We start from the raw sequence: 144,179 nt of genomic DNA, 5'->3' as shown, positions 1-144,179 counted from the left end.
AACATCCACATTATGGCATTTTTAATAAAACAGAGCGTTTCAGCAAAATAAACTCCATGGGCTATGCAAATGTCTGTCTTTCTATATTGATTAGTAATTAATTCAATAACACAGATATAGTTATGTGACTCAAAACACATTTGTTATTTGTCAACTAAATCTTTAGCTTAACTTAAAGACAGACAGGCAATCTCAACAACACTCACAGTTCATAGAAATAGAATAACAATGGTAGCCGACGAGGTAAAAAAGGATTCTATACATCACGAACATCTCTTTGGAGAAAGTTTTCTGGAGAGAGACACTAAGCTTAATATTCAACTACTGACATGTTTGTAGCGGTGTTGTCATCACTGCAGGCTGATATGATTATGGGAAGAAATGTCTTGCCAATTTACAGTCATTAACGGTTCCCAGACGGCATATTTCATTATTCTCGGTTATCCTCTTATCTTACCTCCAGCTAACCTTTTGTGTTTCAAAGGAAAATGTCTCAACAGCGAACCACATTAGCATTAAGTGTGGTTAGACACGCTCATGTCCCCCTCAGGATGGATTGAAAACAATTTGTTAAGCACTTTATATATATATATATATATATATATATATATATATATATATATACTGCACTCTCTTCTCTCACTTCATAATTTTCCCAACACCAAATACTAATATAATTTAAGCTCCAGTTTCAGGGGAGCTTCATTTGTTTGTTTGGTGCAAGCTAGCTCATGCCAGACATTGACAAACAATGATTTAATATTTTACAAGAAATGTATTCAACAATAATGTCATTACCTATGTTAAACCATTTTTGAAATCCAGCCAAGTAGACTGGTTTGGTGTCACTTTGGTCTCCTTTACGTTTGGTGACAAATCCAGGCTAATGTAACTTTGTTGTTTGTTGTGTTAAACTCGCAGCTGCCAGCGTTCATTGTAGCTAATGTTAGCTCGCAGTTAAAAGCTAAGTTAGCTTTAAGCTAAGTGGCGCCAGCTTAAGCGACTAAAAGGCTACTCTATTCCTTGGTTAAATCCATTGGTACATATGATGAACCATGTGTAATGAGCAATTGCAGTTTTACAACTGTCCCCTACACACTAAAGCATGAAATTGTCAGGGGCGGATATAATTGACAACAACTCAGGTAAATGTTAGCATTTAGCATTGTCTCTGTGTGCACGATGGCAGTAGCATTTAACTCATGGAGCTGCAAGATTGTTGAAAACCACACCCCCCCCCCCAAAAAAAAAATAAATAGAAATGTTGTGATCACTACATAAAAATACTGATATAGCGAATTCCAATATATTGTGGAGGATGCTGAAATGTCACCCATTGAATAATTATAGCCAGAGCTGCTGTATCCGCAGGGCATGGTTCGAGTAGCCTTAGGAAATGATGTTCAGAGCACTTATTGTTAATCATCCATTTTTACCTTCAGTCAGAGTGAGTGTTGTGAAAGGTGCCATGATCCTCACCCTTCAGTTCATCTGTAAAGGTAACCGTCCTGGGAGGACTGTCTTGGCTTTGTATATCCATTCTGTGCTCCTGCTGGCTCAGAGATTAAGTGGCGCACCACGCAATCAATAGTTGCGCTCAATTCTGAAATGTTCTTATTTATGACACATGGAGGCTAAAAAGGTGTCAGGTTGCCGGATTCCTGTCTTTTTTATTTTTTTATTTTTTTAGGGAAAGCACCATCACGCTGACTGCTGAGTCATTACTATGTGACCTTATCCTCCTTCAGCTTCTGCCTGAACTTCAATCTGCCTCACTCACCGATCACCTGACCTGCACAGCTCCATCCCTCCTTTTTCCTTTCTTAAAATGTTTTTTTTTTTTTTTTTGCCCACCCCCCCCCCCTTTTTTTTTAAGCCAGGCTAATAATGCACTTTAATTCCAGGCGAAACGCTGCAGCGCCAGCAGCTACGGTCCGGAGCGCCACCGCCTCCACCTGCAGCCGCCGTGCACAGCCCCGGCTCTGCACCGGACAGACCCCGGACAGCCGCCGCTCAGCTCCGCTCTGCTCCTGCACATGCACGGCTTTGTTGCACATCATCTACCAGCGGACGCAGCATCCCAGTCGGTGTTCAGACTGGAACGCGGTCGCCTCGGGGCTTACCTGCGCCTTAGGAGCTCAGTCCAGCGGTGGAAGGGAGCGGAGGTGAGGGGTGGGGGGGGGAGGGGGACGCCGCGGCTGCACACGGAAGGGTAGCCGGACCGGCTCTCGCCACAAGAACCCGGAGGAGACGCCGCTCAGCCTGCTGGATCTGCTGGGGGGGGGCGGGGGGGGGGGGTGATGCTCGGCGTGGACCACGTGACTCCGGAGGACAACCTGCCAACCACGTGAAGGCGCTGATGGATGACCAACATCAACAATAACAACAACATGCAGGTCAAACGCCGCTCAGGTTTACTGGCTGTATGTATCCATATATCTCACGTGCCAGACGGTTTTCTACAAATTCACAAATGGAAATATGTTTACAGGCATTGTATAATTTAACATATCATCTGTGCAATAAAATATCCACCTTATTTTCTGCTCCACGATTCAGGTGATTGTACCGTATTATCACACTCTCCACATATTTAGAGATCTCCTCTAAATATGTCTCCTCATTACACAAGCAGCCATTTAGTACTTTCTTGATGAAATAATACAATAGGACAACCTCGACTGTAGAAGAAGTAAATACTACGTTCTTTCATAGCTAACAGAAATTAATATTGACTTTCCCTCTAGTGGCCTCAAAGCTGCACTGCACTTATGAGGAATACAGAGGTCGGCTGAGGGAGGTGAAATGCAGGCTTAATTAATTAAATTATAAATAATGAATTAAAAAACAAATAAAAATGTGGTTTCAAATGCACAGATAGTAGTGAGCATCCTAGCCACGTGGCCTTTAGAACAATTGCAAAACCAAAACCCAAATTTATACTGACTTCACTGACCGTGGGTGCAATGATGTTCTTCAGTGATTAACTAATCACACCCTTTGTGGCACTGATAAACCACACATGCACATCAGCAGAGTTAAAATACTGTCTGCTTGATAAAACGTGAAGATCGTATAGCGTACAGACCAGGTCAGATCCAGCCCTCACTCCTCCTCAACTCCACTTTCTCCTGCAAATATGGTTTCCAAAAGCAAGATGGTGACAGACAGATGACAGACTGAAGGCTTGAAAATGGCAGCTCACGGAGACAAGCACCTCACAGAAGCATGACACTTTGGCAAGGCATTGTGTCTTTAACGGGGGGAAGCAGTCACCTTACATTTATTTTGGTCCTGACAGAAAGGAACAGCTGGATAAACAATCACAATTGGACACACTTAGTTTTGGATGGTCACTTCAAGATTCTTTTCTCTCTTTCACTCACTGCCGTCATTTCAGTACCAGGATTTGCCCACCCACCTTTTGCCCCCTCACCACAATCAGCTATGGGTGACTGTCCTTGTCCAATCAAAGCCTCCAATCAATTACATAACCATGGATGTGTGAGTTACAGAAATAGATTTGCCACCTAAATGGACACTGGCACATCTTTAGTTGCACATCATCAACCATGTGTCAGCATACTGCCACTGTCAGGTATCCAGATGCGGAATAAAAAAAAAGCCTGATGTCTTACAGACTTTGTTCAGTTTTGTGTTTTTTATCTTTGTCAAAAAAACAAGATGAGGTGGGACAACACTCATCTAAAAGCATGCTTGTGCCAAACTGCAATGTGGATTTACACAACTAGAGGGTACACTAACTTTAAACAAAAAAGTTACTTATTTATGTGTGCACAGGATTTCAACATAGCTACTAAAATGCTGTTTCACATCTTTTGGTACTATTGAAATATTTGCACAGTATCACACTGTGCAAATGGAAGCAACCATTAAAATAATTTATCAAATACGAAGAGTCCAAGGATGGCAAGGGTTGGCACTGTCGCCTCACAGCAAGGGGGGGTTAGATTTGGAGCCTGGGGCCTTTCTGTATGGAATTCGGATTGGGCTTCCCTTACTGTGTTATTTTTTTAATGAATCAGCACTTTTATAATGCATCAGTGTCAATATATACAAACCAAATATATATATTTTTTATGAAACCCAAAAATCCATCCATCGTCTTATTCATCAGGGTGGTGGGGGGCTGGAACAATCACAATTGACAAGACAAAGTACAACGCCACCTAGTGGTGCAGCAGCCAATGCTGCTGTCCCATCCACCTCAGAACAACCAGATGATTCCTTATAAGTATCCTATTTTGAGCATTCTTATTTATATTGATTTATTTCAAGATTTTTTTTTTATTTTGTGGCTTATTTTCTGATTAGAATAGAAGAAAATTTTGAAGATAAATGCAATTTCTTTATGAGTGAATGTTGGTAGTGAAATGGATCATAATACAAGGGAGGCTCCATCTGAAATCTAGCTTAGGGCACTCAGTTGGTTGGGGCACCCGCCAAAGCAAAAGCAATGATTGCCAAACAAAACTTTAAGAGGATCAAGTTGGCATGGTAGAGTCTCTCTGGTAGAAAGAAAAGAAAAAGGAACAAGAAGACGATGACATAGCGAATGAGGTGGAGGACATGCAGTCTCCTGCTGATGTCCTGAACCCTCTACAAGGAGAGCTTGCAGAGCCAGGAGAAAAAGTAGGTCCAAGAAGGCAATGAAATCATGATCCTTGAGACAAGATTGGGTTCTGGTCACCTGATGACAGCATCATGGATATAAACTGTATATGCCAGCAGGAAAGTTGATAGTAGAATGGGCCTAATATGCCCTAAAACTCCGTAAGAAAATATTGTCCTAATCTACAATCATATCCAACCACAGAACTGGTCTGCAGCACAGGTCTTGTTCATATAAAAAAAAAAAAAAAGTGAAATAAAGCTGGATTGTAAAATTTTTACACACAGTGTAGCTCACAGTGTCAGTTCAGAGTCTTTGTTTGGATCTCTGTCACACTGTGACAAACAGACTTGTTTATTTTCACTGTTAGCCATGCCAGGGCAGTTGAACACAAAGCAGATATATTTGCATAAAGGAAAAATTTATTTATTATTTATTATGATGACAGCCATTGCTAACCACAGTCTTAAAGTGAACACCCTAAAGTAGAGGAAACAGATCTGAAAAATGCCAGTTTGCAATGTTATCTTACCCCTCTAGAGGGTGCCCTAACTTTAGATATAAACACTTCACATTTTAAGAACAACTCGTATATAATGCACATCATAGCTGATTAAAGTTTACGGTCTTTTGAAAATGAAACCAATCATCATTAGGGTATTTCACCAGGACTGGAAACGAAGTATCACTGTTTTGGAAAAACAAAAGCAACTCTGATGCTTTTCTGTTAATTTTACGGTCCATTATTCTTCAGATGACGTTTTTTTGGCAAGACAGGGAAACCTTATTAATTTTTAAAGTTTAAAGATCTTTCACAACTGAAAAGTCATCCAGATTTTTCTGCCACTGCCTGCTAAAGAAAAAGTAAAATAAAAACAGATTGATGGCCCTCACTGGGTTTTTTGTACTTTTGATATGGTGATCAAAATGGCTTCACTCTTCACCCTCCCCTTCTTGCCACAGCTCAGTTTTAACGACATGGGCACCATCTGATTATTGTTGTTGTATCGAGCAGAGGGAGGCATTTAGAGGCTGCTGGAGATCAGTCACTGCTTTGAGCTTGTTTCTTAATGGGGCCTCAGACGGACTTCCTCAGGTGCCCTTACAGGATGTTTCATTTGCCCCCATCAGTGCCTAACACTCAGGTCTTGCAGCCCAGGGGCAAGGCATTTTGCCAAGTGATTACAGGTCTCCCAGAGGGAAATAACGCTTCAGGACCACCACTCCTTTACTTCACTCTGAGCTAACACTTTTCTTACTCCGACATACAGGGACAACTCAGTCCTCATGCTCTGCTGTAACATGCTGCTACTGACGTAAAACTGCATTACTTAATGTTTACTATTAATAATGGCTCGACTTTGTACAATTCATTCGCCAACTTTGCTCCCTGAACAAGTGACCCATCAGGCTCCATACACACTTGATGTTTAAATAAGCAACTGTTTGCAAACACACTCAGATGCCAAAAATGAGGGTGGAGTTTTGTAGCTTCGAGAAAGTATCCACTTTTTATTCCTCACTGAATGTTTGGGACAGTTTGTTTAAAGCATCCTTGAACATTTATAAGACTCTTCTTTCACCTTTAAAGTCTAGAAACACCTGTAGTCTTCAGTGACAAAAGTATGATTTACTTAATTAAAGTACCAATACTTAACTTTAAAAGCATATTTACGTGTACTTTTCAGCCCCTCACAAGTTTCCACTCGCTCTCTCAAATATTTTTTTCCAAATATTTCTCTTTTATATTGATATATGCTGTTTCCACTATACAGCACCATGGCACCTAAGGGGTTTCAGAAGGTTTTCAAAGTCACTTTACTTATTTTTTCGATTTAACAATAAAATATTGACTAAAACATTATTATTTTAAATGAAGCATTGTCTATAAATACGCATATTCTACTCATTATCGTAGGATATATAATCTTAATCTTCAAAACATGTTTAGAATTTCACCATATCCCTCTGAATAATATGACAGGAGAAGTGTAGAAACAGCTTCTTACTCTGTTTTTAATAGTCATAACTTTTTCACACTTTATTGGAAAAATGTTCCAAAACTCTTAACAGGTGTCATACATTTTTGAGTAAATATATTTTATTACTTCCCATCCGTCCAAACACAACATGCAAGGGGAATAAACTTGTTCCATAAATGAAAACAGCAGATGAAACTGAGAAGAGTGGAGTGGTGGTCGTCAAAAGTAAGTGATAAATAGTTCAAGTAGTCATATAATCCAACAGCCTCTCCAGTGGTTATAATTAGTTTTTCCACCTTGTCAGGCTTCCCTGATGAAGAACACATTTAATCGTGTGTCCAGGTTTCCTGTCTGATTAGCAAGAAATCTCCTATCCCTATTTGTGCCAAATCTATTATTAATTTTATTAAATTTTGAGTCCTTTATTTAGGATTCTAATCAAAATCAATTTAGAGAGCAATTTTATATTGGAAAACAGTGATGTTAGGCCACGTAGTATCTAACTTTATATTCTATGAAACATATTTTTGTCTAATTATTAATTAGAATAAATAAAAATGAAATGAAATATAACCTATTTCATGTAGTCAGACGTGCAGCGCTATTAGTTAAATTACAGTAGAGTACCTATGATGTGTATGTGTTTTGTTTGAAGATTAAATTCAGCAGTCAGTTATGATCATATGAGCACCGCTGACCTCTGTCCACTTCTGAGACGCAAAATTCTTGTCAAAGTTACAGTATCAATTGCTCTTTCCCAATCCAGGAGCTGCATTTGAGGGCTGACTGTTGGGCTATCACAGTTGGCAGGACGTGGACTACTCTGCGAATGGCTTTAAACCGCAGAGATGTAGAAACACATCTCTTTTTTTGTGTGTAGCAAATAATATACTTACTGCACATAATATTTGATGCAGATGGTCTGTGCGTGGCCATTGTTCCTTCATCATATTCACAATGGGTATGGCTGAAATAAAACAGGGATATTCAATTTAAGAGCAAGGAAAGGCTTGGTGATTTTAATAAAGCGTAAATGATGATGTCAGCTTTGGAAATTTGAAGCCAAAGCAGACATTTTGAAAGGATGTTTGCCGGAGTTCGCTGCAACTGTGCAGATGAGGAAATGCATGCGCTTTGGGAGCAAGCTCCAACAGAGCTGAAAATCTTAAAGGAACGGTCCAATAGTTACTCTTAACTTTGCTCTCTAATGTGAGTCAAGAGCATTGGCAGAGCGCGATCTACAGTGTATGACACATGAGGTTGAGTTCGAAGGAAAAAAAGGAAAAAGGCTTCATGTATGATACAGCACTTATTGTAACTGAATGAGGACAAGCTGGTCAGGAGGAGGCAACCCTCACCGGGCAGAGGACAGGGTCCCTGTGAGACAAGGGAATGCTGTGGTGAGCCTCATTTTGCAAGGAGTAGAACAGCAAAAGAGCTCTGACATTTCTTACGACTCAGAAAACAACGTCTGTGTTGCCTCAAGTCCTACAAAGACCCAAAGGGTTTAACATACTGTATGAACAACAGAACAGCTGGATGCCTTGGTGAGCTGTATATCTAAGCTATTACCAAAACTACCCAAGGCAATGCGAAGCCTCAGAAGACATAAACATTACATATAGGCTTCTTCGTCCATATTTCCTCAGATTGTTTCTATTGTGTTGCAACAGCAACGTTCTCCCACACTATACTGAAAAAATGCAAATCTGTTTTAGAAAGATGTGTCTTTAATGACAAAAATGACCTAGATCACCAGGAAGAATAATAGATTCAATTATGATGAAACCTCTATGTAAATCTGATCTCAGAACAGTGTTCTGTCTGATACCTGATATCATGTTTGTAGGTAACAAACTGACTGTAGGTGATTACATTCTATTATTTGGTAGACAGTAAAGAAAAAAGGTGCCTTTTATTATTATTATTTCTCCATTCTCCATCGGTCATTTGTTCGTGTTGCGTGTCGTGTTGTTACATTGCTGTGTTTCTACAGCAACGTAGCCTGCTGGTTGATGCCAGTTCTGACAGCTAATGCTTATCACATACTGACTATCTTCTCTAACTCATTATGTGTCTTCCATTTTCCATTCTTGAAAAATTGTTGCATGTCAATAGTGTAAACTTTGTTTTGCCGTTGTCAACAAAGTTAAGCAGCATTTACTTTCTGGGCAAAGAAAAGTTTGAGCTTTTCTTGTTTTTTTTTTTCCGCATCCATAATACTTATCAATGCTTTTTTGAGATTTCATTTTTCTAACCTCCTAGTTCTAACTCCAACTCTAAAGATTTCTACAGTGTTCAATCCTCCCCATCCCGTGTACTTAACATTAAAGCCATTTTTATCTAAAATGTGCTGGCTAAATAACATGGCAGGTTTTTATTCAGTTTCAGGTCACCTGTATTGTATTTTGTATTTTACAAAATACAAAATATGTGGGTATTTTTGATTGAATGTGTCTAATTTGTATTCAATTTACTAACAGATTGGTGGTAAAGGTACATAATGAATATCTATCCTATTTTTAGAAGGAAAGGAAATGTGAGAAGGTGAGAACAGTGAGATTCAACCAAAATGTATAGGTTTCTCTAAACTGCACACGGTAGCTTTAAAGTATCCCTTAGTTAGTGAAGGAACAAACATTTGTTGTCCTCTGTGTATTTTATGGGTAAAACCAAATTGTAGGGGACACTGATGGCAAAACACTGGATGCCACTTTAAAGTGCAAGTTTTAGCCCACATGTAAGCCATACATCAAGGCGGCTGCTGGAGTTTGACAGTCTTTATTGGGATGACAGTATAAATGCTAACTCCTGCGTAAACACAAACCCAGACACATCTACATGGAGGAAAGCATGGCCAGCCGTGTAAACAGTGTTAAACAACGCCCCTACCCCACCCTTCTTAATCTCTCCTTCACTCCCCCACTTCCCCCAAATGTTGTTGTGCGTGGTGTGCCATGGTCCTCTTGTATCTGCTTAAACTGAACAAAGCTGAGCAAGTCCACAGCAATGTTACCATTACCATTGTTGGGGTGTGCCGACTTACATGGAAGAGGATTAAACTACAGCTGATAGTCTGGATAGTTTCTTTAGTCAGCCTGCTGCTACCACAAGTGGGCAGTAAATCACATGATTAATACAAATAGAGAACAGATTCTTTACGGAACAAAGCTCTGTTCATTGTAAGTGATGTCTATTTTTAACTTTAACTGGTCAAGCACTAGGGGCCAGCAATAGTCACTTCACAGCAAGAGGGTTCTGGGTTCGAATCCCAGGCGTGGGGCCTTTCTGTGTGAAGGTTGCATTTTTTCACTAACCAATCCAAAGACAGGCACTCATTATATTACCTGTAGGAGTGAATGTCAGCATGACCGGTTGAATGTCTCAATATGAAAACTCTAAAATAGAGTAGTAAACTCTCCAGGGTGTACAGGCAATGTGCTGGCTGCCTTTCGGGATTGTGTTTTCACTAAATATTAATTTGGGGAGAGGATTTACTTGTGAGACATGTACAGGGCAAGAATACGCTAAATAAATGGTGCCGAAAAGTCATCAAGAAGCGAAAAAGTGAAAATGTTAAATTGTTTTTGAGAAATTCGTTAAGACAACTGCATGAGATGAGTTATTGCAATAGGATTTAGTGATCTGAAACTCCACAGCATTAGTTATGTGAATGACACAGAGTGATAGTTCCAAAAATAATCTGTGCGTGAAAGCGTTGAATTGAATTCATTTTGGGCAAAGTGGGGAATAGAAGAGAAGAAGAGAAGTACATGAACTTGTTCGAAGGTGAAAATACAGGACAGCTTTGCAGCGCTGCAAGCTGCTGAACTTCACATTACATCCTTCATATGCAGAACACACTTTATCCACCGTAAGCCAAACATTGCAGCGGCACTGTTGTAGTAATGCTACATGTGCGTCCACTCTTCCTTTGTACCATGAACCTCTCCAGGGAATGTGGGAATGTGACTCAGCAGTTAACCATAACTTTACAGGGGGCAAACTGAATCAACCCTCACCGGAGTGGGGGAGTTGAGCTCCCCCTCCCAGCTCACCCTCCACGTCCAGGAAACAACCATAATTATCTCAGCCTTTCCAGTCTAATGTGGTGAACAGATCAGAACACTGAAGTCATCGTCAAGCCCTCCCCTTCTCTTTTTTTTTTTTTGGGGGGGGGGTCCTTTTTCTCTCCCTGTGGAGCCTTCCTGACCTGTTATTTCAACATGATGTGCATCAATACTTTGGAGCACGGAGCAAGCAGGAACCAAACACAGCGGAGCTCATCACTGTAGAGGTAGAGCGCTGTTATTGGCAGCCTATGAAGAGGCTGTAACACAACCCAGCTCCTGCATGCTGAAGGGAAAAACAAAAAAAGCACACTCGAAACCCACTGTGACTGCAAAGAAATCAAATGAAATATGACACATTCTGGAACAAAGCAAAAAAAAAAAAAAAGGAAAGAAAAACAACTCCCAGATGAATGGGAACACGTAATACATGTTCCTCTCCTCCGCCTTTTTGGGTCAGGAACAGTGGCCATCTTGGTGGAAATGGCTTCAGCTATAACGAGGTTCTAATATCAAAGAAGTCTAAAAAGAAAAAAAAAATCCTCCAGTCTGATTGCTTGCTCTTCTTGTAGACCACAAGATGTGTTAACTGCTGAGCTGTGATTTCAGTGTGAATGTGAGTCACAGTGCACCTATCTTGTTTCTGATTAGAGCTGTTTCTTGGCAAGATAACAAAGTGATTATGTGCTAAATATATATATGTATATATTGTGTACACTTGAAGTATTGTTAGCTTTTTTTGGGATGTGTCTGTTTAAGTAGTTACAGCACGTCCACAGCAGCAGCACCAGTACAGTACCGGTGCCCCTGCTCCCCTTCAAAAATCACTTTGTCTTATAGAATCACTGTGTTTCGAGATAGATTTTTTTTTTTTACTCTGAAATTACAGCATCTGTTGTTTCTTACAAGCCCAGATTTGTCAGTGTGTGACACCAACAATGTTAGATTTACTGGAACACAAAGGTATGCAAGATTTGAATCAGTCTGACCCTTTGACTGGAGATTTTCTGCTTCAATTCTTTGTGTTTATCAATTGATTCTTATCTTATATCTTTGCTAATGATGTCGAGAGATATATCTCTACATCTAACACTGCTATTGGCTCCAGCGGTTGATGTCAGGGCAAATCAGCATCTTATTCCGAGGCATAGCTGACAGCTGATTATCGCTATTTGTAGCTAAAGTCTCTGGGATCAGTTCTGTATTTCTTTGAGTGAGAAGTTGGTCTGAGTGTACTGTAGCGACAGAATAAAGACATCACAGGCTTCGGACCAGATTTTTCATCATTACTGTGCAAAAACCTGAGCAGATCTTATCCTGAACAGATAAAGATGAAAAGTCTTCATCAAGTGTAGAACAACCTAAACGCGTGTAACTTTCCTTTTAAAGTTTCCTTTGGTTGTTACAGTTTGTAAATGTTTCTATTTCTTGTTTTATTAACTAGTATCCCCTACCACAATAAAAAAAAAAAAAAAAAACATTTTTATTGAGCAACATACACAATGAACTGAAATGAAAGATGATGATGAAAGGTAAAACAAAGAGTTAAGTATGGTTGCTTTAAGGAGGCCTGAAAATGTGACATATGTATTCTTTATTGCCATGTTCTTTATTCTTTATTGCCATGTTCTAGCTCTTTATTGAAGTAGTGATATTTTTATTAAGTCTTTTGAGGCACCATTGTTTCACCAAATGGAAATATTCATCACGTCCTCCGTACTGTTTTATGCCTATTTCCCAAACAACCAGCCAGACGTATTTGGTATCTTTGGACTGTGAGGGAATAATAAAGTTTGACGGGTTTCAATAATTGTTGGCCCCATGTGCGTACATGTGTGTATTCTAACAGTGGGACAGTGGTCGATAAAGCTGCCTAATACTAAGGGCGCACTTTCATCAACACGTGAATGCAAATGTGGGTATGTATTCATGTACGTATGTGAATGACTTAGAGTAGAAACAAAAGATGGTGGCCAAATCAAAACGAACTGATATCTGTTGAAATTCTTTGCAGCAGAACTCACAATATGTCTCTGAGAGTGATTATTCGCACATATTAAATTGGGGGTCAAGGACACACTCTGGCACAGAAATGACTTTACTTTAGTAGAGATTCACATTTAAACGTGTAAATCTAACTTAACTGCATTCAAGATAGAACAACGTGCTAAGCGTTTCTCTCTTTTGTAGCTTTACAAGTCAGTACAAGATGAGGAGGGTGTACGCCATGAATTACTGGCAGCGGAACTTAACACATCATCAATGCCTCACAGTCACAAAAAAAAAAAAAAAAAAAAAAAAAAAAAGATGACAACATATCAGGTCTGAGTTGTGTTGCACTGTGAATGCCACATACTTGTACCAACTGCCCCAAAGTTAAAGAGCTGTCATTACTCACCTATAAGCTATTTGTAACTTTATCTGCCCGAGGTTGGCCATCCTTGTCCATCACTCAGCTCTGCTGCAGAGATGGAGAGCCTTTCTGCACTAAGGCTTCTGTATACATTAAGGTGTGTCTGCACAGGCATGCAACAGGCATGCTGTAAAGAAAATTTGAAGGCAAACAGATACTGTTGTTATAACAGTCATGGGTCGCTGAAGTAATAACTTTTCATACTGAGGCTATTCAGAATAGCTCGGCATCTTTTACGACTATGATTTATTGAGAGGCTTTGGTTGAGAAGTCGTTTCAAGTTTCCAATTTGCCTTTTTCTCGTTGATAACAGACAAAACTTTGTTGCTGTTGTTGTTGTTAATGGCTAAAAAAAAAAAAAAAAAAAAGTAAAAGCAGTTTTAAAACCTTTTACTGTGAAATGGTTCGTGTACATTTCATAAATTATGGTTCTTTTTTTTTTTTCCCTAAGCGAATGAGCCTTCTTCTTTCCTCTTGACTCACAGACCTCAGAGTGATAAATTGCCCTGGTACATTCCAGTTTGGGCTGGAGGAGACCCCCACTTACCAGACGCAGAGGGGCGGTTTATCCATCTGTAGAAGCGACTGGAATATTAAGGCTATGAACCCCCCCCCTCGGCTGTGGAAAGAAAAGGCTCATACACCATCCTAATAAAAGTGTGACATCACCAGAGTACACAAATTTCTTTTCTACCTAGTGATTATCTCTGTGTTTTGGGCTGTAACTTTCTTGTAACAAAAAAGGCTCACAACTCCTTCCTCTAACTTTCTATCTTGGATTTCACAGAATACAAATAAATACAAAGAAAGATGCAACTATGTAAACATTTTCTGCATACAGATACGTCTGCAGCTCAAAATTTGAAGCACTACACAATTTTTGTTGCATGCAACCACTAAAAGTGATGGATGGAAGATTATAATCAAATGCAAAACTGGAGCCTGAAGTGTTTTTTTTATTCATTATTACATTTCAATTACACTTCACTATCCCGTTGTCAAATTCCTGGGAACTATGGAGCCAGTTTGACCTCATCCTTAGTGCATTGTAAGATCAGATGGCTCCAGATTACCCCGGCCCACTGAGGCTTGCAAGGCTTTTGCCTCTGTATGCAGAATTGGACACCAGCTTGTGGTCACATGGGCTTGGATGGATACTGCTTTGCTATTACCGAATTCCTCTAATTGGCACAGCACAGTTTAAATCAGGAGGTAAAGGTTCAAGTAACTCATATTGCAGAGATGAAATGGAATGTATGAGCATGCAAAACCAGTTCTGATGTTAAGCGGGTGGCTCGCGCTATTGTGCGACATATGTCAGGGATGTCTTTTTTTCTCAGTCATGATTCCGCCCTTTACTAAAATTCAGATCTCCAAAAACCAACCCTCTCTCGGTAGGTGGGGGATGGAGAGACTGAGAGTGAAGAAGCCATAACATTCTACCAGCTGCTTGATGATGTCTAAGTCCTTCATTTGCTGTAAAAATGCTCCTGACCCTGGAGGCCTGGACTCCACTAGGCCTCTGAAGGTGTGCTGTGGTATCTGGACCAAGAGACTTTAGCAGCAGATCCTTTAAGACTGAGAAGATGTAAAGTGGAGCCTTCATGGCTCAGACTTGTTGATTCAGCTCATCCAACAGACGTCGGACTTGATTGCGATCTGGAGAATTTGGATCCAAGTCAACCCCTTGTACTGGTTGGTTTTCCTCAAATCATTCCTGAAGAGTTGTTGCAGTGCTGCAGTTTCTATCTATCTATAGATAGGGACAGACAAGCACCACCAACACCACAGCCTTCTGTTGGATCAGACCACACGGTCCAACCTTCACTCCCCGCTGCCATCAATGACCCTTGACCCCTGACCGTGCCTGTTTTCCTTCCTTGGACCACTTCTGGTAGGTCCTGACCCCTGCAGGCCAGGAGCATTCCACAGAGCTGCACGTTTCTCCAGGTCTATCCCATCCTCAGCCTTGACTATTATTTTGCTTCAACACACCAAACTTCAGCACTTAACGTTCACCTGCTGCCTAATATATCCATCCGCTGACAGGTGCCATCATGTTATGGATTTTTGGTGTGTCTTACATTTTCTCTGTGTGGGATAGCTTGCGCCCTACTAGAAGACAACATATAGTTTGTTTTGATTTATGGCAGTTGGATTTAACTGACAACCCACTGTCAAGGAAAAGATAGAGCCTTTCCAGTGAAAACCTCAGAAAAAACCTTCTCTGCTCAGTATAATTTCTTTTTATATCCTTAATTAATAAATCTTTCCCAATAAATGGCAAACAGCACAAGTCAACACAAAATGCTAGAGTTAATAGTGTGATACGTGGCTTTGGTTCTGTTAAGGAAAAAAGATTTCAAAGCGTACTGAACGCATAGAGGTCAGTGGAGTTGATTAAGTCGAACAGTAAAGTTGATTTGAGAAGTTTCGGTGGATGATTACTTATATTTATGTGTGAGCGCAAATTTAACTGCAGTGACATGTACGCTCGTACACTTCTACACACACTTCAGGTGGTGGTCAAATGAATGACGTGGGCTGTGAAGTCCTGGGTTTGAACACTTTGTACGCGTTAGGGTCCTTTCATGCTTGCTGTCTTTTATCTCCCCCGCACAATGTCGCAGAATTTTATCCTGCTCACCTCATGTTGTCAGAATCTGAACTCACATATGTGCCTGCCATTTGGCTCGCATTGTACCCGAGCAAAGACATGGAACAGCCTGAGAAGCTTAGGTAACTCAGCCCAACTGTGACCCCGAGGTGGTCTTTTGACTTGCAATGAGATGAATAAAACAAATTACACCAGCAACTATATACCCGATGCTCATGTTCAGGTGCTCTTCGATCATAAAGCTGGTTTAGGTTCATAATAATTAACAGGCTGTATTCAGAAATTGAGCCATAAAACCAGCCCTTAGGACTTCTGTTTCACGCAACCACTAAAAGTGATGGAGGAGGGCTGTAAACAAAAGCAAAATTGAAGCCTGGGGTGTTTTTTTAACTACACAACAATTTAGAGGACGGTTGCCCATATATATGGACATGAACTGCAACTTTAGGATGTCACAACAAAGTATTCACCGCTGTGAGCCATACGAAGAGGTGCTGTGTTGTAAAGTGAAGCCACAGACTTTCACTAATCTGCGGCTAACTTCACTTCTCTTATTGTTTAAACTCTTGCTGCGAAGTTAGCCCCTCAATGCCTCTGGGACACACTGTGTCAGATTAAGCTGAAAAGCCTGAACTAAAGTATTTCTTCATTTCTTCGAGTCATGTTTAAGGCCCCCATTAAACATCAGCACAAATGCAGCCAACAGAGTTGACTGCCAGTTTCCAAACAGTTTGACAACCATGGTACGAACCCTGAGGCCATGCAAAGTGCTCTCAGCTTATATAAAGCCGCTGACAAACATTCAAGTTCAGTCCTGTTCTATGTGAAATTCTTCGAATAGGATGCTTTGGCTGGAAAGGTTGTTTGTAATATTTTTTTTTTTTAACTTGTAATTTAGCTACTGATATTTCTTAAGCTTAAGTGGAAAAGTGGGGAGATTGAGAGGTCACACGATGATTAATTCTTAGGAGATCATGAAAATCCACAATGAATTTAATGGAAATTCAGCCTGTGGTTCCCGAGATAGCTTATATTTGTCAAGGGGCCAGTGGGAAATCCTACCTTAATGATTCTGATACAGAATGTTGGAAAGTCAGCAATATGAATTATATCAAGGCGAGAGAAGTTTAATTGCATGGCACATTATCGTAGGTGATTCAAAGTAGTTGACACAATTAAAATGAAGTTAGGAAGACAAAAAACAACAACTATAAAACAGATCATAAAAGAATAAAAGTTTAAATGAAGGCAGTGGGCAACAGAGCAGTTTTTAAGCTTCTTCTTAAAGCATGTGAGCAGCAAGTCTAGGCTGCTCTACCTCACCATCACATGCAGAGTCCTATTAACCTATATACATATAATATTTCATATATGTTTTGGGCCAAGGCAATTTAGTTTCTTGCAGGAAATAAGTACAATTGTAATTTCAATTCTGTACCTGAGTGGCGCAAAGAGAGTGCAACAACCTGACACCTGAATTGATGTGCTGTTTTTTCTTAGTTTAGGTCAGAACTTCAGTAGTAGCAGCTGAATAACCTCTAAATGTTAACAGGTTTCCTTTGTTAAACTGGAGAGTGTCGCAATAATTGACTGTGAAAGATATAAAGACGTGACGCTAAATCTTGACCGTTAGAAAAATGGTAACATTATGTTTTAGATTGTCTTTTACAATGAAGAAAAAAGTAAGAGAGTGGTTTGGAATTACCTGCATTTATATACAAATTTGCGATGTTTTAGAAATGAGAAAAAGTTTGGCTGAAAATTTCGTTTAGCAACACAAACTCTGTGTTTTTACCATTTCCTTCATAGGAAGAAATGCCACATTTTTTATTCCAATTTTCTTCACAAAGGGCGGGTTTAATTAGAGGAGGTTTTTTTTTTTTGTAAGAAAAGAGTCACATTTGGCAAAGAGCAAAGGCAAAAGGAAACCAGAGAAGGAGCACAACACTTGATTTCTTCAGGCTCACATCCTTAACCATTAAAACGAAAATACCACCGCCCTCCTCAGACAGGACTGTGACATAAAGAAGAAAGTGGGATCAATCAAAAAACAGTTTATATTCATAACTTTAATGGCTTTAATGAATGAAAAGCGAACATTTACCATAGGACTCACCAAAGGTCTGGAAAAGCCATAAAGTCACTGTAATAATTTTCCAGTCAGCTGCATCATGCTCCTCTTTCAGACACTGACATGCCTCTGACTCGCCATGATCTCATGGGAACTACATCCACAGAGGTTATCCTAACCGTTTGAGAACTAAAAATGTGAACCCCTCTTATGAGCCATCTCACATCATAATGTTGCTATTTAAAGAAACAGTTATGCAAATTTAGGTAATATACGTCGCCCTTGTTAATATAATCCATCGTCAGCTGAAACCAAACCTGTGGAGAACCATATAGAGGCAGCCAGAGAAATGAATTTAAAGTTGTTCAACAAACCCTGTAATGTCCCAAATTTGTTCACTAAGCAGTTTTATTGGGCAAATACTGCATCAAACAGTGACTTGAAAAGTGAAATGCATGGAAATGCATTATGTGTCTTTTTGCCCACCATTTTCTCCCTTTCTTGTGCCTCTCAGCTCCTCTGTCTGGAAAGTAAACAAATGTCTGAGTCCAGCACTCAAAGGCAGGACTTCCATCCCCCTCAAAGATAGCTGGCCAATGACTCATGCTCAGTCGCCTCAGTCCTCCTCATATTTTCCACAAGGTGCAAATCATTTCCCCGCAAACATGTAAAACCAAATGTACATGTGGTTATACTGCTCATTTGCTCTGGTTTCTTCAGTCCCCTGGTTGTTCCTGCTAATTTAAAGAATAGCTGTAGCCGTTCAACGCAGTTGCAATCTCCTGTTCCGTTTCAAGCTACTTTAAGCAGAACAAGAAGAAGAATTACAGTTATTGGCAGAAATGAAATATCTGTTGGTGTAACAAGTTTTAGTCAGGATCGTCTATCAGCTGCTGCCAAAATCAGAATGTACACATTCATAATATAGTCTTCCTCATACACTTAGGACAGAAGTCAGGTTTCTTCATTATCTTTCAAAATAACAAAAATACATAGTTGCATTCACATTCACAGCCCATCAAGTGATATACTTCTTTCCATATTATGTTTAGCCCTAAATCAGATCTTTGGCTTGCTTTTACTTTTAGTCCTCCCACATCTCAGAGGAAATCCCTTCCCGAGGTTTGCTTGTGATCCACCCGACAAGGAGCAGCTTGTCTGAAACTGTGACTGATCACTGTTGTGTTTTGACTTTGGTAGTTTCCTCATTTGTCTCCTGGCATTCCTATCCGACGATGTTTGAGAAGTTTGTGGAGACCTGTTCTGGCATTTATCTTCCACATCGACAGACAGCCCCATAGCTGTCAGCAGACATGGGCAGTGAAAGGGTAAACAGACACATACGCTTCGGTCACTGTAGAGGAGGAGCAAACAATGCTGCCCACTCTGATAGCCTTTTTTTTACTCACTACTTTCTTTTGCATAAAAAAAAAGCATTGATAGCGTCTACTGCGTCCTATCAAAGATAGCCTTTAATGTCATGTCGAGCAAAGTGATTTTGAATTTCAGTACGTACAGATTTACATTCATTGGGTGGCATCCTCCACATTGGTAACGTTGGCTTTTGGTGACTGAATGTATAGAAATATTCAACTAATTAAAACAGTAACGATGTAAAAAACTAGATTCATTTTAATTCAAAATTTGCACTTAATTAAGTTCGGACTCACTTGTGCTCTTTAGTGGCTGTCTGCAGTTTTTGTTAGAGCACACAACTACAGTGTTCACTTAATGCTCTCATCAAGTACATTTCCAGACTCTCCAGCCAACTGCTTTCAGCCAAAAAAAACAATAAGAAGAAAAAACTCCACTGAAATGAAGACACACTTAACAAATAACATACTACCGTCCATTCCCAAGAACAAACACACAAAGCTGGTGCAGACCAAACATATGGTCCCAAAGTCAATGCTAAAGGTGTTTTGTCTCCTGGAACTGTATGTTCTCCATATACATTTAAGACATTAATAGTTAGCTAAAATTTGCATAAAGTCGCCTAAAACTACACGGTATAATGATAATTTTCAGTACCCATATACAACATGTAGCCTTATAACCTTTGAAACTAATTTAAGAACAATGATTGATTCCCCATCTATTATATATATCTGACAGGACGCAGTAACTGGGATTCACTTAGCCTGTTTTCTTCAGAATGCTGTGTCCTTGCACCGGGAGTTCAGCAGGAAGACAGAGGAAACAATTCATTTCTCATTGGGGTAAAGAAATTTGACCCTGAGTTCACTGCAGCATGCACGGCATGTGTTCACATGTGGGCACTGAGGAGGGCTCCTGCTGTAGATTACAAAGTTTAATTCCCTCTTTACTTAAGGGAAGTGTGCTTCATGCTAAAAACAACAAACCCCTGCAGGCCAGTTTGCTCCTGAATTGCACGATCAAAGATCCAAATTAAGGTGAGAACAGTTTGATCCCCAAATTTGCTCCAAATTACTGTTTCAAATAATACTTGTTTCAAAGTACTAATAGAACTTCTGTAATACATTATTTATGAAACCCTTGCAGCTCCTGAATCCTGTTTGTAAAAAGAGAACATAACAAATCCATCGTTAAATTTCTGCAGACAGGCACATGGCTATATTTTTGCCAGAGCAGAAATTGAAGACAAACAAACTGGCTTACTTTTCTACATGTCTATTTGATCTGGACAATTTGTGTTTCAGATGCGCGTTTCTTGCCATAAACAAAATGAGATTTTCTTGTTCCAAGTTGCCTGTTGTCGTAGTCTCTGTTTCGCTGGCCTCAAATGTCTTCAGTGGGGGGAGGGAGGAGATGGCTTTAGCAGATGAGCCAGGATCGTGAAACTACATGTTAGGAGGAGAGGAAAGTCATCACAGCCTTGGCAATCAGAGTCTTGTGCTGAGTTTTGTGTGGAGGGAGGGTTGTCGATTTGCAAGCAGGAGATAGCACAGGGGAGATTTTTCCACTGTATGAAGTCGACTCACAGCTTACATTGCCCTGGAGGATTCTTTCTGCCTGTCCGCTTCCCTCTTTCAGGAGTTTCACTTTTAGTGTTTCAGGTTTTGTGTGAGTTTGATGCGCACAGAAAAAGCTAGGTCAAAGACACCCAAAATGAAATCTTTCCTCTATTTTAGATACAACAAAAAGTTTTTTGTATCTAATCTCCAGCTCTATTTACTCTGGCACTGAATGAGAAGCAACCCTGTATACAAACGCCTGGTTGGAGTCCAAAGCAGACTGTTATCAAATGCCAAAGATTAACAGGTTTCCAGCTGAATTCGGAGTTGATTTTGTTTTGATATTTTCCAGTCACACATATAGGCTGGTTAATGGCTCAGCTCCAACCTACATTTTGCACTCATTGCACTCTGGAATGTAACAATAGGTCTGCCAATAAGCTTCTCTTTGAACTTCCCAAAGACTCAGAGCAAGAATGCATATATATGGTCATAAGCTCAACACTGGAACAATCTGCCCAAATCAATCAAAATACCCCATTCTCTGTGTCATATAATTGCTTATTGGGCTTTTTAGATGGTCGAGAGATGACAGGAAATGAGAGACAGAAATGAGGAATGACCTGCAGCAAAGTTCCCTGGTCAGATAAAAACAAGGGATATTAAAGTAGTCCAGAAAAATCTCCAGGATACTCTGGGACACATCATCAGTGTTGTGACCTGGGGTCATAAGGTGCTCCATGTCTCACAACATACACCTTTGACCAGGTGACCCATCCAGGGTTGATCAGGCCCAGGCTTGTGTCCCAGCAGCTACCCACTGATCAGCCCTCTTTAGCCAAAGCCACCTAGTGTTTCTTTCTGCGGCCTCACTGGCAGACTGAATGGTCCTCTTCTTGGCTGCTGCTGTGACGCCCAACCGAGTGAGGACCTTGTAGGAAGAATGTCCAGCATATCCTCTACAGCCAACTTCTATGGGCTTGTAGAATGTTTTCCAGTCTCTGCCCCTGCACTCCCCCACTAGTTCCCGGTACTTGGCATGTTTCCTCTCTTTGGCTTCTTCAATATGCTCTTCAGGTGTTTTTTAGGCCTCTGAGGAGGTGATCATGTCTGGACGGAGTGAAGTTGTTACAATGTGCTGTGGGAATGTCAGCCGCTTTCCAAGATCAGCCTGCAGCTGCCAGTCAGAGGATATGTGGAGGAGGGCTGTTGTTGGTTTTGCCTGAGTCGGGGGTTTCTCTCCATCTTTGATGAAGGTGACAAAAAAACATAAAACCAAACTGGGCCTCACAATGTGCTGCTGCATCCGGGGCCTGTGGTCTTTAAAGCTTTTCCCAACAGCCACACTTGAATGAATTGTGAAAACAAGTTATCATATAAAAGGGAAAAACTTTGGATCATCTCTTGCATCACACAGATGGCCAGCCATGGTGTGGAGTGGGTGTGAACGCTGTATTGATGGTTTTGGGCAGTGATTTAAATTGTTAGACACAGTCTCTCCTGTCCAATTTCAATGTTGAGACGACACGAAAGGACACAAAAGGGGGACACTGAGGCTGATGAACACTCCATGGGATGTTCATAGTAATGTATATTGACATTGGACCCCTCTTTCCAAACACCACAAAAACAGTATGATGCACTGTTAATGCAATGCTCCCCTGATCTCTTTGCACTTTTTGCAAAGGTGTTGAATCTCGTACTTTCATCAAGCTTCCAGATACACTGAAGATTTTGCGATGCCCCTTCATTTACATTATATAAATGTGTGTGTGCAAGCGCCTTCTCGTTGAGGTTGATGGTCAGCACATACCCCCACACTCTTTACTTTTAAATCCTCCCTAAAAAATTCACTTTGTAATATTGCTTCATATTTCCCAAATTTGCATTGCTGCTTTACTATCCCTTTTGTTTTGTTATGTGATAGTCTCTGAAGCAGTTTAAGCTATATAACCAATATCATTATGGTGCAGTATAGTTATATTTAGAAATATGTATATCCTCCAGAGATTTTTTTTTTCTTATCTCTTTCCGATTGTTGTACAGGATCATATATTCTGAAATACAACATAAGGGTCTGCATTTTACAATAGGCAGCATGTGCGTTCCATCTGCTCCAACATTCTTCCTGTCTGATCCAATAGCTCAGTTTACAAGACGGCAACGGGAGTAAAAGGAATTCCGTCTGGTGGATTAAATGTGATCTTTGAAAATCCTAGGTGGAAATGATAGTAGTTTCATGGTAAGGGACAACTATTTTATGAGGAAGGGTGAGCTTTCTGGTGGTGCGAGAGGTCTTGCTACAGAGTCTTAACTGTAATAGTTTGGCAGATGCAGCCCTGGTGACTTAGACGCTGCTAATGATTTCCATTCTGAGGTAAAGTCCAAAGCTAAGTTTATTTGGGATCAAAGAGGTCCCTGTGTAGCATGTCTGTCGAAGCCATCACGCCCATGTGCACCTAGCGTGTCTGAAAAGAAACCATATAAATGTTTTTAGGTACTGGAATGGAGAAATTGTTATTTCAGCAGTTGCTGCAGGAGCTTTTGCAGACATCAACTTTAGCCACATGGGCAAGTGAACCTCATATTGGCAAAGGAAAATGCCTCACATATGCTATGACGCAGTGTCAGCACAGTTATAAAAACTGGGACTTTGGTTAGCAGTCATGAAATTGCTCCACATTACCATGGAGTGAGAAACTCTGAGTGGGAGGAGTTTATTAGGAGGCAGTGGGAGGAGGGAGGGCGGAGACAGTGGAGTGAAATGAAGGATGATGCCAATCGTCACATGGAGTTTTGGTAACAATTTCCTGCTAGTGCAGTCTTATCGAAGCGATATCCCCGAGTCAGAGTCAGATTCCAGCACACCAAATACTGTGCATTACAGACCAACCCAACCCAGACTTACATCAGAGGACAACTGAAGATGTCCAAATTTTGCCAGTATGAGCAACACACCTATGTGATGCAAATGCAATACAATTTGTGCTTATGTAATCCATAACGAAAATCAAATATGCAGCAATGAACCCCTGAGATCTTGTAATTGATTCCAAAGAGTCATAAATAAAATGTGATCAAACAATATTAATTTGACCACAATTTACAAACCACATTGCGTGTGTTTCCTTATATTTTGAACTTATATAATGTTGATAAATGATTAAGTGAGCTTTATGCTTCGTGGCTTTGATTAGCCCCAGAGCTAGCTGGTTAGCCTGTGGAACTGAAACAGCTGCAGTTCAGATTGATGCTGAACTTGTAATGTTTCTCCTCCAAAGGTAACAGCTGTTAATACTAACACTACTTAAGTTCCCCTTGCTGAATTAGCAAATTTTTCCAGTGTCAGAAGTAAAATACATGTCTGTATTTTCAACAGATGACATGCTCCTGTGTTTTGTTGTTGTTGTGTGTTTTTTTTATTTGTTTGTTTGTTTGTTTGTTTGTTCAAGTTTAGATTTTTTTTTCTTTATCCATCACTTTGCACACAAGGCTTGATTTGCTTTTTTATCTTAGGTCGCTATCACACTTTCTGGGGTTTAGACAATATCACCTTATGATTACTTTGTGTTGTTTGTGTGTGCGTGGCAGGGATAGAAACGCTTCCAACAGAAGATCAAAACCAATCGGTAGCTGCTCATCTATCCATTTATTATATTGTATTGTATTCATCCATGCAGGGTCTGAAACCGGCCGGACAGTGGCCAGAGGTCGGACCCTGGACATTTTACCAATCTGACACGGGGCAGACATTTACAGTAGAGACAAGCATTCACTCTCACTTACCCTTATAGGAACAGCGCTAACCACTGAACCACCGACCCACCAATTCAGTGTTTTTATGTTTATTAATGTCCTACTACAGAGAACATCATGTTGCAAACTGAGCAAGTAACTAAATGCAAATGAAGAAGACCAATATAGCCTACAAGGAAATAGATATTAAAAATGTCTAGTTTCCATACTGACCATACTCTGTATAACCTTGTCCCTATACCCTGCGGCCTATTTCATCCCTGCACTATAAAACTCAGTCCGATCAAAACAAAGAAGAGTTTTATTTTACGGTCTAGTCAAGGAAAGCCGCAAATATTGAGACAGGAAGCAGAGTTGGATAACAATCTCCAAACCCTCTCAGATCCAAATTGCAATAATCCTTCTTTTTTAACAGTACTCCTGGTGATGACAGAATAATAATAATAGCACCTGACATTTTGTGCATGACTCCGTGCCTTTATGTAACTAGACACCTGGGTTGTAGAGTGATCTGCTGCCTGCTGGACAGATTAGGGGATCACCCAAGGAGTAGATATACACTGAGAGTGCAAAAGCCCGCTACGATAAATTCCCAACTACAGGCCTTGCAAAATAATGCAGTACAGATACATAGATACATGCATGCGTTTGTGCCAATACCCTTTCCTGGCTTATTGTCTGGGCTATAATGGGGAAGTACACGGGAGAGATGTGTCAAACGGCATTAAGTCCAGATACATTGAACTGTCACTGTCACAGCTACACTGATGACTTCCCATGAACTCACAAACTCACTCCTCCAGTCACCGTGGTAGGTAAACCAGTGTAATTTAAGCATTTATTTGCCACTCCTGCCTCTGAACACACAGGCTAATGGTGCATGTCGTGTCATAATTGATTCGCAGTAAACGCTGCTGCCACTGCAATCCGACTATTTCCAATCTGCCTCAGATGATGACGTGCTCTGTCATTATCATTGCCACAGGAATAGCACATTACTTGAATCTGCCTCTGAAAGTAATCCCCAACGAACGTACACTTCACTTCAGCGCCCAGCTGTTTTGTGACATTGTTCAAGCATCTTCAAAAGAAAGTAAATATTTGGGACTTCTTAAAACCTTGTATAGTTACTGTAAATAAATGGAGAGGCGTCGCCAAAATAAATGCAGCTGCCCTTCCTGTATCAATTGAGTTGGGAAGTCAGTTTGGTCTTTTCAGACCCTATTGGCTAAACCACAATTCCCAGAGCACCTACTGTCCTTTTGGCAGCCGTCTTTTCATGATGATGAAGTCATTGGCAAACAGGTGGAAACGTGCAGCTTTAGCAGTGCCCTGATGTTTCCTGTAGTCTTCACTTTGCAGAGGAAACAGAACTGATGCTTCGTGTGAGGCCTGGAGCGGAGGGACCCTGAATTGGCTGAACTGCTCTGTGGGCGGGGCTGACACCAAAACAGCTGTCTTTCTCATTAGCTCTGGTGTAGTCTCTCAAACCCCCTCTCTCTAAACACACAGGGACACACACACACATGCAGTTCGACGGAAAGCCGATCACCTGATGCTTTTAGTACCTCGTTGAACATGGCGCACAGCTGTTTCCTGTCACACAGCTAGGGCCTGGGTCATGCATGGCAAAGTTTTGTATCAGTTTAATCAGCTGGGTAAACATAAAGATGATTTGATTAAGTCTGATTTCAAAACAGTACTCAGATCAGCATTTTTCAAAATTTTCCCTCGTGTCTCACAACAACTGAGTCTAATGTTTTTTGTTTTTTTTTTTATTTTCCCAGAGATGAATCAGTATAAGCCATTTCAGAAATTGCAACTGAGTCCTTGGTGCCTTTGGGGAGGAAGAGGAGTAGCTCATCATTCCCATTATTACCCGGGGAATACTTGGAATAAATCTTTCAAAGGCTTGTAAATAAACCGGCTATCTTGTGCACATCCACCAGGGTTCCTGTACAAGCTGCACACTAAATACATAGTGATTTCACATCATGTGTGAAAAGAAAAAAATAATACTGTGTTGAAAATTGTGCATCTATCATATAAGTGTATGCGAAAATAAAGATTAGGGCCTCTATTCCACACACTGACACAAGATGCATTGAAAAGTACAACAATTTAAGCTGTTCTTAGTTTGGTGTAGGGCTGTGATCAGATGTAAAACAGTTATTGGCACAGGGGGAAGATTCCATTTTCTCACCATAAGTCAAGAGGTGCTGACCTTAGATTTCTCTCTAAATTTACACTCTGGGTTCCCTGGGATGACCACCTACTGTCTTGACCACCCAAAGTTGCTTTCACACTGTTCCGCACTTTTTTCTTTCTTTCTTTCTTTTTTTTTCTTTCTTTTTTTTAACTCAGAAGTCTAATTAAAAAAGATACCCTTGAATTTATAAGCAAATAATTCATCAGGCAATCTTGTGCAGCTCAGTTTCTTCACCTCAACTTCAATTCATTAGAGAAGAATAGTGCTATAAAACTCTATTCTTGCATTTAATTGGGCCGTAAAAAAAGGATTCTCGACTCACTCTGTCTCTGGTTTGGTGTCTCACAAGAGTGCAATAAATCGCCACTTTTATGATCTCTCTTAGCAACCACCTCTGAAGAGAGGCAAGAATCTGTGACATCTTCAAAAACAAGTCGCCTTTTGCGTTATCTGCCTGTTGGCATCTCTTTTCTGTGGCTGAGAGATGAGGTTACTAGATTTTGAGGCAGCAACACGCAGAGAGAGAATCGCTGGAAAGTATGAGAACTTGTGAACATGGGTGTAGTTCTCCCACAGCCACAAAAGCCTGTGAGAGGATGGTTATGGGAGAGGGCTGACAAAAGGGGGAGGAAAATTAGGCTGGCCAGCATTCTTCTCATTTAAAGCTGTAACTACACAAAAAAGCACTCACGCAGTCTGGGCTGGGTCTGCTTGCTGCTTACAAGGAGAGGCACTCTTTTATTCATGGTGGTGCAGTGATAACTTGAGCATTTTTTTTTTCTTTTCATCCCCTTTTTTCCCCTTGCTTTGCACACAGGAAAGGCCCATGTCTTTCTTATAGACATGATGAGCTTTATACATTTAAGGACTTTCCTTTTTCTGGTGGTCTCCGTGGCTCAGGTTTTGATTGTTACATGTCAAGAAGGGAACAGTGGTAAGTGAACATCTCTACTGTTTGTTTTAAACACCTAATTGCTGTTGATTATTATGTGTGAAGCTGGCTGACCTTCAAACATTACCTTTGACTTTTTGCCCGTGCTTGTTCAAACCGTGCAGCAGAAGTAGGGTTCAGTCCACTTCCTTTTCTTCCATTTGGTGGAAAGTAATTTACTTTAATCTAGGGGGAAGTTGTTTTAGGTAAGGCACATTTGATAACGCCCTACATTATATGTTGGTTTTGCTTTTTCAAGCAAGACTTTCCCTGCAGATGATGACCTAACTTCCTTGTTATGAGTTGCTGTTTTCTGCGGGATATGTAAAGACAGTGTGGAACATGCACAGGGATGTCTTGTCTGCTCATCTCTGGAGGGGATGATAGAGACAAACCAAGTTGGTCTGACGAGTGTGCACAGCTCAGAGAAGCTCTGGTGTGGATTATTTGCAACTGGCAAATGAGCCCTGTATGTCAGGATACAGTCCTGTGGACATCTGTCAGTGATTGCAAGTGCTGTCACCCTCAGGCACTGAAAATGTGCAGAGGAGGGAAACGAGCACCTTATATGCTTTTACATAACTCCAGCACCACTCAGCCACTTTGGGGCATTCATTAAATGTTACCGCAACCATTTTTCCCTTCCCTTCAGAAGACATTGTACATCTGCAAAAAGAATTTCAGCACTCAAACTCACGTGCCTCTGAGGGAACACAGACTGCATGTTAATTCAGGGCAGATGTGGGGAGACATGAGAAGCAGAGATGCTCTGAGTCACCTGGACTGCGGGGCTTCCTTATGTCTTGAGCTGGCAACACCCCCAGCTGGAACACCTGAGTGCTCTTGTTTTACTTGAACTGCCTTTCCCCCATTTTTTCCCCTGTTGTGTTTGAAGTGTGTCGTCACAGGGACTGTGTTGTTTCTGCCATGATGTCATGGGCCACAAAGGGCACTGGAAAGATCATTTAATGGGCTCCCAGTGGAGTGTGGTGTTGAGCAGTGCCGCGTACTGTTTACTTTTGTTTCTTGAAAAACTGTCTTTACCTGTGAATAATTGGAAGTTTTTGGGTGGTGTGAACGAGTGCGTCCAGAGAGACTGCCACCCTGTGGTGGGCACAGCGCTGGGCCCAGAACATTTCACTGGCATAAAAGTAAAATTTGGAGTAAAATTAATTTCTATTGATATGGACACTAAATAAGATTTAGAGGAAACAAGATACTACTTTAACAGCAGTTAGTTTAAAGTAGTTTAAAGCATTGCGTTGTTTTGATGAAAGTTGGTTGCCACAGTTGTTGTAGGCGCAGATTCTCCACCCTTGTTGAGGAACTGTCCATATTTGTTCATGTGAAACAGTACAGCGGCCTCTTTCCATGGAGCAGTGGTGGTGGGCGAGGTGATTACAGTTTGACCAAATAAAAACAGTGGAAAGTTCATGGTTTCTGTGGACTTCAGGAAAATGTGGTTCACCAGAGTTTTTGAGACAATGCACTTAAGATTGTGTGTGTGTGTGTGAGTGCGTGCGTGTGTGTGTGTGTGTTACATTAGTCTGGAAGTGTTTTTGGTGTCTTGGCATCGGTGCAGCTATAGATCTAAGATGCTAACCGACGGCCTGTAAGAAGAACTTGAAGGAAAAAGTGTGCATGTCTTGCACATTCAGAGTGATGAAGCAAAGCTCTGAATAGTAGATGATGGTTATTCCACTTATTTGGAAAACTACAAACTGACTGAGCCCGACTGTTAATAATTATAAGCAGACTCAGAGTCGGAAAACCAGTCTGTCTTTCAGTCTGTTCTGAAAATAAAAAGAAAGATTTATTTCTCCACTTTGAAAACTTTCAGATGGACCCGACTTTGGCTCTCAAGCATGTTGCTTTTAGACTCCAGACTTAGAGCATGTTTAAAGCAAATGCTGAAAACGCTAGTCCGTTCAGTGACACAGCTCTAGATGAAAGTCATATGCCTGCACATGTGCAGAGAGTTTGTTCGCTGAACAACCATAAGTTGGCAAATTGAATGAAGGAGCAGACTTTAAGTTCACAATCACAAGTCTCCATAATATTTGGAGTAAGGTTTAGGGATGTGAACATGGAAAAAGGACAGAAGGAGCAATAGATCACTGACTCCAATAACAAAAAACAGCCTGTGCTCAAGCTTTAGCCAGAGAGAAGCAAATCTATGTTTCTGTGTGTGTGTGTGTGTGTGTGCGATTGAGAGAACTTAAACATTAACATTACTCCTCTCAGACTGCTAAACAACCCATGGCTGCTAAACAACTTCACAGATGCCACTTAGCGTCATACATCAAAGAGCCTGGACACTCAGTCTTTGTGAAACCAGCGACTTTAGTTTGTGACACGTTTTTTTCATCACAGCTTCGAACCAACAAAATCAACTGGAAGTGCTTCCTCCTCACTGAGAGCACCTCACAAGCCTGACGTGAAAACCTGGTATTCCAAATGAACAAACCTACATTAGGTCACTCTGTCCTTTAAATTGGTTCCAGTTGCTGTTGCCACATCACTAACATTGCAATAAATTGGCTGTTTTCTACCAACGCTCAAACAGCCAAACATGTGAATTCAACCAGGTCCACAGACGGCTTTGATTAGAACCACATGCTGCATTTTTGAGCTATGACTTGATTACACGCCTCTTTTCTTCCATAGTTGGGGAGGTGGGAGGGTGGGGGGTGGCTCACAGGATTTTACATTGATGCTCTTAGGCTGAGGAAATTTAATTGGTTATCTGATGTGTCATGTCCTGCGCTGAACCTGCGATGTCTTGGTGGCACAGATGATGAAGCTGATAGAGTTTTAATTCAGCCTATGCCCGTGAGGATCATTCCATGGGAACTACTTAAAAACCAAATTATTGGAGTCAGCAAATGGAGGAGTGGGGAAGGGGGGTGGGGGGATGACTTCCAGATGTTGGAATAGTCGCTTTGGCAGTATATGGAAAATATTAAAACAAAGTCTTAGCCTCGGAGATAGTTGGAAAGCGAGGATGATGGACGGATGCTGCGCTGTGAGACTTAATGTGTTGACGCTGCTTCAGGACGGATGTGATGTTCATCGGCTTGTGGTTTGCATAAAGAAGCTTGAGAGCATCTAATCTCCTTCATCTCTGCAACAGATATTTCCACAGGTTCAAGTTAAAGTAACTGTTGGTGTTGCTCAAAAGCTGTGCAATTACAGCCCATCCCGTCAGGTCTCCCCTGTCATCCTCTCAGCTGGCCCATGGCAAGTCAGAGCATAAACGCAGAGGGCGGGGCTTCCCAACTGCTGTAATTGTCTTCATTTCCTTCTGATTAAAAATGTGCCAGCACTGAAATGCAGCTCAGAAAGCATAAGGTCGGGAAGAAAGTTCCCATGGAACATCATAATCAAATATATCAACTAAATTTCACTAGATTTTTGGCGTTCACAGGCACAAGAGGATAAACTATGTCCCTCCAAAAAGTTAAAGGGGGCAAGTAAGGTTCAATTTAGCCACCAACCTCTGAAGTCATTTGCTGTGGCTCAGAATTTGTATTCCAGAAAATTCCCCACTAGACGTTTTACATTAAGGAAGAATAGATATAAGAATTGCTTCCCTTCCCTTCCCTTTGTTACTACAAAAGCAAAACCCAAAAGCAAAATTTGTTGTTGTTTTTTTTTTTTTTTATCCCAGATGAGGGATTCCCAAATAGTCACACGAACATCATTTAGCAACTTTTGTTTGTTACCTTGCAACCAGTATTGATTCTGTCCTCTTATCCATCTTTGCTCTTGTTTGTTTTTGTACCAGATAAATAAAACCCACGTCTTGATACTTCACAATGGAAGGAGAATTTATTGTGTCAGAGAGCTTGTGCGATTCCTTTCCTGATGGGAAGTAGAAACATTGATATAGGCACTGTTGATCTAACAGCTTCACTTACAAAATCTTGCTAATTACTGTGGTTACCAGATCGTACAGATATGATGTCCAAGTAAACTTTTATGTTATATGGCCCCAGCAGACAGTCTGATGATGCGCTTAGAGATTAAGCTTTTGTTATTTTTTCGTTCAATCAAGTCTGTATATCAACCTGGATATTACAAAATAATGTCAATACCATATAATAAGTAACACAGGGAGGGTCTAAATGGGAAATTCCACTTTCATGGATGTAGCCATTTATTCGGTCATCAACATAATGATTGTAAATAGTCGTCTAACGTGAATGGACATTATGTCTGTGATTAATTAGACAGTAATGCTGTCCCTCGCTGAATGGCAGCAGGACAAACCTGGCTCAGCCGTGGCAGGTCACAGTGAGTCTGCCTGAGCATAATGTTTAGACAGCTGGGTGTAGTTTTTCCAGGAGATCAGGCGGATGTTTGCCCTGTGGAGATTATCTTCTGTAGGTTGGCAGGTCTTAGTGTAGTGCAGCACTCCCGTCCAACATGTTCTCTGTCTCTCCCCTGCTGACTATTTAAGAGTGTTATAATTGCCTCAAATCCTCAACGTTGCTCTCTCACTCCCTCGTTCTAGGCAGTGTAATGATTCTCAAAATTAGATAACAGTAGCTGTTGATAATTATGCAAATTATTCCTAATTTAAAGTTATTGCCATGTTAAGAAATGCGCGTATTTGTCAAAGCGGATCTAGAGAGATGTTGTTGCAGAGCAGCAGCAGTTTGCCTTATATTTGATGGTCATTACCTATTTGTATTTTCACCTTTTGAAGCCATCGGTAACTCTTAAGTTCTCAAATACATCGTCATGTTGTGTGCCAAACTCTCAAACGCTACACTGACTTGTTTCACATGCCACAAAATGGTGACTGTAGGCCATAATTGCAGGTTGTGGTCCAGCCTAAATTCTATGTTCTAGCCATGTTGTGTATATTACAACCTCTGAGCGTGTTCAAGTGGTGCTACTTGGGTGACGGCGGGTGACAAGGGTTAGTAATGTGGCCTGAGATATGTTTAGGCCCTTATCAACTTGCTGGACAGCTGACTGACATAACAGTGCCTCATATTAGTGTGGTAAAGTGCTTGAAGTCACCCAGCAGTAGGAATTAAATTACTGAAGTCTGTTCAGTGCAATTACTTTGAATGACACGTCCTTGCATAAGTTATTCTTTTAACATTAGAAGATCAGTACTTTAAAAAATAAATAATGGATTTCTGTTACTTTATGTAGACTGTGTTTTTGCCGACTTAAACGCTGTATGTAAGACTTGTATGCCTGCTCTTAGTATGTAGATCACAACCCTAACCCTAACCCTACATCACATCAACTGATTGAAGTTATACAGTAGAATGAATCATTATGATGAATGCAGAATGGTCTTCCCCAGCACAAATGTTAATATCCACCAGAAGCCTCATGTTCAGAGAGGAAAAGGCTAGTAGCGACCCAACACCAACAGTGTTGGAGTCTTTACCGCACGACCATGCCAGATCTCAGCTGAGGCTCTAATGCGTCTTGAAATGTCATCTACAGTACCGCCACACTCGTGTGAAGTGAAGCTATTGTGTGTTAGCTGGAAGCAGCGTCAGGGTGTGCGAGTCTTGTGAAGCATTAGGAACTCAGACACGGTGTACAGATGAATCTCAAAGTCAAACTTTGGCTGCACACCAAGACGTGAAAAGCAGAAAGGATGATAAGTATAGCTGAGGAGTAGGTTTGCACAGAAACCGTTATTTTCTTTCACAGAGTCAGCGTCTGTTGCATCAACACTCTTGGTCTCTCTTTGAGGTTTTTATGTGACGGATTTAAAACAGGTCCAGAGAGTTATGCATGATAGAAGAAGTGGTGCATTCTTTGAACACAATGTGTGTCTGTGCTGTCCCTTACCCAATGGCTAAAGCGTCCAGTCAGTGCTCCTGAACAGACTCTTCTCACATCTAGCCAAACGAGATGTGGAAATGTCTGCCTGTAGCCAGTGACTCATGGCTAGCATTTAACCTCCATTATTGCAATGCCATTGCAGAGAAAAGTCCAGGGGGAGCCGCATTTATTGAGAATGATTTAATCTGGCAAATCTGACAAGAAAAATGAGACAACGTAGTTGGAATTATCTAAATTAGAAACATTTAATCCAGGAGAATAACAAACCCAAATGCTGGCATTGTAATTTAGAGTTCACTATCTTTGAAATTATATCCATATGTGCGGCTTTGGATACTAGCACTTTGTATTTTACTAAATATACTTCAGAATCAAAGTAAAGCCACAAAGGTTTTGCTGAAGAAACTGTTTCTGGTAGAATAGCCTTCTAATTACCAGGGTATAAAGATGTTTTTACTGAGGCTTCGGTCAATCAGCCACACCAGCAAATACCTGATGTTGTGAATCGGCCCTGTATTTATTTACCTGGGCTAAATTAGAGCTCTACAGCCTCCGATGACTGATTTCTATTTCATCTTCTACTCCTCCTAGTTTGTGAGGGTTTCACTGATGTGTCCCTAGATTTAAGGACGCGAGCTCTAAATATGGGATAAGGCAGGACAGGAGAAAGAAGAAAGAAAAAATTCATGAAGACAAAGCACTGCCACAGCTGCAGATCAGAGTGGAAAGAACAGGGGAACGGAAGACAGAGAGGAGAAGTGGGACAGAGAAGAGTCAAAGCTAAGGCAGAGGACAGTAAGAATATGGACTGGAGAGGAAGAAGAGTCAACAAGGGAAACCCAGAGGATTGTTTTGGTACACGACAACAAGGGCAGAATGCGTCCGTGTACATCGCAACAGACTGGTCCAACTTCAGCACAGGAAGTCGTGTCAAAGAGGAATTTCCTGCTGAAGAGCACATGTTTCAGCTCTGGTTGTTTTTAATGACCAGTGTGGTTCATGCTGAAGATAAGACAGACATGAGGTCAAAACAGTGTTTGCTTTCAAGTCAGTCCTCTTATTCTAGCTTTTTACCTTATCATCCTGCCATCGTGCGGAATTAAGGCCAAAAGCAAAAGAAATGTGCTCTTTGTGTTCAACATTGAATCTTATATCAAAATTAGGTCATCTGGCGATTAGTTTCTTCTGCACAAGTGAAGAAAAAAATCTAATTTCTGTCCTCTGGGAGGACATTCGGTCGGCTCACGCAGCTGTTTATGACATGGTAAATGAAGTATGCAACAGGAGGGAGGAGCTGCAGCAAACAAACTGCAACAGAGCTGCCAGAAAATAATACACATATGAAGGTTCTCAGAACACAAGTAAAAAAAAAAAAAAAACCCTAACCTCACTAGTTGTTGTAGGTTTGTTTTTGTTTTGTTTTGTTTTTTTTTTGTCTTTGCTCGCATGTCATAATGATAACATACCAGTCATACTTTTCTCATTGAAGAGATCTAAGTCTCTCCATTTCGGTGTATGTAGGAATGAAAGTGTATTTACTCGTAACAAGCACTAACCACAATTACATTTGGGTATCGTGGTCCTCAATATTGAAAACTGAAATTGCATGAAGTAATAAAAAATATGTCATAATTGGATTTGGCCTGTAAAATCACCATCCTGATACACCCTCAAAGATATAAAATCAATTTTAACTTGCAAGAGGGCGTTAAAGTGATAAATTGAAGCTGCTCCGAACCGGCAGCTTTGTCAGTGAGTTACGGCAACAATGTAAACATTGACTTCCCAGGTGAGGTAAAGCAAGATAAAGCCTCATTTTCTCCTACAACTTGGAATCATTTCTGTTGGTCATGACAATATTTTATTTGCTGGGGTCATTGCTGAGACCTGATGACACTATGACACAAACTGTACAACTCAGCCTATGAACTCAATGCCACACTTCAGCTGTTATGATTTGTGTGTAACGTGTGGACTGCACATTAAAGCGGACCTGAAGTCAGTGCTGCAGATCCTAAAACCTGCATTCTATCTAGGACATCTAACAGGGGGCGACTCGGATGGTTTTAAAAGTAAGTCAGATTGTACTGAAGTCTACTGAAGTCTTCAGTGTGGGTCTGTAGTTTCAAGTCATCAAAACAACATGATGGTCATTTTTACATTATGTATTTGGGTGTGGCTACTGTATGATGGCAGACTGGACCACCCAATCAGATAGAGCGCAGAGCAAGTCTGAGCCCGAACCTCACGCCTCTTTAGCTCCACCTTCTCCTCCAAATACGGTTTCTTATGTTTTCTATAAACCAGGATGGAGATGGCAAAATTACAAACAAGGCCTCAATTGAAATCTGTCTACCCCTGTAACTGAAGATATGTGTGTCCTCTTATTCTTTATTGTGTGGAAACTGTCCCGAGGTCGATTGATTCTGGCTCTTTCCAATAATAATAATAAGACTTTTTATTAAAAATATATAAACAAACAAGTGAGACCAAGATGTGTCCTACACAGAACATGCAGCTTTATCAGTGCTCTCTGGTGGACAAATATAGTCAAGGAGAAGCTGTTTCTGAATAAGAGCCAATATATTGTTGTGTTCTATGCTGTATTATCATGCACAGATTGTTTCATACAGACATGACGCGCCCTTGAATATTTAATATTTCAGCTTTTTCAGTGGAGATACCTGCGGTGACCTCAGGCCTGCTGTGGTGCTTCAGCGGGCGAAACTGCACCACAAAACTGCTCCTGTGATCCCATCTGTATCTGTCTGTCTCCAGCATTCACAAAAATGCAGCCCGCCGTAAACTTCAAAGCGTCCATTTAGCAATAAAGGGAAAGTGATAAATTTTGTTTGTCGCCCCAGGGTCTTGAGTGAAGTGCTATTACCTCAGGGAATGGGCCCCACAGTGTCGACCGGCTTCCAGGCTCCTCTCTGGGCTTTGTCAATGCACCAAAATGTACCAAAGCTTCCGTGGCCACTGCCCAACAGAGCCTCAGTATGTGAAGGCCCCAGGTGGTTTGTACCTGGCGAGAGGAAGTGACTGGAGACAAGCAAAGCTGCTAATCCTCCATGATTTCAGTTAAACCAAAGAATAATAGACAACAGGAAAGCACGAGGAGAACACTTGATGTTGTTCACCTGGAATAAAGTCATGGTTTCCACTTTAGAGATGATATTGGGAAGAGGCCAAATCAAGCACATCTCGAAAATATTTTGAAGATTTTTTAGCCTAAACATCTGCTGAGACGTTATTTTCTTTTCAGAGTCAGCCCCTGTTTCCAAAAGCCTCTCCGTAGCACTGGCTTTGTGTTTTGAGTATCAGGGCTGAATCCCATTTGTGATATTCTGTCTGTGTAAATTGACTCATGATCCAGTTTTCTGCATTGCAAAAACTTTTGTACCGTTTTATGTCACTATGTATTCAGCCCCTACCTGCTTTTATTTTCTCAAACGGTTCTGTTAAAGCTCTGAAGACCTGACCTCTGAAGGGCTGTGTGCATAGCTTGAAAACAGATGATTTTTTTTTTTTTTTTTTCATGTTATTCAAGGGGGTCAGTTTCGTAATGTTATTGATCCTTCATAATCGTTCAAATTTCTGAAGTGAATTGAATATATCCTGCTGAATTATACACCATACTTTTTTTTTTTTTCGTTAACGGATAAACTTCTAACCTAAAGCAGTTACAAATATCGTCAAGCTCATGGCCTCACCATATGCAGCCCAGTTGAAAATGTAAATATTTATAGGAGACATCCTCTGCCTGAAGGGTTGTTCATATGACACAGAACATGCTGGAGTTAAAGCCGAGCAGCTGCATCCCTTCTCTGAAACTTTTAGGATAACAACATGGACTCGGAGACCTAAAGATCAAGAGTGGGGGAGATATTCAGAAACTCTGCACACTTGAAATAGGACACAGGTACAGTAAGAGAGGAAAAGACTGAGAGAGAAAAGAAAGGAAAAGGCAGAAACCACAAAACAGAGAAAAAGAGCAGCATGAAGGTCAAGTCCAAACGGAGGTGGGGGGCTTTGGTTTGGGATTAGGTGGGAGGGGACCCTGACGAGGATATGAGAAAACACAGGCCAATGCGGAAGAAAATGTGGGATTTAAAAAGGAGCCTGCGGCAGCCATTTATTTGGAGTGGTCGATGCAGCATCTTTAAACCGCTGTAGCTCTGAGGTCAGACAAAATGTGGAGGCAATAAATCTGTCTTGCCTTTGGGCCAGCTCTCCAGCTCCAATACAGAACGCCTCATAAAACAACCCATAGTGTTGCCGCACCTTAAGCATGATAATGGATGAGCATGTGTGCTCCGAGATTTGACTTTTAAAAGTCAACATGTAGTTTCTTAGAAGTGTTTCAAAAATGCAAAATGTCCATTAACTTTAAGTCGGAGCCATAATGATGGACTTTATTTGCTGCTTAGTTCACGAGACATTGTTTTCATGCGACACATTTAACGATCAGGCAGGCAGATATTGTCATGCTCATGGACTCTACCATAAAAAATGAGACGGAGAAACACAGAAGAATGAGAGAGGGAGACATTTTGTGCCAGCATCTCGCTCTGTGCTTGAGGAGGCAAACAGATGTGTTCAGTTTGTTAAACTGTGCGGAGTGGATTTTAATGATTTAAACTCTTGGTTGACCCAGAAGAGCTAGTGCTATCTAACCACACAGATCATTTCAGATTAACTGCTAAATTGACATGAAAGCTAGCAGGGTTTTTTTTTTTTTCTTTTTGGCGTCTACAGTAGTTGCTCTTGAAGGCTTATTTAGAGACATTTATATAAAAATGTCAGATCCTTTAACATTGTTGCGCATCCCTTCCCGTGATTTCAGACAGCAGTCAAAGTATTTTTTTCATAATGATGAACTGTATCCCCATTTAACAGTCGGTCTTTCTCAAGAACCATCACGATCACAATGATTTGATGGGTAAATCCAGGCTGTATGCATGTTCTAAACAGAACTGATTGTTTCCTCAGCAAGGAGCATTACAGCTTCAGGTTGGTCTCACGCTGCAGGAAAAGACTGAACTAAAGGTTTTCAATCAGATTTTTTTCAGTGCATTAGCACCATTTATGGACATTTCCCTAATCCACCCTATGTTCCCAAAAGTTGGATATGAATAGATGAATATGTTGTCTGAGTGGTTCCTTATTCTTGCGGGGGGATAAAGCTACAGGACATTGTGCTTGAGACAGCTTCCCTCTGAGTCCTCAGTTTATTCTTTCACATCTGGCTGTGTCTTCAGTTGATGTAGAACACCAGAGTGCTCCAACCTCTTGTATATGTTAGCACTCTGCTTCAGTAGAACTGGAATGTCTGATGTCACCAATTTTCTCCCAATGCATACCTGCTTTTACATGAACCCACCTAATGAAGTGTTGTCTAATAAACAGATTTAACAGATGTCTCACTGATTGAGAGATTAGAAGATTAGATCATTCGCCACGATATCTACCACTTGCAATGATATTGTGTGTCAGTGTTTGACAACACCAACCACTCCTTTGTGTGATGTAAAACTCAGCAACAGGAAATGCCAAGTATTTTATTGATTTGATCACAGTGCATGCTGACTGATATAGTACTGCTGGTAGTGAACATGCACCAGTGCTTCTCTATTGAGCAAGTGAAGCCAAACTTCTCAGAATAAAGGGCAAAGAGCGCTGCACGTTGTTCGGGTTTAGTAAAGCGTGTCAGTGTGTTTTATTTAGCTTGATCAATGTGGACTGGAAGCATCAGGCAAGGATATGAAAACCACATGTTTCACTGTTCATCAGGACTCTCTGGAAGATCCGATTTCCAGTGAAACAGATCCACCTTTTGAAGTTCAATAGTCACTTCACACAAACATGTAAACAACAAGTTCACTCTGCGCAGTTGTGGATTGTGTGAGTTTATTTCACAGTGCAATATGATCCCCGTACTGTAAGGCTGGTCGAGTGGTTTGTATTGTTTTAAATTCATGTGTAGGCTCAGCAGAGTGTTGGAGCACTTTCAGGTTGCACAAGTGCCTGCACTTTATTGTATTTTTGCTAATTTTTAACAAATGCATGACAGAGGACTGTGTGGGTTACATGAAAAGAGACACATGTCAATAACTGCAAAAGGCAGAGCCAACAGAGCCTCTTGCAGTCAGATGTGCTGTATGCAAAAGAACAAGCCCAGAGGGAAATCAAGCTGCAGTGTCCTCATAGTCCTCATGAAGACAGGGCGTTCTCTGTTGAAGTAACGTGTCGCTTATCTCCATTCTGACCAGAATAAGATCGCCCTGCTTCTGAACTTTGGCCCTGACCTTGGCGAGAGCTTCTGGCCTCGACCAAAGAGGGCGAGGGCCAGTCACTATTTAGTGGCTTTCATTTCTAAACAGCTTGTGTTTTCTTGTTCTGTAATTAGAGCAAATTATTCATGTTGGAGCTTGCCATCTGTTAGCTCCTCATGAGCACACTGGCATGCTGTAAATTTCATTTTCCGTGTGGCACGGAGACACGAACCCTGTTTTACGAGTACTACTGTGTGAGTACTTTCAGTTAGCGCTTTCACAATATTTCATGACGGTGACAGTGAAAGATGCTTGAGAATATGTGCACGAGAGGATATGTGCAGTTGCAGGTAATTAAATTATTTTGAAGAAATGTATTTTCAAAATGCATTTCTTCAAATGTACTTTTTGGGGGGTGTTAATTAGCAGGACATCAGTCCTCCAATGGCCGAGCATAGGATGAGGAAAGCTTGTAAGTGTGGTTGCCTGTTTAAAGGAAGACAGTGGAGATGGGGCCTGTTGATGGAAAAGCCCAGACATGTAATCAGTGAGCTACTTATTCATCTCAACTTTCCTGGACTGAGCTTCCTACCCCTCCCTCCAGATACTGAGCTTTGTTTGTGGAAGCCAAGGCAAAGAGCGTGTTCAAACTGGAGTGTTCTGTTGCATTTCAAGCCTTGTCGACACAATGCAGCAGATCTGCCATTGCTCCGACAATACTGAACAGACAAGATGCCACCCTTAAGTATTATGATCCTGATTTAAAAAAAAAAAAAAAAGAAAATGGCGAGAGGTATAATCACAGGTCGTAGGCCCACTATGACGACAAAACACAGCGCAGACATGCGAGCACAGAGGTGTGCAGCTTTTTGGCACGTCACACCCCGGGCTTCGGGTTAACACAGATAAAGGCTGACTGATGCTTGTGGATCGGTTGTTTTTATGGAGGCTTTTATCAGTTGAACAGCCACAGGATGAGCTAAAGGTCCTTTACAGGGAAGGATTTATGTTTGGCCATGGCACGAGAGGTTTTGGAGCAGGAAAAGCACAGCTGCTGCAGAGCCACCCCTCAGCAGCTGTAACTCATCTGCATCTGGACTAGGAATCAGGCTGGACTCCTCATGGTATTAAGCATGTCATTTGGGGCACGTTACTCTCACTGCAATGAAGGAGTTGTTCAGAAGCCCAGTGGAAACAGATTATATTTTTGGTTTTATTTTAAAAGCTTAAGCACTGCCGTTCAGACAATCAGTCAATTTCTGTCAATTAAACAATGGCAATAAGTTTGGAGCCCACAGCCTTTTTTTTTCTCTTTTCTTTTTGTTAAAGGAAATGAGAGATCCAGTTTTAAATGACTCATTGTTTCCATAAGGTCACTTTCTAACCCTTCGACTCCTGGCTGCAACAGATTCTCCCCAAACACACAATATTATAAGAATTTCCATATTAGCCAAGGAAAATCCATAAACTATCAGTTTCATTTTTCTTTTCTCCTCACATCTGCCAGCGACATCACATTTGTGGCAACACAACAGTATGTTTTCCAGGTTTTGAGCTCTGTGGAGAGGAAGATGGCTTCTTCTGTTATCCAGCTGACGGACTGTGCGGAGCGATGGGTGCAGAGCAGACAGATGAGTCATGTCAAAGAGCCCCAGACTCCATGTTTTAAAATCAGGAGAGGAAACTGTCTGACTAGTGGAAAAACCAGATCAAGCAGTCACCATCGAGGGAGGGGTGGTTGGGGGGGGGGGGGTTTGCCGTGGTCACGACTAAACTGTGCCTCAACAGCGTCTGTGGAAAAGTGTGGAAGCTGCGATGAATTAGCTGAGAGGAGGGAAAAAGTGAATGTCTTTCTCCCCCTCCCCCTCCCTCCCCCTTCCCCTCAAGGCTTGTGGTGGGGTTTAAGACTCCTCCGAAAACCACACTTCTCTTCCAGTGAATTTCAAACTCTCCCATCACACAGTGTTTCAAATCGCTCAAAACCCAAAAGCAGCTCTCTCTCAGGATAGAAAGGGATTCAAGTTCTACACATTTTAACTCAATCCAGTTTGTTAGAGACGAAAGAAAGAATTAAAGGTAACAACAATCCAGGTATATATAAATACTTTTCATATGTCTAAAAGCAGCAAAATCAGATCTAAGTAAAACACACACCGATAAGGGCTCCAGTTCTTATCACACACAAGTGGATGACAGAAGCACGACCACAGGAGTCTGCGTTTGATGCAGACGGGCGTTGTGTTTACAGTCATGGCCTGACGGAGAGTCCAGCCCAGGCCCAATCATTGCACCTGAACACTTTAAATATCAGTGAATTTTGCCATCGCAATTCAAATCTTGTTTTGATTGCTAATTTTCAGGGTTATGGAAACACAATAACATAATAAGTACACTCATATTTTACCTTAGATGACATCAATGGGGGAAAAACAAAGAGGGTGGGAATTACCCAAATCACATCCACCCCTCCTTGTGAGATTAGATGTAATGAGCCTAAGAGTGTCTGATTACATGGTGCATTTGTACACCATCCAAACACAGAGTTTCCTTTAATTAGAGGAGACTCAGACATCCCCATCGCACCTTGTTAAGACCGGTTTAAATGCAATTCATCGCTCACATCCTCTGTCTGTCCATACATTAACTTTGTTTGATCCTGCACCAAGAGTCTCGATGTGTCTCCAGGGAGCTTGACTTCATCACAGCATGTCAGACCTTATGAGTAACAATAATGAAAAGAGCAGCCCAGGTGTCCTGGCTCATGTTTTAATGTATTATGCAGTATGCTGGTTGAAAATGAGCGACTGTTTGTTGAGTGATTCAGTAGGCGGAGACTAAAGTTGAAGAGGCAAATGAACATCTTTCTGCACAAAATGATGTGTTTTATACAATTTAATGACTACTGTTAACCTTCTGAATAGTCTGTCTCCGTTCATGAAGCTGACTCTTTGACAATCGTGGTTGATGTCTTTTGACGAAGAAATTGTTTAACAAATTCTTCTGTGGTTTAACTGTGATCAGCCTCTACCCCACATATAGTAGTGAAGGACAGCAGTACACTGGGACTCTAACAGCAGCCAGAGACGGACTTGAATGTACCACAGCTGATCTGGACATAATATCGATGATTGTTTGTTCTTTCACTTTCCTCCTTCCTCTAGTTGTACCTGCGTATATCGTCGTCCACTACAAGTGTATCAGTCCAGAGTGTGCGTCATCATTCATGGTCAACAGTAGATCTGGTTTAATTTACATTTTCTTTTACAGTTCATCTGGACTGTAAAGGTTAATTCAGTTACTTCCTGTAACTGACAACTTGCAGGCAGCTCATTTCGTATTCCATTCCGTACAGCTGAAGCATAATGAGCCACTTTCGCTCCCGGGCTTGAATAACATGACTATAAATCTGGAGCTGCAGTCGTTGTTGTTGTGTTGCAGCACGTAGTTGTGTTGCTTAAGCAGACCTGCACATCTACCTGCTGCTGCTGCTGCTGCTGCTCTTTGATTTTTCCTCTGAGGATTAACACGTCCACAGCGAGGGAAAAGACATGCTAAGACCCCTCAGCAGCACTTCGGTTCCCCTCTGTAACTTCTCGGCCCAACCTAAACTCACCTGCAGTCTGAAGCTCAGAGCTGCCACCTGCTGTTTATAGCAGAAACAGGTAGACCTGACCCATGTGGGCTCAGATCACAGAAGCACCTTACGGAGGAGTCGGGGGGGCACACCTGTTTGAACATGAACACGTATTCAGGAAAGATCCACAAACAATGGAGGGATAGATCAAACAAAAAGATGATTGTAAAAAGTCTCTCATATTTTCAGGAAAAATGTTGGTAATCCTTCATCTGTGAGGTCCCGCGGACCACACTGTTGTATGTTTACACATGTTCAGTAGCCACACATCTAGAGTATAAAGTCAACTATCAAACAGCAGTGGTTAATGGGGCATCTGGCTTCCGAGGGGGTTTGCAGGTCTCATCTTGGGAACGCGAGTCGAGTTTTTTTAGACGTTGCCTCTGGAGGAAATGATCTCATGTCTAATGGCTGAAAACCTCACCACAACAGAGGCTTGCATTTTCCAGACCTGAGTGCAATGCTCTGACACGTGAGCTGTATTTGCATCTAGAGAGCATATATAGTTGTTTGCAGGGCAGCAGATGTCATTGCATTTTCTGTTTCTTATTTAGATGAATTGTTTGATGTCGTTAAGATAAACCGAAGATTTAGCCTTTAGCAGTAAATGCTTGCAGTGTCCTCATATCCTCATATTCAATAGCTTGCGTTCTGATCCCCAAAGACAAGACAGGGCAAAACACAACAGGGATAGATGGTTGCCTGCTTTTTGCTTTCTTGTTGAAAAGGTTCAAAATTTCCTCCTTGTGATCCGCTGAGTATAAATGCCTTCCAAAAGTAGCCTATGGCTCAATGGGCCGATAACTAAGAGCAGGTGCTTTTGTGGCCGAACACTAAGAAAATGTTTGCTTCTGATAGAGCAGTTAAACTGAGAATAACCTCTGTGTGGTGTGTTCCAGGAGACGATGAGAGCTGCACGGCGGACGGCCAGGTTTACACAAACAGGGATATCTGGAAGCCAGAACCATGCCGGATCTGCGTTTGCGACAACGGTCAGGTCCTCTGCGATGAAATCCAGTGTGACGAACTGACCAACTGTGAGAAGATGTACATCCCAGACGGCGAGTGCTGCCCTGTGTGTCAGATCGACTCCAACACCGGCGGAGGAGGGACGAGCACATTCGGTGAGCCAGAGCTCTTTTTTTCAGGTTTGGAGGTGACAAACGCATCCATTAATTTATCTTCTACGCAGAGGCAACGTCCTCGTTTTCACACGAACTTTAAATGCTTCAATTGAAGATAAGTGCTAACTTGACTACAGCACATTGACTAACAGATGTTTTAGTTCGGACAGGTTTTCAATTTGTCCATCTGTCAGAAACAGCTGACAAATGGCTGGCATTATCAGGCTGACTTACATGATTGTGTTAATTGATTAGTTTGCCTTTTTTTTTTTTTTTTTTACCACATCTGACCTCCATAATGAGTACAAACATGCCTGCTCATAACTGTCCCAGCCTCCACAGTGGTGATTGAAAGAGGTTCTTTTCACCCTGTGATTGACACAGTGTTTGGCAAGATGGAGAGGTGATGTCATCATGTGTCTTCTTCTTCTTTTTTTTCTTTTTTTTTTTGTCAATGCAGGAGGGGGTCGGATCTATAAGGTAGGCCAGGTTTTATGACACTGGACATTTTTGCTTTATCATTTCTTTTGTTACATCATCACCTCCATGTCATGGGTGTGACATTTCTCATTTCTCTATTGATTCAGGGTCAAAAGGGTGAACCCGGGGACGTCCCACTTGTAAGTGTTGGATGAATTTTTAATTTTTTTTTTTAAAGCAAGGCTCAGCATAATGGTGGATCTAACCTGTGTTTCTGATGATTTCCCTGAAGGTCACTGGTATCAGGGGCCGCCCTGGACCGATGGTGAGGGTCTTTGTCTTTGGCAGGTTCGGTAATGAGTGTTCAACCACCTGAATTGACACTAGATGGCACAAGAGGACAGTTACCTCCTGCATAACTTCACCTTAAAAGGACATTTGTTCGACAGAGCAATCCTGCAGTAGACACTGTGGCATTTGAAAAGTATATTGAAATATGTTTGACCACAATGATATCACTCTACAATTATACTGGTTGTTTTTATTAATTACGACAGGGACCTCCCGGCTCCCCTGGAGACAGAGGACAACGAGGAAATAAAGGACGGCCAGTATGTATCTGCACCTCTTTTGAACTCATGCCATCACAAATTACAAAGACAAATTAACTTTTCCATTTATTTTGGTTTTAGAGGACAAGTGGCAGCACAGAGCTTGATAAACCTGTTACAGGGCTTCAGCCTCCATTAATCATTTTAATAGAGAGATTTTAGAGCCAATTCATTTCAGCGGTAATATTTTCTATTGAGTTTATTGTGCCCTCTCATTTAATTGGAACAATTTCTAAAGTAATATGTTTTGAGCAAATTAAGTAGTTTAGTACAGCAAGCATGTCCCTGGAATCCTTTTGAAGGATCTCTCGAGATCTTAAATATACCATTTCACATGACATCTGGGTTTTTTGGTTCCACTGAGGTCACGAGAATGACTTTGTTACTCCTTACTCTGTCAAACTAGTTATGTTATATATATATATAATATATAAATGAATAATGCTGCTTAAAAACACTTTTTAGGTCAGAAGCAAGAGACCAAAAGTCAAAACATAATGTAATGTGGAAGGTTGACACACAATGTGCTTACCAAGCAAATGTGTAGCAGCTTGATGAATGAATGTGCCCCTCTTGGTGAAGTTACAATCCAGTTGAGGGCAGCATTTTGAGGGTGATATATTGGTCCTTAACCAATGGTTTTCCTCCAGCACACATAGCTCATAGTTCATAAACAAAATGGAAATTACACTGCAAACCAGACTGGCAAACCATCAAACTGGATCCAGTGTACATGTGGCCAAAGTGAAGTATTCTGGCTGTACTGACTGTTTCACTTATCAATCTTTATTTCACTTTTAACTCCACAAGGTTTAAGAACGCTAATTAAGAAGTATGGAAAAGTGGTTTCATGAACAAAAGATTGGACCAATGTCAGACTGAATGGAGTGGGAACATGGTTTTCAAACAGGGGAATCAGCATCTCTCACTCCCTCTCACTCTCTACTCTTTCTAGGGACAGCGAGGTATTGCGGGTTATGATGGAGAGCCGGGTGTACCAGGTCAGCCTGGTGAACCAGGACCCCCAGGTCATCAAACACATCCAGGGGTAAGTTGTACAGGGAGCATTCTCTCACACCTGCAAACACACAATGCACACAATGCACACCCACACGGGAGCACATGGACAGGAAGAGCACACAAAAGACAAACGATCTCAACTCAAGTGCTTTTGGCTCTGCACTTTAAACCCTATATTAACAATGAGGCTTACACAATGGGGTTTCATATAAATCATACTGAGGCAGAAACCTGCAGCCAGTAAAACATATACAAAATACAAAGGGTTTATTCATGCTCACTGACTTCATATGTATCAGCTAACTCACTTTGAGTTAATGTGCAATTATTTACTATAATTTGATCCACTGATGAATAGTTCTGTAGATGCTTCAACACTGTTAACCTGAACTGAAGTGTGTCTCCTTCACCTGCAGGGTCTGGAATCTCAGATGGCTTCAGGTTTTGATGGCAAAACAGGACCCCAGGGGATGTTGAGTGGCTCTAGGGTAAGAAAGCGTAGGCGAACTGTTTGTCTGTGTTTGTAACATTGGTAGACAACAGGGACAAGACGCCAATCAAGAGTCAGGAGTATCCCGGAGGCTGTGTTGTCGAGTTGTGCACTGTGCTGCCAGCAATTGGTTAATGGGTTTTTAACCTTGACTCTTGGGAGAGAAGAAATCATATGTTGCATAGATTGGTAAATGCAGTTTTGTTCGTGAAATGCTATTTTTTCATTTTTGGTAAAAAAAAAAAAAAAAGTTTCATTCATAGAATGCGGTTTTTTGTTTTTTTTTTACTGTGGCAAAAATGTGCAAGACATTAAAAAACTGTTCCTGTAAGCTTGAATTGTTTTGTTCATTTGATATAATGAATAAGATCTGTGCTCCACCGGTTTAGTACAGTGCAGTCAGGCTGCAAAACTCACTGCATCAAACATCTCCCATGATGCATGTTGATGCACATTTGTTTGATATTTATTAGAGCGCCCCTGTTTAATTGATGTCAATGTTTCCTATGCAGGAAGATCAAGATGCTCCAGGTAGTTTCTGCTATTCATTTGTCTGAAACTGAACCAGCTCTGTTGTTACTTTGTTCACGCTCCGGAGCCACACAACGTACACAACACCGTTGTCACTGTGTAGATAATACGCCCCATCATGGGTTAAAACACTTGATGGGTTTAATCAGAGTGGTTCTCCTTTAAACTTGGATATTATGTAATATCATATTCTACAGAATTTCTACAGAAGTTGCTCGCTGCAATAAAACCTCTGGAATTTTGGATCCTCTAACCATGACAAACGCACACTCGCGCACTGTCTCAGCAGATATGTTGCATCACATACAGGAAGTGGCTGAATGTTGCTAACACATTGCCCTTGCACACTGTTGTAAGAGGATCGAGCCTGAGGGCCGAATAACTGAAGCTCATTCAGCCTTAATGTGCAACATGATGATCATACAGCTGAAACTGTAAATAGGAAATATTTCCTGCCTTCATTTTAAAGCATGCAGTGATTTATGAGTATGTTTTAAAGCAGTTCTCAGTCTCACAGCTGGCCAGCTACTACAGATTTGGATGAATTTACTCTTGTTTTAATTAGAAACAACCTTATACATTTTCATTAGTACAGAGTGAAATCAATCCATGTGTCTGTCTAACCGAGTCACCATGAAACACTGGGCTGGATTTGAAGGATAATTGTAAAATGTAATGCTTGCAGTGTTTTAAAGGGAAAGCGCCTTATTTCATGTTGAACTTACTGGATTTATGTGGCATCCTTCTCACCGTCGTCTGACATCATTAATCAGAATTTTGTTGTTAAAGATTAATCAGCTAAATGAATCCATACGTCGCCTGAGTCCAACACCATCTGTTTCCATGTTGTTATTTATTCTTTTAATGGATTTTTCAAGTTGAATTTTGTCCATTGGATGACTGTGCATGTTTTTCTGTATTAGGGAGAGGCTGGAGCACGAGGACCTCCAGGTCCAACTGGTACGCCTGTAAGTCTGCAATATCTTCACCGATAAACTTTTTTTGTTGGTTTGCTTGCTTTTGTTTTTATATATATATATGTTCTAAATATTTTATTTCTTCCTTACCTCCTCTTAGGGTCAATCTGGACCACAAGGACCCCCTGGAGAAGTTGGTGATCCAGGACATATGGTACAGTATAACACTCTTCTGTAACTAGTACACTTGGTGTGATTTGTATGTGACTGGTATAATTATAATATCTCTCTCATGTGTTTCAGGGTACAAGTGGCCCGCGGGGACCTGAGGGCCCCTCAGGGAAACCAGGTGAAGATGTAAGTCATCTCTGGGTGCTTTGTCTGTCCCGACAATTGCAGTCAATCTAATTCAAACGAACTGTGATATTTCATGAACAAGCAGTCATTAAAATCTTACATCTGCTACACTGTAAAGTGAGAAAGACTCCAGCGTCATGAAGTTCTGATTGTTCATTTCTCACAGTCTGACACACTCACCTTTATCTATAACATGCTGAAGTGGAGGAACCTGGAGCCCCACAGAACACAATCACGTACATTACATCTCAAGATCTGAAATGCCAGACTTAACAAACTAATTAAGAATCTTCACTGACCTGAAAACCACAAGAGAGAAAAAAAAAATGTGATGCTCTGTGGCACTGATTTGATCTGAAATCTGTATGTAATATCTTCACACAGGGAGAACCAGGTAAACCGGGAAACGCTGGAGAAGTTGGATTCCCTGGATCGCCAGTAAGCCTCTCCACCTCTGCACGTGCATCAGGTCACCACAGAAATGAAATTGTGATCAGCTGATGAAACTGACAATGCTGTTGGTATTGTAGGGTTCCAGAGGATTTCCTGGGACTCCTGGGCCTCCTGGCCTGAAGGGTCACAGAGTTAGTATCAGCATTTCCGGACATATCCCTGAGATTTGAAGTCAGCATGATTGTTAGAGAAGACATGTCAGTACAGCCGGTGGACAGACAGGTCTGCTAACAGAGTTCTCTGTTGTTCACAGGGCCATGCTGGACCTCTTGGCCAAAAAGGAGAAACTGGAGCTGTTGGATCCAAGGTATATATTATTTATTTTCAGTCAGTTTGATTGGTTGTTGGTTACATGATACCTGCCTTGCTAAAAGGTCCATAAAACATCACATTATGTAACAGTGTTATCCTCCTGTGCATAAATGAATATATTGTCCTTGATTCTCTAGGGCGCAACAGGGCCCCCCGGTCCAATGGGAGCACCCGGACCCATGGTGAGTGAGTCGAGTCTCAAAAGGAACTGGATGGTTAAGGAAGTCTGAAAATCATCAGTAATTGTGAAAGTGTGTTGACTGCATTACAAAGACTTATCTTAAGACCAGGCTGCGTCCAGGACCCTGTTATAACTCTGAACATCCTAATTTTAAACTGGCAACGTGAACGGAGGACAGCTGTAATTTATCACTGCCTGTGTGTGACAGGGTCCTGCTGGGATGCCTGGGGAGAGAGGACGCTCCGGACCCGGCGGTATAGCGGTAAGAATGATGCCACATCTATTACTACGTTGCTGGAAGCAATGGGTATTAGTATGTGGCTAATGCTGTTTTGTTTTCTTTGTTAGTTTTTCATATCCGGGCATTAAGGTCCAGGTCCGGACACAAATTTTTACGATGTTAATCGTTTTTGTCTAACAGGGCAAACGTGGGCCGCCTGGTAACGTTGGAAAAACTGGTCCCATAGTAAGTCTGCATTTTGAGTATCATTTATTTTCACATCAACAACCTAAATAACATTCATGACCTGTGTAGAATATGCAAAGTTGTAGCGGTAGATCCAAGAAGGAAAGGCTTGGCACCATTCATTGCATGCTGACTTCAAAAATATGTTTTGTTTTGTTTTGTTTTTTATGTTCATATTCATATTATTTATTATTATTTATTTATTTATATAATTTATTATTATTTATTAATATATTATATTATTGAAGATGAATGTGCAAACTTTGCTTTAGGTAGTGATTTTTAGATGAAGCAGCTTTACTTTCCAAAACAAGCACCAGTGTTCAAGAAGACTCACGGTTCATGATTAAAATCAGATTTTCATTAACAGGGTCCCTTGGGTCTCAATGGTCCACCTGGATATCCAGGGACCCCAGGAATGAAGGCAAGTACATAAAGCACTTCACCCACCTTCACCCAAAGGCTTTAACAATAAACAATCAGTAATTCCTCATGGTCCTATTTGCTCTTATTGCTTTATTTTATTATTATTACTGAACATATTACTGTTAATTGTTTTTATTTACTTTTCATCTTCATTGTGATGTGATTGTTTTCCAAAGGGACAACCTGGCCCCACAGGTGTCCGAGGTCCTGAGGGACCACAAGGACAGAGAGGAGAGACCGGTCATCTGGGTAGACCGGGACCAGTTGGCTTAAGGGTTAGTGTTTTCCTTTATTTGTGTTAACACATCATAAGGAGGTTTTGATAACGTTCCACAGGGCTGTTTGTCTAGTTTATCACTCAGTACTGAACATCTCCTCTGTGTGCTGCTCATCATCTAACTGGAAAATGTCTGTGTTTAAAGGGACCTATGGGTACAGATGGAGGCACAGGTGCTAAAGGCCCTGTGGTAAGTTCTCAGCAATTTAACAACTTAAGCTATACATTATTAATTATGGCAGGGTTCCAATGGTTGACATAGAAAGTGACTATGGGTCTAACCACAGGGTCACCTCGGTCCACAAGGTCAAGGCGGCCATCCTGGACCTCCTGGCCCACCAGGACCTCAGGGAAGCACTGGTCAGCCTGGTATCAAAGGACAACTGGTAAACTGGCTTTTAGTTGCAGAGAGTATCACTTTTTATCGTCAACATTTTTCAAAGTCTTCACTGCACATTTTGCACATTCTTATTTTACAGGGAGATGTTGGTGTACCAGGATTTAAAGGAGAGGCAGGACCCAAAGGAGAACCTGTAAGATTTACAATTAGCGGCAGAAATAGCTTAATTTTTAAAGTCCTATAATTTGTGTTTTATTTAACGTATTGAGATCAAGAAGTGGCTATATTTGTTTATTTATTTATTTATTTTTTAATTAATTTTTTTTTTGGTGGGAACTACAAACCATCTCAGTGTAGTTTTACATTTCCTATCTCAGGCTTCTCCTCAGAGCTCTGTAACAACAGATTGGCGAGTCAGCTAACAGTCGGCCAATCAGAAAAGAGCTATCCTTTTTCTTTTTCTTTTTCTTTTTTTTTTTTTTTTGAATGATCCAATACAAATGTAGCAGATTTCGGACAAAACCAAATCCTACAAGGTTGGTCAGTGGTTGGTCAGATATAGGTCAACGGACCTTTGGGATATGGCTGAGAGCTAAGACTGCTTTGTTGTGACATCACAAAGTTTCAGAAGTCCTGACAGCTGGTTTTAAAGCTCAGTGTGTAAATACAGGCTGTGAGAATTTCTCTGTTGACTGCGGCCTTCGAAACTTTCACAGTATTAATATAGATCCTAGACCTAGAACCAATCCTATTATAGAACCTGGTCTGTAATCGAAGACAACATGAAGGTCTACACTCATACTATAAGGGGCCTTTAATTTAATGAGACACTGAGTATTAATTTCTTGAGAGAAATAAAGGTTTACGTTCTAGTAAAATAAAAATCTTATTAAAGAGCCATCTTTGAAGAAAATATAAAAGTAGATGAGACATGCCTCTACTAGTCTCAAACATATTCTGGGCTGTGTTATTTCCTTTTAGGGTCCACCAGGCTCCCAAGGAGTGATTGGACCTCAGGGTGAAGAAGGAAAACGTGGACCACGTGGAGACTCCGGGTCTGTCGGCCCTCCTGGTCCAGTCGGTGAGAGAGTGAGTCAGCATCTTTCTTTTACCATTCATCAGCATTCATTAGTTGGAGAAGTGACCTTTGGGTACAGGGGTCATTGCAGCGATGGAATCAATCCTGAAAAGTAATCACTCTGAGGAGAAAAATATCAGGGCCACAGTGAAATTAGCAACTGAGTGTGTGCCATTGCATAAAACAGGGAATCTGCTTATTCGCAGATAATGACAAATGTGGTCATCATGGTTCAATACCAGGCAGCTGTGGCCTGTCTGTGTCAAGTCTGAAAGTCCTCCTCAAAGTCTGTTTTGTTTACTGCTGGTGCTCCAGTTGCCTCACACAGTACAACATTTAGGTGAATCTAAACATTGACTGGTGATTGACCCCCAAATGATCCTGCACAAAATAAAGTCGGTGTGAAAGATGGATGAGTCCTGGTGGTTTTGCATGTTGTATGTTATGGTATTGACACTTGTAGGTGCTATGGGAACATTATGATGTATGGATGTGACCTTTACATACAATTATAACCTAATGTATATGAATGTGATGTTTCATAGGGTGCACCTGGTAACAGAGGCTTCCCTGGTGCTGATGGGCTGCCAGGACCAAAGGTACCGCATGTTTTCGGGACTCATTGGTCTCTTCCACTGCATGTCGCATGTTGCAACAACCACATGTGATTAAATAGTAACAGCCAAAGAAATAATCGTCTTTATTTCCTTTTTCTATAGGGTGCTCAAGGAGATCGTGGCACATCTGGACCACCAGGACCCAAAGGTTCTTTAGGAGACCCTGGTCGCACGGGAGAACCTGGTCTACCAGGTGCAAGGGTAACACTAAGGAGCTTGACATTTTACTTTTGAGCTTTTGCATCTTTTAATTGACTATGATATTTTATAATTAAGTCTGTCCAACCAACTTCCATTCATTATCATTTTGATCCAAAGGGTCTTACTGGTACCCCTGGAGTCCAGGGGGCTGAAGGCAAGCCAGGTCCACTGGTAGGTCACAGCGCCCAGCCATACATGAGTTATCATCACAGTCACAAGTTAGTTTTAAAAGTATGGTAAAAATTCATTGGTCACAAAGTCTGGATGTGTTTGCTTGTCAATTAGGGTGCCCCAGGTGAGGATGGTCGTCCAGGCCCTGCTGGCTCCATTGGAAACCGAGGCCCTGCAGGAATAATGGGAGTGCCTGGACCCAAGGGCTTCAATGTAAGACTGCAGTCAGTCAAACCTTCAGATCAGGATGTTTTTGTCTTCTCTTTCTTATTGTGAACTGTTTTACCTTCCAAGGGTGACCCAGGAAAGACAGGTGAACAAGGATCAGCAGGAGTGCCAGGTCAAAGAGTGAGTACTATTTATGAATGACAAAATGTGTGTTACAGTTTACATATGTATCCAGACAGAGACCTATCAGGATAAAGCAATCGAATCGAGTATCTGAGCGTGATGACCATGATGAACTAGTGCCAGTAATGTTTGAGCTATCTTCTCAAATTAATTTCTAATTAATTTCAGTGAAACAGAGCTCAGGAAGGCTGGCGCCTTCCAGGTGTAGAGAAAAAAGGTTTTTAATTTTCAATCTGCTTTCAGGGACCTCCTGGAAAAGATGGAGAAGTTGGCCCTGCTGGTCCCCCTGGGCCATCTGTAAGTGTCTGCCTTCTCTTCTGCTACAGTAATTATGCCCTCCCCGCTGCCGCTCCTCTCACCCCCTCTGTCCCCACCTACCCTGCCATCTGACTGAGACATTCATGTCTACTCTCACAGGGTGTCGCAGGAGACAGAGGAGAGCAAGGACCTCCAGGTGTCAACGGATTCCAGGTAGGTAATTGGCTCGAGTAAAGCGTGATGTGAATGTGAATGTTGTTTCATTAACACAGACAATGAACACTGAAAACATTTGAAAATGGACATTTAGAACTGACCTTGCGTGTTCTTAGGGTTTGCCTGGAAATCAAGGCCCTCCTGGGGAACCTGGAAAACCAGGTGATCAAGTGAGTGTGATGAAAACTTTGAATCTTACTTTCAGCGATATCCCACATCAGCACATTAACACATAAATGCAGTTCAGCGTCCTGATACATGCCTCACCATATTAAATATCTGTGCCTAACAGCAATGTCTGTTATTTCCAGGGTATTCCAGGAGAGCTGGGTGCTGTGGGTCAGATCGGACCAAGGGTAGGGAAACTTCCTCATGATGAATAAATTCGTTTCAGTGAAGTCAGTTCAAAGCTGTTTTGACTCCGAGCTCATCTTTTCTCCAGGGTGAGCGTGGAATTCCTGGAGAGAGAGGAGAGCTGGGCCCAAATGGTCTTCAGGGACCTAAAGGAATCCCCGGTGCGCCTGGACCAGATGGGCCAAAGGTATTTCCACAACACCACAACATCAGCTCTAATGAGAAGTAGTGAGCAGTTCACAGGATGGGAAAAAAAAACTAACCTTGGTGTTTGCTCCTGAAGGGTAGTCCTGGTCCCCCTGGTGCACTAGGCGATGTGGGTCCTCCAGGTCTTCAGGGAATGCCAGGAGAGAGGGGCATCTCTGGCCCATCTGGGCCTAAAGGTGACAGAGTAAGTTTGTCATCATTTTCTTTTGACATTGAAATAACAAGACAAATGTATCTTTGCTTCAAAATGCTTTTTTTGTGGAAAGAGTTTCAGTAATTGCAGACCTGTCAGCTGATCAGGTCTGTGCTCTCTCTCTCTCTCTCTTACCTGCTCTTATCTTTTGCTGTCTGTAGGGAGCAATTGGTGAGAAAGGATCTGAAGGCACAGCTGGAAATGATGGTGCAAGAGTAAGAAAAATATTTTTCGCTCACTGCACAACAGATTTAGATTGACAGATTTAATGAGCAAATGTTCGTTTTACACTTTTCAAGAGGAAAAAAAAAAAATCTAAATCTCATAATGGAGGCCTGTCACAGCTTGTTCACAGGAACATGTCCACATCACCAACCATATTTCTTTTCTGTCAATAGGGGGCCCCAGGTCCTGTTGGCCCACTTGGCCCTGCTGGACCCAGTGGAGAGAAGGTACAGTGCGTATTTTAGTTATTTATTTATTAACGCTGTTATTTTCAAAACAGCACACGTGAATTATTCCATGTGAGTGAAAGTGTGACACGTTTGCAGGGTGAACCTGGACCCAAAGGACCGGCTGGACCTCCAGGATCCAGAGGAGTGCCTGTGAGTAGATCTGGCCTGGTTTTTAACATGTACGCTCTAAAACCTGACTAGTTTGTTTATTCTGTTGCAGTACGTGAAGTTATTCTGCAATGATTTGACATTGAATGTGTGTTTTCCCACAGGGAGCCAGAGGTGACCCTGGCCCAATTGGTGCCGTGGGATTTGCTGGACCCCCTGTAAGTAGTTCCAGCACTCCTCAGCTCTGCTTCCTAAAACTATTTATTCATTTAATTACCTGTTTTTGAGCTATGTTTTACAATATGACCGACACTTTGCAGGGCCCTGATGGTCAACCAGGAGTCAAGGGTGAGCCTGGAGAGCCAGGTCAGAAAGGAGATGCAGGATCGCCAGGACCTCAAGGCTTGGCTGGGGCTCACGGTCCTCCTGTGAGTTTTAAAACTTAAAACACTTCATAAAGAAAGCACTCAATTGGTTACTTTGTGAAGAATTGTGCTGTCACATTCCCAACCACTTGATAACCTAAACAGTGTCACCAGACATGTCTGTGATTTCAGACTTTTTTATCTGTTCCCTGCAGAGAAATTTGCTTTAATATTTTATACACATGCTGTTGATAAATGCTCTTCTAATGAAGTGTTGTTTTTACAGGGCCCAGTTGGCGTTGCCGGACTGAAAGGTGGAAGAGGTACTCAGGGAGCACCAGTAAGTATCGGCACTGAGAGTTTGGTCTAACTTCTGTTCTAAAATCTGGGAAGAAGTCTCTGATCACCCGGCATGATTGCTCTGTTACCAGGGTCCAACTGGTTTCCCTGGATCTGCAGGAAGAGTTGGCCCACCAGGCCCAACTGTAAGTATGAAAATCCATGCAGAGATCCAGGTAGAAATGAGCTGAGGCTTGTAAGAGCCAGCATCTAATCTCAAATCAGAGTGGATAAAATTTCTCGAAAAAATTCCTTCGTCAAACTGTGAATCATTATTTACACAGGGACATAGAAATAAGTGTTAGATAGATATAAAAACAGTAACACTGACATTTTAACAGAGACTTGAGTTTTCTTGGCTGGGTCTGCAGGATTCGGATTAAGGGTTAGGGTTAGGGTTTAGGGTCTCAGCTCTACTAAAACATAGTATAGTAGTCACTGTAGCTTCTGTGTAGTAGAGTACAACAAGAAGCAGTGACTCATCGATAATGGGTTGTGCAGTGCCTAAAAATAAACCTCTCCTGTCAGGGTCCGGTAGGAGAGCCTGGACCCCTTGGACCTCCAGGAAAAGAGGGACCTCATGGTCTTCGTGGAGACCATGGTTCCCCTGGAAGACAGGGAGAGCGAGGGCCACCTGGACCACCTGGCAGCCCCGGAGACAAAGGAGACTCTGGAGAAGATGGGCCCACGGTAAACTTATGACCTCACGCTGCTTCTTTAGTGTAGACTGGTACTAAGCTAACTTATGACCTCACGCTGCTTCTTTAGTGTAGACTGGTACTAAGCTAACTTATGACCTCACGCTGCTTCTTTAGTGTAGACTGGTACTAAGCTAAAACAAGAAATTCCTATAATTGACTTGAATCTGCATCTTTGTTGGTCAGGAGGTTTTTGCCTGCAACGTATATGATATCAAGTTGAGCGACACAAGTTGACTCATTCTGCTCTATATGTGGTGATCTGGTCTTTAGGGTCCTGATGGTCCTCCAGGCCCAGCTGGAACTACAGGACAGAGAGGCATTGTGGGTCTTCCAGGTCAGAGAGGAGAGCGTGGAATGCCAGGTCTTCCAGGACCAGCGGTCTGTATCATTGTTTCGAGCCTCAGTGCATGAACGTCATGTAGCCTCTAATTTGATTTCATTTAGTTTTGGTGCTTCTACAATGAACAGTAAATTTTACTGTTTTTTTTTTTATGAGTGTGTCCTTGTACTTGTACTGTGTTATGAGTTGGCTGTTTTCTTTTTCTTAGGGCCCACCAGGAAAACAGGGCTCCACAGGACCATCTGGAGATAAAGGTCCCCCAGGTCCAGTTGGGGCTCCTGGCGCTAATGGACCTCGTGGTGATCCTGGTCCGGATGTAAGTCTAAGTTCTGAATATAGTTCCCAAGTCACATCATTACTCTGAGTCTTTCTCTGATGTTTATGTGTTTGTAATGTGTGTTCATGTGCTCATCAGGGCCCTTCAGGTTCTGACGGCCCACCAGGCAAAGACGGTGTTCTTGGACAGAGAGTAAGACTCAAAGACAAATATGACCTTTGTTTTTTTTTTTTTTTTTTTTTTTTTGTGTGTGTGTATAGCAGCTGACTTAACAAGCATAACCTCTCTAGGGAGACAGAGGAGATCCTGGTCCAGAGGGATTGCTTGGTCCACAGGGACTTCCTGGCACTCCAGGTCCTGTTGGTGCCCCAGGTGATGCAGGAAGGCGAGGAGAGGCTGTAAGTGTACTTTTTAAGTCAGTATCTGAATTTCTGTTTGTCCATCAGAAGGACACTAGAGACACATGTGCTGCCTACTTTCTGAAGTTGGACTGGATTCCACTTCAGAGAGCAAGTTGGGACATGAACTGGCTTCATATGCAGTGCTAAAAGTGACATGTTATAATCAGGGCGCTGCAGTTTCTCCTTGCTAGCAGAGCTGTGTGTGCACTGAGTGCTGTATAATAATTCAACTCATTTGCAGGGCTCCAGAGGACCCGTTGGTCCACCTGGCTCCGCCGGAAAGAGAGGACTAGTGGTGAGTCTCTAGCAGCAAACTTTAAAAAGCACTTTGAGAAGAGAGGAAATATCATTAGACAGCCAGATGAGTGTCACGTGAACATTGCAGCTAATTTTAGCCCAGAAACACAATAGGAACATGTTACGTTCAAAATTAATATGTAATCTTTTTTCTTTTTTTAATTCAGGGACCCCAAGGACCTAGAGGAGATAAGGGCGACCTGGGTGATCATGGAGAGAGAGGACAGAAGGGACATCGAGGTTTCACCGGTTTGCAGGGTCTTCCTGGGCCTCCAGTAAGTCACGGTGATGCTGTCCTGAATCATCCAAAGTAAATACTGTAGCTGCTGTGGTGAAAGGTTCAAACACATTCACTATACGTTTATATGAATCATAATCCAACTTAAATGCAACATCAACAAGAGCCAAGAGCCAACACTGCCACAGATTCATTTAAAAGGACACACTTGACAGTCGCCTTCAGTAATTCATCACTTATTCCCATCACCTGGTCTCATATTGAAATATTTCCACACTTTGTAAATAGATCAACAACATCAGCATATATGAGAGTCTGCTGTATTTATAGGATGTCTCTTTCTGTTGAAGGATCCTTTTGGAAACAGCTAAAAGGCTACTCAGTCTGTTTAAATATTTTCTGCTTGTTGTTTTATTGGTCTCTATTTATTATACTGCTTTTTTATTTTCCTATTTCTCGAACACTTTTTATGAGATAAGCACTTATGGATTATTTATCTGCGAAAGGTGCTACTATATCAATAAACTTTACCGATCCACTAATGGTGCAGAAGAAAACATGTGAGGCCGAGTATCATAAAGTGCAGGTGCATTAGAGGGAATAATGTACATTTCTTTCTCATTTTTAGGGCACAACAGGTGAACAAGGAGCTCCAGGAATTGTTGGACCAGGTGGCCCGAGGGTAAATGCAGCAGTGCAATCAGTTTGTTTTAGTTAGTTTCCACCGTGTCAAAGCAACAACTCATATCTGGACTATGTCTCAGGGGCCACCTGGACCTATTGGACCCCCTGGAAAGGAAGGATACACTGGACAGCCAGGGCCGATGGGACCTCCAGGGACTCGTGGACTCAGTGGAGAAATCGGGCCAGAGGTATCATCTAGATTTACTATGCCGAGAAATTTTGACTGTATGTTGTTGAATTAGTGAGAGAGTGAAGCAAACTTAGCTTAGTCTTTTAATCAACCTAACTACCTAAATCCATAGGGTCCCCCAGGAGAACCCGGGCCCCCAGGTCCTCCAGGCCCCCCAGGACCTCCCATAGCTGCAATGGACGATCTCTTTGGCGGCCCTCAGGATTACGACTCGGGTCCTCCTCCTCCTCCTGAGTTCAGTGAGGATGAGGCTATGCCCAACAGCAACGGCTCCACCATTCTGCCAGTGGACCCCAGCGTCCAGGCTACACTGAAGGCCCTCAGCAGCCAGATTGATAGCATGAAGAGCCCAGATGGCAGCAGGAAGAATCCTGCCAGGACTTGCGATGACCTAAAGCGGTGCTACCCCATGAAGAAGAGTGGTGAGTATTTTGTGAGACATTCATTTCGCTCACTCTTTCTTTCCTAGATTCTCATCTCAGCATGTAGAAATCCTGTCTGAAGTTTCAGCTGAAACTGCCAGCATGTTCCATCACTTACTTATTTTAGTCTGAAATGCTGCTACAAGGTCCTGATCCTTTTTTTTTTTTTTTTTCTGTAGGCGAGTACTGGGTGGATCCAAACCAAGGCAGTGCAGAAGACGCCATCAAAGTGCATTGCAACATGGACACCGGAGAGACCTGCATCTCCGCCAACCCATCCAGCATACCTCGTAAAGTGTGGTGGACCTCTTCCAGGAACAAACCTGTATGGTTTGGAGCCGACATCAACAGAGGAACACATGTGAGTTACAGAATGGAGGCAGAGAAAAACACACGGTTTAGTTGTTTATGGAGAGAGTCTTGTAAATGATTTGTAGGTATAATTGAAAATAACGAGGCAACCGGAGACTGAGCGAGAATGGAGTTTTGGGAAAAAAAAAAAACAATGGCTTTGCGTTGATTCTGTCTTACTTTCTCTCCAGTTCACTTATGGAAACAAAGATCAGCCAGCAAACTCTATCGCAGTGCAGATGACCTTCATCCGCCTTCTGTCCAAAGAGGCCTCTCAGTCTATCACCTACCACTGCAAGAACTCAGTGGGCTACAAGGACGAGAGACACGGCAACATGAAGAAGGCCGTCATCCTGAAAGGCTCCAATGATCTGGAGCTTAAAGCAGAGGGAAACAACCGCTTCAGATACACAGTGGTGGAGGACTCCTGCTCAGTAAGTTCCCCTATTCCCATCCTCACTTTACATATTCATGCAAACGCAGCAAAGCTGCCGTGAGGCTGTTCATTTACAACATTTTTATTATCATCAGCTGAAATGACCAAATCCAGCACTGACTTTGTCAGTCCTCAAACAGGTCATAAAACACTATTTAATTTTCCTTAGTTATTTTCTAATCTATCTGCCCAGTGGCCCTTTGACTTAAAGTCAAAAGCTGTAGTAGTTAAAGCTTTAATTTTAACAGCAGTTGAAATGACAGGGTAATATACCCAGGAGTAAACCCACAGAGAGTTACAACTTGACTCCTCTCAGCTCAGGACAGCTCAGGAGTTTTTAATCGTCGGCTTCCACTTTTTCTCACCAGTGACATTCACACATATTTAAGCAGAAATGATCTAATAAAAAGACTGCCCCGCAGCAGGTGAGAGTTATCAAACAGATGTTAGCATTTAGCTAATGAGCCCGGTGATACATTTATCACTGAAAAGCCAGATGTTTTTCTCTGGAATTAGTCGGAATCAAAACAGCCTGAATTTTAGATACATGATTCCAAATGGACGCCGGTGCATGAAGAGGCATCAGTTTGTTAATACAGTGAGCCACAGCATCTTTATATGGTGATAATCAATCCAGGTTGGGCTTCCAGCCTGTTTCCAAGGAAGTGATTCATGTGAGGGTAAATACACATTTTTTTGCCAGGGGGAACAAAAAGCTAGTGTGTGTGTCCATGGTAATGACAGAGCATCAAATGTGTCCTCAAAAGTTTCTCTTACACAGAGAGAGGATGATTAAATCACTGCAGGACTTGGTCTTTTCAATGACTGGGATGCCTTCAAGGACTCAAATTAAGCTGTCTCTAATGTTCTTGAAGTTCATTGTTCTTCAGTGGAAGAAGAGTCTAATGTTTCTCTCTTTTCACAGCGAGCAAATGGCAACTGGGGCAAGACAGTGTTTGAGTACAGGACACAGAAAACAGCAAGACTTCCTATTGTGGATATTGCCCCTGTGGACATTGGTGGCCCAGATCAAGAGTTTGGCATCGACATTGGGCCTGTGTGCTTCTTGTAAGAGCGTTGGCGTGGATGTGTCGAGGACAATCGTGAGACTATTGAACTGACAGCTGACGCGATCAGCCACATTGTACATACGAGTACTGAGAACTATTGGCCCTGTGGCAAGATATTTATTGTGCCTTTCGACCCAGTTCAAGACATTTGCGATTTGTAAGTTAGATGAATGTTTGGAATTTGCATAAAAGAAATTTTGGTAAAAAAAATTCAGAATCATTCCTCTGTCTTATTGTGTACGTTTGACTTTTAGCTTCATGTGTTCCAGCACGCTCTGAGGTCTGAGTTAGATCCAAAGATCTCACCCTTTAATTTCAACATTGACAAAGATTTTATAAATTGAAAAGCTTTCAAATCATCCATTAAAACTGCTGTTTACAGGCCCAGAGAAATCGTAACGGAGGCTACGTCAAATGTCCTGCCATGTTTTTTTTTTTTTATTATTTTAAATGTTTGAATATAAAAATTAACAACATTGTGGTGCTATTGAGGAAAAAAAATACAGCTGATGATGCAGTCACCAGCTCAGGTATTTTCTCCAGACAGTTTTGATGAATCAATGCCTGTATCCATTCATTTTAAACTCTGTACCGTTCACGTAGAACATTAAAGAAACGTCAAGACTGTCGCTTCCTCAGTGTTAGCTACCTCGTCACCCAAAACTGAGAACGACGACGACATTACACCAAGCTTTTTTTTTTTTTTTTTTTTTTTTTTATTCACAGGTGCTGTTTTTGTAAGTAGTGTGATCTTTTGTGCACTTCTCCTGGCTACGCGGTACAGTGCAGGGTGTGGGGACACCAATAAAGATCTTTCTGTCAATGATGGAGAGATGAATGAGGATGTTGTGTGAGTGGTGTGTGGTGATTTGTGACTTTTTTTTTTCTTTCCCTCAACTTTAATATCGTACAGTGAAAGGTAGCACTGAATATTCTATTTTTATGCATGTCAGTTCCCCCTCTTTGCAGTATCCTGGACTTATATGCTCTTTTATACTCAGTTTTATAGAATAAGGTGGCTGTGAGTGCCTGTTTGCTTTGTATGTCTTGCTATGCAACAAATTAAACAAAATGCTTGTTAATCCCCCCAAGCTCTTGTCATATTAATTCAGGTATAGTTAGGTCCTTTAGGTTTGTTATTTTGCACACAGACGTATTTTTGTAGTTTACAGACAAACAAATGTACTTGACATAGTTGCTAGTTGTTTTTAATGTAAGCTGTTTGTTTAAAATTCTCATGAATGTGCCTTCACGTAACTCGGTTGTGACCGTTTGGTTCATATTTGAACATATTTATTCTAGATTTGTAAAACTTTGCAAAGCTTGAGTGCTCTCCTAACACCCCCCCCCCCCACCCCCCACCCTGGGACAGGGAGGAGGAGAAAGCTTTCCATACTGGAAGCAGATGCGTTTCATCCTTTGCAAATAAATATTGAAAATATTTCTCTCTGCCTGTTCTTGCTTGAGGAGATTTCATCTGGTCCTTTAAAATAACAAACACCCCCCCCCTCAAAAAAACAAAAAAAAACATAAATAAATAAAAGTGTAATAGGAATAGAAATAGAATCACTTGGGCGGGGAACCAAGAAAAATTACATCTGTGAATGAATGTGAAGCCAGACAATGGCAGAGTTTTTTGAAACTCAGTGGCTATCACGCTCCTCCAATTCTGCAGGTATTTGATCCCAAAACAAAGTACTTCGTATTGAGCATTGATCTGTACCAAAATGTTGGCCATCCGGCACTCTGTGGGACACTTCAGTGAAGACCTGGTGGCTAACACTGCTGGAGAAACACAAAATCACGCATATATGAAGAAGTAGATCAAGAGTATGAGATGAGTAGATTTTTTTTTTTTGTAGTAATATTTTCTTTAATAATTGTAACAGCAAAGTCAATGCAACCAAAAGCAAAATGTAAAATAATGGTAATAGTACTGCCGATATGAACAGAGTCTGTCCAAAAAAGTGCCTTCTGGTGCAAGAAAAGAAGAGCATAACAAGATGACAAAGCAATAACATGATGTAAATACGGAGATGCTGACTCAGTTAACAAAAACAAAGCCTTCAATCAAAAAAAAAATAAAAATGGAAATATCAGTAAATAATATCCAACTAGATTAATGAGCTACATAATGTTTAACTTCACGTAGAGTACAATGAGCTACAGCATGTGATGTTATGGATGGGCTGAAAGTTTGTGTTTCCATTTATTTTTCTTGCCAGCTTGTGTGTGGCATACAAAGAGGAATGTTTCAACAATACAGAATCAAATGATGCAATCACATAAACGGTCCCATATGACAATTCTGCCACAGAGTGTACCATTCAACATATCATTGACTATTTACATCTCTCATCGCCTGTGTAAGCAAAGGTCATCAAAACTACTCCTTCCATATTTAGTTTTTTTTTTTTTACAAAAATAGTTCTTTTTCTATAATGGATCTGGGTTTTACCTTGAAATATTGAAAAACCAATCTAAATGCAAATGCATATAAACCTCAAGATGTAAAGTGTGACATCTTGACCCAGCTGTGGAGTGGATTTTGGCACTTCTTCATACAAACATGAGAAAAGTACGGGACAAGGAGCATCGTCTTGGCATCAGCAGCGACTGTCCAGCGGGTCCAGGGAGAAGACAGTGCCCTCTAAGGTTAGTCCCATTTTGAACCCCTCCTGGAAGACAAGTCAGGCGGCAGCTGTGACAATGATGCTCTCTGTGCTGACATACACAGCGTCTGGTTCCACAAAGATATTTCTCCCTGGGCTGCAGTGTTTGGCCAGTCTGACTGTCTCTCACAGTTTCACTCCAATAAGATGAACTAATTTGATTGAAGCCAATTAAACATTACAAGCTATTTTTGGGCAACAGTTTTACACTTTTTATTTTATACAATTGTAAAAAGAGACAGGAAATTGGTAGACTCTGTGGCTGTAAAGTTAAGCCAGTGCTGAAGAGCCTCATCAGTCTATCTAAAGGTCATCAGGGGTGACTTCACTGGTTGTAAAAATCAGTCAGATTGTATTAAAGTCAACTGGAAATTGGCCCTACTTCTCAATTGATTTATCATTAATCAGTTCATGGTCTCAGTCTCTAATTTCTTCTTCAATACAGTACAATGAGATAAAAAAAAAAAAAGATGGTCCCATATAGAGGAAAACTGACCATAAAGCAGGGGATGAATTAGGGGGGTGGTGTTGTATGTGTCATTGTGTGACTGTAGCACACAAAAGAGCCCTCACTCCTCCGAAACTCCACCTTCTCCTCCAAATATAGTTTCTTTTCAAAAAATAAGAGTAATGTGATGAGCAAATTGCAAACTGGTGGCTTTGAAACAGCAGCTTACAATCCAATGGGGGACATGAATGATATTACCTACAGGCGAGCTGTAACAAAAAAGTGTTTTTAGAAGCTAAATCAGAATTTTCTGAAGTAAGTTTTCTCCTGAAGTAAACTATTTTCTTAGTGTGAGAATTTACACAGAAGTCATTCTGCCACAGTCTGATTTAAGAGAGGCGCTTTGTTCAACGGATACATCTTTCTGAAGTTTGACTCTTTATTCAAATCAAGCCATGGTTAAAGTTTATCTTTGTGAAACCAGCCCAGGCTCTGAGTGGCATTTAGATAGCAGACAACAGGAAGAAAAACAAACCATGAAGACTTCAATTTGAGCACTAAGCTGAGCTGAACACACAACAGATTAGGACACTGCTGCTCTGTCGCGCTTGGTCATGCATTATATGCAAGATAATAAACTCAAGCAGAGGCAACAAGGCCATGCATAATGGTGAAACTCAAATATAGTGCACAGCTTTCTTTTTTTTTTTAATTTCAGAAAAGGTAAATGTAGCCAAACTAGGCTTGTAATTGTTTCAATGTGTGTTGTTTCAATAAGAAGCTAATTGATGACACAACCACTGATCACTGTATCAGTTTTTTTTTTTCTCCCTTCCGTAATGTGACAGCATGCAACAGCTTTAGAAGCATGCAAAACAAAATCACGACTGCAGCCGCATATACAGAGAGCAGAGTACAAACCATCTCTGCCGCTGCAGGTGGAAAAAAGGACAGAGGGAATTAGCTGTTAATAGTTTCAGAGAGGAAATATGTGATGCAGCAGTTTGCAAAAAAAAAAAAAGCGGTATCAGAGCGACATTGCCTCCTACTGGCAGCACATGGGAAAAGCTGCAGCAGAGTCAGTGAAGGTCAGAGGCGATCGACTGCACATGACAATGCTTTCTGAGCAGCCTGTAATAAAAAAACAACAACAAAACAAACAAACAAAAAAAAAAAAAACATGTTCTCTCACAGCCCCACTCCAGGGAGCTTTATCTGTGTCAAACTGCCTCATTTCCTGGGCTTTGGCCTGTAGTGCTCAGGTTTAATGTCTCCTCAGTCTTTTCCTTTTGGACCCTTTAGCTGTACTAAGCAAAGTCACTTTCATTTTGGGAAGCCTTGGCCTGCACTCTGTGTCCCACATTAGAGTTATTTATTGCTGTGTCCAGTTCTTGACATTACTAAACAGGTATCTGCTCCTCACGCTAAAATAAGGCATTAAGTATTTACTGAACCTTCAAAATGCCAACAAGCATCTCAGATTGAGTAAACCTTTTTAGAAGAGGTTTATCAAAGGTCCTTTAAAAGTCATATTTTAGCTCTGATACTTCAAGATACCGCGTAAAAAAAAAGAAAAAAAAAAAAGAAAGTCCTTCCCAAAGCAGGAATAAAAAGTCATTAAAAGTGTATATATATATATATATATATATATATATATATATATATGTATATATATTAATAAACAAATAATAACAAATAATTTTCACCAGTTCAAAATGATTTTAACTTGATTGTAAATTATTGTGAATTTATAAGGTTAATAAAACATTAACTTAATTTTAACAGAGGGAGCCTGCATTAAACTATGAAAACTGTTTCATAACTTTTTTATTATTGTCAATTTATGATTATCCTCACGTAAGTGCTAATTAATAATTTAAGTGCAAACCCTTCTTGCAGGTTTTATAAAACATCTTTTAACATAAGCTTTATAATGCTTATGTGGCACCATTACGTTTTTTTCTCAACAGTGTCCAAATTGTGACAAAAATCTCAATCGTTTTTGGCGTGACAGAACTTGTTTGCTTGTTCTGATGACTTCACTTCCTGAGCTGCAGCGTCAGCACCGACACCTGAAGCCTCTGGTGCAAACAGTAAATATACTTTTAATGACTTTTTATTCCTGCTTTGGGAAGGACTTTCTATTTTTTTTTTTTTCCCCCTGAATAGTAAATGTTGAACTCAGCTGTTCATTTACTGCTCCACCAGACCCCGAATACAGTCAGATAAAAATGTACTGCTCTGATATCAAGACGTTTCCACTCAAGCTTGAGAACGCTTAAGCAACTTGAAATGCACATGGAGACATGAAACCAGAGCTGGGTTCTACAACAGCGCAGGCATTTATGAACGCTTAGTAAATTTCATGCCTCTCATTAATCTAGATAAAGAGGTGAGTCACATCTATATTTGAGTTTGCTGAGGACTTCATTTTGGCATGAGGGTGTAATTAGGTAGACATTATTAATATTATATAAAAATTGAATAACTTTAATAAAAGGTTTATTGTTTCAAACAGGTGAATTAAGAGCAAACAGTCCATTTGTGCTGCAGTAGTGGTGCCCACAGCTGCTACAGAGCTGAAGGGAGTGTAGCGTTGGCTCAGCTGAGGCGTCACAAAGCCTTTGTTCATATAAACAAGAGAAATGTTTCACTCTTCACAGTCTTTATACTGATAATTAGAGAGACATGAGACACAGGTTTCAGCCTCCCTGTAGTTCTTTCATAGAAAAACTAAGCAAAGCATTAATGGTCGAGGGAAGAGACGGAGACGCTCACCTGCATCTCATCCAGCTTTGACTGAATGTCTGGGGGGAAGTCAGCTGCCCCGCAGGTGAACGGATCAAATGGCTCCGCACCGAACAGGTCTTTCCCTGCAAACACAAACGGTGCATCAACATCACACAGATGTGGGAAATATTCATGTTTTTATGTGCAACGCTGTAGAAAAAGCAGCTCAATCGTTTAACCGGGAGAGAAAAGCTACGTTTCAAAGGTCAGAAAGCTAATTAAAGCATGTAACAAGCTGAAAGCCAACATGTTGAAGGTGATTACTAACTTATATCAGGTGGCAGTGTGGTTGGTGGAGGTGGTGGGCATCCGTTACTGGTCTGCGTGGGCACCAGCGGCGACACCGGGGAGAAGGGAATCATGTCGAAAATGTCTGTGGACTGCGGCTTCATGGAGATGCTGCCTGCCTGTATAAAAAGTCATGGAACTGGTTTAAGAATAGGGTCAGACTTGTGTACACATATATATATACACAAATCATGCTGCTATTTATTTTTTTTTTTAATTGCAGAAAAGCAAGAGGAGTAGCAGAAATAACTTAGTGGCACTTCAGGGACATAGAAGAAGCACAGAGCAGAAGGACAGGGAAAGCAGAGGAAGTTTACGCGAGGCCGTGGGATGCTGCATCCCTCGGTAGGCTTAGGAGGAAGAAGAGCAGGTTTGGCAGGCGGAGGAGTTAGTAACCCGGCAGATAAGTTGGACTCTGGCGAGCTCATGGGGGTCAGTGTGACAGAAGAGATTTCCAGACAGGACAGCGACTTGATGCTGTGACACCAGAAGAGAGAGGATGGCCTCTGCAGCATGTACGCTTCATTAGCTGCGCTTAAGTGCAGGGGCTGAGGAGGGGGAAAAAAAAAGAGGTCGTTGACAGAAAATGACCAGAGGGACAATATTATTCAGTCTCGTAGCGTAGAAGAAGTGCAGGTAATTGCATTCGCAGCAGGCTTCCGCCAGTACTGGCACTTGCCCCAATGAGGTGGTGAATGTATCACATTCCTCATCAGACCAATCAGGTGTGTAATTGCTTTGCTGCAGACGTGGCTTAGAATCCCCACTGGTGCCCTCCACATTGGTTTGGTCATTCCAAACCCAAGCCCATGCATTTAATAACACAAGCAACAATGCCAAACCCAGCTGTCTTTAAAATCCTCTCAAAATTTATAAAAATGGGTTCGGACAAATTTTATGATTAAGGGTGGTTGCAGTTGTGTATTTTTTAACTCAATAACTGAATCCCAATTGAAGTGGCAGATGAAATTAATAAACTGTTGGTCAGTCAGCCTGCAGACGTTGTAAGCAAAGCAACTTAGTCTGTCGCTGGTATTGGTCTGGCTAATATGAGTCCACTTTTGTAGCTTCTCTCTTCATGGCCACTGCTGTTCAGAAACTGTTACAGAGGCACAGTATTTTGCTAAGAAGACGTGTATCTCTGTGATGTGCACTCACTGGTGGCACGTGAGCTATCATCAGCTGTTCTTCAAGATCTTGAAGTTGTTTCTTGAGCTCTGAGTTTTCTGTTTCCAGTTCTTGAATCTACAAAGTAACAAAGAGCAGCAGAAGTTAAAATCGCGTGAAGACCAAATGAGCTAGTTTTGGAATGAAAAAAAAAAGAAAGAAAGAAAAAGTTTTCCAGTCAATAAAGTTGCAGCACACTTATAGTCTCTTGATATATTCACCATTGAATTACCCAACAACTTCCAGAAAAATTTTAACACCCCTTTTGATAAAATAATCCCAATAGCCACTTATTAGCTTTAATTTGGCTTTAAATTTCACAAAGAGGTTTGCACCCCATTTGACAGTTCTTGACTTGTGTGCTGGAAATCGGAACGTCTCTGGTTTCAAGTCTTCAATAACACAATGTTCACTTTTTCAATGAAACCCCGATTTAGAGGGAAGTAGACCATGAGGTAGAGTATGTATTAAGGGGCGTGTTTACTGTGTGATTGACAGACTGTACCACCCTATCGGGGTAGAGCACAGAGCAGGTCAGATCCAACCCTCACTCCTCCTCAGCTCCACCTTATCCTGTAAATGGGGATAGGGTTAGGTTTCCTTGTAGTTTGAAAAACCAAGACAGCGATGGGCAAAAGTACACAAACCAGTGGGTGGCATTTGATGTCAAGAGTTTTAATATGAATGCTAAAACTGGTGGTAGACTTGAAAGCTCTAGGTGAAGCTACTTAGTCAACCTGGATGGGATGGGATTGTTTTGTATTGTTGTCAAGCGTTGATGCTTAAACATTCAATTTCCCCTTTCAGGATGTGAAGTTTGACGAATGACAACAAATAAATAAAATGCACCACACTGCAGTTCTGCCGTCACCTCCCTCATTTAATCGCATTCACACAAGTGTCTTAATGAATCCCAATTTAAACAGAACCAGTGGAATGGCTCCACATTTTAATTTAGTTACAGAGTGATTCAGTAACAACAGAGTCTTATCATCAACATTCATCACTAATGCTTCTCATCAGTGCAGCTTAATTGTCTGCACTGGATGCTTTAAAACAATCAATGGAAACAAGCTCTACACTGATTAATAAAAATATCAATGTGTCAGCGTGGTGGGGTTTTCCAAGTCGGTTACAGTCTGCGTGAGGGCGGTCTCACTGAGATAGCAGTAAATGTGACATACTCGTTTCTGAAGACTTCCAATCTGTTTCCTAGTCTCCACGTCTTTGCCTCCAGACTCAAGGAACTTCTTGTAGGCCAGATCAAAGGCCTGGCCAATGGTTAGAGTGATCTCCTCTGCCTGCAGTGCAAAAGAGACAGATATTTACCACCATGTAAATCCGGTTTATTAAACTTGAACCAATCGATAGCGGCAAAATAACAACTCTGCTAGTGCAGTGAGGAGAGGGCAAGAAAAAAAAAAAAAAACAGGAGCTATGTATGTGCTATATATATTGCAGAGAGCACTTACACACTTTTCACTGTCAAACACGTAGCACAGGTGTTTATTGGACTCAGAGTCTTTGCAGATAAAAGTAAATATCCTTTTATCGGTTTTGTCATCAGCACAGAAGGATATTCTGTGTAACTGACAGTTGTGCTGCACATCCTGCAAAACAAAAGACAGGCTTGTTATTTATTTTGTCGGCATGACAACACTAAGTCAAGGCGAGTTTATCAATGTAAAAGCCTTCAGAAATACAGACGCACTGAAATACATTAAAAATGAATATTAGAATTGCACTTAAAAACAAATCAATAAAAATATGTGAATAAATCATCTCAAGGCTAATAAAAAAACAAAACACAATTTAAACACCATTAAAAAAAAAGAACTGCCAATGGAATAAAAAGTCAAAGCGACCCTGCAGGATTAAAAGATGTTATGTTCCTGGAACTTACTTTTGTCTTGGGCTCTAGTATTTTCACACCATAAATGGAGATCTGCAATTCCACTTTGGGAATCTTCTGTCCCTCTGACTTCTTGATGTGTCTCTGAAACTGCAAATCAGAGAATTTGCAAACAGAATGAAGATCTGCTTAGTCCTGCCAAATAAAGCAGGAAAAAGCTACAAGTCCCTACCACTGAGGGGAGGAAACCAAAACCAGACACAAATCAATGGCACCCTGTGATTGGAAAATATAATTTAAATGAGTTTAGCAGTGTTTTACAAGATGTGCAAGAAAAAATAAATCCATCAAAATGCTTAATTTTTCAAGTGCTGCCAACAAAGAGTTGTTGCCAAGTGGCACAAACACCAGCAGGGCCTGGCAGTGAGTTCAGCTCAGGTCAATAAGAAATGGAAGGGGGTGCACATCATCAGTCCAGGAAGATCAGCCACTGTAAGTATTTTTTTTTTATTCAATATAAATCTTTCACAAATTTCCACTGTAATATTTAAAATGATAGCAGATTGGACTCCGTTTAAGAGAAGTGGGGAAGCATCATTTTATTTATTCTGCAGGCTGAACATCCAGTTTGTCATGAGATCTTTCTGAAAATTACCTCAGCAACATGATGTATAGCAGCCACTCTTGTTTGTCTGGGTTGTGTTTTTCTGTTTTGAGTCCATGTTTGTGTTTGTATGCGTGCATGTATGTGGAATGCATTGCTTTCCTTAGCAGTGTGTTTGCTCAGTTTAAAAATGTAATAAAAAATAAGATTGAATCTGCCGCAAAAACAATTAGTTTGATTTTTTTTTTCTTTTGTGTGTGTGTTAGACTTTGGTCTCAAGTAAATATAAAAAGCAGATATAATGGGCTGTAATCAGGCCGAGGAAAGGTAGTATCTGTGCAGACACAGACATGCACAGACCTGCAGAGAGAAAGAATTATTTTTGCACATCGAGGACTCACAGGTATTTATAATTTATATGTTTTCTGACCTGAACCATGACCACATGTCTTCCATGAACAGGTTTTTTTTTTCTCCCCCTCCACATGATCTTTGTAAATATAACTCAGCCTGTTCTTATGGTTAGTGAATCTGGCAGCATGACCATGGAGCCTCGGTCTCAAAACAGACTTTCAAGATTAAATGTAATGTAACAATAGAGGTATGGGTTTGGGAAAACAAGCTTCCCCTTCAAGTGGCCTCACAGACTCCACTCTTGGCAGGAGAAGACAGAGGGGAGGCCAGCAGGCAGCGAGCACAGCCATGTTACCGAGAAGCTGGGAGAAAGGAGAGATGGCTGGGCTGCGTTGGTTCCCAAGCTCAGAGGCCAGCACTGCTGGGTTAGTTTAACTTTGCTGATGTAGAGTCCTGAAGGTGACTCAGGTTAAAGGGAGTTTAATGAGACTTTGTTCTGACTACATCAGAAAACAGCTGTTTGTCAGAACAGTACAGTACAGGATGACTCCCTGAGCATAATCTTGGATGTTTGCCTGGTGTGCTGGAACTGTTTAGTCAAGGTGAGTTCAGTCTGAGTGAGAGAAAAACCAACAGTGACTAATAGAGAAGGGCCCTGGTCTCTTTGTATGTTCACGTTCAGTCGGTTTGTGCATTGAGGTCATATTCATCTGCAGTAATCTATATTTTTTTAGATCAACACTGAATAAATTCAAAGTTTAATGCTATTTATCAGAATGACAGATAGCAGTGGATTTAACCCAAATCTGCAATTTCCCTCAGTGCTACATATGTTTTTGGCAAAAGGCAACCTCTGAGGCTGAAAAATGAGGTGCCTAAACCTTTGGTCTATCAATAACCACTTGATTCTGGCTGCATCAGTGACTCAGTCCCCATAGACTCCCACGTTAAAAAGTCCAACTTTACAGCAAAAATAAACATGTTTACAGGCCGGGGGAAAAATCTGCTTCAGTCCCAAGCGTTCATATTTAAATTCTATTAAGACGTACAATTAGACATAAATGAGAGTTTGTCCTGACTCACTTTCATGTCTGTCTGGCCCTGATGTGAGTATTTTACATTAAGTCATTTAAACCACTGTTAGTATATGATAAGTGCGGCTTTAATTAACCCATTAACATATATTTCTATGGCACATTTGGCTGGTGTTAACAACAACTGTTTAAAACAACATTCGGAGATTAGATTGTCCCATTAAATCAAATTTTCTCTATTAATATGCAAATGCAGGCCACAGCATCTAATTAAATCAGCTAATTCATGTGAAAAAGCTTCAGCTCTTTCTTCATGTGTCACTGATCTCTGACACTGCATTTTAAAGTACCTGAGTTGAAGAAATTTATGAAGTAAAAACTCTGCGTTGCATATCAAGTGCCGATGTCACGATTAAAGCATTTGAGATGTTGATCTAAAACAAAAGGTTTCGGCAGATAAGTATCTGTGTTATTGCATTTACGTCATCTTGAGGTGGGCTGACTGAGCTGAGTGATGTGCTTATCAAGCAGTTTAAGGAAACCAAGCTCTCAGGCTAAAAAAACTCCAAGGGCACCTTTCCTGTGAAGCAATAAGGGAAGGATGCATTTGTCACTCACTCCCACCTCCTCCTCTCTGAGGTGCCCATCAAATTTGCTTCCTCAAAAACACCCCTCTATATCCTTTAGTCTTCAGCTTGTGGTGAAGTGCAGCTTTACCTTCAGCTTTCTGACTGCATCCTTTACAACTTCCGTGCCTTTTGGGGCTTCAACCTCTGTGTTTCCAAGGAACTGGAGAAAAAACAAAAAGGTTGTACATTTAAGATATGACAGTAATAAATGAAAGGTGCACAGTATACAGTACTTCAGTGAGTGCCTGGGGCATTGAAAAGGCAATAAATAGAAGAAGGAGGGGATGTGAACTGGAACTGGAGTAGAAGTAGAGTAGATCGAGCTTTCTTCACGGAATCACACCAATCGTAGAATTATTAAATGAGAATATTTTGAGTTGAATGAACATTTGTATCAATAGAGTCATGTCTACTGTACAGGGCAGCACGGCGGTGTAGTGGTTAGCACTGTTGCCGCACAATAAGAAGGTCGTCGGTTCAGTTCCTGGCCTGATGCCTTTCTGGTACTCCGGTTTCCGGAGAAAGACCTGCGTGAATTGGTGACTCTAAATTGTCTATAGGTGTGAGTGGTTGTTTGTCTGTCTCTGAATGCTGGCCCTGTGATGGACTGGCATCACAGTCCATCCACAGTCTTGGATTAGCTCCAGCACTCCCCACAACCTGGAAGTGCATAAGCGGTAGAAGATGAAGGAGTCATGCCTACATCCATTAAGGATTGGGAATTCCCATTTTATTTTACTTATATACATAGAGGAACCAAAGCATATGCCTCATCCACGTGAGGAAGGCATATGTGCCGAAGTGCACACATGCACACACGCAAAGCTCTGATGCAGCAGTTCTGATGCTCTCCAACAGATGGAGCCATTAACCTTTGTGCCTGAACACGGCGCTTTCCTTCTGGTGAGAGCCGCGGTAATTGTTCCCGTCACACACGTTGCCTCAGTGCCTCCTGAGCTTAATGTGTGGAGCCTGTTCCAATATCAGACTTCATAAACACCACTGTCAGCCTGGTAAAGGTTTGGGCCTGGGTGGGGAGCGGCAGTGGGGGCAACAACGTTTCCCACTGGAGCAAAGCAAACAGTGCAGACAGACATGGATTGTCCCCTGCGACACAATAAAAACGTGAGTGAAGCCTCGCTAATATGCCTTTAATTCTGGTGTTCGCTCTGCAGACTATTGTCCTTCTGCAGCTCCTGGAACAATCCTGTAGTCTTTAAGTGACTTGCCTTGTCTTGGACTTGTTTGTTGGTGCTTATGTTCCGTTACCCTCAGCAAGACAAAAGTTTAGGGCTTTTAATGAATCGAGCAATTACCCATTATTGCTCTTAGACATTTAGCAGTCACGGTTACAATAGAATACTTCGCTGATGCCTGACAGCCATTTGAAAAAGGAATAAATGAAGAGGGAGATCTAATTAGGTAAATCACACTCAAAAGAGGAAAGTAAAAGATTAAAGCTTCACACAAATGTGTCAAAATTGTTTGTAGAGTACATTTGTATGACAAATGTACTCTACACACTTCAGGACGTATCTGTGAGTGCTGCTGACAGATGCCCAGAATAGCCTGGAGAAGCAGTCGTTCCTGACCAGTGCATTCTGGGCTACGACTGGGGAGGTTTCAGGAGGCAGACCGAGCTCAGAGGCTCATCCATCAACCGGTGCATGCAGCTGAAAAACGACGCGACCTTGCCCCCCATTCCCGACGGTGAGGATTCAGACTTCAGCTGTGAGGTCTCAAATATAAGCTGAGAGAAAACGCAGATTTCAACCTTGTGGCAGGTCTGCAGAGTTCACTGAGATGGGAGGCGAAGAGCTAAAAACTGACTCCCAACTCACTGTCTATGCAGAGCGTCCGCTTCATCCACAGCTTGTCTTTTTTTTTTTTTTTTTTTTTAAACTCTTAGAGAGGACACACTGTGTGTCAACAGGAATGGAAGTGAATTCTAGATGTGATGTGATTGGTGATGTCTGGTCCCAGCAGCTCTATCATTACCCTAACAGCAAGATACACCTGGCCGATACCTGCACCATATGCTTGCGTTTTGCATGGCCCAGTATTCTCCCTGCTCCCACGGTCCAAGTTTGGCTCACATACAGCGTGATATGCCACATCTGGACCAAGTCTGTCGCACACAAACCATCACTGGAGCATAAAAACCTGGATCTACCGAAATCTCAAAATATGTGGGTCAATCCTGGACAATGGACTGTTGTGCCGCTTGTTGATTGCAGGGGTTGGCAGAAACTCTCAGACATTTGTCTGACAGTAAACTTGAGACATCTGAGAGCGAATGAGCAGCCAAGCTTTGGAACAGATGGGATATAGATGTAGATGACAGCCTCCAATGTCAGCACAAGACAGCATACAGCCAATTAAACTCCAAAACAGGAGAGGTGCTGTGGACGACAGGATAACAGTTCAGAATAAAACACAAAAGTGTAGATCTGTTTCTCAATATATATACATGGCCGCTCACTCTCCCTCAAGGAAAACAGGAACAGGAATGTTTCATTTGAAAAATGGCAGCAGAGCACTGGACAAATGCAAATTGCTCTTCTGTTGTTATGGCCTGTTATCTGTATGTGTGCATGTGTGTGTCCTTTTGTTCCAGTCTCTCTCACAGTTACGCCTTTGATAACTTGCTCCTTCTGCCTCCTGATTGGGCAGCAGGGTTCCTGATTGGTGCGGTACAACCGCCAGAGCAGTGTGCCAATCCAGGAGCGGCAATCTGCAATTATTTCCCTGTGAATTTCCCACTCATGGTTAGTCACATTTTTGTTCGGAACATTAGAGGTGCTGCTCGTCCTCTGAATTTATGTTAGTTTTTCACTGCCCACCAACTATGAGTTTGAATTTGAGTTATTTCATTGTTTTACTCGTGGTTTTGCTCCAGGTTGGAGTCTTAAGCTCTGTTTGTTATTTTGAGCAGTATCCATCTCTTTCCCCCATTTGTGGTTGCACTCTTGGTTGTAATTGGAGTATCTCTTGGTTAAATAAATAGCTCTCTTTTCATACCAACAACATCTGGCTTTATGTTGCTTCCCTTTGCATCCAGTGAGCTGGGGCGTAACATCTGTTATCTGACTTTTGCATCGATTCGGTATCATAGAAACACAACAGTACACATTGAGCTATATAACAGAAACTTCCTGACTAGTTAATCCCATTTTAGCATTTCGGTAATCACGGTATTTCGGGTTTGGAGCTAGTTTGGGATGAAGCAGTTCCTAAGACAATTTTCCTATCCTAATTTCAGACAGGAAGTCCATCCCAAGAGCTTCCTAAAGTTCAGTTCAGTTCAGAGCTTTATTGTCACCAAGTGTATAAAAGATGCCACCAGAGCAGTGCATTTAAGGACTGTGGAAATTGATTGCATTGATTGCATGTGGGACAAAGGGAAATTTGTACCCATTTGTTCGTGCCCTAGGTAGCTTATATCTCCGTCTAGACAGCAGAGAAATGAATTCCTCCAACAATGGGTGATCAAAGCTAGACAGGACGGACTGAGCCTTCTTTAAGACTGCTCTGTCAAAGATCTCTGAGAGAGGGAGCAGCTGCATGCCAACTATCTTATTGGCTTCTCTCACAATTTTAAAATCACAGTGACCTCTCCTCTTAGTGTTCCACCACCGAGCTAAAATTTTAAGTTCACACAGTTTTCTGTGAATGTTTTCACGCAACCAATAAAACACAGTGAGAAACAACTAATTCTTTGAAAGGCCCATGGTAGGCCCTATTGCTACATAACACATAAATGTCGATTACTTGCTGATGTTATATTAAATGGTTAGGGTTTGCTAACTTGAGATAAAATAGGACAGAAAGCAGAATAATTCAGAATCTACTCCTGTAAAATCAAGTGCCTTTCCTTTACTTGTGATTTATGACAGTTATCTGTATGTGTGCCTGTGATGTAAAAGAGATGATAGCACACAGTGCTGTAGCTAGTCCCCTAAAACACCAACCTTCCCAAAACCACGTGATTAATAGATGCTTCATGTTTAATTCATTTGGTGAGCAGTTCAGTGACATTTTCAAAAGGTTTCAATTAAAACTAAGAAGAATTATGTCACTTGAAATCAATAGCTCCAATTATGTCTAATGACGGTGTCTCCATTCTCAGAGACACACACTCCTTCCCAGGAAGCTGCTAGATCAAGGTGGAAATCATACACATGCAGACATTAATGTTTCAGTGTGTCATTGTTTAATATAAGCACACATAAATGCACGTTTGTATAGACATACACTATATTGCCAAAAGGATTCGCTCCCCTGCCTTGATTCGCATATGAACTCAGGTGGCATCCCATTCTTAATCCACAGGGTTTATTATGATGTCGGTCCACCCTTTGCAGCTGTAACAGCTTCAACTCTTCTGGGATGGCTTTCCACAAGGTTTAGGAGTGTGTTTATGGGAATTTTCGACCATTCTTCCAGAAGCGCATTTGTGAGGTCACACCCTGATGTTGGATGAGAAGGCCTGGCTCTGAGTCTCTGCTCTAATTCATCCTGAACATGTTCTGTTGGGTTGAGGTCAGTCAAGTTCATCCACACCAAACTCTCTCTTCCATGTCTTATGGACCTTGCTTTGTGTGCTGGTGCGCAGTGTTGGAAAAAGAAGGGGCCATTCCCAAAGTGTTCCCACAAAGTTGGGAGCATGGAATTGTCCACACTCTCGGTATGCCACCATACCATACCATACCATATGATATTTGATATTGTATGTGAGAGATTTTGGACAATTGCATGGATGAACTTAACTGGCCTGCAGTGTGCGACTTCACAAATGTGCTTCTGGAAGAATGGTCCAAAATTCCAATAAACACACTCCTAAACCTTGTGGAAAGCCATCCCAGAAGAGTTGAGGGTGGACCGATGTCATATTAAGATTAAGATTAAGAATGGGATGCCATTTAAATTCATATGCCGGTCAAGGCGGGTGAGTGAATACTCTCGGCAATATAGTTTATGTTAATATATGCATTTGGTCTAATTTCGGATCTGTAAAAGCTACATACGTAAACTGTGCACTTTTACATGTAGATTTTATTCCATTATACTTTACATTTGCATGCAATGCTTTAGAAGTTGCTGCACTTATGGTCATAAATTGAAAAATACTGAAATGAACATGCTAAAAACCCAACGTGTGTTCTGCAGGATGTACAGTGTCCGAACTGCCATAAAAATACAGACAGCGAGCTTCACCTGAGTTTCCTCACGAGTGGCTGCAGCCTTGCTCTCTAATACTCTGTGTCATGTCACGAATCAAACTCCAACTTTGGTTTGAGATTCAGAAAGCCTGGAGGAAAAATTTGTGCTCAGAAGAGCTCAATAATGCATGGCAGCATGGTGGCATGGTACTCAGGATGAGTCGAGACGCAGACGAATTTTATCAGCTGGTTGAATCGATTGATGAAAAAATGGAAAACCCCATAACCCCTTTCTAGCTGATTTTTTGTTAAGTCCTGTAACCCGAAGAAGAGGCTGAGCACTTTGTCTGTCTCATTCCCACCAGTTCGTTCAGTGAACTCAGATCTCTGCAGATTCAGTCAAACAGAAAGTTGACAATATATAGACAATGTGGAAACTGATGACATGCTTTGATTTTTAGGGAAACATCTTCTGCTGACACGGCAGGGGAGCTTCAGCAGTTTGAGTGGATGTTGCAGTTTTGCGATGGTCCCACCTTAGGTCCATCGCAACATTTGTGTAGCATGGGATGTGAGCTGACAGTCAGTGTATCATGGGAGAGAAACTGTTTGTAAAATGAAATACAGTTGGATAGGAGAAACCCTCCAGAAGGGAAACGCTCCTTCAAGATGTTTTTTTATAACAGGCCATAATTCCAGACAAGACCAAGGTCTGACATTTCATCTTATTCTTGCTTTAGGATTAGGCACTTTGGTTGGTTTTGACTGAAGCATGAGTCATCGTTAAAATAAACAAATCGAGAATGAAACACACTCTCTTTCAAAGACTCTTTCAAATTAAAGTTTGACAGGGAGGACTTTACTTCATCACAGCAGAGAAGGAAAACAGCTGCTCTGGAAGATAAATAAGGGGAAGTCAACTTTCTGACACTTCAGGCTTGAGGTATGCCATGAAGAAAATAAAAATCTAGCAGTGCTCAAAGTACAAATGATCATCACCGCAGTGTGTGTCAGTTGGCTGTCATTAAGGACCACTTTGGAAAAGTTTACGCAGCTTCAACATGCGACAACAAAGCTGGAGGCGGCCAAACTCATTTGCTGGTCATTGCCTCACACTGTGAACTGCTGTCCTCAGTCAAAGGACTTGGTGTCTCAGGAGAAATGCATCATGGAACACCAGGACTAAAAGGTGTTGGTCTGACAGGGTGAGTCAAAGGCAGCAAATAACAGGAAGGTGGAAGGCACAAAAGGACAGATTGAGTTGTGCTTCTGTACTTTTCCTTTCAGTATAAAAGTATGTGATCATCGTTTAAGGTAAGATTGGCTACAGTGAAACTGTGACACGTACCTTAGCATTGTAGGCAATGTAATGCTTGGCCAGTGCTTCCGGGGTGTGCATCCATGATTTATCTGCAATAACACAGCACAAGTACAATCAGAGAACAGAAGGGAAGGGAAGAGAAGCAGGGAGGTTTCTCTGGTTACTGTGGTTTTCTTTATTCTCTTCTCGAAACACATTCCCACCTCGGAGTTGCCCTTTACAACCGCAGTCCACCACCTATGATTTGTAGGTTATGCTACAGCTTCACTGGATCTTTTTGTGATTAAAGAGCCCTTTTTATGGGCCACCCAATGTTGGCAATAAGGCAGGGCCGAAGCCTGACTTTGTCCTGCGAGAGAGAACAGAACCTGTGACCTGCTGATCGTAAAACCATCTCTCGAAAGGTGAGCTCAACACAACCCACAGCGAATTATTGATGCTGTGCACTTGAATTCACAGTTAATGGAGAGGTTAGAGAATTTTCAACATTACAGAAATATGTGAGGTTGTATTTGAAGCTCTCAGGATGGATGACGACGGGATGAAAACAGAGAAGGGTTTTATGTTGGGGGTCTCAGGAAGAGTCATGACATCAGTGAGGCTTTGCATATCACACAAACATACACAATGCATACTCACACTCAGTGACATGAGATTGAACACTACAGGGAACCTAAATTCTAGACCTTCACCAAAGTGAGAGATTATCACAGTTAGATAAGGCTGACTGAAGCATGGCTGTGACATGGTCAGAGAAAGATAACTAACTGTTTCATTTCTTGCAACCTTGTTTGGGGTAAGGGATAAAGGGTTATTTGGATACTGATACTGTGGTGAAGAGAGTGTTTGGGCGGGAGGACTGCCAGACTAATATTGCAGTCCTCCCAGATCTGGTTGAAGGTGGCGTTCCTTCAACCATGTCTATGTGTCAGAAACTGTTTATTGTAACTGCAAGAGTTTCAGGTATGGCAGCTGTCTATTGTAAAAATAATATATAAAACAACATTCCCTGCAGCGCAGGAGGGTAAAGTGTGAAGCAGATCAACCAAACAGCTGTCAGCTATATTTAAGTTAACAATATCCAGTGACACTGGCCACGTTTACACGGACACAAGTAATCAGATTAAAAACCTGACCGGAATAAAAATTCTTCATGTAAACAATCAGAAGATTCTGACCCGATCACACTCTTTCTGATCGAAATTTCTTTTAGGATCTATGTTAACAGTAATCTGAATTGTAATCAGATTAGAGAAATTTTGCACATAGAGCCATAGCTATTGAACATATGTTCATAAGTTCCACTGAGGCCACTCTGTTTCTTTTTTTAGTGCGTTCACTGTGCGTTGTAAACTGCACATTTGACCAGTTCTGTGATGCAACTGTATCCACATAGTTTCAGCACAAATCCATTCATTCATCCATCCATCTTCTACTGCTTATCTGTTCCTGGGTCACAGGGGTGAGGTGTACACTGGATAGGTTGCCAGTCCATCGCAAGGCCAAGCACCGAGATGAACACTCGCTCAGACCTACTGGCAATTTAGAGTCACAGATTAACATAAACATGCATGTCTTTGGAGGGTGGGAGGGAACCCATGCAGACACGGGGAGAACATGCAAACTCAGCACAGAAAAGCCCCAGGCCGGGAACCGAACCCGCAACTTTCTTATTGTGGCGCAACAGCCGTAACCATTATGCCGCCATGCTGCCCACAAACCCATTCTGAATCCATCTATATCAATTGATCAACAGTCAATGCACCCTCCATCTAACACTGCATCAAAAAAACTCTTTTCATATTCTCTGTCAAAAATGTAAAATCTTATATGGCTTATTGGTGACATAACTGGGCCGAAGAGTGCAGAGACAGACATAAATAAATAAATAACGATTTGCTATCAACCATGAGGCTGGGTTTAAACATTTGTTTTGGACCAGTCTGATTTCAACACATTATGCCTCATCACACGGAGTTAATGACTAACCCTGCAGACGGTCTGTGAAAATTAATCCATCCCAAAATGAGCAGTGGTTCAGGGATCATCACAGGTCAGAGAACAACCTTTAAAACCTTTCCAGTGTTTAATTTGGTTTGCCGTTTTCAGCATTTCCTAATCATTTATTGATTAAAGCTCCTTTTCTTTCTTTGCATCTGGTTCATAAATGCCTTATTGGCTCGTTAATGAATCTTGTGATCAAAGATGCACGACTGTGACCTTGGGTTACTCCATGGCTGTAGGTTGATTATGTTTCTCAAGAAACGCTTGGAAAAGCGCCACCAACATGAATCAACTTCACCGTGCCCTCTGCCTAAGTCTGTGATGACTTTGTTTACATTGATATTGGTGGCTAAGTGGTTTGATTAATTTAAAGTATCCTCTAATTTGAGTTAATTTAATAGTCCACATTTTCTTAATTGTGTTCACTTATGTCTGCCGATCCACCATATTGTTTTGAAGGAAACCAAAGAAAGTACTCTGTATATATATATATATATATATTTTTTTTTTTTTTTTTTTTTGTGGTAAGATGTACACAGCACTGCAGGTAGATAAACAATAACAGACGGATATAGTGCCCTCTGCAATGTTTTTCTGCGTGCTGAACTCAGAGCCTTCCCCGTTACTTAAATTATCCTCCTGTTAAGGTTTCTCAACAGCTGTGCAATGAGATTATCCCTGCATGCTCCCTGCAACCGTCTCATCCAAAGTGCAATCAATTTCTTAGCGGGACTCTTGAGTGAAAGTTGATAGAGGGATGATGTATCTCATCCTTTCATGTGCAGCTAAGGAGGCTAAGAAACTGTAAATTCTAAGACAGAGCAAGGAGCAGAGCAGTGAGGGCTGACACAGCGGTGTGGCAGAGGCTGACTTTTTTTTTTTTTTTTAAGGCGTCAGCACACACTGATTAAAGGAAGAGGAGGTGTGTGCACATCTATGTGTGTGTGTGTGTGTGTTTTTCTAGCTATTTGCTGCATAAAATGGCAGCTAGACCAGCAAGCCCACAGTAGCAAATGTTGCAAGTGCAAACAAATCAACTGTTGGGCTGCAAAGATGATTCATCCTGCCCACAGGTCACACTGTCAGATTGAGTTGTCAGGTGTCTAATGGAGATGAAGGGAAAATTCAATGGGTGACAGCCTAAAAATGTGTTGATGCTTCCACTGTAGGGGACCTTTCTTTGGAGACGCGGGCAGCGTTGCTCTTCTCTTGCTTTCACGCAGAGCCAGTTAGGATGTGTGAAAGCCAAAAGGTCACTTCATGCATGTTGTACTCCAGCAACTTCTGTTGCAGACAACAGCTGCCCTCAGGTTCCTGCTGTCACACGAGCATTTGAAAAGGATTTTTCGATTTTTTACTCTTCCACTTCCTGAATTGTAGCTATGGCAATACCTAGGCTCTGTGATATAGTGTTCGCAACATTTACTACCAGTTTGTGAGGAGAAGCACGAGAAAGGAGACGCAAAGCTACATTGAAGTTGTTCTTGATACTTAAAACCTCCAATATATCTTCTTATGGGTACCCACACTTTGAATTAAACACTAGATGGGTTTACAGAAAAATTTTTAAAATAAATAGAAGGGCAGCACAGTGGCGTAGTGGTTCATGGTGCTGCCTCACAATAATAAGGTTGTGGGTCCGGTTCCCAGCCTGGGCCCCTTCTGTGTGGAATTTGCACGTACGTGGGTTTCCTCCCACCATCCAAAAACATCATGTTTGGGTTAACTGGTGACTCTAAATTGCCCGTAGGTCTGAGTGTGAGTGTGAGTGTGTGTTGGCCCTGTGATGGACTGGTGGCCTGACCAGGGTGTGCCCCGCCCTCACCCAGTGTGAGCTGGGATTGGCTCCAGCGCCCCCCCTGACCCGGACATGGATAAGAGGCAGATGATGGATGGATGGAAAATAAATACAATCTGATATTTCTAACTGTTTTGTTCCTGAGCAACAGCTCTTTAATCTGTCATGTTCGCTGTTTAAATCCTTCGCCTCAGCCACAGCTCACAGGTACAGCTCTAAGTAACCAGCAGAAGCAGATCCTAATGGTTAGTTGTTTCGCATGGGGGAGGAAGCAAGTCAAAGGAAAAAGTGCTGCTCAAAAAAAATAAAATTAAATTAAATACAATTCCAATCCTAAGAAATATAAATGAAACAACACTTTGGGTAGCAATGGTTTGTATCTGATTAAATTACAGAGTCCAAAAATGATATAAGGCTTTATTGCATTCACATGCTGAGCGGAGCTGTCTCAACACAACAATATGTGATTTGAATTAATTCAGGAAAATCCACTACATCCCTCTGGACTTCTATTTTTAAATTAGCAACAAACCTGCATTCTAGACCAAACACATATTTGTACGATCACACAACGGAGAGACTGCTATCTTACACTGGAAAACCCGAAACAGTGTGGTCACGTGGATTTTATTAAAGGTTTCGTCGATCAGACTTTGATCACAATCTCTGTTAATCTACAAGCTAATAGCCACATTTATCTTTATCACAGCTGTGAATCCAGCCATTAAACCTTTTTAAGACAATTAGATATGCATCCAAGGAAAACGGATAGAAAACGGATGTTTTCTAAAGCCTTGTGCATAAAAAAAAAGAAAAAGAAAAGAAAATATTGCTGATCTTTCTCACCTTTTAAAAAATTTTACCTGTGAGCTCTAAGACCAATATTTGACTGGGGGAAAAAAAAAAAAAAAAAACTAAGAAAACAAAGATCAGTCCTATAAATTGGCCATCCTCCAAACAGCCACTGAGCAAACTAAAAGCCAAGTTTTCCTCCTGTGATCTTTTTTTGTGCTCCTCTTCTGTTTGCTCTCTTTGAGGCACTTTCATCTCACTAAGTACTTGTCAAAGACAGCTGGAATGTCAATAAAACAAACATTTATGGCACAACTTCTGTTCCTACCTCAGACAAACAACAATAACAGCAGCTCAAGTCCAGTAAATACTGACCTTCAGTTATGTTTTATTAGCATAAGATTGTTGTCACGTTGTTGTGCTTGCTCCTCTAGACATTCTCTGGGTGTTTACTTGTGCCTCAGACAGCCCGAGTGCTGCACTCTCAAGTGCACAATTTTTCGACAAGGGGGTCCACAGGATGCGGGGCTGGCAATAGCCTAATTCACTGCAGTGTTCAATCAATGACACAAATGTGTTTGCTGGGCATGCACAGCTCTCCATCATGCAGGAGGCAACCTTGACACCTTGACGCAGATAGGACCTAAGCCTTGCTTTGACTGAAGCCCATTAGGATAGTGCTACTTTTAGTTACAGCATTTAAACTGTAAGAAAATGAAATAATGATAATAAAAAAAAAAAAACCACCTGTGAAAAACTGTTTGATAGTTTCCTCTGAGTGAATTTCACATCTTCATCTCCTTATTATTTAGTGCAATTGAATACAGTAACACTGGACAGCCTTTCTCTGAGAGGAGCAAGTGAAAATGATTATATTCCTATTGCTTCTTTTTGCCGTGCTACTGTATTAGACTAAATTATTTTGTAGAAGCGTTGTGGCTTTTGTAGCACTCTATTTAAATTCATATGAAACCACTTCTCCGCGCTGCTGAGAGAGGTTCTGAAAGAGTTCAGTCAATTTAAAGGAATAACAATCCACATTATACAGAGCCCAAATAAAGATGGAATCACAGACCACGTCGGGTGTCCCTATAAAACCCTGCGGTTGTTGGCTGGAGCGGGCATCAGGCTTTGATACATTCTGCTCTCAACTCTTTTGTCCTTCTCGTGCGAGTCAATCAGACACGCATACATTGCATTGAGGGGAAAGAAATAATCCCATCCGTTTATGAGCGTCTCGTGTAACAGTTGCAGGGTAGCTGAGCAGCATTTACCCTGGCAAGCGATTTACTGAACGTGTCCATGAGCCCATGTATAGAAGACTTTTTCTCTATAAGTGTGTTTTGTTGATGCTATCATAATGACGAACATGTGAGCGATGCACAGTCTATTTTGAAATGCATTGCTGAGCATATCCACACTCCAACAGCCTCTGGACTTCAGTGTCTCCCTCGCATACATTGTGCATGTTTGTCATAAAATTGCAATTGCACGACTCTGAAGGACTGCATTTTGATTTGACAACACACGACTGAGTTGAGACGGCGAGTGAGAGGAAGAGGGGAAGATGGTTATGAAAGAGTAGACTTGAGGCTGATGGGACCTCAAAAGTTTGGAAAGGATGACCAGGTTTCACTGATTCCGACTTCCTGTACGGGTGATGTGTGTGTGTAATAAAAAAGCTTAACAACTATATCATGTTATATATCTATATCTATATCTTTTTATATTTACATATTACTTTTTTTTATTTTACATTGATATTTTGTTTTCCACATGATGTTTCCACATCTATTATCCAATCATTCTGTTGGTTTGTGACTGAAGCATGGATTGACCTTATTGGACCCACAATAGTTGCTACATTGGCAAAAAGTTATGATTCTGAAGATATGCTGAAAAACAGTAGACAGTGGACATTTTCAATCAAAGAAAAACTTCACTCGTTTTGTGACTACAACAGTGCTGATGAATAAGTGTCGTACATATCACCTGACCACTATTGTTGGTTTAGTTTTATCATCGCTCTCTCTCTCTCTACGCAACTGATGACCATGGTTATATACATGACACATATCTATACATTATTCTATAATTATATATGAGCATGTCAACATGTCATCTGTTTACTGCAGAAGCTCAGGTTCCTGTTTCTCTGGGCAAAAGGTAAACAGTTCTCTGTCCTCCTCACATATATTCACACATTTAGGCAGTTTCCTGCAGTTCATCATCTCATTACAATGCCTGCAATCGAACTCACCGGCAAGTTTAAACTTAATATACCAAGCGCACAGTGTAGGCTCTGTGTGTGTTAACCCGTCTAATATGTCTAATATACATTATAACTGGAAATGTTAAAACTGAATTTTTACCTGGACTTCCTGAACTTCTGACTCAACAGAGAAAGAGTAATGAGCCAACATAGGAGAGTTTACAGCTAATCTACTTTGCATGTGATGTTATTTGCGTACATGAATGTATAAACTTGGTCAGTCAGTCTTTTTTTATTTGACTTAGTAATATATAATATATATATACTAACTATTGTAGAACTAGAATGGATTTAAAAACAACCACAACCAAGTCCAGCAACAAAAATAAATACCTACAACTACAACAAGAAATAAGCTGTAAGAAACAGGGGAACCGTTTTTAAAGAATTTAAACTTTTTAGAAGAAAAAAAAAAAAACATCAAACAAGACACAAATTATAATTCACTGTAGATCTGATGCCTTCAAACCTCAGAGCAGGTTACACCGCTGCTAAACGATATTCTATTGAGTTTTACTTTTAGACCTGCTGCTCTGCACCTCCTCAAAGGATCTGCCTGACTTCTGTAGAGTCAAACCTTTTGGTGCAAGTCACGTCCGAGAGCGCGGGCAATAAACATTGGAGATAAAAATGATCGAGATCCCTGCTGGCATTACCTGCCAGACGTGATCAAGCCCAAAAACCCTGCCAGAGGCAGAGATAAAGGGGGAGAAGGGGGAGAAGGTAAATCAGTGGGGCAGATCTGTCATCATCGCCAGTCTTCACTCTCAGGCAAAAGCAGCAGAGGCAAGGTGCAAAACATGATGGATTAATAAAAACAGTTGGACATTTATACAAATGCTTTCATGCGTGATGATTTTTTACAAGACAAAGAACAATGAGGGATATCCTGTAGTCTTTGTCCTTTGTGTGTACAGTAAAGTAAACTCACTAAAAACATCGTAATGGGTGGAAGCAACATTACCAGCAACTGAAAAACACAGAGCAGAGGATCCAGCAGAGAGTGAATAACTCACTCTGCAGTAAAATCACTGGCAAATTAATCTCGGCTCTGATGGAGGATTGTAAGTTGCAAAACAAGCAGTTTCAAACCGATGTGAGATTTATCACCAGCGGTTGTTAGAATTTGGAGAAAAACCCAAAAAGTGTTTGTTTGGCAGAGCCTTCAAATCGCTGCATCATACACAGAGAACAAATCAAAAATTCTATTTGTTCTAATTCAGCTAAAGCCCCGTACAAACTACCACACCTCTCGTCCTCTTCGACAATCACATAGCGGCTTATTTACACTCCAGTGTTTTTCTTATTACCAGTCCCTTCACTCGGATTTTTCTCATCTTTAGACAATAAACATTCATGCCAACACATTTTGCAACTGTAAAGTTGGAATATCAACCACGTAGCAGGCATACAAGTAGCAAAAAATATACCTAAAAGTATCATACTTTATACTACTGTATATACTATCATGCTTTTAAATACAGACGTCTCACCTCCCTTGAAGCGAAAAAGCTTTTACTCTGCTACCTGTTGGGGACCTTTTGGCATCATTGGCTTCCAATTGACAGTGACAGATGTTGTGGGAGTGAAATGCAGAGGGAAGCCCGAAGGTCAGGCATCTGTCTGTGTTTCGATGTATTAGTACAGGCTGGAGGTCAGGAGGTCACTGTACTTCTCTCAGTGGAAAAAGGGTTTAGCACACTATTATGTCAGGTGGTTGAACGGATCCACTGTACGGCTGCAAAAGAGATGGACAATGTGTGCCATAGGCTGTCTGGGAGCATTTGATGAAAGGATATTTTCCGAGCTTTGCTTTCCGCAGGGATCCTCATCACCTGCCTGCTGCTGAAGCCAACCTTAATATGTGCAAATACATCAGCTTGCCTTCGCATAAATGCGACCCTTGGTCAAATATGAAAGGACTGTGTCTCCATTATAGGCAATCAGACAGGAAGTTTAACGAGAGGGGAGGAGGGGAGAGTCTGTCCTCCCTGATGACCATCTTCAGCTCCTAGAATGATGTCACCCAAAAATCATTACAGCCCGGTGCATCACCGGGCCCCCGTAAACTTGCCCTATCTCCAGGTCTGCTGATTTGTACCGAAGAGGCGGGGACAGATGGTGGTAAACACATCTAACTGTTTTGCAGTCCTAGATCTCCCCTCCTCCACATTTGGGGCACCTCAACACCCTGTAGCGCTGCACCAGTTTCTTAACTGTCTATTCAGCAAAGGAGGATGCATATGATATGTTATGTATATTTTATTGGCCATATTGACGGGCTGTTGCTCATTTCATGTTTGAGTCGTTTTATAGCAGCTTGTCTTGCTCAAATAGTATTTGAGGTCGTGCAGTGTACAATACATAAAATGATTTAATCAAACAAAAAGAAAAACATATGCATTATCCTTTTTTTTTCTTTTTGCTGTTGTTTGTGAGTACTTTTGTCATCCGGCCAAATGTGAAACGCTCAAATTGAGGAAACATTCCTCTACCCATTTCCAGAAGAAGCAGATTCACAAGTGAGTTCATAGATTTTGATGTTCAGAAAATGACAACAGGAAGAGTAGGGGCTTTATGCAGACAATGTTCAACATTAAAGTGGCCCGAGTGAAAGAAGCACCAGTGTTCTTCAATGTCACAGCTAAATTCTGCAGACATGAGGAGCAGCAGACTTTTTTTATTGCTCACCTTTCTTCCTGTTGAAGGCGCGGTTCATAGTGGAAAATGTGCGTGTCTGAGGCTCCTCCTGAGTTGCTGCCAATATTCCACCTGGAAAAAGGGAGATAAGAATGGCTTTGACCTCAAGACTCTACTAAAAGGCAAGAAACAAACACTCAGAAGGGAGAGGGGGGGGCAATGTAAAGCTGTCAGAAAGTGTTGAAATTACAGTCTCAGTCCTTCTGAATTACTGTTTACCTCTCAGTAACATCACACTCATCATGTGTGGAGTCTGTGCTCCTGACCTTGTAGCGTTCATAATAAAGTTGTCACTGCTGTGTAGGACGCTGCTCTCCATCCTCTTAGACTGGAGGAGACTCTTAAGTGGCCAACATTTCCAAAAGAACTGAGGCAATTCTTTCCAAGTGCACTGAGTAACACTCAGCGACAAAACACACACACACACAGTATTTGCATGGAACACAACTTACAAATTGATACAGTCTAAAGACCTCCAGGTGGTCTTTGATTGGGAATGAGGTCCAGGTCCTATATTAATACAGTGAAAGTATCAGAGGTTCAGTCCAGAGAGAAATGCTCACAGCTGGTATTCTGAAACTGAGCCTTAAAACCAGCTGTCAGCACTTCTCTAACCTTTTGATGACAATGCGCTCAGACCCACCCACCTCGTCCCCACATCCAACCTTTCTCTGAGTGTCTACTTGACTTTCTTGGTTCTTTTGAAACACGGCAAGCCAAACATTGGAAAGGAGGATAAGGTCCTCCGATCCTGAATGATTGAGTAACTTTTTGATATTCGAGCTCCGGAGAGAAGCCGGAGAAGACAGGAAGAATAAAACTACAAAATATCTTATGGATCTCAACACTTCAGATACAATACCTAAACATTAATATGAGACCTTTAATCTATTTTTTTGTCAGTTTAGTCACCTGAAGAGATCTCAACATTGAGCTGAGTTATGACAGTCATGAAATGGCACACAAAATGACACTTGAAGTTTGCTGTCGTGTGCTGATGGTCTGGATATAGTGAGAGATAACGGTGGAGAGTTCTTCTTCTTGCTGCAGTAGTGGTGTGGTCTTGATGTGCTTGAGCACAACATGTGGCACATTAGAGCCACTTACTGTTATGTTTCAGAAAAGGCAGCTATCTCCTTCTTATGAATGTTAATGTCCTCCCATATGACTCTTTTTGCTTTGACTGCTCTCGGGCCTTTGCATCAATTCTCCCTGATAACTTATGGACTGCAAGGACAAAGTGTCCAGGGCCAGGTAGCTGTCAGCATGCTGCACGATCAATATTTTTTGCTCTTTTACTGTGGGAAAATATGCAAGACCTGCTCCATAACAGCTATTTCAGTCTTTGCCTTTGCAAACAGATGAAGTTGTGCCCAGGCAATTTAGAAAATGAATCGAATTTTTCCAGCTCTGGCATTCACCATTTATCACAAAGTCAGAGTCATTATACATTTTTAGTGAAAGGAATACTCGTGCCAAAGTACCAAACTTCCAACGCAATATATTCTTAAAAAGCCTTAACAAAAATGATGTTGTTTATAAAAAAAAAAAAATAAATAAATAGCACTCAGCATGTACAACTTAGAGGAACCAAAGTGCGGTGGAAGTCATTTAAAATTTTATTTTATTTTTTCTACCAAAAAACTAGTAAGTAGTAAGGAAATATTGCAGTCTGCAGCGGAATAAATTGGAATAAGATTTTTTTTTTTTTCCGAAATAACTATTTGAAAATGATGTGAAATTGAATGCTGCCATGGAACGAATAAAAGAGAGATCACATAAAGATTAATTGCACATTAACTATATATATTTCAAATCATGATGGTTTCCGACAAAGGCAGTCGTGGATTAGAGGGCTCCGTGGATCTGACATGAAACATGGAGCCTCACCCAAAAGGGATCCAAATCCAGATATCGTTGGGAAAACCTGATTCAGTAAACTCAACGTGGTGATATGCAGCTAGAATTCACACTTTTTTTTTTCCCGGGTTGTGACCTTTAAACATTGTGCAATCAGAACTCAAGCCTACCTAAGTATTGCGCATGTTGATGCCCGTGAGACCGTAACACAATGACAGCCACCGAAGTGTGGCAGTCTAGTTTTATTTTGAAGGTATCAACCAAAAGAGCAATACAGTAAAAACTGAAGTGTGCGGAAACAAGTCCATTACTGTAATACAGGGAGTCTGCGTGGGATTAGTTTAGACTGAGTAGCTGCGAGGTGCCACTAAAAAAATGATGAGTCAAAAGTCTTTATTATTGCTGGCGGGGAGCTGATGTTATGTGAACTCATCATCCTCAAAGATTGAGCTCCTGTTACTTCTAAATTTGGATGAAAAAAGGCTCTGCAACAATGGTCTCCTTAAAGTGAAAAATTAAAAGCTTAGAGGTACATTATGCATAATAAGGCAACACGATGAGGAATGGCATATCACTGAGTAATGTAGTTTGCAGAGACAAATGCGATGTATGTCTGTGGGTTCTCACTGTAAGGGGATATTTTGCTGTAACAACAGGCTCGGGAAATGGCTGGAGAAAATTTAAATGGAACGAGCTTCAGGGTGGAGACTGGGACATTCCTCCGTCTGCCAAAACAGAATATCTCCACTGCAGGAAAAAAAAAAAAAAAAAAGAGAGAAAGACAACTTGTGTTTCTTATTTACAGATCAGGTCAACGTGCTGCTGCTGTCCACTGCCCAAAGCTTTGCATGGGGAGATGATAAGAAAGACACAAGTTCTGTTTACATTTCACCCCCCGAGACAAGGAGATCAGATTCTGCAGATCTCAGCATGAAACTACTCTGTAGGATCTGGACTGTAGCATTTTAGAGAAATTACTGTTTGGGATTTAAGTCACTGTTGCCTTCATCCCAGTTAGATATGCAGTCGGGGCCAAATGTCTTACCCTTTTAGTGACTGTTTTTTTTTTCTTGCTTCACAAAAGCCTTAGCATAAAAAAGACAGCTTCCTTTTAATGGTATTACATATCGTGTCATATTGTCCTATTTTTTTAATCAACTCTTGGAGAGAGGAATCAGTGTGATCTTTTGTGACAGGAAGTAGGGAGGAGGAGAGTCTTACTTCAGTTCCATCAAACATTAAAAAAAGTCATTTTTAACCAAGTAGTAACATTAAATAAGCTCCTACTCGAGCAGACTTTTAGAAAAGTATGAATGTATGCATGGACTAGATGAGGCTTTCTCTCTCCGAACCTGAAACCTCCTCATCCCTAAGAGAGGAAAAAAAAAAAAAAAAAAAAAAAAAAAGAGAAATCAACCATGAAGATCTCAAATTTGTGAGAAAAATGCAGGAAGACCAGGCTCAGCTTGGCAGCCACAGCAGAAAGATTTGGCAGCAGTCAGAGTCTGGCTACCTTTTAGTTTGATTGTGCCACACTGTTGTAATGCTACGCTTCACCTGACACCTGACTGTGATGTCATTCATGATGATTGACAGCTGCAGCCTGTTTTAATCGCTTCCTGTCTGGATATTCACGGGCATCCCCCCTGGAGAGGCAAGGCCGTCACACACACACACACACACACACACACACACAGCCTTTACACTGAGCCGCGAACTTCCTCTGTCTCCTTTCGATGTTTACCAGCTGCGGAAGAGGCACTGGGTTACGTCTGCTCATTTCCCAACCAGAGCAGTGCTGTGTTTACAAGTCCACATGCACACACTGCTCAGCTGACTCAACATCACAATTAGCTTTCATTATTTCGAACGCGGCATTATTAGATCTATTCGTTTACATAAATGGACACACAAACACAAAATGCCAACTAGGGCTAGGTGCTAGAAATATTTTTTTTTTTTTTTTTAAATGGTGAAAATGAAACAGGACAATCATTCGTGAAAGTCGCAATATGATTTTGGGTTTGTTTTTGCGTATCCCTAACAACAAACTCAATGTATCGAAAAACTGAAAAGAACAAGATACATTGATAAAAAAATAAAATTCTCCTTTAGGTAAATGCTTTATTAAATTAGCATAATGGGTTAGGGTTATTGTGTTTCTGAAGTTTCAGTAAAAACAGGGAAACATACAAGCCAGAACTTCACTTGCTGAAGACATAATTTGAAATGCACAACAATAACTATGTCCAGAGTCTGACTATTCACCTTCAGTGACTCAAGCATGTGGAATTTAGCTTGGAAAAGAGTCTTTGCGGAAAAGAAACACAACCTACTTTGACCCTGGAGTCGTCTAACCCCAAACAAGGAACGCAATGACTCCTTCCGAAGACGTGTGACAAGTTAATGTTTAAAAAAAGAAAAAGAGGAAAGAAAGAAAGTTAATGTGCCATCTCTAACTGCCTCTCACCCACACACTAATCTGCCCCATATGCACTGAAAAGGCAGGAGCAGGCTTTTAGGATGAGGTAAACGCAGAGCATGCACTGTGGTCCCAACAAAATGCCTCTGAAAAGAAAATCAACAAAGATCCTTTGTTTTCTTCTCTTTGCTCTCACCCTAGCTCTGGAATCTCGCTTGATAAGTGCGGCACAAAACACATCGCAACCACAATCCTTTTTATGAATTTAGTCCCAGAATTCCTCAACTGAGTCGACCGTGGGTGTCTTGGTGTGCGATCTAAAAGTCAGGCTCTCCCGCAGCCTGGCACTTAAACTCCTGAGGATCAAATGCGGCACCCTGACATAGTTTATCAAGGAAACACAGTGTTACCCTTTACAGGCAGAAGGGGAAAAAATAAAAGGTCTACAGAGAGAAACACGCAAACAACAAAAGTGAGATAAAAGCTACTTACTCACCGTCAAACTGGGGAGGAATAGTGAAGAGGAAGTTCCAGCAGATCTTAATAGTTTTCAGCTGTGTGCCAGATGGTGCTACACTGAGGACTGCAGTATGGAGAGATGATGGGGTTTGCAAACTCAACTAGAAGCTTTTGCCTAGACACATGATACTTGACATTCAAACCCAACTTCCTCCGCCCACAGTTTGTCCTTAGTGAATTCTTTAGGAGTTTAGTATGTGCAGGGGGGGGAAAGAGAGAGAGAGACCCCTTCCGACAGGAGTTTCTCTGCGATGCGCTGTGGCATACCGGAGATGACCCGTAAAAGCCAGTGAGCCAGAGGTGGAAGCCTGACCCTCTCTGCTCTGTGACTCACCATCACACCGCGCACCCCTGGGTTGGCATCGTGACGTCGATCAAAACTGCTACGCAGCCCAAATATGATGAAGTGGGGGCGGGGGGTTGCACTACCTTATCAACACAAAGGCCTAGAAGCCTCCTTTTGAGATTAAGTCAACTAATAACACTCCTTCCCTGTTCCACAGAAACACTGCGGGCTGAGCAGTGTTGAAAATCTGACACTACATTGCGCTTTTTCTCACACAGAGATGAACTGTCAAGGGACAGCCTCACCATGCTGAAGCCCAGTTGCTCTGCTTACTGGAAGCCATGTAGTTCCAGTAATCTTCTCATCTGGAGCTTGACGCACATCTCTGCTACCTGGGGTCTGACTAGACATCCCTCACAGCCTTTTGAGTGTCACGGTGCAGCCACCTGTAGAAGGCTGACTGACCCCCACGCTAGAAAAGAAAGAATCTACAATTCCAACAAAGAAAAATAACACAAAGAAAGACAGTTGGGAGAAAGGTGAAGGTGGCGTTTAGGCCGAATGAGGAGGAAGTTACAATAAATTCTCAAAAATGCTGGAAATGCACAGCTGTCAAAGCCAAAGTGGATTTTTAAACAGTGGGCTTCGCAACAATGGACGCATTCATCCAAATACAATAGTCTGCAATACAGTAATTCATGTGCACATTGTAATTATGTAAATAAGCATAAGAATTAAGTGTGTTGTGTGTATTACATGGGTGGTCATAGAGCGCTCCTTGTCATTTTAAAGACACACCAAAGGGAATTTGAATTCCGAGTGTGTTTATTTCAAAAGTGCCAGCGAGTGACGCAACCCAAGGAGACTGTAAATGCAGAGTGTGTCACAACAATGTTGAGTTAGCAGCATGACAGCTCCCCAGCCCACAAATCGTGTTGTCTGGATGGAACGAAAAATGCTTGATTTCCTAATTTCAAACTTTTTATTTATTTTTTTTCCCCAGGGTTAGAGTTACAAACTGGCATGGACATTAAATCACAATTAGATTTTTTTTTTGCTTTGATATCCATATGCAGTTACAGTATTTAAACCCTTAACAAGATACTGAAACATGGAGAACACTACAAAACAACACACAGAGCACACTCTCGACCACAGGTATTGTAACCTATACGCGCATTAGCAATAATGGAAATAAATGTAAAGTAAGTAGGTGTGTTGTGTCTTTTGTCCAGGAGCTGGCGTAAAATGTGTGTGAAACACCTTGTTCAAGCCAAACACTTTCCCGCTGCTCCAGAAGACACCCAGAGCAAAACGAGGGCACCTCGTGTCAAGAGCGTTAAGAGTATCCTGTTAGAGATTCAGCTCGGCCAGGCCCGTGGGTGGTGGTGTGTTCTTGCAGGCCAGCAGAATTTTTTGGTTTCTGCTGGAAAAGGCGTTTAAAGCAGGGAGGGGTCTCAGGGTTTGAGCTGTTCACACTTTATTTGTGTAGCGTTTTTCTTTGCTCTGCCCTGTATCATTTCATGTGTGCGTCTTGTATGAACAGCTGTGGTGGTGTAAGGAAAGTGGGGCCCTTTATGCTCCACACGTACACGCTTGTGTGCGCTCACACGCACACACAGAAAAAGTAAAGGAAGAAACTGCTTTAGTTTTTCTGTTATTGGTGATATATTTATTTTTACTCTTATCTGTCTGTGTATTTTCAGCATCTGAATGCAAGGCTCCCCTCTTCAGCGCACACTGATAAAACTTACCCACTTTCTGGCGCTCAAAACAGAAGCAAAGACGCACAACAGGCACAACAACTCTGATGCATCTAGGCCAACAGTTGAAAACAATACCAATGAGTCATCTTTTCAGACTTTGTTGTGTAACTGGGCTACAGCCCCACACTTCATATTCATGTAGTGGAATGTAAAAAGTAGAAACATGAAGATGGACACTCAAGCGGACAAAATAGCAAATCTTCATTCAGCACTAATGTTTACAGTTCTTTAATATTTACAAGTTCAGAGGCCAATTATTTCATTTCTCAGAGGGGATATCAGGGGAGTGTCTGTGTTAGTGTGTGCGTGTGTGTGTGTGTGCGCGCGTGCAAGTTTTTATGTGTGGGAGCGAGGAGTGGGTAGAGAAGAAGGAATGTGCATCTCAATGAGAAGCATCTGAGAGGATTTTCATTGAGCTTTGCAGCCCACATATGATTTGTACGCCGTCTACGCAGTAATGCAAAACATCAGCGTGTGATACCTGCCATGAATCTCCAGTTGGAGAGTGAGCAGGCATCCCCCAAACTCACTCAGCTTGCCAAAAAAGCAACAACAACAACAGCAAAAGGAAAGATTATGGCTGTGGCAGAGAGTGAGGACTCTCAAGCAAAATCTCAACAACAGCAGCAAGATACTGCTGTATCAAAATTATTTCAATTCAACCTGCCAAGTAAAACAAACTGCAAACTGCTGGTTAATACATCTACTGAGCATTTCATTTACTCTCATACATTTTATTTCTACCTTAGACTTGTGAAACCAGGTTAAACTTCAGTAATTCCTCTGGCAAGAATCATGATATAAAAAAAAAAAAAAAAAGCGCTTTGAGTTTTTATAAACGAGTGCTGACAAAACTTGTTGTTACATTTTGTGCAGGGTTTACAACGTAATCAAAATGGAATAAGTTGAAGATAAATATTAGACAACATCTACTAAAGCCATTATGTCAGCTGTAGTTAGCACTGAACACACAATGCAGCTGAGGCCAGTGGGTGGGATTATTGCAATTCACGTGACGTCACTTATTAAAAGGTTAAGGGTTTGCCAAAAGCATTATAATTGATCCTGGCTGGGGCTAAATAAAAGCCACAGTCCTGAAAAAAAAAGTGAAATCTAGTGAAATCTTGTGCCAATGAGCTGAGTCCTGTCTTCCATTATATTGACAACAAATCGCTATGACAAAGCATGTACCTACAGTACCATCTGGAAAAATTCTGTAGTAGGCCCTGTCTAAAATCTGTTGGAGACTTCAGGCCAGTCACTCTTACTTTAGTTCAACTGAAGCGCTTTCAAAAACCTGTGAGCTTTGAGATCCTAAAGCAGACTGAACATACTTCAGACCCATTCAATTTGCAAACAAGTCTCACAGCGGAGTGGAGGAAGGGACACTCAGTCTGCTAAACAAGCTTTTTCAACACTTGGCTTTCGAGTGACAAATTTTCAGGTTGGATTATCGACTTTTTAAACTAACAGGTCACAGGGAGTAAAAGTAAGGTGACCTGCAGATAAAGTGATGCGAAGATGTGCCACAGTAAACATGACAGCTGTCACGTTGTCACGCAGATGTGTCAGTTATCGTCAGTCTACCACAGGAAAATGAGCTCAGCTATGGCCCAGTGAAGGATGATTTTGTAGTTTTTGTCCAAATCAGCGTTTCAAAAACCAAAAATATGGTCATTGATTTTAGGAGAAAACCTCACACACATAAAGACTTTTTCATTAAAAGTCTGATTCCTGAAGTTGTTTAGTCTTACAAATATACGATAACAAATTGAACTTTGAAGACAACTGCGACACTGCGCACTTTTATGTGGATCAAACTGTATTGGCTACTGAATCAGCGTTATCTTTCTCCTTGGTGTCATGGTTTGAGGACGTGTCTTTGAAGGAGAGGATTGCCTTGAATCAAACGGTTAAATGGTGCTCTTGGCTGATTGGAGAGTGTCAACTTTTCCCCCGCATCCCTATATTCCAGACATGCTCCCTTCCCTTACACTTTGAGTGAAAGCTTCTCCCTTTGGACAGAGGATCTCAGTCCCAAAATGTGAGACTAAACATGACAGAAACAGCTTGACACCTGCTGCGATCACTGAACTGAAGTAGACACAGACTACCTTATTTGGGTATTCCTTTCCTTCATTTTGGGTTCTTAAACTCATTTTTAACTTGGTTTTTATTCAGATGTCATTTGTATTTACTAAGTGTTCTTATTGATTGAGCCTTGTTTTAGTTCTTTTTTTTTTTATTTAATTTGATGTTTTATTGGTGAAGCCTTGAGTAATTTTTAGCACAGTTTCTGGTTCGTTATGGGGTCTCATGTTAAATTTGTTTTGAAATCTATGTTCATGTGTGAACAGACAGCTCATTCTAAAAGAAATCTACAATATACAGGTATGAATAAACTTTCCTGAGCCAGAACCTGAACCTTATGTAAAATTAATTAAGTGTTGAAGATTCCCCTTCTGGGCACCATGAACATCCATAATAAGCAATGCTCATGCATTTGTCTGGACCAAAGTGATGCCTTAATGACTACATACCAATTGTGTAGTAATGACCCTGGAGCGATGCAGTGCGTATGAAAAGAAATGCACTGCTGTTAAACCGAATGAATATTAAAGTGTCAACAGTAAGGTCAGGCCAAGTACCACAGGACAAGAGGTCACCTTGGGTAGCTTTGTAAACATATAGATTTATCTCTGCTACATCATTTTGGCAGTGTGTCACCATCTGAGCAAGTCCACCCACTGTGCTCAGTATGGTGTGTGTGTGTGCATTCTGTTGCAGCAGTCACACCTGAACTGCACACATAGAAGTGTCTGTGGTGACAGCAGTGAATACCATCATTTATTCACAAATGTCTGCTGCCTGCTTTGTGCTGACATTAAATCACAAAAGAAAAAGAGATTAGAACTTTTTACCCCAAGACTTTAATATAGACTTATAGAAAATAAAAGAACAGTTTCTTTAGGAATCTGCTAATTTCTTGAGAAACTCATAATAGTACATTAGTATCCAGTAAAAAGAAAACCTGCCCCTGATCAATGCTACAAAACAGGAAATTATTCGACTTGGTAAAAAAGTTCTCCTTTGTGTCCATGTTCATTTTTTTTCAAAGTTTTTGAACTTCCTCCCACAGCCCAAGGACATGGAGGCTTATTGCTGAGTCTAAGTTATATGTAGGCGTTAATGTCTGTGTGAATGGCTGTTAGACCACAGATGATACTGCCCTCACATTGGCTGAGGGCGGGGTACACCCTGGACCAATTTAAGGTCACCAATTAACACAAACATGATGTCTGGATGGTGGGAGGAAACCGGAGTACCCAGAGGAAACCCATGCAGACACAGGGAGAACATGCAAACTCCGCGCAGACAGGCCCCAGGCCGAGTACCGAACCCGAAACCTTCTTATTTTGGGGCAACAGAAATTAATTAGGAAATTAATTTATCTGTGAACTATACAACAGGAAAACTCCACAGGCCATGAACAAGTGGTCTTTTTGTTTTGGCTGATTTTACTTTTGGAAGGTAATTGAAGAAGAGAAACCATGGGGTAAAGCAGGAGGGTGCCTGCCTTTAATGGTCCTCTTGTTGGGGAGCTAAACACTTGCTCTTGACAGCTCAAAATGTCATGTTTTCTCTGCTCTTTCCCTGTACTACTGGTGTGAATAAATTAACTTAAATTCCACTGTGTTCTTTATTCACCTGTTGTCGCTCGGCAGCAGGAATGTGGAAAAGACAAACTCCACTCCATGCTGAGGACAAAAGGACTCAATCTCACGGTACGGTTGACACCAACCCTAAAGAAGAGGCGCTCACTTTGGCTCTCGACTGATTATTTTTGTCACATTAAAACAGATGCTTACCCTTCAAAAAAATATACTCACTAAATAGTACTATCTGTAGGAAGATTGATGCTACTCATTGATTAATTGCATAGTTTATGGATGTCATTTTTTTTTTTTTTTAACCACAGGCTGGGCTAACTCAAAACTTCACATTACAACTGTCAAAACAAGACAAGCATACATGAACAAATGACACAAACTGGCACTGAAATATGGAAAGTGACAGCACACAGACAAAGAAATGAGCTTGTGAACATTGTGTAGCTTTTAGCAGACTGGAGCCAGATGCTCTGGTGCACCAGTCCTCCAACAGGTTGGCTACTCTGGGGTCGTCATTTAAAGAAAAAAATTAAATAAAATAAAATAACAAAATCTCTATCGTATTCAAGTAGACTTGAAACTAGAGACTGGGACTAAAAAGTTATGAGGAAAATATTTGCTAAAAATATTTGTTTAGCTAATAATACAGGGGAGAAGTAGGGCCATTTTCACTTGGACTTCAACACAATCTGACTTCTATTTACCAGTGGAGTCAAATAGTATTTTAACCATAACAGCGGATTTATTTCCTTTTACAGCTATTTATTATTGTGCATATGTGCATATGTACAACCCTTTGTATATATTTTGGGATAACATATTTTATACTTAAAAGCTGCTAAAAGAGACTGATATGAAACAAAGTTTGCAATAACTATGTGCAATATGACAAAAATTCATTAGGTATATATCTACTCCTGCTTATGTTAAATTGCGTGATGACATGAGTTAGTTGATTCCGATATTTGCTCTTAACTCGTCCACTGTCCCCATTTCTGTGCTGTGTTCTTATTGTAAAATAGTTTTCAGCTTGCGCATGTTTCATATTTAAGTTGCAGTTTGTTGAGCATTCAGGGACACCGTTTTAAAGCCTTTAACTACTCTCCACAGAATGAGAAGTTCAGTGAGAAAAACGAGCAGTTTAAGGCTTGTTTCTTTGGGTCAGTGTATCTTATAAATGCTGCTTTGCTTCATACAACTAACAATCCCAACATAAACATGGTGTCATGTAATGTAATTGACCTTTAGTACAACAATGCACTTGGGAGGTTAGTACATCTATAATCCTAAGAAACAGATTTTTTTTCCTTTTTTTTTTACCTCGTGACAAAAAAACCACAATGTATAGTTTTGTTGGAACTGCGGTCGAACAGACACACTGAAGACATCTTTGGTCACATAAAGTTTGCCTCAAACAATCCCATCATTCAGTTAAAGTCCCATTAGTTTGTGTAAAACTGTAAGAAATTAGCTGTTAGAACTAGCAACTTGAGTCATATTAATTTAAAACCTGAGAGATTTACTTTGAACATATTCTGTGGCTTCTTTAAACATCAGTACTTTGCTGATGTTTCTCTCTTCTGGGAAGTGAAAGGTCAGCAGGAAACAGTGCTCATTTCAGCTGACCACACTGATGCTTGCTGGCTAAAATCAGAATGTGATTCATATTGTTTCTGACGCATCTACATGAGACAAGCCATGCTTTTAAACTTCACTAAGTCCCAGATCTTTACACAGATCCATCTATTCATTGTCCACATTGTCTATCGTTACGCTACTGCGGCCAGGCCTCGGGCTGGAGCCAAACCCCGCTGACAATGGGCGAGGACGGCCTACCCCCAGGACAGGCCAACATGTAGAGACAAACAACCATTCACACCAATGGACAATAGAATAAATGGCATCTTCCAGTCAGGAGAAGTCCATGGAGTTCACCCCATGGGGCAACGGAGCTACCCACCCTACCACTGCACCCGGTAGACCTCTTTATTAATGACTAATAATGTCTCATCAACGCAAAGGCATTTATAGCTTTAAAAAGTTAAACTCAGTCCAGACCAGGAAGCAGAGCTGCAGTTTAATATTCTTCTCTGCGCCTCAGTCAGAGCGGTTCCCTGCCCAGAATACAATTGAACCAATCTCTACAGAAACCGTGTCTGTCCCCCAACCTCCTGAATTTAATAGATCTATGAAGCCAAAAGTAAACAGAAGAGGAGCTAAAAACGAGAAATTAAAACTATCACCAATTTGGATCTAAATATTACAAAAATGAAATGTGGAATATTGAACATTAGATGATCTGATCACTGATCATGTTATGGATTTATCCTGCATCACTGACACCTGGCTGCAGCAGAATGAGTCAGTTAGAATAAATGAACCTACAACCCCCCCCCCCACTCATGTCAACTTTATTCTTCATACCACAGAGTCTCAGAGAGTAAATCAGCAGGCAGATCTTTCAGCTTTCAGGCTCTTCCTCTGTGGAACCAAATCCCAGTTTCAGTTTGAGGGGTGGACTCTGTCACAGCTTTAAGATCAGGCCAAAGAAATTAAGGCTGCACTTACAGACATAACATCCCAATCACGCTGATTAAACATTAAAAATCAGCACAATTTCTTTTATCAAGTTTCTTTTTGTAGGTTTAAGTGTTTTATTTGCATCCGGCATAAAAACTGCAGCCAAATCAATCATGCAAGTCACGGAGTTGACTTGCTGTGAAGCCCTGAACAGGGGAAAAAGCTGAAGAGGGAAAGAAAGGATAAGGTGAAAGTGTTTTACTTATTGTGTCCCTGAGGTAAGGATGTAGATAAATTGTGTTTATTATTATTCATTAATTTTATTGAAGTTTACTTTTGCAGGAACAAATTGTTGTTGTAAATTTGTGTTATAACTTATTTCCTGGAGACTGATGCAGTATTCGCATTCACGTTGTTAGTTGGAAAGTGTTTAAGGATTACAAGGATTTAACTTTGTTGAAGTTAATGCAAATCGATACACTTTTAATCTTTCTTGAAAGTGCACTCTGACTAAAAAACAGGGCTAATAAAGTAATTGTTTTTAAGTGGATCTGTCTTTCTTTCTTAGTTTTCTTTAATTTTAATAAGAATACATGATGCAGAGGCTTAGAATTTTTAAGACAAACACAATACTACTGTATAGTATTACCAGCATAGTAATACTATTCTACAATACTTGGTGGGATGCAAAGTTTTTACTACTTCGTAGCACCCTCTGAGCCCGGTCCTCTCTGAGGTTTCTGCCTCTTAAAGGAAGGTTTTCCTTTCTCTTGGAGGGGTTTGTTGGGTGTCTTTAACAACTCCATAAAGAGTTTGGTCTAGACCTTCTCGAGGTTTAAAGTGCTTTGATGTAACTTTGATGTGATTTGGCGCAATATATATTAATTTAAGAGTCAAATTAGAACTGAAACTGATTATCAGTCGAAGTCATCATGTAAGTTTAAGTAAAGTGAAATGATACGCCATGTCTAAGTTACACATTTTGACCTTTCTTGGTGGTGGCTCTCCTGAACTGATTAGCTTATCTTTTAGACGGTGGAGTCCAAAGCTACTCGTCCCCTTCGGCTTTTGTTTAAATCACAGCAGAGGCCACTTACATTTTTCTGAACACGCACTGTTAGATCGATGATCAGCCACCACCATGGTCCAGATCTTATCTTACGCTATGTGCACTGTACATGATCCTCATGCGGAGAGAACACGCATCTTCACATACACACAATCACGCACAAAGCATTTTAAAGTCTTGAGTGAAAATTTGCTGGATTTTATTCATTGACAGTGAGGAAGAGTAGCCCTGCACATGGTTTTCCTACAAGCACTTCAGTTGCAATTTGAAGAAATAGTAACTCAACATACTCCAAAACGGAAAAAGTCACAGAAAATGTATTGCACTCAATAATTTATGCTTTAATTTATACTTTGCAAGAGTGGAAATAATCCTTATAACCAATTATCTCCAAACTGTAAGATTTGAGAGGTTACTGTAACAAATACTGAATGGTTTCTCTATCTGTTCTATCCATTGTGAAGGATATCTAATGTTGAGGGGGGGGGGGGGGGGGGGGGGGGGGGGGCAGTACAGATGACATCTAGCAGTGTGTGTTGTTGAGAAATGAGAGAAACATCAAGTGGACTAAAATATTATCAAGTTAATCCTCCTGTTCAGCAGTTTAGAGGCAAAAGCAATCTGTACACTTTTTAATACACCGTAAAAACATTTTAATCAGATCATCTGGACAGGAAAACAGATATTCTGCTGCAACACGGTGTGATGAGGGAAGAAATATGGAGCAGTAAAAAAAAATAAATAAAATAAAATGAAAATAGTAAAGGTATGTGAAGGATGCTTCAAAGTTCAAGTTATTTTCAGTGCATCATTGATATGGCCTGATGTTCTCGGATTGAGATTGTAAACATACTGCCTGAGACCTGCCTGTGCACTTACTTTCATAGTAGAAGCTTTCGTAGTGGAGTCAGTGGGTGGCTGCATCTCTTTAAACACTGATCAGTGACAGGGTTACCACTCCTGTCTTTTGTTTGTGACTCCAGCTGATCTCTTCAGGATATGCGACACAAGTAGGAGAGTTCCAAAGAAAGCAGCACTTTAGTCTGTCCTGCAGAGCGCTCACTCTGACTCCAAATGAACTATGTTTCTACCTGATGCTTGTTTACCTCTTTGGCATGTCAGTGGTGAACTCACTTTTTTTTCCAAGTCTTTAGTCATTTCTATGTATGATAAGGCTGTTTGTGTATGATGTCTGCCAAATGACAGCTTCCCTGACAGTGCAGGTCCTGAGTAAACACTTACGTGAAACCATTCTACGAATAATGCAAGAACGGAACACTACAATCAGTGGTCGGTGGCAGTAAGCTCTGAGAATTACAATACATTGCATCTATAGAGAGCAAATCATCAGTTATGTTAAACTGTAAAGGGAAACAAGAATTGCTTTTATTTATGTGGTCAACTTCATATCTGTTCAAATCTTAAATTACATTCCATTGAATTCAAACCCAATCCCAACAGTGTTTGGAACAAAATTTGTGTGCCATCTTTTTCTTTCCCCCCTTTTTTTTTTGTTTGTTTCTTTTTTTGTTTTGTTTTTAAGGCGGGAAACTGCAAACTGGTAAAAACTGATCTGAATTCAACTTTTGTAACTTCAAAAGTTTTCAGATGGTGAGTCTGAATCTCATGTCCAGAATCCATCCAATTAAGATCAAGTCTGCCAACCTTTTGGTGCACCGATCAATAATGTAGTGATTGCAAAGGTTTTCTCTTGTCATGTGTGTCCGGACGGCTTTCAGCATGAGAACATGCAGCAGCCATTTCTTGGCAAAATACAATTTGGGCCCAGTGTTTGGGTACAGCTTGTCCTCGCAGTGACTGAATAGCATTGTGTCTGTCCAGAGGAGGGTAAAAACTACGGCCCCGGCATATCTTTCAACCCAGGCTACAGCAGCACAGAGGTATTTGCTGGATGGATGCAGTGTTTGTCAGGAAATTGTTCTAACACCTGACCCGCCCGCGTCTTCCAAGAAACACAAAGTATGTTTTTACACCTCTGTTGTTGCATAGGTCGAACAGATTAATCAGCTTCAGAGGCTGCGCTAAGTGCACTTTTCACATTTTTTTGGACAAAGCTAAGCTATCTGCTTCCAGCCTCTATGCTGCTCTGAGATAATCACATCCTGAGTACAGCTCTGGAGCCAGCCGATCATCCACAGCGTGAAAGGCCATGGCAGCTTCTCTAGGGTGTTTGGACAAAGAACGTACAGATCTGTTAGGAGGCATCATCATAAGCCTTGATGAATAGCTCCTTTACAATGCTTGTCACACAGCGATGAGTCAATGTCCATTGACTTCTGATTTCTTATTTGATCTTCCTTCCATGACTATGACTTCCGACTCAATGGCTCTTTAAATGTGATGAGACTTTTTATTGTAAACAAGGTCATCTCAGGAAAAAAATGATCAAATCTAGGAAGGGGACAGACCGATGCTGTGTAACAGTGTACAGCGTATGATAGCCTGCAGCCTTTGGATTTTATTTCTTTTTCATCGCGAATAAAAATGGCCGCTTTAACTGATGCGGCATCCTCATAAATCTTAAAGAAGGATTTCACTGGCCCATTTATGACCCAAATCTACCTCAATAATTTACAAATAATCTTCACTCCTGTTTCTGCATGATAAGGCATTCCCCAGCTTCTACATAGAAGTCATTTACACACAGCCATATTTTACTGTCAGTTACAGTATTAAGTATACTGATCAGTCTGGCAAGCTCTATTTCCAATTACATTGGTAGTTTTTTAGAGCTGTTGACTCTGGCATGCAGGTGTAGACGACAAGCCACTCAATACCAGGTCTACTGGTGCTCAGATAGGGTATGATAAAAGAGCTGGAAGGATCTACAAACGCTCCTCTTTTAAGTGGTAAGCAAGGTGCTGCAGGAGAAGCGTGTGTCTCATGCGATGTGTGACCCACAAAGTAAAAGCTGTCAGCACATTTTCTACAATACTGGAACAACAAAGCGTCAACTTTATGGATGCCACTCTCATCACTCTGAAGGAATGACTCAAATTGCAGACGACAGGCTGCAGACAGTCTAGTCTGGGAGATGAAGAGTGAGGAGGCTGAGTTCTAACAGCATCTATGATGAATGATGTTTTCCTTTGCATCACTTATTTACTAACCAAATGCACATGTACAGCCATGCTACTTATTTACAGATTTACACATGCACCGATCAGCTATAACATTATGACTGCCTGCCTGATATTCCTGAAGGAAGCCCTCCTTTTGCCACCTAAACGGCTTATGGATTCCTGTAGACCTCTGTAGATGAGCTGTGGTATCTCGGCCAAGATGCTAGCAGCAGATCTTTTAAGTCCTGGAAGTTGTGAGTTGGAGCCTCAATAGATCAAACTTGTTGGTCCAACTCATCCCACATATGCTGGATTGGATTGCGATCTGTATGAGTTGGAGCTAAGTCAGCCCCTTGAACTGGTTGTTTTTCCTCAGATCATTCCTGAAGCGTTGTTGCAGTGAGACAGGGAGCAATATCCGGCTGAAAGAGACCACTGCCTGTAGAGAATACTTTTTCCATGAAGACTTGGTGTGAACCTGGTTTTAAGTAGGTGCTACATGTCAAAGTAACATCTGCATGAGCAATGGACCCAAGGATTCCCAGAAAAACATCATCACACTGTCCCAAACAATGTGTCTTCTTCCCATAATGCATCATGGTGCCATTTCCTCCCCAGGTAAGGGGCTCACACACGTCTGACCCTCTACAACATGGCCTCCTCCTCCTTGTCAGGAAGTCCCTCACAACCTCACACTTGACCTTTTTTCTGGTTCAACTTTGGGACTAAATGTTCACCTCCTGTCAGATGTATCCTCCCACTGACCAGTACCGTGGTAACCAGATGACCAATGTTGTTCACGTCACTTGTGAGTGGTGATAATGTTAAGGTATAGTTTTACAAAACATCTGTCTAGGGAAATCAAATCTGATCTGCATCGTCTAAATATTGAGTAATGGTTCACAAAGTGAACATTATGACTCAGAAGCCGCTAAAGTAAGCAATAAAAACAGAAAACAACATATAAAACTGTAATTAAATATGCACTCAAGCAACAGAACGAAAAGGCTAAATCTGAAAACAAAAGCCCAAAGCTGCTGTGTCGCCATAATAACACAACAGACTTTAGCACAGCGTCTGACAAAGCAGACAATGGAGGGATCTCTCATTGTAAACACAGTCAACATGCTTAGTCCTGAGCACACAGAGAGATGACTGAACCCGAGGTGTGTGTGTGTGTGTATTTTTATCTCCAGAGACCCCCAAGACTGGAATGTATAATTTGCAGGGTGAATCTGTATCTAATGCAGTAACAGTGCCATTTGATTGAGCGAGGGAAATAAAAGACATGAAATGCACCGTGCCCTGTGTGAAAATGGATGCTAATTATATCTTCAAAGATGATTTATTTTTTAACAGTTTTACCAGTTAGCACAATTTATTTTTATTCATTGTTTATTTCAGCTTGACTCTTTATCTGGAACTCAGCACAACTCATGCACTCATTGATTTCAAGCGGGTCCATATAAATTCAATTGAAGGGCCTATTTGTATGTTTTTGTGATGATGTTATCGATGTATCGCTCGCCTATTCGCTGGTAATATGACATATCTCAGGACGTAGGGGTTTCAATGGAAAACCAAAAATTTATTTGGGGACCACCAACTGAGTTTATGTTTGTCTTAACGTGTCTATTTATGCCATTGCATTGTCCGAATTCAGATGCTGCTCTGCAAAGAAGAAGTGGAAATGTCACTGAGAAGCATAAATGTATTTTCAAAGATCAGTGGGATGGCATCAAAATGCCACCTCAGTCCCATCTATGTTATATCAAACAGCAAAGGAACTCAGTAAAGGATCTACACATCTTCATATGTGCCGAAGCTGAAGGCCTCAATGCTGTCCTTAGCAGACACATGCATGATAATGAGTATGATATACAACAGCAACCTCTGAATACAGCAGGTAAGGAGTCTTACCGTTACTGCAGACTGTTGATGTTCAGATTCCTCTGTTGTGCCTCACTCATCTAAAGGCTGCAGGATGCTCATTAGTGCTGCATTTTCTGCCGACACGAAGAGACAAGAAAGGAGAGGTTTTTTTTTTTTTTTTTTTTTTTTAAAAAAGCAAGCTATGAGAGATGAACAGGTGCCACTGCAAGTCTGATTTCGGGAATTTCTTCAGTAACGCATATACTAAAGTCCATAAAGTTAACTTTTATGCAAGCTTTTTATCAATTTCCCCTAGAGTAAAAGCAGATGTACCAACCACTTACCATTACTACGTCTAATTATAGGCAGCACAGACCACAGGCGGGTGAAAAGGTGAACATAGAGTTTGGGGTTGTTGAGCCTTAAACCTTCATTCTATCTAATGAGCATTAGGGGGGGACTCCACTTCTTGTTAACGGAAGTCTGATTGTATTGACGTCTGCATGAAAACAGCCTTACTTTGCACTTGATTTATTAGCTCAGTTAATGTGTTCCCTATGAGTTTAAAGTCTTGGCCTCTAGCTTCAATACTTCTTCAATAGAACATGATCTTTTTTTTTTTTTTTTTTTTAAATGATGGCCCCATTCAAGGCCCTGTAATGGACTGGTGACCTGTCCAGGATGTACTCTGCCCTTGCCAGGAACATTGGCTGGGACTGGCTCCACCCCCCACAACCTGGAAACAGAAAAGCAGTAGAAGCTGGATGGATGGGCCCGGTTTAGAAAACTACATTAGGGGGGCTTGGCAGCTCTGTGATTGACAGTCTATACCACACAGCGTAGACAGAACACACAGAAGATCCAGCCTTTACTGCTCCTCAGCTTCACCGTAATGGCTACTTCAAGTTATAAAGAACAACAAACGCCACCAAACAAACACATTGGTGACAACCAAAATTAAAAACTTTAAAATTCTAAAGTTGAGCTCATAAACCCGTGGGCGGTGTGACAGAAAGTTGACCATTTTTCTACCTCAGACTGATTGGACTGAATTTCAAGGCCACATCCGGCTTTCACCATCCTCACTGAGCACTGACGGGTGTGGATTACACAACACAAAGTACATAAAAACAGGGGACACATATTTCATATTTACCTGAGGAGCTGGCTGAAACATGAAAAACATTTTTGTTTTGTTTTCAGTTGCCCTCCCCCCCCATCCCTCTCTTTTTTTTTTTTTTTTTTTACACACTGTCCAATACAATAAAATATGTTAAACCATTTAAGCTATGAAATTTACAGCAGACTTAAACCAGCTTTGGAGGTTTGTGCCCTGTCAGTGTTTATTAATGATTTTTAAAAAAGTGAAGAACACTGATCAATCCCTCTCTGAAATGCATTGATAAAAGAAGAAAAATCCACACATCCAAGTTTACCAGGGGGATAAAACTGTTGTCTTCATTAAACCTCCAGTCATTCGAGTTTCTCTTTCTCTCTAAGATCCTGGATTGATACTTTCTCCATCTCTCTCTCTCTCTCTCTCTCTCTCTCTCTCCACAACCCACCAGATGACTTTCATCTATGATTAGCAATTCATAAAAGTACACAGTCATTTTAGAATTAAACTAGGTTGTCTATGCACTTGATAAATGAGGAACCAACATTTTCTATTAACTCTTGTTACCTTGCAGTGCTGCACACTTGTCCTGAGCATGGCAATGTGTAATTTGTGAGGATTGACATTCAGAGGCAGATGTATTGGGCATAAATATGAAAGCGCTTGCATTCATATAAGCAAAAGTGATTACTGAACGCAGTGATTCTCCTGATACATGCTGATTTTTGAATCTTTTAAATGCACATGGAAAATGTTCTTATTATTTCACTTCTTAAAACAATGTTTTGCTTCAGTGATTGATAAAAAAAGAGGCACCTGGAAGAACTCTCAAAGCTGAGGAGCTGAACCAATTTTTACAATCTAGAATGAATATTTGCCCCAAATAAAACTTTTCCCTCTCAATATTGTCATTTTCTATTGCTTCCAAAACAAAGTTGACATGATGAAGCTTTTCTCCAACCTATTTCCAGCTGAGGTATAATGTCAAATGGATTTTCTGCAGCATAGATGGGTTCTTTGAGGTGACTGCCTTCAGGCTTACCATAGCTATCTATCTGTCTATCTATCTATCTAGATAGATAGACAGATATAAATCTGAATCTGAATCACACGTAGATATAAGTATGAATCTTAACAAGGAAAAGTATGTTTGAAAAACTATTCACACTTTCTAAAGCTGAGTCATTACACAACGTAGTGGTAGCAGCTAGATTATTTTTATGAAAAACATACAAAAAAAAAAGAGAGGCGTATTATAGTGAACGAGCTTCATGAGCTGAGCTTTATCACGGATCTTACTTGTCTCTTTAATAACTGCAGATGAAAGACATGAAAGGGAATAGCAGAAGTTCACAGCACCATTCAGCTGAAATTAATTTAGCCAGCGCCTCATCGTTATAGGCAAATCACCCAGAAATCATAACTGAGATGCACCAGTAACCAAGCCTTCAAGTCCAGAGGACAAAGGAGGGGGGCTGATGACGTGATTGGAGGGAGAGAGGGATTAATCTTTAGGCAGGTTTTGACAGTGAGTCAGAAAGTCGACTCCACAGCTAACTTGAAAAAATGAGCCTTGATAAAATATTCCAACAATATTTTAATGCTACAACATTATTTGACATAAAGAAGTCAACTCGGCACAGAGACTCTCAGACAGCAAAAAGCCCGTCACCAAAACAATAACGAAGAAAGAGGACAGCTGAAGGATAAACTCATCTGCTGTAGCAGACGAAAAGAAAGCTGTAATTTTAAAACAATTACAATTACAAAAACAGTAATTGTCAGATAAAATGGGATTATAAAACAAAAAGAGGAATATATGAGGTGGAGTAAATCCAATACAGCGTATGAAGTGAAATAAATAAACGACCAGGGAATATGTACATTCTCATTCATGCTTCTGGGCAAAGTAGAGTAGAAATAGTTAACCACTGAAGCACTGTGTCACCCGGGCATAGACCATGTGGGTGCAAATGCTCACGAGGTCAGTCGGACTCTTTCCTGCTCATCATCTCCCCAGTATCCAATTTCCTGTCTTCTGACACTTTCCTATCAAATAATAAAGGCAGAAATTGGAAAAAAGAAATACAAAATAGAGGAAATAAAATTAGTGAGCCAATGAAAATTTCAGACAGAGTTCATTAGATTGCTGGGAAGGGAGGGAGTTTCTTAAATGGGGCAGCTGTGGAGGATGTGGTCATGGTGGACAGCGCCTTCCATCACCCACTGCTGTGTAACATTTCTCATGAAAAGTGAAGTTAGCATCCCTCCGGGCTCTGACGCCCGACTTTCCTGATAGCAGACCACCATCATGTGGCCAGAGTACATATCCATTTCATCAGTGCACATGATGCTGGAAATGGGAGATAAGAGACAGGGGATGCACAGATAGCAGAAGCAGCCTGCCCCTGGCCCATCTTACTCCCTGGCAGATGTTGGGTTTTGCATAGATGCTAGAAGGGAACTCTTAAAAGCCTAGAGCGTTTTGACTGACGAACAGAAACCACACGCAGAAAATAGCAAGCAGGGATTGTGTGACTTGGGCTTTTTTTTTTTTTTTTGTTTGCTTAAGAGCTCATCCTTCACAGCACATTAGTGTGTGCACAGCATTAAATGACAATGGGAAATGGAAGTGTGTGTGTGTGTGTGTGTGTGTGTGTGTGTGTGTGTGCCTAAATTACACTACTGTGATATAAAGTCTATAATGTAATAATAATTTCAATTTAAAATTAAACATCGCAAATAATCTAGAGAAAAGTCTGTTGGTTTGGCGATAACATATAGAGCTTGAGTCTAAGCAGACATCCTCCTGGACACATGACTCCACATGACTACAGTGGAATCGAAAGTCGTCCTGTCAGATTTTCACATCAGTCACTGCAGCACTTGCTTTGAACAGTTCTTAAACGTGTCAGCACATTGTTCTGCAGTTGCAAATCCTCAAAACTTTGAAACAGCTTGCTGAATAAATTATTATAAAACCTGTAGAATAAGCAGAACAACTCATAACTTTAGCCAAAATTAAACAACACTGTCTCATGTTAGACATGAGTTTTGTTTTGTTTTTTTTTTTCTTGAGTTCAAAAACTCCAGATTTACATTATGATTAGTTTTTGTACAGGGACTGTGTTGTCCCTGAAGTGTGATTTGTTTGTAGCAAGTCATAAAAAAAAAACACCACCATATCAAGAGATACAACACAGCAATATCACAAATCAATTGTTTTGGCATAGTATCTCTATTTAATTAATCTGTGTAGTTCTGGCACTCAAGTAGAGGTATGTATGTATCAATTATATTACACACACGACACAGCTGGGTAGCATGCACCCATTCACCTAGATGTTCATAGGCGCATTAGAGGGTGACAAGAACATGCATGCAATATGGCATCAGAGACGACCTCCATGCGACAGAAGGATATTGCATATTACTGTGCTGTGGTTTAAAATGATTTCTATTTGCCCTCATTCGTCCTCAGATCTGAATAATGAACGTGTTGTGCATAATGTCCCCAGAAGGAAATAAAAATAAAGATGAAATAGGAGGAGAGAATTGATTTGGACATTTTATGAATCACACTAAATCTACTGAAAAGCTGAGAAATATGAAAGAGGTGCATGCGCTCCTCATGTTGATGTCATCAACCGCATCACAAAAGACCAGAGGGACCCCAACTGACACAGACAGACAAACACGCACAGTAGACAATTTCAAATAATGACAGCGCACAGCAGATTTAATCTACAACTTAAACTTAAACACTAACTAATAATCCATGCCATTTTCAGTGAAGCCAGGTTGAGCTGCTCCATGAGAGCAAAGCAAAATTAATTTGGCTCACCCCTAGTGTGCAAGACTGCTGGCTCACAGGCAAAGAGCCTTTATATTATTGATAAAACATTGCCAGTACACCTACTCCACTTGAACTAAATATGGACATCTTCACATCTGTGCAGCTCGCTTTAAAACATGAAATTGCTGTTTCCTCATGTAGTTTTCCGGCTTTCAGAGCTCAACACATACCCTCCGCTGAGCAAACCACTAAGAACTGCTTCCCTCCCTTTGTCAGTGGTGACATTTACTCGAAAAGCTACCTGAGCAACAAAAATCAGGAGACAATGCAACACTACGTTGTTTTGTTGTAGAATATTTGGAAAAAGTGGAAAAACAAATCGAGCATTTTGCCATTGAGACACACAGGGAAAGGTGACATGCATATTAATTTGCTTTTTGATTGGTTAGTGGGGTAACTTGTCTCAATCTCACTCATGTCACGTCAAAACAAACACATAGCCATTTGCATTTGTTGTCTGATTGTTCTCAGCATGTAGTGACTACAGTACTAATTCACTTATTTATCAGCAGGATTTAAACTTTCACAACACATTGTTAAGGTTGGTGAATTGTAACACCGATCATCAATACAAAGAAAGCTCACATTATTTGTATTTCATCAAAATCTTCTATGATCTTTAATCAAGGACCCACCATGACACCACGCACAGGTTTGTGAGCTACTGTTCTGAAGCCTGCAGTTTGCAAATTGGTCGGCGCCATGCTAGTTTTTAGAACACAGGATGATTTATATTGGGAGGAGAAGGGGAAGCTGTGGAGGAGTAAAGGCTGGGAAACGTTTTCACATACACCTCACTACAATTAGATAGAGCGCCCTGATCCGTTCAGAGCTTTGCTTTGTTTGTTGCGATCCTGGCGTAATGTGTGTCACAATAAGTCTGTAATATAACAGTGGAACCAATGCTTAGCATCAGCAAAATTAAGGAAACAGCGCCTCAATTAATTTTGCAAAATTGATTTGAGCTAACTGATCAATTAATTGTTTCATGACCACAGAGACTGAACTCCAGCTGTGGACCCCACTCTCTGGGAATGTGTGCTTCGCCTATCTTTCTGCCAACCAAAGCTCTGATGCCATCAAGGCAACTCATTTCTCAAAAAAAAAAAAAAAACAGATCTATTTTTTCAATTTTAACAAAAGCCTGGGACAGTGCATTGATAAAGCAAAAGAAAAGAAACTCCTGCACTTAGTTCAGATGGCTCTGTAGATTAAAACCTGGAAATGGTCAAACAATTTCCAGCCTTCAAAAGACCTCCTGGTCTGAATGTCTCTGAAATTCATATTTTATTTCAGCCAGCAAAAGGTTAGTCGCCAATAGTTTGCCACTGCTTTTATTCATTACTATCAACAGCAAAACGACAGCGACTGATACAGTCACTGCTGCTCCTCCACTATGCTGAAAACATTGCACATGGACACAAGGTGAGACTGAGAGGTTCAGTGAGAATAGAACAAGTTGAACTGTTTATCAGGATAATAATATCCATTACTCAATTCTTTATTTGATTTACAAAGAACTACAGGTACAGTCAGAAAGGTGAGCTCTGAAAAAGTGAGGCCTTTCAGAGCCTGGGAAATTTAATTCACTTATCCTGCCCAGCTCCTTCTCAGACCACTGCCTTTGAGACGTTCAGCCTGCAATTCTTCCCCACTGGCCTTTCCAAAAGTAAAGCTGTGGCATTTTAAAAGACATCAAACTGCATTCACTGCAGGGTGATCTCAAGAGTTCATTTTAAGCCTGGACACTCTGTCCATAAAGTCCCCAACACATACTCTAATGGTCTGAGAAACAAGTTAGACCTCTAAAAGAGTGCAAAAGTTATGTCAAGGGGCCAGTGATCCAGCTTTTAGTATTTAAGGATCCTAGTTGTTGGTAGATTCTGCTTCATTAGCTGTGGATTACATACATTTTGTATTAGTGTCATGTTTCCCAGAATTACCACAGTTTAACCAATTAAAGCTCTTTGTGATATAAAAGTAATTATTTATTTAAAACTGGCTGAGACATGCACACATGCTGAAGTTTTAAAATTGAACTTCAGACAATAGCTTCAGACAATAAGTCCTGAATGAGGGGAATGATATGAAAGCAGATTGCAGAAGTAAATTGGATCAAAACAAATACACTTAAAACAATTAGTTGATTAGAAAGTATCAGAAAGTCACCTGCTAAGCTGCTAATCAGCTAGTCAAGACTCAGGGTCAAACATGTTGAAGGAAGAGGAAGGACAAGGAGCTCTACCTGGTGTTATGCTGTCACTAAAACCATAATTTCTTGGCCTCTGGAGACATTCAGTTTTCTTGAACTCTAGCTTACTTCTAAATGTATTCATTATAGCCATGAAACTCAAACAACTCATATTTCTTTGTCATTTCTAACACCTAATATGTCAATTGCTCCCATGCCAAGTTGAATGGGGTCCATCCTAGCACGCCTGGGTCACTGCATCGCACCGCTATTAGTTCACCCTGTATCCTGAGAAAGAGCTAAATAATTCAACTGTTTGAAATAATCAGAGAATTACAATCAGAAAATACTTTATCGATCCCCAAGGAGAAATTGCTTTCGTCACAGATGCTCCCATACAAGAGTCTTAAGAGGTAAGGAAAGTATAAAAATATAACAGCAAGGTAGAGCAGAAGCACTAATATAAAAAAATCTAACACTAAAACTAAAATATAAATGTACTTTCACATCTATTATTGTATCTACAATGATAAATTAACATTGAATCTAGAATATTGCACTGGATTATTGGACATTGTCAAATGTTGTGTGTGTGGGAGTGACAGTCCGTGATTTTAAATAGACTTCTTGTTTTATTACCAACATGCAACCACACAGAACAGCGCACGCAAGCCAAGCCTGCGAAAACTAACAAAACCTTATCATTGCTGCGCATGCGCACTCCTGTGTCTACGGTGTCTGCCAAGGCACAAACAACAAAATGGTCTGCAGACATTAAAGTAGATATTGCACGTTCTTAAGAGTCCAGAGTAAATAACGCAGGTATTGAAGTTTGTGTGTCCGTAATGTACATCAAAATATCATCTGTGTACAACAAAATCTTATTTGCGGTGTATAAAGAGTTCTATTCTGTGTGCGAACAGCAGGGAGCTTAGGGGGCTCAAAATGAGGAAGTCTCAGGGATTACAGGATATCAAAAAGGCATCTGAAGTTCAGAAATAGGTGTCTGGGATAAACCTAGTATGATCAGGATGTATTACTTTGGTTACAAGAGGATTGAGTCTGGAAGCTACAGTTTTAACCAAAATTTTCTGATCAGAATTTAATAGTGACACTGGTCTACACAAGCCCAGCTGCTCTTAGTACTTCCCCTCTTTTGGTATAAGCGTTATGGTCGTCTCACTCAGTGTCCGTGGTAACTCGCCAACCTCCAAAGCCTTCTTGCACATCTTCTGTAAAAGTGGTGTAATCATATAGCCAAACTCATTGCATATCCCATCTGGTCCTGGGCTTTTGCTATTTTTTAGGGAATTGATTGTTCTTCTATCGAACTCTGCTCTCTCTCTGATAATGTTGGTAGTTGACAAGTGCTTCGGAATCGTCTCATAGCCTCGGGCACACGTCCCTGAGAGCTGTACAAATCTCGGTAATATTGATGAAATGTATCATTCATATCGTGTGAAGCTACTGTTTGATTGTATCTAAATGAATACTCCTGTCACTTCATCTTTTCCACAGCTGTCTTGCCAACAGTTTGTGTGTTTTACCCCAAATAAAAAAAAAAAGTTTGGTTAGTAAATATAAAGCTTTAGAAACTTTTTCAGAGTATTGTGTTGAGCTGATATTTGAGGGCTAAATTTGTATTGCTGTTTGACTTATTTATTTATTTAAAGGCAGAACATCTCTTGGAAGCCACATGCCAATCCACAACCACAGGGTGTAGGACTCTGGTTACTCTGTTTCCTCCCTGAGCAGAAAACATCATTCCTCTGCAGCAGAGGGCTTCTGGAGAGTCTCACAGAGCTGTTTGTTCAAATCCTTTGTTTCCAAATTGCCCACAACCATAGATATTAAATGTAATGGACAGTGTAACCTGTCCTTATGAGGCAAGACTCCAAAATGACCTCTTGCAAACGGCTGCAACAGAAATTGTACATCATGCAGAGAGGATTTACTGCAGGACTGCTGCATTTACAATGCATCGGATGTCACATACACTGCACAATGTACATTTATATATACACTGCAGTCCAAAGGTCTGAGAACACTGGAAAGGCAGCATCTGACTTTTAAATAGTACTGTGGAATCTATACGTTTATTCATTATATTGTTTTCAGGAAATCAGAAATGAGTTTGTTAGGATCAACTCAGGGCAATAAACCTGAGAGAAAAGTGAAAACCATTCCCCTCAGTGAGATAATCAGCACGGGGTCAAAGGGAGGGTAAGTTGCATCTCTAACACCCTCTCATCGTTTACTCAGCAGACTTTCTTGTACGTCCACAGTCTCCTCTCCATGTTAAACTCAGCAGAGAGTTTTACTCCGGATGCGTCAACACCCATTCCGCGAAAAAGTGACCTTTTCAATCTGTTGACCTTTGTAAGCTTCAGAGCAGCTGTCATATGTTGACAGCCAACTTCAGTTTTGATCTGGAATATGACAAGAACCGTGGAAGATGATAGGTCTGGCCCACCATGATGAGGAATCACTTTTTTTTTTTTTTTGCCTTCAGGAAGCACAAACAGGACGTGACAACTGGAAAGACAAATGGTGATAGGAAACTATAGACTGAGCAGCTCCAACTCTGTCGAAAACCTTTTGGGATTAAGGATATTTCTTTTAGTTTTGATAAATTGTATCTGAAAAGATGCAGATCAGAAACATGTGCTCTTCACTTGCCTTCACTCAACCTTCTCCAACATGGTTTCTTTTGTTTGAAAAAAACAAGATGGCAATGTCCAAATGATAAATAGGAATATTCAAAATAGATAGATAAATAGATAGATGTAACTTTATTGATCCCCAAGGGGAAATTAACCTAGTGAGGAGCTCATCAAAATAAAAATAAAGATAAAAAATATAAAAAACAAAGAAAGACAACATCCATTCAAAAAGGCAGTCCACACACCAGTTGATGCTGCTTTGGTGGGCTTATAGTAGGGACAGATCAACATAAAGTGTCCTGATGAGTTGCTGAGTAGTCAAGTTCCACAATGGACTTGATGGTGGTGATAAGAGTGATACAGATTTTGGTCCAAAATCTCTCAGAGGTGTTCTGTTGGATTGAACTTTTAGCCACTAAACCATCAAGGGACCTATAGATGTCCTATAGATGGGACAATTAACATCTTTGCCCACTCATTTTTTCAGAATTAGTCACTTGAATATCATTTCCAGCGTAGAATAAGCTTGAAGGGTAATTTTCTCAACCCACATGCTGAGTAATATTATTAAAGCCAAAATCACCTGTGCATAAAACGCTGTCCTTGCAGAGTGAAATCACTGATGAGACAGTTGCTTCATATATTTACTGGGAACCCTGTGCCAAAACAGAAAATACATTTCTTCCAATTGCAAAATATACCAGAAACTAAATTATTCAAAGACAAAAAAAAAAAAGAAAAAAAAGAATTTAAAGAACACATTTATGGATTCCATTATCTGGGGGGCTTTAATGCTATGGGGTGTCATTAGCATTATTGCTCATACAGTGCAGTGCTTTGTTTAGAATATGTCATGTCCTGCCTTTAATCTTCCTCCTTGTGACGCTCTATGACATGGTTGGAATTAATGTGATGGAAAAAATAGCTGAGGGGATTCATTTTTAGATGTTTCAGTACTGTATGTGGCCACAACTGGCTGCCTTTTTTACTCTGCAGTTGCTCTTGCATCACCTGCAGCTTCGTTAACAATTGATGCTTTGAGTTTGACTCAAGTGGTTCTTTACACTCATTGGCAGGTGAATGGTCCTACACAAAGGACATACACACAGTTTAACTGACAGGGATGGTAGTTTGAGCATTGTGTTAGATCCAACTCATCGCTTCATGCTACGGTGCATTGAAAGGGTGGAAGACAAATGGCAGCTATTTTGATGGAGGTACTGATCATACTAACGCCATTTAAATCTGACGCAAGTAAGATGTCCCATTTTGTCAGCTTCAGTAAGTTTAAACCAGGGCCTGTGCGTGAAAGGCATTAACCCAACTTCACTGCAGTGAATTCATACTGCACAGAAGAAAGACAGATGTCATGCCAACTTTAAAGTTCAATGCATGCACTGGCCCATGGCCAAAACAATCTCCCATGGGGCTATCCTTCTATGTCAGTGTACAGAATAGCTGTGACAGGAAATAGCCTTGAGGGTAACTAAGCAAGCGAAACCCATCTTCAGACTACTCCCAACTCATCTTGATTTAGTGGTTCAACTCAGAGGTCACGATTCCTCAGCTCTTACCCACATCTCAAATTCCCAGTGGAGCTGGATACAACCATGAAAAGTGAAAGTGCCGATTGAAAACAAATATCTTACAGGTACAAAAAAAAAAACCACATGGCCATAAGTAATTTATCACGGTATGTTTTAGCCACATGCAGTTTATGGAGAACAACTGACTAAAAGCTTAGCTGGAACCTAAAAACTGAAAATATATTAATAAACAAATTGCACCCTTGCACTAAGTGTAACCTCCCCGCTGGGCTTTTCAGGTGAGCAACTATTTAAATGTGCTTTTCAATGCGGAAACACCAAACAGCCAGAACAGCAACACTATCGTAATCACAAAGCTCTCAACAAAATGAGATAAATCACTGAAGGCACGGTCCCCCAGCTCCTCTTACAAAGACAAAGAGTTATTGTTATTGTCTTATTGGTCTTGAGTTTCTGGTAGATACACATGATTCAGTAGAGGTCCTTTCTGCAGGTTAAATCTGTGTCTGTTAACCTGCTTAGATATACAGCTCATTAGCAGTAGTCTAGACAAGCACATGTGCAGCATAAGAAGTCTTTGGTTCCCAGCAGTATTCTGCGACAAATAATGCTCTTTAACAGCTACAGTCCATATTCACTGCCTCCCATTAAAAACTAGAGATTAAGAGATAAAGATGCAGCCGCCTTGAGAAACAGTACAGTAGCAGTTTTCCCCAAGGATGGTGCCAACTTAGTCAATGCAAAGCTCCCCACTACAGTTTTAGGTTTCAAGTGAATACACTTCGCTGCCTGTAGACATGCGAACATTTGCGACCTCAGGATTCCTGCAGAAAGACAAGATAGCGTACTGTGAAAGTTCACGTACTGCATCATCAACATCTGTAAACTGTCTGTAATACATCGTAAGTGAAGCTAACACCTCTGACTCTACAGAGTGTGACCTTCATTTGAATGTGTCAGGAACAATAATGCTTTACTTCACAGTACTCAATGTCCCATAATCCACTGAGGGCAGATAATTATGTTCAATGCGCTGCACCTTTCAGCGGTGGACGTGTGTTTTGAAGAGCAGTACTAACAACTGTCAGTGAAGAACATACAGTGTTGGCCCTACAGTGAACAAAATCCTAGATGAATTATAAATATGTTTGATGTTTAACATTAAGAGCCAAATGTTATTTCTTTGCTGATAAAAGTGTGGACAAATTTTGGGAACTTTTGATACCACAACTGTTAGTTAGTTAGACAACCTGTAACATAAAGGAATTTATGCGAGAGGCCCGTTGTCCTTTTGGTGGCCTCCGTTAATGAGGAGAAGAAAGGAGCTGTGTGTGTGTGAGAGAGAGACTTCAAAAGGTGTCCTTAGAGTGGAAAAGCTTGTGTAGTTATGTATTTATCTGACCAATTCCTCTTTGTAACACTCTCTGATGTTTGTTTTTGGTCAGGAAAAAGAGTTCCATTGTGTCAAAGGCCTGAGGTCCATAACCAAAGCTTTTTCATGACTTCCCATATCAGCTATGTTGTGGTGTCAGGCATGTGTCCGCTACACACAAGAGAGTCATCTTAATTAATGTCAGTTAATCACCTATTGGTCTTTAAACTTTTTCAAGAGGTTGGATATTTTTTTAATTTAAATATTTGTTGAAGTTTGTTTAGCCACTCTTGGCAAGACAAGCTTATAAATACTGCTTATAGACTGGTATGTCTGTATTTTGGGGTTCCTCCTTTTCATTTGCTATAAAGCTGAAATGCTTCCAAGTTGCACTTCATGCACTGTCTTAATGTAGCAATCGTCTCTCTCTCTCTCTCTATCTCCTCCTTGTTGAAACCATTCGTTTGGCTCATATTACAATGTGTCAAATCCAATAACTTCACACAGCAGCGTCACCGCTAACAGTCCAAATGCAGCATAGTATCTTTTAAAATGTTAAGTACCACGTTACTTAAAAAAAAAAAAGATACCGGCATACTGTAAAACATAATTACTGTCAAATAAATTCAAATGTCTAACTTGCTAACCTGTGGCTGCAGTCTATGCTTTTGAAATTTGTGGAATTATTTTTAATGATGGCTTGAAAGAAAATATACTACAGTTCTGTGCATCTTCTAAAAAGGGTTTAAATGAATCTGTGTTGACGATAATGGTTGCAGCTCCATGTACAGAGCATAAACCAAGGTGCAGTGCCAATCAGGGGAAGTCACTTTGTCTTTTTTTATGTATGTTTTCAGGCTAAGAACACAATTTCAGTGACCTTGGACTTTCAGCTGTATTTCCACCAAGTTTCTGGACGATTATAGCAATCAGTCACCATTAGCAGGCTGATGTTCTCTTTCAAAAGCTGCCATGTGAGGGATTTCCATCAATATTGAATTGCTTGAAATGTTTTCTGACAAAGGAAGTCAGCAGCTCATTACTGAAAATGGATTTAGAATTCCAGACCCGTGCTCATTAAACACAATGCAGTGTCTGGGGATATGAAAGAGGCCTGCCTGTACTTGTGGGTTCATCCTCATGTAGTAAAAACTAATACTGAATTTAAATTTTTAAGCAGAAAAATATTAATTGTGAAAATGCTGTAAAAAATACACAAAAACATGAAAATAAATTGTGTTTATTAATCCAAATAATCCAAAAATCGTGTTTCAAAATTTCATTAATCAGGGTGGAGAGAAGGCAATTCTGATGGCAAAGTTTGTGCAAGATTAATTTTAATCAGACACCCAGAAATATGTCAGGCCATTATCATAAACAACAAGCCCACGTAATAAACACAACAAAGCCATCTGTGCAGGCAAACACAAAATAAGACCTGCCAAGATCAAAGTGTTCAATTCTATTTCATGAGCTTTATCAAGAGACTTCTCCTCGTCATTTTCATGTACAGTAAATACACTGTTTGGACCAGTGTTCAATATTTTTTAACACTTCATGAATCAGAGGCCAGATGAAGTTCATTTTTTTTGAACTAGGAAGCACAAAGTTTCAATGTGTGTTTTTAGCTTTTTAAATTAAATAAAAGAAACAAACATCTAATTTGTTTCATGTATTTCAATGTGTGTATTCCTCCTGATATGAAATTCAATGAGTAGTGCATCTGTCAGTCTCATCTATATTAGGTACAGGTGCATTAGGAGCAGCGGCAACGCCAGAAGGGGGAAGCCTGGGCTGGGCTGGGTTGGACTGGCTGCGGGGTGGACAGGAAAACACAGGACACAGGAAAAGTGATTAGCATCCATCACTGTCTGCTCCTCTCAGACAGCAAGAGGAGCTTTGACAGATGAAGGCGACACAATCGGGGGTGAAAACACAAGGGAAAGGTGCCTCGGTCTGCTGAAACAGAAGACAAAGTTGGGACCTCAGCTTCTTGAAGGTCGAGATAAGCACAGAGAAAAGGGAGCGCTCTGTGAGGATGACAGAAGTCTGACGGGCTATTGACAGCGTGCGAGAAGGATGGAGGTGGCTCATCAGTGAAATCTGTAAACTGTAGACTACAGGTAGAATATTAAAACGGGCCTATTGTGAGAAGGCAAAAATTAGTCCGTGGGACAGACCTGGCATTTAGCACCTGCTGCAGTGCATCAGAAACTGACGGGAGCAACAGCAAGGTGAGTGAACAAAAAATATGCCCATGCATATATAGGTTAGTGGCACTTAGAGCAGGGCTACGGGGCATAGCCACACATCCCTCACATTCTGCCCCCATCCACAGCACTGACACTCCTTTGGGCACAGTGATGTGACAATGAACCACAGCTAAGTGTCTGAAATGTCTGACTTCTAAATTTACCCCTGACAAGGGAAGTTTGGCAGTTGAGTCTCCAGTTTTTAAAGTGATTTCAGAACAGGCTGCCTCTGGTAAATGACAGTCTATTATAAGAAGTAGACAAAGCTGTGAGAGCTTCCATTTCTTACTGCAGCCATCTTTTAATTCTCTGAAACCTACTGCTCTGCCAACCAGTCATTAAAGACTCAGAGTCAAAACTATGGTACACCTAATGCCTGCCAGGTAACCTTTCATAAAAGCTTTTATTTACTGCCGTTTACTTTGGCCAAATTATTCCATATGGCATATGATGTCATCCCAGTCAATACAACATGAAAAGCCTAATTATTTTTCTGAAGCTCTTCCTATTTTCTTTATTGATATTTCTAATTCATTTCGATTATATGTTGAATTACATTTGATTTATGCTGCTACAGGGACCATATTGAGCTTTTTCCCCCATTACTTTTCATATGGTATTCCGATTGTACTGATATGCAATAAAGTTGCTTAACATTGCTGTGTTACTGAATATGACATAACATCATAAACATCCTTTCTGAAATGTTTACAAATCAATATTTCATTGTGACAGAGGCTAATGATTGTGTGACCTACAGAGAACTATTCCTATTTAAATACCATAACATTTATGCTTCAGTAGCTGTTTTAAACCCTCTAAACGGGACCAACACATTTTTTTATATCGTGTATGACCCTCTGTGATGTGACAACCACTTGTGTTGTCCACTTACAAACACCTCCTTCTTTTCCTTCAATGACAAATGCTTTGTGCATATTTAATGAGGTGCTCTTGTGTCCAGTCAACAGTGCATGGAATTTACTTAGCCTTACCTGAATGCAACAATTCGTTCTCAAGTGATAAATGGTAACTCTAATCGAGAATCTAAATTATGTTAGTGAACAACTGTGATTCTGATTCTGATATAAATATAATAAATAATAATAAATAATAATAAACTAGTCCATACAGTATGTCCATTAACCTTGTGTGAATGTGGACATATGTGACACATATATGCCAAAGGTAAAGTGTGTTCAGGGTTTTCCCGGACTCACTGATAATTCTACAATCATTTAAAACTGTCTTGAAAATGAATATTTATACAATACAAAAAGATGGTTCACATTAGCTTGAAGCCTCGCCCACTCTCTCCCTGTCAATCAGAGAGCGAGCTGTTGAATTCAGTCCTCCCAGTTTTGGTCAGGTCATCTACTTTTTTCTGAGATAAAATAGTCATGACTGACAGAGTTGTGTGAGGATGGAATGAGATGAAGAAAGTGCACAGTGAGTAGAAAGTGAGGGAAGCTGTGCACATAATTCACAGATAATTTCATCTCATTATTCTTCCTGGAGAATTATCGCATTCTCTGGGGCAGTGAGCAACAGAGACTCTGCAGTTTAGAGGCAAGCTTGCATCAACAGTTTCAGAGGATTCACCCGCCACGTCTGTATCTCAGTCCCTGCACAAAGAGCTAACCCGGTGCTGCTCTTGGTGCCGCAATTACACACTGGATTTCCTCACAGCCTCATTTCTTTGGCCAGACAAGCTTTCCAAGCAACCACCAACCAGACTGGATAGAGCAAAGACACAGCCTACAACAGCCAAAGCCAATCTGAAAAATTTGACAGCGGGTGTGTTGGTTTCTAACAGTCTGAGGGAAACCGTAACCGGCCTGCAGCACCAACACATTAACATAGCACTGCCCAGAAGACTAAAAGTGATTCATGTAAAAGTGTGGCTACTTTATTTCTCTATTCTTCTAAAAAAAAAAAAAAAAAAAAAGCCTTTGTCTGGATTTTCTAAATTACTTTGAGTGTTTTTTTTTATTTGAGTTTTGGTTCTGTTGCAGGGACGACACCAAAAATTTGCTATTTGCCTGAGTTTTTTTTTTTTTTACCTTTATTGCAGTGACGGACAGAGAGAGAGGAAGGGCGGGAGACAGAGAGAGTACGAGGAGAGAAGAGAATAAAAATACAATTTGGATGCTTACGATTATAAAACAAAATAAATATCCAGAGCAGAGCTTTTTTAACATGTAGAGGAATATGGATGTTATATTGACAGTGGCTCTAATAACAGTATAAACCTACAGAGAATATTCATCAAAACTCTGCTATCTAGTTTCTAAGCTCCTCTCAGTTCGCTCTCAGTGCCACCAAAAACATTCCACTGTACAACACCAGGCCATCTCCAAAATCTAGCATTTAGCAGCTAAAGACACTCATAGTCCCCTTGGCTGAGACCAACACTGATATAAACTGGTGTAAACCTTTAAACACATCAGATAAACTCCAATAAAAGGGCCAATGACGGTTTATGTTGCTCTACTATCTGCTGTATGTAACACACAACTTGTATTTGCCAAGGAGCTTGTTCTTTCCATCTGTAAATTGAGAATTTGTTGAGGTTATATCGCTCATCTTATTGCTGGTGCCATTTACTGCAGATACATACTGTCCATATTCTGACCCTTCTGAGTTTGCAGCAGGTCTTATTTCTCCCAAAGATAATAACACTTAAGTACTTACAGAGCTACATTTAATGAAAACAGTGGGTTCCATTAAACTCATCAATCAACAGTGCCCAGATTTGGACTGAGTTATTTTAACGAAAATTGTCATTTATGCATTTTCACTGTGAAAAGTTATGTAAAAAAAGTTAGCGGGTATTGTGCTGGGATGTATACCACACAAGCACAAGGATACGGTCTCATGCAATATGGTCAGAGCGTCTCTGTAGCACCACAATTATGACATATCTGACTTTGTCTAAGAAAAATGCAACTTCTGCAATTTGGATGTTGTTCTTGGCCTCATTGTGATTTTTATTATATATCCAATAATTAGTGCGCTCTCATCCTCACACTTGATCATTTCTCTGCTTCAACACATCAATTTCACAACTAAATGTTCACCTGCTGACAGCTATATTCACGCACTGACAGGTGCCATAAGGACATTTTCTGAAGTTGTTCTAAAATTGTTCAACCCTAAGGAGGTAAGAGTTCACAGAGATTGAGAAGGTCAGAATGCCCTGTTGTGTTAATAAACCCTACGGGGCCAGATGCTTTGGCAGCTCTCCCAGATACAGCTATGCCCGTCGTTCTGATGGGGCAGATAGTGCTCCTTTTTGCTATGATAGAGAGGCCTTCAGTAATATCAAAGTCCTTAAAGGGGAAACAGCAACTGTCCCTGTCTCTTGGGATCGGGTCTTTTAAGTTCCTTGAACAGCAAAATCTCCCCAAAGTGAAACTCAACCCAACTATATATGAAGATTGTTTTAGATTGCTTCTCTGTCTTATCAGTTCTTGCTTTGGTCTTCTTCATCTGAGCGATGCCCGTCCTGTATGTACTGGATCGCATTCATTCATTTGCTGGAGGGAAGATAAGTTGGACAGTTAAAATGACAGATGCATGTTATCTTGTCCTTTCTGCTCTTCCTCAGTCAACATCATCTTCATCATCACCTAAGGAGTGTAATCAGAGTCTTCCTTCCTCCTCTTCCGACTCAATGCCTCATTAATCATTGTGGAAAAAGAGATCAGCGGTCTCCTGGACATTTAGTTACGCTGCCATGACTCCACCACATCAAAAAAAAAAAACAAAAAAAAACCCTTTCTGGTTTCTCCTATAGTCCAATTGTAACACACTTTTAACACAGTACAACAAACTGGTTTCTAACAGTACAAACAATAACACACAATGACAGAAAACATAGAATATGAGCCATTTGTGTGCCAGAAGTGTTTCTACATTTTCAACAAGTTGATTTTGTTTTGCAGATGCTGAATCCTTGGGCAGAATGGTGATTCAGCATCGCTGTGGCGCTGTGGCGCTGTCACAGTTCTGGGTTCTTACCCCAGACCTTGGGCCTTTCTGTACGGAGCGTGCATGTTCTCCATGTGTCCCATTGCTTCATTCCAAAGGCTCAAAATTTAGGTTATTTTTGATTGTTTGTCAACATGTCAGCCATGTGATGGACTGGCAGCTGGTCCAGGTTGGACCCCAAAGAGGTGAATGTTGTTTTACTGTAGATAAGCAAGTAAAGCGTACTTGTATATTAATATCGATTTCCGTTGCTGTGTTGTCCCTCCATTCATAGTTTGGATTGGATTTGATTTCCTGACAATTGTTCGATGTGGAGGCTGTGAAGGGTGAAGGGAATGGGGTACATCTTTTTGATTCAGCTTTATTAGGCCAGGATGGCATAGGTAATGCTTTTAAAAGGAATACCATCCCCTTGAAAAAGTCCCATAAGTTATTCCTGTGGTCCAGGAAAGTCCAGCCAGCGCTAATGAACAGGCATCACCACTCCATCTAAGAGAGAGAACCCTCCACCTGGCGCTGAACATAAAAGTCTGGGGGCTTCAGTAGACAATGAACGGGCATTTGACTTTATGAGTTCATAAAATGTTTGTGTGCACTCTTTCATCCAAATGAGATTTTATTTTATTCTACCATCACGACATGATCTGAACCACATTTAAAACCTAATGCGGGTGCAATGTCACAAACAAAAATGTTATGGCCTCATGAAGTCTGTTCCGAAACATATTGGAATATTTTAAAGTGCATTTCTTCCCTTCATTGTCTGGATCAGAATGACTGTACAAAGTCATGGCCAACACTGAATATGTCCGTGCATACAGATCCATATATTATTTATAAAGAAAGTTTTATTTCTATACTTGTTTTCTTCCACTGTGTTAACAAATTAACTTGTGTTTATTGATCACAACATAGTGTACTAGAAAACATAGGCTAGCAGTAATTGACAGCGCACTCAAATCAGTTTCAAATGAACTGTTTTCAATGTTGAGGGTCAATGAACTGAACTAATGAAAATCAGAGCTGAGTTTGTGCATATGTGGCTCTGGATATCCTTCACAGATGGGAGCAGCAGCGATGGGAGACCTGGCGTCTCTGGTGTTGCCTCCCTCAGTGCCCACACATCAAACATCACTCCCACGAGACAAATGAGAACCATTTCAAATAGAAACATGAGGTGAGCTCGGTGGAGTAGGAAAGTGGGAAAAACTCGTATCCCTCGACAATAGTGCGTTTTTGCTTTGTTTTGTTTTTTCAATTGACTTGATGAATATATTTACAGTTAAATAGGCTCCTGCCAAATTGGTAATTAGCTAAACTAAGGAGCCAGCTACGGCCAGAATTTACTGCTTCGAGCTCAAGTCTACTGTTAATTATACACCACCTTTGGAGCTAAAAACATCCATTTCAGACAGATAGCTAGTACATATGTTTAAATGTGGAGAGGTAAATATATCTTACCCCTATTTCAGCCATTCACGGCTTTGAGTTGTTTCTTCAGTCAAAACATCCTCTCTCCACCTCTGCTGGTAATCCATATATAGTCGGAACATTTCAAAATGGTAGCTCTTTGTATAGCAAACACTATACTGACCACAACCAAGAAAGGCAGCAATGTCACGTGAGGTCATGTTTCACATCAGGTCCTTTTACGGTACTATAGCTACAGACCCCGCATACGTTGCAGAGTCTGTAGCTAATGCAGGGAACCAACATCATTGAAGAGAGTTTTAATTAAGAGCCTGGTGACACAGCAACAGTTTGAGTATCATTTGCAAAATACCAGCAGTTTTTTTGTCTCAAATGTCAAACTGTCCTTATTCATCCCTTGTTAGTGGAACACTACTTGTGATATTGCAGTTAAGGAAAGTAACATCAACATTATAGCGTAATGGTTGAAAATGTACTCTCTTACAATAGAAAGTGTCATAATTACATCATTCCCTAGTTTCTGTTTGGTAAGCTCAAATTGATATGGAGTCGAGGCAGAGGTGCCCACTGCAACAGAGATCTTTGATGTTTCATGCCAACTCTCCGTGCCACAAATGATTGGCCTCATTTGAGCGATCAAAGTGGTGGCCAGAGGTCAATTCTGCAAAGGTGCAAGGCTTAATGTATTTTAACAGCAGAAGGGAACAGTGATGCCTGACCAGGATGTATTTATCAAAAATGCCAGGTAGACAGTCCTGGTGGTTTCCGTCCTTCTTCCGCTGATGGAAAATGTACAATTAAACAGAATTGAGGAGAAGCATTTTCCAACACAGCATAAGATCTATTTTTTTCTTTGTTCAGAGAAAGTGGGATTTCATTGTCCACAAGGGAAAACTTAAGTTTATTCGAAGATTGTAAAATTATTATGTGCCTTTTTATGGTGGTGTCACTGCAAAAACACCACAGAAATGTTGGAAAGTCAGTTCAATGATACAGTCAACTATATGTCAAAGTGATAAAAAAGGTTTGTGTTGTCGTCAGATTGGAGCATAAACAGTGATAGAACAATGTTGTGGTCCTGCACGGGGCGGTGGCACTGTAATGAGTCCAAATTAATCTCATTAGTTTTAATGTGAATGATTTTTATGGAGGGAGCTTCCAGACTGATAGTGGAGAAGAGAATAAATAAGGTACTTCAGAAGTCTACGGATTTGCTCCAGACTGCATCACCAGCAAAACAGCAACAACACGTAAATAGCCATTCAGGCCTGTGAGGATTAGATATGCAGTCCACTCAGAGAACTCAGACGGAGAAATCAGACCCCACACTAAAGTGCTAAACAATCCCAATAAAACAGACACAACCACCACCAATTCATTACCAAAAGGGGGATAATGCAGTCATGTTGTCCCAAGCAAATTAAAAACTGCCAACTGCAAAGCACCCAGCCCTGCCCCTTGGAATTAATGGCGCTCATCAAAAAATAAAAGTGCCATAAAGTGTGGTCTGTTTTTGCTCACAGCAGGAGAACATCTTCAGTTAACTGCGGTCGCCTCACTCGGGGATTTGGCACTGTTAGATCATGAACAACGCTGCCTATCACCTCCGTAAATGCTGCACGGAGTCAGTGCCGTGTGATGAAAAGCAAAAGCCTTTATTTGCAGTAATGTGATATAACAGGTGCTAAGGCGGCGGATTTACATGAAGGGGCCCGTTTTGCCAAATGGCCAGCCAAAGTCGCTCACCCATAACAGAAACGTCATGTAATGTAATTTTTCGCCTGCACATTCTTACTCTAACACATCACTGCAGCTGCATCTACCTTTGATTTCATACAATGCAAAAAAAAAAAGCTGCTCCACTGAAATCAAGAAACGTATGTAGAAACGTTGTGACATGTCCTTACATCAGTGAGAATTTGCTGTTGTTCCTTAGCCTGAGTGATGAAAACTGTATGAATGCCATTATTGAAGAACAAGGCCAAAATCCACCTATGCTTTTATTTCTTTTCAGCAGAGTGTCACCATAACAGGATTTTTAAAGCTGATTAACTGACAGATATTCCACCTGAATGAGAAATATAGAAATAGATGTTGTTTATATGGTTGGAATTCGTTACAGAGATATCTAACGATATCCAAGAAAATCTTTTCTACGAACTGAAAAGGCCAACATTCTTTTTGCGTCAGTAATGATGTATCTGCCCAGTCAACACCTCGTTTATGCTCTGCTTTTTATATAAGCAGCAGCAGGTGCCTCACACTGCGATGGACTTCCTCACAGCTCCAATAACAGAGCAACAGCGGAGGAAACAGAAAACTATGAAGCTGCTGTCAGACAGATGAAGATAACAACAGAAGCGCGGCGTTTGATGAGGATTTTAAAGCAGGGAAACATCTGAAAGCTGGATAAAGTCAGCAGTCCTATGCCATTCTCTCTGACTGGCTGATTACCAGACATGTTGACCCCGTTATATTCAAGCTTGTGCCAGATCTCACTGTGTGCAACCCTCCCTGCAGCGTTGCAGTGCAGTCCTGCCTTGGTTACATGGCTGTTTGAACAGGACAACAATACCTTCCGTCAAAAGTTGGTAGTTACATTTTGACAAGGGTTAGTTCAGTTCCCAGAAAGAAGCACTGTAAAATCTAAAAATTTTTGTTTCAGAGAGAGAGAGAGTTACGGACATGATGGAAAACCATGTAATGATGGTCAGTTGTTCAAGGCTAAAATGTTATGTTCTGGTCAGTCTTTGTCCAGGTTCCAGCAAAGTTCCTGAAAGGTCATTTCCCCTTTCTTTTCCTTTCCTTTCCTTTACAGTTATTCTTTTTCCTAAAATGCCGTCTGTCACCATGTGTTCGCATCTAACTCATTGTTTGGGACACTGATTGGCTACTGGCTAGTGGTATATGACCACTACAGTCACTCAGATCCAAACAAGGAGGCATTTGGGTGTGTATCTGGCCTGTGGCCCACCACTGAGTGTCCCCTGCCCTCTACAAAAGCCAGAATAGATGGGAGAGTAATAATGACCAATGATAACCAAATATCCTTAATTGAGGTGTAGGCCTTTGTCTTCCCATGGAGGAGCCAGTCTTGTCTATCACTCCCCCTGCCTTTATATGCATGCCAAGAGCTAAAGGCAACAATGATCTGTGCGGTTGTCCTCACTTCTCGGTGGATGTCTCATCATCATCTAAAAGTTTTGTGCCACCACTGTGTTTTACTTCTTTTAACTGCCCGGCTTGGAGATGCCTTTTATTTCATCTCTAACTGTTTCAACAAATTTATAGAGTGAAGTGAGGGTGTCATGTCTGAGTGAACAAGCTTATTCTGGGTAAGACAGGCCATGAGTCAAATAAACTACCATGGGGTCTTGATCATGGACAGAGTGGTAGGAATGCAAATCCACCCCTAAACAACAACATCCACTCCCCTGCTGATTTGGGCTTTTCAAATATTTCTGAACATACAAAAGGAGGCAGCTTTAACAGCTTTGATTTCCACTGCAAATTAAAGGTCACCTCCTCTAAATACGACCAAGAGCTGACTGTCGTGATAAGACGGAGAAGACATGAACTTCAAACTGATTTAGCATTCAGTCCACATGTCTGCTGTGTCTATTTATAGTGGCCATCACTATCAAATTTTGATAGCTATGAGCACTAATTGTGAGAAGCCATGTTTCTCATCCCATTAGCTTATCTCCCACAAAGGCGGGAAGCATATTCATCAGGAAATTACATTCCACAGAGATCGTCATGAATCAAAAATGTTTAACCTTATCCATAGTCGAACTATGACAAGAAATCCTCATTGACATTCAGCTGTGACCCAGCTTTCAACAACACCAACACATGCTCACGTCACAGGCCATCACAGGCTCCACTTCTTCAAATAACCAGTAAGAAGACAAATGGAGAAGAAAAAAGAAAATAAACATGAATATGTCTGAAGCTCTATGACTGATTCCAAATTTTCCGGGCCTTGGGTTTTACCATTGTCGTACACTCGATTGTGACAAGAATTTACAACCAGAGGCCACTCACAGAGCCATATCTGCAGACATTAAATCAAATCAGCAACTGGGATTTGCTTCAAATCAAAGTGAGTCTGAAGTCACATTGGGAGAGCAATAAGGTAATGAGGCTGATGGGAGCTTTCTCAGCTCCCCTAACTCATTTTGCTTCCCCTTAGCTGTGACTTACTTATGAGATCAATCCAGCCGATCCCACAGACAGTCAAAGACATCTCCTAATGCCAATGAACGACCGAGTGTTCAGAGTAGCACCTTAATTATTCAAGAAATTTATTCTTATCTGTCAGGTAAATAATGGTATTTGACACATTGACTCATCTAATTTGTTGCCGTAATTGTGACACTCAGGGTTAAGTACCGCTGATACATATTTCAAATATGCAAATACCTGTTGAAATATCCCTACAAAACTAATACTAAATGGATTTAGGATGAAACGTATGGATGAGTTAGGATGAGTCAATTAACTGATCTGATATCAAGATTCATCTACAACAAAAATCAAGTCTTTTTTCAAACAGAGGGTAAAACGTTCAGTTAGTTCCTAGATAGTGAGGGTTTCCTTTTCCCTCTCTTTGATTTGAAACTGAATCTCTGTTGAAATGACAAAAGTTGACGGAGAAATCTAAAGATGATTTTCTGGTGTACTTTCTTGCATTTAAAAACCAGCAATTAATTGAGAAAGTGATCAGATTCATTATGAAAGAAATCATTAATTATGTTTTACCTTGTAAAAATCCAACTAGGAAAAACACATGCACTATAAAAGCCTGTAACACTGAGGAGGGCAGTAGAATAGTAAAAGTCATTTCTAAACAGGAGTGCACTCGTCATTGTGGAAAAGGTGACGACCACTGACTACACTAACTTCTTTGCAGATCAAAAAGCAATTCTCCTGAATGACCTATAGGGAGATAAAAACTGACACATTCACACCCATGAGGAAGAGATTACTGCCTTCATACCTGTTGCACTACATTTTTACACAAAAGTTGAATCTTTTCCGAACGACAATGTTCACTAAAATTTGGTGGCTCTTTTGAAATTATTTTGCTCACCAGGCTTTCTCCTTCACTGGCAAAGAGCAGGGAATGGTGATTTCTTGTGCCGCTGAGCATAGCTCATAAAAGCTTTAGTACATCACTTGGAATTAAAGTAAAATCCCAAGGGGTTTGGCAACAAGCCAAGCTTCCACAGATGCCATGTTCAGACATCTTAAATGATGCTTCACTTTGCGTCTTCATATAGACAATCTAGTACTTAAAATATCACTGCTTTGGTCGCCAGATGCTTTGTGTTGAATAAACGTAAATAGATTAACTTTCAAATTAATATGAACATAACCATGTCTGGGATTATAGAACCATTCTGATAGTGTGGTGTCAAATACACAGCTTTGTTAAAAGCACACACACAGACACGCGCACACTAAACATGGGAGAAACTGATTTATCAAACATATGTGACAGCTTGAACAGGTTATCAATGGGAAACCAGATCTTCACTGCCTGAGCTGCCCTTTTTTTTTTTTTTTTTTTTTTTTTAAATGGAATATTTCTGATGTTAACCTTGTCAGCACCAACCTTGAAAATTCTGTTTGCCCCACAGCACATTTCAACTTTAACCATATTTGCTGCTGACCTTTCAAAAAAACTACAGATGAGACTAAAGCTTTGAATGGCATAAGTTGGGAAATCAATACGCATCCCATGTGCTTTCTAAAACTTCATTATATCGTAAAACCAAAAACATTGCATCCCTGGGAGGAGATGTGGTGCATAGCAAGCTGTCTGACCGCACCGACCGAGGCATTAAGTGCTGATCCTGAAGCTGCCTCCTTTGTGTGTAGACCCCTTAATGAACAACTGTAGGAGGCATTTTTAGGAAAAAAAAACATTTCTATTTGGGTCCACAATGCGCCATCCAAGGAGCAAGGCCAATAAGATGTTTCATTTATCATGCTGAAACTTTTCATTCACACCTGGTTTCATTCACTTATTTGGCAGATTTATTTACCCTTGACCCTTTTGGGGTTTTTCAGCGGGAAAGTTACGTCACAATTTTTCACTTGTTAATGAAAATTATTAAGATTATGATGTGATTTTCTTCGGGGTCATTTACCAAACAATCATGTTCCACTTGCCTCTGAAGAATATGATTTGCAGGCAGGAGCTTCTCTTTAGCACCAAATGCTTTATCTAAACAGGTTAATTTTCCTTTAATCCTTCAGCCCTGACTCTTTATATAAATCTATTCATGGAAAATGTTTACCATGTCTAACTAGACTATATCACTTATCACTTAACTGCACTGGCTTCTTAATGTTTTATTTCAGTTGGTCGGTGTAATTTCAGTTTTTAGTTTGTTTTTTGCTTCGTTTTGAGAGTCTTGATAGCTTAAGTCAACACATTTTGTCAGAACAATGGTCCAAAACTCAAAATTGATCAATGAACAAAACACTTACTAATTAATAGATAAAATATGCTGGTTCTGAATTGGCCCTGACACTGAGGTTGCCAGTGCTGATATCTACATTTTAACACTAGTAGCGGATCAGTATTTTTTTGTCAGCAGATAATTCCAGGTATCAGTATCAGTTCCAGGTTTATTGTAGTAATTCGCTTTGTCACATTAATAGTTAGCATCCTAACTTCAACCAAGGAGGAAAGAAAAAGAAGCAGAACAATGGTTAACATCTGTTTTGCTTTAAAGCCTGCAGAGAACTCCTCACTCACATCCTTGTATTGATCTGATGCTGAACCCGCAACATTTTCTTGTGGACTAGTAAACAGCTGTGAATGCTAACGTCCGCTATGTTGGGTGTAACGGTACTCTAAAGTCACATTTTGGTATGTATCTCGATTTTAAAACTAGGTTTGGTACATTTTCGGTGGAAAATAATGAAGAAAAAAAACAAGAACAAATGTGATCTTGTTTTTCATTTATTTTCAAATTTAAAACCTAAAACTGAGAAGATTAAACATCCCTGAACAAAGGATGGTTTGTTTTAAACAAAAGAATACCTGGGTCTCAGCCTCAGGAAAGTAAAAATAAAGATCTATTAAAGTGACTGGGTTGTTCGAGTAATCAACTCAAATTTGCTTGGGTAACTCAAGCTCAGTGAGGCTGGTCTGTGCTACATGCTAAAAGAGGTTGCTAGGATGGCTTCACGACAACAACACACAGGGGCTTTGCAATAGTGTTCTGTCAACAGAAAGCCTTTCAAATACTAGATTTACCATTTGGCTATATCGGTACAGCATAAATAGTGTTGAGAAAAAAAAAAAGCTTGGAGAATCTTTCCATCACATCATAAGATCAATTCATCTTAGGACTTGACTACTCTGTGTTTTGATATTTGGAGCAGGGGTGGTTGGCAAGTGAAAGGCAGCTTAAGTGTTTTCTGAAAGAAAAGACTCAGGAAATGTTCAAAACATTATACACACGTCATGGCTGTCCATCCAGCTCCAAAAACCTAATTTAATTCATTGCCTGTTGACAACTGTAGGATCTTTCATCTGTTAGTCTCATCATTCTTTCCTGGCCTCCTTCAGTGACCCTGGCATGTTCCCTCCAATGTAGCTGTTATACATAGCTCTTGATTGAACCCCTGTCTTCACTGTTCTCAAACACCTTTCTATCAGAACAAGCATGAAATTCGTCATGGCTACCAATAACCCAGTCTGTGGTTCAGTGGTTTTCCTTTCCCGGACCAATTTTGGTAGGTCCTGACCACTGCAGACCAGGAACATGCCACAGTTCACTCACATCCTCGTATTTGACCATTTCTCCTTGCTTTTATTCTATGTGGTCCACAATTATAACTTTTAGGGGGAATTTTAAACATTTATTTCTAACTGTGGAACACTAAATGTTGTTTTAAAACAGCCATATAAATTAAGTTTAGAAGTATTATTATTATGATCATCATTAGTTAGCTTTGTGGATCTTTGAAAAGGACCTATGCTGCAGAAAGTGGCACAAACATGCTATTTTCAGATAAAACATCAAAGGAGTGACTGTCAAAAATACCCTTTTTAAGTGCCTGCGAATTAAGCTGAATTATTCTATGTTTTTTTCTCTTTATGGGTTTTAATATTCCTCCAGAGCAGCACATCATATTAACAACAAAAAAGATCCATTAGCAGTGACAAAGAGCCTCAATTTAGCAAAACAATACCAGGCTCATCCAAGAGAAAATTGAGACAATTGAAAAGGGACACAAGTATGAAACAGACAGTGGCGTGCACAGACTCAAGGCTCCCTCAGCTGTCTCATTTGTAAAAGCTTGTGTTTAATTGAGATGTATGATAACTGCTGAGGGTATTAATTCAATCTCACAGATGGTGAGACTGAAGGCTTTGACATTTCTAAGTGTCAACACCTTAACCCAGCAAGACATAAATGCCAATTATCTCAATTTAGGCAAGTCACTTATGACAGTTTTTAGCCTTTAAGACAGATTTTTGTGTTGATAAAAACATGAGGATGAACAAAAAAAAATAGGAAGAGGAAAAACTAAGCCATTAATAAGATGCTATGTAATATACTTGCTCCACTGTGTTTCCAGAGGGAACAACTGCAACAGTTACAGTGGAAGAGAAAGCTGTTAATGTTTCTGATCGCATTTGAGGCTGAAGTCACTTCAGCTTTCCATCGGTCTGACAACAAACAGCTCGAGGTGAAAAGATGAACTCGTCCTAATGGAGTTTATGGTGACAGTGAGCAATGAGGCACAAGGGCTGATTGTAATGATGTTATCAGTCACTGTGTGATCTTGCTCTGATAGATGAAACATCTGATGAACCCTCTGAAGGTGGGCAGTGAGAGGGAAACACGAGCACTGTCAACATTCACTGGGAACACACACATACTCATATTAATAAAGGTGCTGGCATTTCTCAGAAGTGATCGACATGAACGCCATGCTGTGATGTGAATTACTGTAACCTGGAGGATCAAAGTATTTCAGACATACTGTGTACTGACAGAGATAAAGGTTGGGAACAGCCGGCACGTGGAGGCCAAGGCAGCTTCATTCTGTCTATGTTGAAAAATGATTTTCCTTTTCCAGGCTAGGTCAAACAAGACTTCCATGTCAACCACAACAAGTAAAAAAAATTAATAATTCACCTCGCAAACCAATTGTCCCAAACAATAAGTCACTGTTTGCCTCACAGTCCTGAGGACACACACAAGTCAGTCGGCTGTTTGTGTCTAAACTACAATAGAGGCTGAAGCTTCGCTGGAAGATTAGATCATGTGTTTCTATATGAATATTTTATCTTATTTGTGAGGCTAAAACCTGCCTATTTTCAACTCTGCAGTGTTGTTTTTTGTTTTGTTTAGTGGTTTTTTTTACATTTTTTCATGAAAAAAAATCTTAAAATGTCTTCAGTGGGTGTCCCACAGTCTGAAAGCTACATATATTAAATTTACAACAATGAATGACAAAGAAGTGCAGTTAATTTGAGAAGGACAAATGATGTTCAACTTTTCTTTTTGTTAGTTTGAAAAAAATTGTCAAAATTGATACAATTTGTATTTAAAGGAATACAATTCCCTCTACATATGATACAAGCAGAAGCACCACACAGTTTATGCTGTCAAATAGGACGTGAATTGGTAACATGATAAGTCAGGTTTGCCTCAGCATGTGACTGATTGTGCTCCCCATACATATCAGCCAATTTCCTCACTGAATTCAGCTGCAAGTACCTTGAAGTCAGCATCAGGATATACAGTTGACAGAGAGAAATGCACTCATATAATTTAACCAGTGACCCTGCTTTCATTTGATCTGCACAAAACCCCAAGGCACTTCGCTCAGGGAGATCATTTAGTGGAGTCTGAACATACAAATCAAGTCATACTCATGCTAGCAGAATAATGAATAACTATCACATTGTTTGTAGTTCCAGCTCCGAGGTCCTGTGTGGATACGCCCTATCAATCTGTTTAGAAATAACAGGATGTATGCGCCACAGAGCCCATCATATTGATCAAATCAGCATCAAAAGTTAACTAGCTTATTGTACATTCATGACAAACGTGTACTTCCTGTGTGCACGAGCCAGAGCATTGTGGCAAAAAAAGGAGCAAATTTAAGTAAGATGAAATATGACATAGAGAAAGCACATGAAAATATCTGGGCATATAGAAATTTAGCACGTGTTGAAATTTTATAGCAAATGAATGTTACTTAATAATTGTAGCTTTAGCACATATTTTATGAGAAACATTAAAAGAAATAAGAAGAATTGCCCACTGACATGATAAATGACTAGTCCTGCCAATGAAAGAATAGCTGTTTTTCTTCTTTGAACAATATCTGGTGATCCAGGCTGAGACATATAATTACTAGACCAAACCCTATAGCTCCAGAGGCATAAATTTGAGGCTAAATAGTCAAGTGAACAATCACTTACCATAACAGGGACAAGAGACAGGCGAAAAATGCACCTTTTCCATTAGCAAGTACATCACTGTATGTTGGCTTCACATCAAATCAGTATTATCTGGTGACCATATTCTCAACTGTCAGATTTTTTCTTTTTTTTTTCAAAATCAACACCGTTGGTAGATTAGCAACCTCTTCATACGTTCCGATCATTAGGAATCAGGCACTACCTGGGTCCACTCTGAATTTGGAGGAACTGTGTGTCTTAAATGCATTTGAATTCATGACATCTGAACACAAGTGTCTGCAGGCAATATCACAATTCAACCACACTCTTCAGCACTGAGTGGTGGGCAGAAGCAGATCCCGCTCAATTAGGGAAAAGGTGGCAACGCACACACCGTTTGTGGTTTTCGAGACATCTTTTGTTGATACATGACCATAGCACAACTCGTAAAACCTGATCTCCATGACGGGAAGACAAATGGCAACCTGAAAATACCTCGCCTGAACTGCAATTTATGGAACCCCACTTCATGCTGATTTCCACAGCATCCGATATGAGACACATGGAGACCACCTATTCAATGAATGTCACCAGTGTCTGTGGGGGGGGGGGGGGGGGGGGGGGGGGGGCATCCTACTGGAGATCTAAAGTATACATTTGTGAAACAATGATTAATACAGGTTTTCTTTTCCACAGCATCAACAAGAAAAGAACTTATTTCACAACCACAGAAAATGTCGACACCTCAGAATGGCAAGGAAACCAGAAGTACTGCTCTGACAGATGTTTGTCCCATACATTCTCCAAAGTACATGTGTGTATCCGTTATGGAAGTGATTTATACCTCACAGTGCACAATGGCAAGGCATCACGCTCAGTCCTTTGTTTTCCATGGAAAACAACGGCGTGAAGACGCAATACGAGGAGTGACGATGAAAGGCAGCTGTCATTAACTGCCCCTTGTTCATTCTGAAGGTGGAGTCACTTATCTCAACATTACATCTCTGCTGAGGAAATAACAGGAGAGCTGCTCTCAACGTCCAAAGTCACACACGCGCGTCAGCGCAAAGACAGATGTTTCACAGAGATCAGATGCATTTGAGACACAGCAGGTTAACCGGAGTCTTGCTGTCACGTTTGTATTTAGCCGCAGAAATCGGCAGGAAGTAAGAGATCTCTTGCTGGAGCCCACCTCAGTCATTAACTCCAGCGGAAGAACATTTCTCACGGCAACGCTAGTGCAAATGACAGCGCCTGTTCTTGGTTTCTTTTTTCTATTTTGGGGGCGAAACAGCCAAATGTCGACATCGGGGTCAAAATGAGAAAGCGGCGCAAATATATCAATCGGGTTTTGCTTTGTTTTGTTTTGTTTTTTAACCAAAGTTGGAAGTTGCAATACGCTTTGGATCGCGAACGGGAGGCTGAGTCGACCCGTTAGCCAACAATCCACCTTGCACGGACTTGCGCAACAAAGTTTCCCGGTAGGTCCGGAGTGCGTTTCATTCACAGACCGACAAGAAGCGCGCTCAGCGGCCGCTGCGGCCGGAGGAAAGTGTCCCTCCAAAACAGCGTGCACTCGACACACAAACCGCACAACAGACAAACAACACAAGCGGCAAGTGTGCAGCAAAAGGCACAAAAGACCGCTGGCGGCGGCGGCGGCGGCTGCAACAGCCGACAAAAGTCGACCGCTTAACTCCGAGCGGCAAGAAAAACAAACCTCACTCCTCAAAGACGGGGGAAGGGAGGAAACAAACAAACAAACAAATGGGGAGGAATTTACTTACTCTGAGGGAACAAGCTTGAAGTCCGAACAGTCCCGAGCAAGGAGGCAGGACGGGACAAAAAAAAAAAAAAAAGCCAACGGTGCTCGGCAGTCCGAGCTCCACATCCAGCAGCGTCTCCTTCCCTCGCCTCCTCTCTCTCGCCTCTACAGCTGCTGGACAAGTTCCCTGACGTCAACAAGCCGTCGGTGTGAGCCGCCGTCTCAACTGGAATAATACGTGGAAAAGGAGGGGAAAGACAACCCCCTGAAAGAATCGGGGAGGCAGGCACCTAGCCTTTCACCACAATGGCCCATATTCACAAAAAAAAAAAAAAAAAGCTGGATGAAGTCCGCACAGTGGCTGGAGTTGCATAAAAAAAAAAAAAAAACATTTCAAATACACTTCATGCAGACTTCTATGGATTGCTGTGCTCATTTCCCTGTGTGGGACTGCTCTGGAGAGGACTTTGTGTCTGTATGAAAAGGCTGATTATATCTTTCTGCATCAGCATTTGAATGAGAAAATATTAGATATCATTATTCAATAAAAAATAAAAAAAATGGGCACAGTTGAATTTATGGAGCAAATGTGAAAGTAATGTCAATGTCCACATCAGTGTCACATACACAGCTGAATGGAGGGATGTAGTCTGAGAGGTGAGGTTTCTTAAGTTCTTTCACTGCGAGCTGTCCATCTATCCACCCATCTGTTATCTGCACAGCTTGTACATCAGGCTCACAGGGGGGTGGATCCAATGCCTGGTGACATTGAGCAAGGCACGGGACAAAATCACTTCATCTAAAGCTGCATGTCTTTGCACTGTGGGAGGAAGCTGGTAAATCTGTAGGGAAGCCACACGGCCACCGGGAGAACAAACAAACACCACAAAAAAAAAAAAAAAAACGAATCCTTCTTGCCTTGAGGTGAGCATGCAAACTGTATCATTGTGCCACCTCACTGCTCGCTCAGTTGGCTTTGTTGTTTTTACATGGCCCCGTTCTGTAATGATAGAGCACAGGAAATGCACGGCGTAAGCCTGTGGAGCAATGGTGACAAAACATTTTGAGATGAAGATCACCGACCTCAACCCGGAACAAAAATAAGATCTACCCATTAAAGGTGTCAAGAGGAAAAAAGCCAAAGTACTTCCAGTTCAAGGCATTTTAATCGGAGAAATTTTGCTATATTAATAATATATATTAACAATTTTAGAACTGTTCATCACACCATCACATTAAGTTGCATTCAGTTCACACCAACACAAATAATAAAGGCATGTGGTCTATTTTATGAATTATAATAATTATAATAATGGATTTTATTTGTTACACACTTTTACAGGTACTCAAACACGCTACAAACTCAAGATAGAATACAAGCAAAAGTCAATTTAAAACAAACCACATGAAAAGCCAAATTAAGAACAAAATACAAGAAAAATGGAACACATAACAGAAGAGCTAAAATTAACACAGTTAATTACACAATAAAAGCCTCTGTCCCCTCAGGTTCGATGCTTAGTCTAGGCGGGTAGGCAGAGGAGATTTCCTTTGGATGAACGGGGGTTGCAGGAGTGGGTGTAGTGGTGGAGCAAGTCTGTGAGGTAGGAGGGGGCCAGGTTGCTGACTGATTTGTTTGTGAGAAGGAGGATTTTGAATTGTATGCGGTGTGTGATGGGGTGCCAATTCAGATTTTGGAGGACAGTGGTGATATGGTCTCTGATGCGGGTGTGAGTAAGTAGGCGGGTGGCAGAGTTCAGGATGTATTGGAATTTACTGAGGACTTTGGAAGATGAGCTGTAGAGGAAGCTATTGCAGGAGCCTAGTCCAGATGTTATAAAGGCGTGGATAAGTGTTTCGGCAGCAGAGAAGGTGAGTGAGGAGTGGAGTGCAGTTGTTAAAAGGGAGGCTGGAGAGTGGGTGGTGTTCTTGTGGGATGTGGGGCCGATAATATTAATGTCAGATTTACCACTGTTCAGTTGAAGATAGTTTCTTTGTATCCATGATTTGATTTCAGTGAGGCAGTTGCTGAGTGTGGTGTGGCTAGTTTTGGAGATGGCTTTGGTAGAGATGTACAGTTGGATGTCGTCAGCATAACAGTGGAAGCGGAGGCTGTGGCGCTGGACAATATTGCCAAGGGGGAGCATGAGGTGGATGAAGAGGAGGGGAACAAGCACCAACCCCTGGGGGACACCTTAGGACAGAGGAGCAGTGGAGGAGGTGCAGTTGTTTATACTGATGAATTAATGTTGGTTTGTGAGGTAAGAGTGCATCCAGGAGAGTGCTGTGCCAGTGATGGGGATGGAGGATGGAGTGATTGATGGTGTCAAAGGCTGCTGTGAAGTCCAGGAGGATGAGAATGTTGAGATATCCAGCGTCCGAGGCAAGGAGGAGGTCGTTGGTAATTTTGAGGAGGCTGCTTCAGTGCTATGTTTTGATCAAAAATCGGACTGGATTCAAACTGATTATTTGAGGTGAGGTGGGTTCTGAGTTGTGAGGCAATGGCACGTTCCAGTATTTTTCGACAGAAAAGGGAGATTGGAGAATGGAAATTGTTTAGGTTGTCAGGGTTGAGGCCGGGTTTTTTGATGATGGGTGAAACACCAGCCATTTTGAGGGTATGGGGGACAGAGCCAGAGCTAAGGGAGGTGTTAATGGTGGCAGTGATGAGTGGGGAGATGGCAGCAAGGCAGTCCTTAATTAGTTTGGATGGTATGGGGTCCAGAGCGCAGGTAGAGGTCACGATAGTAGCTAACCGTGGTGGGGATACTGTGGAGAACTGGAACAGGGGCTGAATGACGACAGGCGGGGGGGGGACATGGTAAGGAAACAACCAACACATTTTAGAATAAAATGTCATAGTCTGAATAAGCCCCATCGATAAGAGTTAACTGTGAAGCTAATGGCCTTTGTTAGTGTTTAATAGCATAACATATGTACATACTTGTCTTTAAACAATGTAAAAATAAATTCTTCCATCCACTTTGGGTGAAAATGATCA

At 40.9% G+C, this 144,179-nt stretch overlaps 2 protein-coding genes across 4 annotated transcripts; one reads left to right on the top strand and one right to left on the bottom strand.

The window, feature by feature from the left end:
- Positions 1-27,379: 27,379 nt before the first annotated feature.
- On the top strand, positions 27,380-62,951 carry LOC115061655 (collagen alpha-2(V) chain-like). Of its 2 annotated transcripts, none has more exons than XM_029530094.1 (54): positions 27,380-27,621; positions 44,247-44,462; positions 44,932-44,951; positions 45,059-45,091; positions 45,184-45,216; positions 45,449-45,502; positions 46,458-46,550; positions 46,939-47,010; positions 48,467-48,511; positions 48,621-48,674; positions 48,764-48,817; positions 49,202-49,255; positions 49,348-49,401; positions 49,524-49,577; positions 49,720-49,764; positions 49,972-50,025; positions 50,185-50,229; positions 50,600-50,653; positions 50,832-50,930; positions 51,078-51,122; positions 51,220-51,318; positions 51,412-51,465; positions 52,254-52,361; positions 52,896-52,949; positions 53,070-53,168; positions 53,286-53,339; positions 53,454-53,552; positions 53,634-53,687; positions 53,934-53,987; positions 54,108-54,161; positions 54,281-54,334; positions 54,476-54,520; positions 54,607-54,705; positions 54,802-54,909; positions 55,080-55,133; positions 55,317-55,370; positions 55,470-55,523; positions 55,646-55,699; positions 55,802-55,909; positions 56,133-56,186; positions 56,278-56,331; positions 56,714-56,875; positions 57,157-57,264; positions 57,435-57,542; positions 57,642-57,695; positions 57,794-57,901; positions 58,146-58,199; positions 58,369-58,476; positions 59,068-59,121; positions 59,204-59,311; positions 59,426-59,735; positions 59,915-60,096; positions 60,278-60,520; positions 61,448-62,951. In XM_029530094.1, the coding sequence occupies exons 1-54, from the start codon at positions 27,531-27,533 to the stop codon at positions 61,592-61,594; spliced, it is 4,482 nt and encodes a 1,493-aa protein (XP_029385954.1). In that variant the 5' UTR covers positions 27,380-27,530; the 3' UTR covers positions 61,595-62,951. The 2 variants fall into 2 exon arrangements, with proteins under 2 accessions (XP_029385954.1, XP_029385953.1); XM_029530093.1 differs by having other exon boundaries at positions 44,247-44,471.
- A 500-nt stretch (positions 62,952-63,451) lies between these two features.
- Positions 63,452-141,245, bottom strand: gulp1a (GULP PTB domain containing engulfment adaptor 1a). 2 transcript variants are annotated; one of them, XM_029530254.1, is made up of 13 exons: positions 141,201-141,245; positions 108,596-108,681; positions 89,471-89,551; positions 79,941-80,002; positions 73,519-73,590; positions 70,861-70,959; positions 70,430-70,567; positions 70,142-70,258; positions 68,949-69,035; positions 67,771-67,909; positions 67,491-67,585; positions 65,634-65,644; positions 63,452-64,270 (listed from the first exon to the last, which is right to left on the bottom strand). In XM_029530254.1, exons 3-13 carry the CDS (start codon positions 89,496-89,498, stop codon positions 64,249-64,251), a joined length of 870 nt encoding a protein of 289 aa, XP_029386114.1. In that variant the 5' UTR covers positions 89,499-89,551; positions 108,596-108,681; positions 141,201-141,245; the 3' UTR covers positions 63,452-64,248. The 2 variants fall into 2 exon arrangements, with proteins under 2 accessions (XP_029386114.1, XP_029386113.1); XM_029530253.1 differs by lacking the exon at positions 65,634-65,644 and having other exon boundaries at positions 141,201-141,243.
- Positions 141,246-144,179: the final 2,934 nt, after the last annotated feature.

Source organism: Echeneis naucrates, chromosome 21, assembly GCF_900963305.1.
Source record: "Echeneis naucrates chromosome 21, fEcheNa1.1, whole genome shotgun sequence".
NCBI lineage: Eukaryota > Metazoa > Chordata > Actinopteri > Carangiformes > Echeneidae > Echeneis > Echeneis naucrates.
Note: the sequence above shows the minus strand (reverse complement) of the source record. Positions and strands in the feature narration are given on the sequence as shown.

Bases quoted from the DNA above. Each gene is read 5' to 3' on its own strand.
- gulp1a (XM_029530253.1), bottom strand. From the start codon at position 89,498: ATGAACCGCGCCTTCAACAGGAAGAAAG. The intron at 80,003-89,470 runs GTGAGCAATAAA...GTGTTATTGCAG, and splicing joins CGCCTTCAACAGGAAGAAAG to ATAAATCATGGATGCACACC. The intron at 67,910-68,948 runs GTGAGTGCACAT...CTTTTTATACAG, and splicing joins TGATAGCTCACGTGCCACCA to GCAGGCAGCATCTCCATGAA.
- LOC115061655 (XM_029530093.1), top strand. From the start codon at position 27,531: ATGATGAGCTTTATACATTTAAGGACTTTCCTTTTTCTGGTGGTCTCC. The intron at 49,578-49,719 runs GTATATATTATT...TTGATTCTCTAG, and splicing joins CTGGAGCTGTTGGATCCAAG to GGCGCAACAGGGCCCCCCGG. The intron at 53,340-53,453 runs GTAGGTCACAGC...CTTGTCAATTAG, and splicing joins AAGGCAAGCCAGGTCCACTG to GGTGCCCCAGGTGAGGATGG.